A 141,768-nucleotide genomic window follows, 5' to 3' on the forward strand; every position below is an offset into this window, starting at 1 on the left:
TGCTGTCAATATGACAGGTGCAGAACGGGCGCGAAGATGCCCCCCGCCGCTGCTACCGGTCCCGTCCGGTCCGCACTCTGCAGCGACCTGCCCTGTGCCGGGGCGAGCCTCATCGGCACGCTCATTGGCCTGAGCCACGCGATCGGCTGGACGGTCGCAGGCCGTCCTCTGCTCCTGGGAGGAGGGAATTGTTGGACTGCAGCCGATTGTCCTCTATTCTGCAGGCTAGAGTTAACCCGCCTGGAGCCAATCGTCCTCTGTTTTACAAGCTAGAGTTAACCCGACTGGAGCCGATCGTTCTTGTTACGGGAGGTGAGAGTTTGCAAAAAACTCGGGTCATCCAAGTGTGAAGCTACTATCGGTTCCATCGTTTTTCGCTGCGTTGATCTGCGTCCTGCTCAAGCTGGCTTACCTGTCTCGTCTTCGTCGCTATTGGGATCAACTCAAATGTTGATTACCTCATTTTCTCTGTGAGTTGTTTCGGTGAGGGCGTGTAGCGACTCCTGTAACCTGTAACCAGCCCCGCCTCTCACACCTCGGGGTGTGGGTCGATGTCACTGAGCTGAGTCACCACTCTGCCGCCGCCGCCCCCGCCCTGCCGCCCCCGCCCCGCCACCGCCGCCGCCGCCGCCGCTGGCCGAGACGATAGCCTGCATCGCCGCCACCGCCGCCGCCGACCAGTCGCTGTCGCGCGCGCAAAAATCGAGCAGTGCCGCGCGCCGCACGGCGAAAAATTGCGCACGCGGTCGGACGGGGCGGGCTCACGGCAGTGTCGGCCGTCGGCATTGCGCCGGCACCGACGACGGTGGCGGCGTCGGCAACGACGCGTCGGTGTCGACGGCGGCGGCGGCGGTGGAGTCGGGCCCGGCAGCATGTGCACCTACGCGTACCCGTCTCAGCTGGAACTGGTCCAGAGCCCGTTCAGTGGCGCCTTCCCACAGGTCAGTGGGGTGAACTCAGGTCATTGGGGTGACCTTCGTCAGTAGGAGGACCCTGGGTCAGCTGGACCATATAAGGGCGGCGAGGTTTCTGCTGGACCATATCGGAGCCGGGAAAATGTGAAGGAGTTTTCGGTCTGAGTGAATTGAAGGGCAGAGGATGGTGTTCCTTAGAAAAAGCAGGATATAATATACTTAAAGCAAGTAGCTTTAATAGCTGATTAATAAGTATTACGACAAGCTGGCCAATAAAAGAAAATGGTAAATTGATATGAATTGATCACTAAATTCGTCGCTGTAGCTCACTATATCTTAATCACACAGTTCACGGTTCACAATCGGTCATCACCCTCCCCCAAACCACACCTATCACTCCTGCCAACACCTCCTTTTCCTCACTACTGCACTTGCTCCACTCTCCTCTACCAGCCGCAGACTTCTGCTGACCATTCACCACCACGGCTCTACCTCCCGTAGACCACGGCCCCAAGTACCGCCCCTTAGCCTCCCCACCTGCATCCCCCTCGCCCGGGGTGGTAGCTGCCCTCGGGCCCCAAGTGCCGCCCCTTGGCCTCCCCAACTGCAGCTATACCCTATCACCCGGGGCGGTAGCTGCCCGCGGGTCACATCCTGCACCGATCGTGGCAGATGGTGCTCAGAGAGACTGCAACTGCAGCCGCGGGGCCGGCCCCTCCCTCCTTGCTGCTTCCCTGTCGGTCCGACCTGCTCGGAAGGTTTCAGTGTAGCGTGGAGTCTGAGTGAGACTGAGTGGTGTGTGTGTGTTGCTGGCTATCGCAGGCAGCGGATTCAGGGGTTGGTGGTTGAAGGTTTGCATCAGTATTTATGGAGGCTGTTAGAAGGTTTGTAGAGTGCTAGCAAGACGTGCATGTTTGGCTCGGTGGTTTGATCGATGATTGTTCATGTCCAGAAACAGTCTAGCTTCGTCACTTCCGCCTTCATTTTATTTCAATTATTTCGTGGTCATGTCCATGTTCAGATCTGATGATATTGCAAATGTCGTCATGTTGCTTCTCCTCTATTGTGGTTCAAACAAGCCGCCTTTATGTAGCTTGACGGCCTATAGCTTAGAGATGGTCAGTATAACGCTAGGTCAATCTCTGGTGATGAACTAACCGATGAAGAGAAGCAGGTCCAAAGGCAAAGCGGTGCTGATTCGCCGCTATTGCCGGTTCCCTTTTCGGGTGATTGACCTCTGAACCAGCAGCTGCTGATCCTCGAAATCCACCCCACGGGGAGCGGGAGGGGTGGCTCAGGAGGGCAGGAGAGGGGAAGGGGTGTCGCGCCCAGCTGGGAGTGGAGTGGAGTTCAAGGGAGCAGAGTCAGTGGTGACGGATAGACCGAGAGCGGTGGCCGAGACGTGGTGATGGTAGTGATCAGTGGCGACGAAGACACTGAATGGTGGTTGTCGCTTGTGACGGTTTCAGTATTTGACAGATGAAAGCAGACATTTGCGGATAGTTAGTGACGGTTGCAAGAAATAGGTAACGAACATTAGCGGTTATTCGGTAGATTTGTCCACCTCAGTGCTGGGCCCTGTGTCAGACAGCTATGTGACATGTCTGTAGCTGTGTGACAATCTTGGCACACTTTGCATTATATTGGCGGACAGACATCGCCACCACCTCTCCAAACCGTGCCCGATAGTGCAGCAAGAAGTTGGTCCGTGTTTATTTAGAGGTCGGTATGACAGATTATGATAGTCGAGAAGTGCTAGTTCAGAACCGTAAGAAAACATTCATTGATGGGCAGCGTTTGCACACCCTTTGCTATCAAGCTGTTATGTGGTGCTGCGATAGCTATGAACTGAATGATTATCCCACTCACTTGTGATGAATGAACTGATGTTGGTGATCAAATGAGGTGAGGCTCATCACATGGAGCGAGACTCATTAATTGCCAGCATTCAAATGTAAATATTTACAGAAAGTTGACGCCCAGTCCAGTGATGCTATACTACTCGTAAGCGCCTTTTAAGGCGTGAGCCTATGTTCAAACACGCTTCCATGGCGAGTCAAATACGTATCTAGCCAAAATAGAAGCAGTGCTTTCGCTGCTTATATACAAAGTCGGCGCAAATACAATATATTGCATATTTTAGTCGTCTGCAACAGCCAGTATTGTCGGTACTGTATTCATTGCATTGCCTGTTTGTCTGGATACCGAAAAAGTCAGCTTTTCTGGGACTTGTTTCGAGGAGGCCGGACAATTCATAAGTCGATGAGGCATCACCGGTATACCGACTTAAATAGATGCACAACGTGGTAAAAGCACCAACCATTACATCATAGGTATAATCCGAGCGAAAGCAGCCGCTCAACAAAAATAACAGTTTTTACAGGAATCTTCAGATATCACAGACAATTTTCAATTTTTTATGCGATGTGCATATTATCAATGCACAAAGCAGTTTGGACTTTCAAAACAGATTAACCGAAGTTATTTCAAAATTGTCATAGTTCAAACGTCAATTACTGTTTATGTCCATCATCATTAATCCTGCTAGCGATTATTTTCGAAACATCGTTCTGTTGAGTGTTGCAGGTGCTTTTTTCGATTTTACCAATCCAACTTCAACTGCCCACAAACCACATAATCTGTCCCATCTCCCTATTTCTGTCCGCGGACCGTCTGTCTCCACTGCACGAGAGCTCTTCCCAGGCCCGCGCTCCTCTCATTTGTATGCCAGGCTGGCCGCGCACCAGATTTTTCGCCGCACTTCTGCATAATGCGACTTCTGCTCAATTGAGTCAGCCACTCGAGCCCCGAATGGGACACGGATCTACGCCAGCGGCTAACACCAGCATTTGTCCCGCGGACAGAGCGACTTTTTGGGCGCTACAACGACTTGTACTCGTAGATGGTGGATTTCTTTCGGAGCGTGATTTTACAGTTTCCATGGGTGGAGAACCTGCCCCGGCCACCCCGGCCGTGGCCGGGGTAACTTTCAGCCGACCCCGGCGCGGCCGGGGTAACTTTTTCCACTTTTGTAAATCCTAAATGCTGTCTCCATACGAAAAAAAAACTGCCATCTATAAAAGCGTCTCTCATTATTCTTATCTACCTTGAAAAGTTCTTGAAAATTAACTTTATTTTCATTTTGGAGCTTCTATGTTTTTAAGTCGCGCGGAGCCCGACATGTTTCATCAAACAGAAGTTAATCATATTTAAGGGCCGTTATCGTAAGATGGCACTGTAATAACATCACAAGACAGGACGAGGGTAATATCAGTGAGATAGAAGGACGAGCTGCTGGGGCTCAAGGCTCCCCCAACTTAACCCGCGCCAGGGTGGTGGCCTTATCGTAACACGTTGAGTCGAGAGGTGGGCTTTTCACGCTCCTTCTAACTCGGCTACTGGGCTACGAGGCGAGAAGCGGAACGACGTTTAAAAGAGCGACAAACGTGATCAGAGAAATCTGGTCATGTTTTAGGCAAGCTCAATAATAAAATCACCATAAATCATTTAAAGCCAAATTTCTCTGATTTTAGCGTTCTCCGACAACTTTTCTCACAGTTCATGAACATAGCGGAGCTTAAACACTGCAAACAAAACATCCGATTACTCGTTTAAGGCTCGGTCGCGAATAATATATCAGGTGCGAGCTCAAGTCAAAACGGTCAAATTTGACATTTTGTTTTGTGTGGGAAGGTTGCAACTTCCACGGAATAAGCTTTGCAAAGGGCATGATGGCATTTTTGGCACGATCATCCAGCAAAGTTGACCTGATGACCTGACCTAGCACTAGGTGACATGCGTCCGAAATTTTAAGGCGTGTTGCAAAATTGTTGTTACAATTACGAAATCTTCCGCACCTGCGTGCAGCAGTTTTCCCTAAAAACGTACAAACGGCAGACATCCATTATTCCATGCCACAGAATAGGGGTTTGTTGATAACCGTTGACAAATATTTGAGCATCATCGTCTTTCTGACTTTCGGTCGCCGGCCGGGGTAACTTTTTCAAACATTCTCCACCCGTGACAGTTTCAACAGTTTGCAATCGGTAATGTACTGAAATGGGGATTGCCGAAGTTGTTTCAAGTGGTCCGTATTGCTATTTGGTTCATGGACGGTGATTTGTGTTTCAGACGGGTAGAAAAGGGAAATGAAAAGAGGTATATAAACAGAATATGACATGAATGTTATTTGTATGCTTTAACGGAAATCAGTGGCGAGTCGAGAGTCTTGCGCTTTCTTATTTTTAGGCATTACAATGTTGAATTAAAACACCTGTTGGCTAGTACAGCAATATTGAAGTGCATATGTTCATCTCTTCATGATGAAATCGATTAACCCTATTAGTGGCAGGCTCCTGGCTACCCCATATTAGTGGCAGGGGGGGCTGTTTACGACCCCCCCTTGATATCTCGAGATCTAACCGGCCGATTTTCAAAATTCAAACGGCATTCGATTTGGCTCAACGAGATCTACATTTCTAAAAAAATAAAATCAAAAAATGTCAATAGGGGGGTAGAGGGGGGTAAAAACGGGCAAATTGCAGATACATTTTAGACTGTTTATCACGGCCAGGTTTCTGAACCAATCTTAACGCAACTTTTGCCGATCGATAGAGGATGAACCAGGAATTCACATGGATCCTAAAAATATGCATTTTCAAAAATAATAGGCGGATACAGATCATTGAGATTGGGGGTACACAAAAAGTATAGTAAATAAGGTTTTTGTTGGTACTGTTTCTAAAAAGGGTGGCAATGGTCTTGTTATGTTACAATTTTCTTATGAGAGAACGACTAAAATTGTATTGGTCATGCATAGGCGGTGTCAGGGCACCTATGTTGGGAGGTAAAAAATAACCCCCCTTTTTGGACGCCTGGATCCGCCTATTATAGCAAAAACGTGTCAAAAGAGGATGCACAATAACTTTGTATATGTTATCATATGATACCTTTCATTCACTGTTCGTAAAACTGGTGCAGCATCGTGATCTTCACCCAAATGACTCGCTTCACGAATAGGACCCCCAATTCCCAGTGCTCTGGAGCCGCCCCTGGTAAAGTTATGAACTTGAAATTTTCAGGGAATGTGCCCAATTTAGTTTTAGGAAAAGTCAGAAAATTTCAGCATCGTAGTTTCAGCGGTTTCGGAGATATTCCCGAAAAACCTGAGGGGTGGATAAAAATAACCCCCCCTGCCACTAATAGGGTTAATGCAAGCACTGTTCAAGCGATGTTATATTTCTCTTCTTGCCCTTTCTATAATCGCCATCAGCATTATAAAGGTCTCACTCAAGCCAGCAACCTGGGCCAACAGTCAGTTACCCGTACCCGGTGGTCTTATTCTGTGCTGTCTCGTCCGTCCCATCACATCTATCTAGGATCCCGTCCTGTGACCTGAAACGGCCAGATGTCCAACTGATCAGCTCAGGACGGACGGTCAGCCGTCATCCACAACAAATAGCCCACCCACAAATATGCACCATCCTACCGACTAATCTGACGATAATGCTCTGCCAGCAGACGTCAAAATGCATATGATCTTCTCCACGAGTTCATGAATGCTGCTAACCGGATGGGCGAATGAACGTCTAGAGGCTAGACGCGTGATCTCCGCGTGATCAACAAATGTATTCAATTCGTTTTGGGGCAGAGCGATTTGTAAGAGCGCTGCAAGCATTGCTATGGCAGGGATAAATCCAGGCATTGATTGATAGATATTCAAACTGCGTTGACCTGAACGGCATAAAATGGATGAGTTGATGATACATACACAGAAATATTGAGCGATGTCAAGTTCAATATACTCGTAAATAGTTCAATTAGCTTCAAAGTTCTGCTTCACTTAGTAAAATATCTTTAGTTTAAGTATTTTCGTGATAAATAAGCAAGGTATCCGTCGCACAACGCCATAATAAGTAAAGGCATCAAGAATAAGTTTGTTTTTATACGACGTTTATTGGTTAACTAACAAACATCGGCAGTTTTATTACACCACACAAGCATCTTTACGCAAAACAGGATAATGTAACAGCATAACAGATGTTCAAATACCTAACTGATATGTTTCCATGCAAAGCAAGTGTATCCATACGCGAATGAGTGTTGTGTCGCACTGGTAATTGCGGTACACATCCAGAGCACCGTTCGTTTACGTCAACCAGTGTAAATTTAGCGACATTTTGAGCTATAATTGACGGCGGCGGCGCCATTTTCGCAATCTGTCAGTTGTGCGCCGGGGACCGCGGGGGCCGGCGGGGGAGTGTTGTGGCTGTAGTGCGCAGAGTGGGTTTGCCCATTCTTGTGCGATCAGTGAGATAAAACAGTGCTGTGGTGTTTATCTAGTTCGATAATAAGCTGAGTAATGAGGAACTAAGTGAATAATAAGTGAAATACTGCATTGTGGTCATCGTCCGATAACTGCAATCAAGACCGAGTCTGAAATCTGAAGCGGAGCGACATTGGAGGAGCTGCTGGAAATTATCCAGCTTTGTCGGAGTGCTAAGGTGGGCTTAAGGTGGGCTTGTAATTTTTCAACTGAGCTGCTGTCGTGTTATGAAAATAATGGATGCACTTTCATGCTTTCTAGGGTTAATTAGGTATAGGTATGCTAATATTCTGCCAGATAGGCAACAGAGAGCCGATGGCTAATTAAATGAACGACAATTTTGGCACAGTGAAGTAGTGCGTACAGATGATATATTTTTATTTATTAATTAATTACGGGCAGTTGACGGGAGACGGGCGGTGGCTGCGATCTGTAGCGGCGCCCATGCGTTGTGAAATATCAGCTTATATACATGATAAGGTATATACGTTAATCTAACTTTTATTTCCGTCAGATGTGATGTCGATTCTTAACAATAAACGACAAACAAACAAACGTGTTTGCAGCATGGGGTAGGCATTGAGCATCACAATTTTATTGCATTTAGCTAGGTTCTCGGCTGGCGACAACGTCCCGCCGCGTGTCGCTTGCGTTACAAATTTTGCGGGCCCAACATTAGCTTTACCAGAAAAAATCGTTATAATAACCGTCATATTTGTGTAAATTTACCGTCATGAATTTGTGTACGATTACCACGCGAGTGTTCCTTTTGGTACTTTTTACCAAAAACACATATTTGTGCGTAAATGTAACGCGAGATCCGCGGTAAAGTTACACTGAAAGCAGTTCTCCTACACAATAGTGAAGCACTCCGAAGCTAGCAAAACACACATATAAGTGTTCTTTTACCCAGAAAACAGAGTAATTTTACACCAAAAAAATGTTCCTTTTGGTACTTTCAATTACACCGTTTTTCCGCTCAATATTTCTGTGTGTGTATGCATTGATCATGGAGATGGTGGATATACAGTGTATTTGTCGGATATTATCAGAAAGATACAAATGAGAGTCTTGCAAAGCTGGTGGCTTTGCAAATGTCCAGTGTAGGGCCATGTAAATGACTTCGGTAGTGAAGGGGTTTATCCCTTCGCGTTCCAAATCTAGCTTGTACGCTATCCAGCAATCTAAAATCTCCGGTTAGAGAAAAGGGCGTTGGGGACGTTTCGGCAGCCAGTGTGTTATCGCCGTGTCGCTGACGGGCGCTGCGCCCCGCTCCGTCCCGCGACGGTCCGCCGCCGCCGCGCCGGCCACCCGCACGCTACCCTCGCGGCCGCCGCCGCCGTCCGGTACTGGCCGCCGCCGCAGGGGGCGTGTCATCGGCCCAAGCCCCGCCCCCCGGCGTCACCGCCCCCGCGCGGCTGGCGCAGCTGGCGGCACCCCCGCACCGGTACTGATGCGCTAATCGGGCAGGGGCGCTGGTGCTGGACCCATTAGGACGGGCGCCGCGACTGACCGCCCCTGCCGCCGCCGCCGCCGCCGCCGCCGCTCGTCCCCATCACTGGAGGGGTGGGGGTGGGGGCGGCTGCAGGGGTGCGATACTGTACCGTCGGACATAAGCCGCTTGCTGCGCACAACGCAAGTCAACGAACCGTTAACCTGCTCAAAACGGAGGTGGTTTTTGGAGCAGCCTAGCCGGGCGCGGCGCCTCCCTGGCCCGGGGCCCGGACAGGAAGTGTTATGGAAATGGATTGGTCGTCGTAGACTTGTTGTACAGGCCATGACTCACGATAACCCAGATATAATCAGCATTTACGACTTGTGCCGAGGATGTGACTAGGAGTTAGATTAAAATATTATTCAGGGATGGGAATAGCTGATGTGATTATCCGCATCTATTATCTGTAATGTCACAGTGGTTAGGCCTATAAAGGAATCACAACAAATCCAGGAGGCTCTGCGCGTCATAGTTAGCATAGCTGGCAAACGAATGTTAAAATATCAAACCACCCAAGGTGGATTCTCTTCTGCAGACGTGTTCGATGAAAGATATTATCAAAGATCAAGTTCGTGACCATGTTGTAGAAACAACATTTGAAGTTGTGACCGGACGCCACGATTAGTCCCGATAGGGGCGATTGACGAACAAAGAAACTTCCTTATTAGTAGCAACGTAGGCATATTCCCTCATTATAACATATTTTTGGCGTTCAGTTTCATCTGGTCATTCGTGCATCTCTCAGCATTCGATGTTTGAATGTACATATATGAATATTACCGATGTGTATTAACCCGTCAGCTATACATAGGTATAACACTATATGAAACCACACTGACCAAACATGGCCTCCACACTAATTCCACCTCACTCCTCGCTCGGTGGACATAGAGTCCACCAGTGTGGACGGGTGGACCCTGCACCCCACAGTAGCGACAACAGCAGCATGACTCGCCCGTGCAGGGCCGACCCACCAGCTCCATCGCCGCTGATTTACACACAAACTAGGCACATCGGAGCGGCCAGTGCCGTTTTTACGACGGCCCAAACCGCTGGTTACGGCCACATTGGCCCAGCCGACCGTCACGAGCCTGTCGGCCGACCTTCCGCCGAAAGGCGCCACCGTTTCGGCGAACCTGCCTGATTATCGAGTGACGATGGTAGCGCGCATCGCACCCGGCGCCTCCATTGTGGCGAGCTCGGATTTTTGTCGTTTTTTGTTTGTGTACGATCGATTTTCATGGGAGCGGCTGGCTGGCGGGTAGCGTTGTTGGGCATCTTGCGAGCTGTGCGCAGCATTCGTCAAAGAATAGCGTGCAAAATAATGTTGATGCTAGCACATCTCTGAAACATTTATTGATTGCTTGCTAGGAGAAAATAGAGCTATGAGAGCAATGATCAAATGAACTTCAATCAGACGTTCAAAGAGGCTATCTTTCATTGAAGCTATCTAACTCGCCATGCCCCAACGACCCTGATATTTCTTTTGAAGGCGCTGTTCATTGGCAGTTGAGTTTTTATCACTCATCAAACTTTACTACCATCTAACGTATACCAATTTGCGGACAATTGTCTGGACAATAACAGAAAACGAGCCTGGGTCCAATAGGCAGGTGGCTCACGCCCCGCTCCTGAAGGCGCACAGCTCATACAAATGCATCTGTTCTGGGTATGCCTTCATGATAAGGTCATGCACTTCACTAGATGGGACAGAACATTATACACGGTATAGAATTGGCTGCGTCCGGTCCTAAAGCGAGTCAGATCATTATATGTAGGTTATAATCCTGCTAATGTGTGCGTGCACCGAAAAACGGAAACAAGACTAAACGTTCGTGGTAATGCATTTATGTCAGCCATTTCTGCACTCACTTGAGGGATTGGCCTGTGTTTTTAATTGTAAAATGGCGATTATCGGCAACCGTAGAACGCCTAAAGAAAAGAAAAGAAAAGAAACGTAATGTTATCAAAAGAAGTAATGCACTAAAAGTGTCGTCTTCTATGGCTTAACCCTATTAGTGGCAGGGGGGTTGTTTTCATCCCCCCTCAGGTTTTTCGGGAATATCTCCGAAACCGCTGAAGCTACGATGCTGAAATTTTCTGACTTTTCCTAAAACTAAATTGGGCACATTCCCTGAAAATTTCAAGTTCATAACTTTACCAGGGGCGGCTCCAGAGCACTGGGAATTGGGGGGTCCTATTCGTGAAGCGAGTCATTTGGGCGAAGATCACGATGCTGATGTATTATAACTGTATGCACCAGTTTTACGAACAGTGAATGAAAGGTATCATGTGATAACATATACAAAGTTATTGTGCATCCTCTTTTGACACGTTTTTGCTATAATAGGCGGATCCAGGCGTCCAAAAAGGGGGGTTATGTTTTACCTCCCAACATAGGTGCCCTGACACCGCCTATGCATGACCAATACAATTGTAGTCGTTCTCTCATAAGAAAATTGTAAGATAACAACGATTACCACCCTTTTTAGAAACACTACCAACAAAAATCTTATTTACTATACTTTTTGTGTACCCCCAATCTCAATGATCTGTATCCGCCTATGATTTTTGAAAATGCATATTTTTAGGATCCATGTGAATTCCTGGTTCATTCTCTATCGATCGGCAAAAGTTGCGTTAAGATTGGTTCAGAAACCTGGCCGTGATAAACAGTCTAAAATGTATCTGCAATTTGCCCGTTTTTACCCCCACCCTCTACCCCCCTATTGACATTTTTTCAATTTTTATTTTTTAGAAATGTAGATCACGTTGAGCGAAATCGAATGCCGTTTGAATTTTGAAAATCGGCCCGTTAGATCTCGAGATATCAAGGAGGGGTCGTAAACAGCCCCCCCCCCCCTGCCACTAATAGGGGTAGCTAGGAGCCTGCCACTAATAGGGTTAATGCTGAGAATCACAACCAATTGGCATTTACAAAAATATATATGCATATACGTTAGCAGCTCAATGAAAACGAAAAGAATCGGGTGGAACGCATTGAAAAGTTTGCAAAAAACAGTTATGACTAACTGTGCAAGACCAAATTATTTATATTATTATTAGTTATTTATTACACTATGACCAAATGCTAAAGGTGGCATATGCGTTAGAAAGCTATCTTTGAGCTGAACTAATGGCAGACGCAATGACGGGGCACGTCACACTGTCCCCTGTTCCCACGCCCTCCTCCCCCACCCTCCCCCACCCTCCCGACCCTCCCCATCCGCGGGCGTCTCCCGGCGGCGGCGTGGCCCGGCGCGGCGGCGACATCTGCGACGCGGCAGCGGCCGTCGGCGGCAGAAGTTGTTTGCATAAATGAGTCGGTCGTTGCGCGGCTGTCAGTTATCATACATATGCATGGCGGCTCCATGGAGCCCTGGCCCGCCACCGGCACCAGTATGCAAATCACTCCTCGGCTCCGCTGCGGCGCTTTGCACGTTTGCGGCAATTACGGCGAGGAAGGGCGCCACGTATGCCGCCGGCAGTGCACGCCGGAAGCAGCCGGTGTCGCCGACCGTGGGGGGGGGACGGGGGCATGGATGGTCCCCGTGGGTTTGCATGTCAAATGACAGTGGATCGGCGGATCCTCGGGGTCACCCAAAGTCAGCATCAACCGGCCACCCACGATGAAAGGTAGCCGTCATCCCCGGACCCCGAATGCACTTATGCGGCAAGCTCTTTGGCCCTTCGGTACTCATCCAGGCGTTTTTCATTCCTTCGTTTTCTACTCAGTTGCGTTTCTGTAACATATTTTTCCTTCTCCTCCATCCCTTCACCCCATCCCATCGCCCCTATGCAATATGCGTTCCCCGCAATCTCCTTGTCCTTAGAACATCCTCCCTCTCATCCCATCTCCCCACCCATCTTCCTTGGCCTACCATCCCAGCAACATCATCCACCTCCCAATGCACGGATACTGCACTAACCTCATCCTCCCCTTCTCTCAGCCCTGCAATATCAATAGTTCCACTGATGCCATCTGACGTGCTACCCTGTCCAGCGGCAGCCGCCAGCTATTAGGGGCGCGCCGTGCACTGTGGCGCCCTCCTGGACCGTTGCACGCGCCGCGTACCGCCAATTAAATCGGCAGTCGGTAGCTGCAGCGGTGACGGAGCGAGCGACATCGATGACGGGTGATGACGGGTGATGACGACGGGTGATGACATGTGGTGACGGGTGGTGACGAGCAGTGGAGGCCTCCGGGGGATGGGGAGCGGTTGGATGAAATGGGGAGGGAGAGGGGCAGCGTAAGCTGATCCCATGCGGATTAAAACCAGTGTATGTATAAACATAGGTATATAGAGACTCAAATGTTTCGAGAGCCAAACAATATGGTGCACAATGAATCAAAATGTCAAAAAGTCGTGGAAATAAACTTAATACCTACCTATTCAAAATGACGAAAGTCGGGTTGGACGGTGCAATTAACGTTAATTAATTGTTCCTTTTTATGGAGTCCACGCGGTTTGACGCCACGCAGACTTGATCATATAACCTTGTCCACGAAAGTTGTACGATATGTTGCACTCATTATTATGTCCCGTTATTTGCCAACACATTTGGAATATATTTGCTACTCTCAGACCATGACCTAAGTCTCTTACGAGACCACCACCAGACCACTACGCCCGTCAAACCGTTATTGCGACCGCAAACCGCATAACGCCACGCAATGAAGGCTATGGCGACCATGTCACGTGACTTGCATGACGCACTGTGAACAGACGTTGCATAATTGGTTTGCTGTATGTTGATAACCTTACGCAAAAAAATGAGCATAGTAGATAACACATTGTGAAAAATATCGTATTTGTGATGAAGATGAATATTTGTGATTTGTGAAGAATATCGTACCTACTAATGATGTTCAATGTCGAGTAAGTTTTACGTCAGGCACGAAAAATGGTATCATAAAAGCGATCAAGAAATTTCCGTAATTCTGGTTCGCCCTGCAAAAATTGGCATATAGGTATATTCTGCAGACATCGTACAAAAGACCGAAATCGGGAATCGGCAAAGCGGCCGCCTCGCTGGCTGCGCCGTCCCGTCGTCGTCGTTGCCGACGCTCGGTCGCCTATCGCAGGGCACCACTCCGCCGTCGGCAGGCGCTGCATCCGACTAACCGGCGTCATTTCTCAAAAGTCTATCGCCCTCATTTCCATTTTAGGGCCCGCCGAGAGTGGATCGCAGATAATCGCGCATAATGAGTGCCTTTTTCGCCGTGCCATCTCGCGAATGTGATCCTATTTTCGGCGAAATGTCAGCGCGCTGCCAGAAGTGCGCTATAAACCGCAGATATGCGCTTCTTCATTGGACTTCAGATCGAAACTTTGTCCGGCCACTTGGCAGTTGGATTAAGAGGGTTTCAAAATGAAGCCAAGCCTGATGAGTTTTGGGACGAGGACGGTCTTTTCTCTCGGCTCGCGGCTTATCGGACCACATGACACTCCGTCCAGGAAAAGCGATGGCTCGGCAGTTTTCGGGTGTTACTCGGGCGACAGAATAACACTGACGACTCAGAGCCAATGGAAATGTGCTTTGAAAGCTGTAGGAGCGCTGAAGGTCGTGGAAGCAAATCTGCATACCTAGCACATAAATGCTTGTCCAGATCCAAGGGAAATGTGTTCTAAAAAGGTAGGAACGCTGAAGGTTATTTAACTGGATTTTATCATATATCTAATTATCTAGTTCTCTTGAATATAGCACGTATTGGTCGTCATGCTGAACCACGCTGAACACATCCAACGCACTACCTTGGCATATACACATCCTCAGCATACCTCACTGGCACCGCAATAGAAAAAGACATCATGGGAGATAAAAGAAAATATATTGAAAGCCAATTTCCGATAATAAATCATTTCGAATGCCTTTATCAGATGTGCGATTAAATCCCACCGGCTTATGCCCCAAAAATCGTCACTACGACTTACTAGTTATTACTGCTCACACCAAACACAATGCAAAACACAGCCGAAAGTCTTGGAATCAAGTGACAACACTCTTGCTATAAGCCTCCACGGCATCAGCCTGACGATTATGACAGAGCTGGCAGAAAGGGAATGTTCTGCGCTGCCGGAAAAAAAAATCGGTGGGAAAACTTTGCCCGTGGTCTGTGCACTGTGATTGGTTGATAAGACCGGGCTGCACAGCTGCCGCTGCGGCCAACTGGTGGCGTCCGCGCCGCCACCGCCGCCACCGCGCCGCCACCGCCGCCACCGCGCCGACAGCGCCGCGCCGGAGATAAGTGCAGTTTTTAAAATGCCTGGCTGCCTGTGCAGATTAGTGCTGGTAATGAGGATATAATGGTCGACGAATTGTGACCAGGTGCTGACCGCCGGAGACATTGACATTGGACGGTTTCTCTTTCGCGCCCAGTCTGTCGTGATCTGGTCACAATGAGAGGCGGGAAGGGTGGCAAACATTTCTAATAAGAATGTGTTTTGGAGCTACTGCTATTGTAGTATTTAAGATTGCCGGCTCCTTGGGACAATATCACCGTTATGAGCTTGGAAGTATGCAGGTCAAATTTTTCATGCTGCAATATAATCAAACATTCATACGCCTCATGCATACCGACGTTCATGAAATGCGCTCGTTTTGTGCAACACTCAAATGCCTTGTTTTTTGCAGTTCCGTTTTATTGGATTATATGTCCTGTGTACTCGTATATGCAGCCGACGAGAGCAGCCACTCTCTATTACACACGGGAAGAATCAGAGCGCAGGCAGCAGTCGGCGACTCTGCTCTGTTGCTGAGCGATGGTGCCACGCCTTTGTGAGGTATTCTCTGCGAACATTGCTCTTTCTCCATCTTTATCTCCTCGAGATCCTCTGCGAAATAGCAATTCGCCTCCAAAACGTCCTCTTGGTGATTGCCTCATCTTATAAAAGACGACTCCAGCCCACCCCATTAGGTAAAAGACTCCCTTGTCAAAAGTTCACATTAAAGAAAGCGCTCCCAAGGCGTCAGTTAATTTCGCTGAAGAGTTTCGACTTTATGGACCATTTGGCGAGACGATTCGCTTTGTTTTCGTCGTCCGGGTCATCTCTGTCGACGCGGCTGCCTAACGAAGCCGCGCACGTGCAGTCACATAGAAGAACGGCCGGAGCGTTTTTTTTTTTCGCTCTAGGAACGGCGGCCGACTGCATATGCAGGGACGCGGCGACCGTAAAGCGCAGCCTGTCCTCGCCGCCCGTCGGACCGCCCCAGGCCATTCGTCGACGTCGACGACCCAGCGCCGCCATCGACGGGGCGGAAGAAGTTATAAAAGTGCCATTAAACCCGAGCGAGCCCCGCCGGCGCGCCGTTGGCGGCTCGGAAAAATGCGTAATGGGATGGATATGCAAAGTTGATCAAGAAAAACGGCTTTGCAGCCGGGCCCAATGAGCTGGGCTGATGACACGACGCTGGGAGCTCGCCCGAGAACCGCGGGAGGCGCTGAATTAGAATGGAAAACGGGAGGGGCAGCCCAAAAGTGGTCTTTGTTGCTTACCTCACTGGAGGCCGCAGGCTGTGGTGGATGCAGTGGATGCTATGGAAAGAGCTAAGAAATATAGGAAGATAGCTGTACAAGGATCAGGACGAAGTCTACAACGCTTGAGACTTGTATCATACCTATTCGTTCGGCGTGGCTTAGTCTGAGTATAAGCAGAACTGGTTCGTATTTTTGTTTATCGTATTTTTGTTTTTGTATTTTTGTTTTAAAGAGTGATTTTGAACTAATTGCAACAAAGTTTGGTTGATAGTGGTAAACCAACTCGCTCGATTACTTCATTCATTTACGCAATCAGTGCCAAACTTACACCTATATCTGTCCGCTTCTGATTTGCCCGCATCATGACCAACCATAAGCGGCTGCCTCCTGACTCCGACTCGGCCCAGCCGCGTCTGATGACTCTCGCCTTCGCCGGGCGTCTGCCAGGCCGGCGAACGGCAGCTGACGCCACCGCCAGCCCCCCGCGCCTGTCCCGCCGGCACCATTATCCCCGTCCCCCGCCTCACAACCGACGTCATTTTTACCGTCGTGCGACTCCCCTTTCAGTCAGATTTTTACCACTTTTTCCCGCCCGCTTTTTCTTCTCCCCTCCCCTTGGCTGCGCCGAGCGAGGCCTATAGCCAATCAGAGAGCGGGGATTTTTCCGACGGTGGATATTGATGAGAGGGGCCGGGCCGGGCGGCGGCGGCGGCGGCGCCGCGCCCCTCCACCGACCGGCCGCGCCGCCGCCGTCGTCGAAAAACAGACGGCGCATTTTTCGTGTCTCGGTGTGGTCGAGTGGGCTGGAGAGGCGCCGCGGGCAGCCGAGCGACCGACCGACCGACGGCGGGCACCGGAAGTCTGAGGTACGGTCACACGGGCGCTCCCAGGAGGTCACGTGACCCCCGGGCGGCTCGGCGGGGGTGGGGTGGGGCGGGGAGGGGGGTTGGACACGCCAATCATTCGTGGGGACTGGCGCGAGGTTTGATGAGTGGGAATTTGATGACGCTGATCGGATTGACTTCTGTGGCGTCATCTGCTGCTCGGCCTGTCCCAGCGAACGGCATCGTGGCCAGATCAGCGTGATGTGACCGTGCTGAGGTCACGACTTGTCGGATATTCATGATTCAGCGACAGTTAGCAAAGCAGTTACAACCCGAGAAATGCAGCTGGAAGAAGGTAGATGGTGCATGCTGGTAGCATTGCTTACCCCGGGTGTCTGCCCATTGCTATACTGGCTGGCAATTCAAGTCACGCATAATACCTCTGTTCATTTCGTTAAATTCAAATATCTTTCTCATCTAATTTGTAACCAAGTCGAATAAATTAACAAAGGAATTAAGCAATCAAATACAATTGAAATACAATTGAATGCAATATTGTATTTGTATATTGTATACAAATCAAATGCAATTGTAATTGAAAATGGAAAAACTGCTCAGGAGGAATACAAAGTAAATGTGACTATGCCATGTGATCCAATTGAATCACCTCAGCCAAGTAGACCACATGTCGCCTTCATGTCGATATTGCTAATTAAGATAGCATTAATACCAAAAACATTTTGCGACGATAACAAGATTATGCAACTGCTGTTGCATGCTCACATTGGAGCCTGAAAATAAAAGTGTGCTAGAAATGTATGTAGCTTCGTAGATTATCAATCTTTTCTCAAATAAGAATGTTCGAAACAGTACCTGTTTTGCGCTGATATCTTTTTTACGCAAATTTGATTTTTTAGCGAGTAAATTATACGTGGTACAATGTTGCCTGTGCATTATCAGGAAGCGCCCGAAATCTTGTGGAAATGTGGTCACGTTTCGACATTGACGGAAGTCACATGCTAATACACGCTAATTTCACGAAGACGTCCTCAGGTGTGCTCATTTGTCACGCCAATCTTATCTGCACGCTAGTTCCGTGATGATATCTAGTCTGTCAAAAACCCACGCTGCGACTTCATCTGAATCAGATTTGGAGCATGGTGCATCACTTGATACGCTTCCATCAAATGGCATTCCTTGTCAAACATTTGTCAGCCGACAAATATTATAACTGATCGCCCACCCAGTTTGACCTTGACCTCAGAGAGGTCATCGAACCATTGTGGTGCTTGTGCGACAAACGCAGTGCCCGCACATCATGTATCTAATCAAAAATCGCCACATTTGTTTGATTCATGTGCTATTCCGGGGGTCACTTCGCTATGTATTCATCGTTGCATTATACACACAGGACTGATAATACGGTCTGTCAGTCTGCATGTCCCAATGTAATTCGTAGTTTTCGTTTACTTGTTCAATGCAGGCCATTTTTGCACCGTTATTACTGGCGGTAATGGGACGGGCTACTAGACAAACTTGTTCAGTCATTCAGCTGAAATTGCTTTGCATATGTGTACTTATATGTTCAGTAAGCACAATATAATGCACAATAAATAAAACTAACCGTATGACTGCAAGATGTGCACCAGTGTGGTCTAAAAACTAAGCTGCTCTCCAAACACAATAAACATTACAAAAGATAAGTAGGTACTAGGTGCTTACAATTAGCAAAGCTAATAGGTACGGCTATTGGCTACAGTGTTAGCGCCATACAGAAACAATTACGAAGGACTTTGCGATCATTAGCTTTATCGTGCAGCACTGCACACAATCGCATTTTCAATACCATAAGTAAAAGATAATTAAGCAACGGTCTGACCGCATCTTACAAGCGATTTTATCCTTCGCCCTGGTGGGGGGGGGCCATTTTGGCCCCCCCCCTGTGGTTTTTCAGCGATAACTCAGAAACCACTTGAGTTAGCGCCCTGAAACTTTGTATAGCTGTTTATTCAACATTTTTACATCATGTCCTTTTTTGGGGGGTTCGGGTCAGGTCAGGTCAGGTCACAAGGTCACCAAAACTGACACCACCTCTAAAAAAGTTCAAAGCTCTCTCAAAGGCACAGCTTTTATCCGATCGATGTAAAATTTACAGTACTTGAAGATGTCACCCAGCTCTACAAAATGGCTATCTCGGATTTTTTATAAATGTGACCTAAGGTCAGGTCAGGTCATCGCTGCTCCCCATTATAAGTCAATGGGAGAATCGAAAAGTAGTTGTTTTTCAGCTAAATCGGGCGTGATTGTTCCTATATTTCGTTATTGAAGTGTCTTGGGTCAGCAAATCACAGCCCATGTGAAACCATTTGCTTGTGACCTCGCTGAGGTCACGCTAGGTCATCTCCCTGGTCACCAGAGGTCACCAGCGGTTTTTCTGCACTTATTTGTTATTGAATAGAGATAGAGACTCCGTTCGACGTTTATCGTGTTTGTCTCGTCAATGCGGATCGAATGATATGCAGCATGACCTATTTCGGTAAGGTCATGACCTTGACCTGAGGTCAAATTTTCAAAATGACCTTTCGAGGTCAAACTATATATCATTCGACGCGTCTCGACGAGCCAAGCACGATGGTGCATGAATCGTTTCTCTATTTTCTCGTGAATGCATGCTATAGTTAAAAACATTTTCAACGAAATTTGCCAAGTTGACCTTGCATGACCTCTGTAGGCCAAACCGTTGAGCTGAGGTCAAATCTGACGAACCTTGGCGAAAGAGCTTGAAAAGAGCTATCGATTGCTTTTTTCCGCGGCTCTCTAGCTCTTCTAGTTTCCGAGCTACAGCGGAATATGTCCGGCAACACCGAAAACACTGAAATTTGACCTATGATGACCTCTAGCGACCTCAATATTGACCTTAGCGAAAAAATGACCGAAATACTTTCGAACGTACTTGTTATGGGCTTTCGTTTGCTTTTTTCCGCGTCTTCCTAGCCCTCTTCGTTTTCGAGTTAGACGGGGGGGGGTCATTTTGGCCCCCCCCCACCAGGGCGAAGGTGGCTCAGACCCACACCAGGGCGCGGGTTATTGAAGCGAAATAATGCAAAATATTTCTTTAAAAAATTGCCCTAAGCGCTTCTATCGCGATCAAAGCATCATTCTAAAATTCGACATTCCTCTGAAATAAGATACCTGCTTGTGTTAAAAACGAAACATTTCCAAGGTGTTTATAAGTATTTTCGTGAAAAACGTCTGTTTACAATTCCAAGAACCAATAATTTGCGGAATTTGCGATTTCGCTCATCATCTAAGCAGCACAGTGAACCGTTCTACATATTTCAACCACGTGGAGCGTTCTTTAAAAGTGAAAGTTCCTTCGGTGTGTGAAACCCGATCACATCACATCCTTCGCGACATCCGCCGACCGGCAACCTCACACAAATCCTGCAAGGTCGTCCTCAGAGTCGAGCTGTCGGGTGCACACCTCTGCCGGCCCATGGTAAATGACACTTTTTGCCATTGCTTTTTGCTGTCGCGCTCACCGGACGCCAAAACAAAGCGTTCCTCGGCGGCGGGCGCGCGGGAGAGGGCGCCCCTCAAAGACGACCCCACCGGTCAGACGTGGTGCGGCGGCGCCGAGAAAAAAACACAGCCGATTTGCATTCAGTGAATAATTTGCATACGGTGAATAGTGCGCGAGTCCAATGTGACGCTAGCGGCCAAGGCTAGTCGAGGCGGCGGGGACATCAGCTGGAAAGCGGCGGAGAAGGGCGGCGAGGTGACATCCCGCACTGGTCGCAGAGCGCCACTCTCGCCGACAGCGCGCCGCGGCTGTCGACAGTCTCTGAGCGCACCGAAAACTGCTCTGAAAATAGTTTTTGCTTAATAAGTGGGCAAAAGCTGACAGATAAGTCACCATGCTTAGATAATTATTGTCATCCGATTTACGGTCAAGCAATCACTGGGCATTCGATAAAAGAAGCAGTGACCTAGAGTGGCTTATTTCCGTCCCGTGATCCAAAGACCCGGTGGAGAGTGGCGTGAGTGTTTGACTGAAACAAGGACAGTTTGAACGCTCTGAAGAACCGAGGTGTGGATACAAAAACAGTGTCATGGTTGTGCCGAGTGTTCAAAGCTCTGGTATCCGGGGCAGAGATCCTGAGTCTCAGGCGGTCTCCGGAAGTCTACAAGGGTCACAAGCGATCACCGAAGGTGTAAGTACATACCTGACCTGCGGTCAGTCCGAATTTGAATACTCGTCCTATGGGCTCGTCTATCAAGTGTTTTCATATTGCAAAAAGAAAAGGTATGATTCCTAGTTTTTTATACAGCTGTGGTCATTAAGCACACCTAATCGAAACTAGCATTTTAGGACGAATCATTTTTCCCGAAACATGGTTGCATTTTATTTCGTTTACTTATTTAAAATCCGAACTCCGTTCAGCAGCACTCCACTTATTTCTTCTCACCAGCTCAGTAAAATCTCGGACTAAATGCAACTGGTGGGCAGGCTCGGCTAGAGCTGAGAACGGAGGCGGGGACGGAAGGGATTGCGCTGTTCAAGACACATGACATCGTTATGGGCATTGGCCAAGGGAGGCGCTTATTTACAGCTTGAGTGCCACGTGCACTTAAGCACCTCTGCTAGACGACGAGGGGCGCAGCGCCTTTTATTTGTGTTTCATTTAGAAATATGGGAAGTTTAATCGTTATCAGACGTCATATTTCACCGTTGAACTTTTCTGGACGAGCATTGGGCTTATATACGGTGCAAGGCCCATTTTAAAGACAGTTTGCTTGTTCAATTTAAATGTAAGGAAGAGATGATTGAAAGACGGTAAGCATTGGAGCATCATAAGGAACATCGCTACCGCACGCGATAAAAACAGACTAACTTAAGATATGCGCGCCGCAATGGCGATGCATGCACTACTATTTTAGCCATAATACCAGCATTGCTGCATAAGCCAGAAAACGTTTCAGTTATACCGGGTGGCCCAGAAAAAAACGTTCCCAACTTTAAATCAATATTTCTCAGAAAGTGATAAAGATACAACATTGAAACTTCGAATAGTTAATACGGCACACATTTTCAGTAAATGGTGTGATTTTCATGGTGTTCGGTAAATAATTTTTTAAACGGTTCGTGTTTCAAGCATGCCATGTAAAAAATACTTTTTTGCTCCGATGTTTACTAAAAAATGTGAGTGAACGGGTCACTTTCATGAGTTTCACCCCGTGGCACCGCGGCCTAGAGCCATGACTTCTACTGGCAGCTAGTCTCATTGATGGTTCGGGTCTCAGGATGACACATTCCCTCAGGCAACCACGATGGATCTGTGCCAGCGGCATCGGAAGAAGTTTCCAGTTTTCTAACCATCTTGTGGCTCAAATGCTTTCCTGGCTGACATTCATGGGAAAAGGTAGCTTTTCAACCAGTTTTTTTTTTGTCATCTGCTGGCAATGTTGTTTTTTCATAAGCTGTTCTGTGGTTTTCTGGCACAGGAACAAGTCTGCTTTAGTTTGTTTTCCTTATCCGGTCGATTTACTGTTTGATCTACTGAAAGGAGGGTAATCAGCAGTACCTAATCCATGCACCGTGCCACTCCTGCTCGAAACATGATTTGGTGTTGAAACGAATGACATCCATGAGCACCATTTTGGCTCAGTATTTGAATATTTGGCTCATAAGTGAGACAAAAATATTTAAAATAAGAACATACGTGTTGGTTTCATTCACGTGCTCTATTTTTTTTTTTATAACATGGGACGTCTAACCCAATCATCACTATTGTTTGACATCGGCAAAAAAAGCAAAAACGTCTTGCTTAATTCAACTCAAGATTGCCAGCTTGAAAATGATGGTATAGTGTTATAATTTGGCATACCAATGCGCAAAGAAATGACGCAAACGTGATGAAAATGTTGGCTCGTTATTTGTACTCGTATTTGATATATCGGCCTCCAAAGTTCGGAACGTTTTTTCTGGGCCACCCGGTATGTGCACTGTACGCAAATAATCAATTGCACAGCTTGATTCAGCCTGACTTCTTCTAAATCTATATGCTCAAATCTACCTATACATTTTAAGTTATATTTTTATGTTGTTTACTTGTTTCGCAACTGCTTTTTCATGTAACAGGCAAAACATTATCATTTTCGCCGAACATTCAAAGCTTGCACAAACTATTGTTTCTTTCCAACCATAGACACCAAACTTTGTGTGTTTTGTGCCTTTTCGTTACCACAATGTATCGCGCCATTGTCACAAGGCTCGCCATTTTCACCAATACTCATTGCTTTCATATGGTTACACTACATAAGATGCCGTCGGAATATACCTGTTTTTTTTTTGTTATAGGCACAAGTGGCTGAGCCGTACAATGACAATGGCAAACCTGGATAATGAAACTGGCTCATCCGACCATGACCGGTAGTCCCAATAGAGTACCTTTAAATATGAAAGAAAAAGAAATCAGTGCTGTCTTCGCCTGACTATGCAAGTATTCGATTTTTTATTATAGATTTAGTTCATTTCGATAGACAATCGTTATTAGAACAAGCAGAGTCCACAACTTATGTAACATTATTTTGTGTGTAAAAGTTATTTATCGTATTGTTTCTCACGAGTGCACAAAATGAACCGCTAGTTGTGGACAGCTCGGCATTTTTATGAGTACAAAAGCAGCAAGGATACCATCACGGGCAGCACGACACGTCAATCATACACTGGTGCATCGTGATTGTATATACATTTGCTAATGAGCATACAAACAAAAATAAAAACGGAGATTGATGCCGCACGAGATTTTAAGCATAGTGTTTATAATTATACTGAACATGCAAAATAACTATGAGATAGGTTGTTTACCTAGTGCTGTTTCATCGACAGAAAGATAAATTGAAATGACCCCGTTCGCCAATTTGAAAAGCAAATCCTAGTCACACTACTGAAAGACCATGTTAATCATATGATGCTCAACACTTAAATCAAATGCTTATGTGAGCTTCTAAACTGACTAGTTGGAAAGAAGGTGATCGGGATAAATTCAAAGCGAGTTATATAAATTTTTATTGAGGCAAGTGGGCAGTTATACTAATTTGTTTCAAGTGTTGTTTAAATATTTCAAGGCAACCATAAACATTTTCCCGAGTGGCTCGCTAGGCTTTTGATAACTTAGCAACTATCTTGGCTGGACCACATTTATTTTCTCGGTACCGTTATGCCGCGTGACAGAGTCCAATTTGCTGGCCTGCACCTCTGCTGCTGACGTCCATCATGACGGGCGCTCTTCACAGCGGCCGCGTCACGTCAATTCGGCCAACAATTACCGTTCAATTACGCACGCGTTTGCCATAGTCCGGCGCGGGGCCGATGGATGGACCACTCGCGCTTTGGACGGCAGCCGACAGCGCTAGCTAACCGATAGTTCCGGCTGGGCTCAACAGATGGCGGTGGCGCTGCGTCGGGCACACAACCCGTCCGGTCGGTCGGTCGGTCGGTTCTGACGAGTCGGTGTCACCGCCGCGCTGTTCCCACGGTCCTTGTGACGCCAGTCGGGCCCGGACTGATGCGCCGAACCTGAGGAATATGACATCACCTGTCCTGCTAATCAAAGGTGACCGCTACTTGCAGACAGATACGGCAGACAGGCAGACAGACAGCCGGCAGATAGGTATGGACTTTTCGGGTTTTGTAAAGCGTTTTTACTTTAATCCACTGTTTTCAATAGTCGGTAGTTTATAAGAGAACGTCTTAGATTTAGCAGAATGCATCAAAAACATACACTAAAAATGTTCGCAGAGAATGGTTTTATTATTGCAGCCAACTGCAAGCCAAAAACTTGATTGGAATTTCGATTTTTGCGTTTTTTAGTGCGAAAAATTTCAATGAAAATTCAAGAAAAGTTCAGCGCTACGCTTGGTACTGAAACCATACTTAACCCCTCGCAATTTCCGACGACTAGCCTTATCGTCAGGACTCAGGAAGGAGCAGTGAAGTCAATGATCGTTCATTGGTGACTATTTCTATGGCTTGCTGAATCTGCCTAAAACCCAAACCTTTCGTAGTCGCCCACTCGGAGCATTGTGACGCCTCGGCACAAGTCCGCTGCCGCACGATAACACAAGGACAGAGACGGTACAGGACGTCACGTAAGGACGACCGGGGTCGAATCGAGACCGCTAAAGGAAAAATGTCCCCACCCAGTGTTCTGCCGAGCACTGCGCGTAGGTCTCCGGGACACCTTCCCTGCAACACGGTAACACCTGTGCAGTGTGCAGCTAAACGGACATGTTATTGTCACTTTACAGTGCACGCGATATCGCAAAAAAAGAACTAACAAAGTCGTGAAAATGAGCTTAAGTGGTAGCGAAGCTGATTAACACATTTTCAGATTGCTATCAATTGCGCGCATGACTTGGTCACTGCCGCTAAACGTTTCCTTATTTTCGGCTATCGTTTATTCCCAGTCGATTTCTTTGAAACGTATAACTGGCTACATTTAGTATCGAATAACGCTCGCAGCCAACAGGCATTGATCTGATAGTGGTCGGTCATTTGGCATGTCGCGGTCTCGAAACCGTTTTATTCCGTGCACCCGGGCCGAATTTTCTTCCTGAAAGCTGTAGGGAAACTCGATAAGGTTATTTTTCCGATGTCTGTGCGCCGCATAGATCTGTGAAGATCTTATCGGACGACACAGGGTTCCATCATTAATCACACACCTATTCGCGTGTTTTTCGCTGTCAGCGCCGCCCGGGTCCTTCCTGTTCGTACTGTTGCGTGAAGGATGTTCCCGGTCGAACAGGCCGCCAGCCCGGTCATGTTCAGGACGAGGAATCGGTCAGGGTCACCGCCACGCGTCTATGACGAATTTGGCAGCGCGTTGACCCGGTAAAGTCAAAGGTGTTAGCGCACCCTGTCCGCAAACGTCCGCCTTTGACCATCACTTTGCGTCACTGACAACGCGCTCCGTTTTAGCGACATAGCCTGTATCATTCGTATCTATGTGCTTCAAGTGTGAACTCAAGTGTCAAAGCACTCCATTAGATCAATATGATTTTATTCTTTCTTTGCATAACGTTTTGAATATTGTAATTGTAACGTTAACTCATTGGCAGACAATTGTTTCCTTTCAGTGACAATCTCTTGTCTTGAATGTCAGGACAACATACAAGATAAATAAATTTAGCCTGTTCTTTTAGAGGTTTCCTTCCTATATGAAACTGTTGTCATGTTTGGTGGCTGTCCTCTTGGACGTTTAGGCCGCTGTGTTGCCTGGTGGCTGTCTTCTTTGGTAGTGGCGGTCGCTGTCCTGTTCGGGGCCGCTGTCCCGTCTGGCCGCTGCCCTCTCGCAGGTGCCACTGGCGCGCCGGACCAAATTCCTGCGTGGCAGTCTCGTCCCATCACAGGCCTGACTAATGCAATAAAATTACCGGCGGTAATTACGGTATCCCTTTCTCATCATTTCCATACGGGCGACGGACGCCACTAGCAGCGAACCGGTCCGTCCTGAGAACGGCGCACCACTTCTGCCGCAGTATGCAAATGCGACGCGGCGGCATGAGACAAAAACGCGAGATAGATGGTCGGATTAAACAATCCAGATCTGCATAGAAGTCGCGCTGATTGCTGCGGCCGCTCTAGACCGAGCCGGCGCTCCCGGGCCAAGACAATGCGCGCGCCGGCGCCCCTGAAAAGTTCCCCTAATCACAACGTGATCCTATCTAAAGGAATCCGGGGGTCGGGCCGGCCTGGCGCGGGAGCGCTCCCGGGCGGCACAGACGCCAGGTGAGGCGGTGATTTTTATGCTTTGCGAGTTTTTGTCTTGTTTTTTAGCGCGTCGTCTCTGCTGGCGCGGCGCGCGCGCGTCACAGCCAGCGGTTAAAGCGTCGCATCGCGCGGCGATTTGAAAGCGCGCCTGTCAACCGTGCTGAGCGTTACAACCAAGGCCTCTGACCCGGGCCAGCCTTGACCGAGTGAATAAAACGGCGGCGCCGATTGTGGCGCCCATGACGCCACTGATTGTCGAGGATGATTGTCATCGCGCCGCTTCTGGAGGATAACGGCTTCTAGCTTATTCATCATCGATCCTTATCACGAGGAAAGTGGCACAGAAGTAGATATCGGTTTCCCGGATTTTGCTCCATGAATTATATCACATCAGTGGTTTATATCGGTGACGAGAGACGCTCCTTGGCGTCATCGGAAGAGTCGCCGCCGCTAAATTGTTACCGGGTGTGATCGTTCTCCATCGGTCACGGCCAGGAAAACGCCGCCAATCGAGGCGGACACTTGCTCTAACAAATGTGCCCGAGGCTCTTAGCTGGTGGACGAGCGCAAAGTTAGCTCGTGTCAACTTCATCAGCGCATTTCAGTGCTGATTTATGACCGGTAGTTCTGGGGTTGTTGCGGACAAGACCACTTAGAGCGGAGTTTGGTCACTTAGTGCCGAAAAATGCGCCGTTTTAAGAGTTATGAAAACTGACTCTAAAAGCTGACATCCGCCTCGTCGGCTGGCCGGCAGCCATCAATCACAATAAGCGACCATCACTGACTGGCGTGACACACTATCGTGAATCACGAAACGGAGACAGGCCCCAATCACACATTGTTTTGCGTGTCCAAGTTTTGTTGCTACATGGCTATCGGTGGGAGTTTTTCAGGAGTAATGCGCTTCATTAGGTGCTCGTTGACTGATCGAAGGGGTGACGGGAGGAGGGACGTGTGTGGGTCGTCACAGGCCCTCTCCCTTGGATTCCGCATGGTAACGTCCACGTCACATTAGCTGCGTGTGCTATATTTGAATTTGTTTTAGGCCAGCTGCTCTGTTGGGCTGAAGAGGCATCATTATTGTTTATCTTACAGCTAGAAAAACGCAACTACAAATACATATATTTATCGTTTGGGATTAGCGGAGAGGTATGCCATGGGTGTTGAAAGTTGTACGTTAGAACAAATAATAAATTTCGAACGCAAAACTGTCAACTGCCTCTGCTGTGGAGTTACAAGTCATAAGTGAGGGTCGAACTGAGAAAAAAAAAACGAACTATAGTGAAACATAAAATATTATGACCGCCATGCTAGGACAAGCATATCCGTGGATAGACCCACTGATATTATTGAAACGGTAAAAAAAAAAACACACATACATTTCGAATGAGACGTTCACCAGCATGACGCCAACCTCTGGCGATCGCGCGTCGAGCATGATCTCCTGCATGTCGATGTTTCCCTTCCACCTTCTTCTGTATTCCATCTCGTCTCTGGTGACTTCGGTAAGGAAATCAGTGACCTCGGTGACCTCGATAAACTCAGTGACGAGTTTGTCGACCTCGGTGACCTCGGTGACGAGTGCGGTGACCTCGGTGACCTCGGCGACGGGGGCGGTGACGGCGGCAGCAGGCGGCACGCCCTGACCGTCTCTGTGCCTCAGGGCGTTGTCCCGGGCACACCCGACGGCTCGCCAGGCCGGGCGATGTCACCACGCCAGCGGATGACGCCTCCCCTGCACCGGATGACGTCTCCGTACCAGCGGATGACGCCTCCGTACCAGCGGATGACGCCTCCGTATCACCGGATGACGCCGCCCCGTCATCAAGAGACTCCGCCGCCACCCGGTGAGGGTGCGTTCGGGTCATCCCTGGACCGTCCTCCTAACGACCCCAACGAGACGAAGGTCGAGCAGGACGAGATAGATCGCCAGCGAAGGGCCGATACCTACGAGCAGCACGGCGAGTCCGTCTCTGAGAGCCACCCAGAGACACTTCAGGACAGAATCAAGACCAACGACGAAAGCAACGAATCCGCAGAGGACAGAAACGGGTCGGCGGAGGACAGAAACGAATCCACAGAGGAGCGCGGAGACGCGTCTGAGGAGCGCAGCGATGCAGCGGAGGAACACCATCGGTTGTCGCTGCCGATGGGTGCGATGGCGCCGATGGCTCCCACCGGATACCCGCTGGCGATGGAGTTCTGGCAGTCGCACCAACTGGCCGCGTCCAGACTGGCCGAACGACTGCTGTGCGGAGTTCAGGTACAGGAGGGGAGGGGATGGGGTGGGTCTGTAGTCTGGCATACGGCGGGACTGGGGTGTGACGTAAGGATTGAGGTTGGAGGATGTAATAGTCTAAGTACCTATATGACGGGGATCAATGCATGCTTGCTCTATTTTGGTTGTGTCGTTAATGCAGACTGATGACACGTTGTGTGCAGTGATAACTGCTAGATTTACTGATTAGCGTCACCTTTTTAGGAAACATTAGTCAGACATGATAAATAGCCTTTGGACATCGATACCAGTAATGAGCAGCATGATACATCTGGAAGTGAACTACTTTGTTGTAATAAGGCAATCTCCGCGGAAAATAAGGCGACTTTTCCGTGGAGCACATTACCACATACTCTTATCAATCTTCCTCATCTCTCGATACCGCAACGTGACCAGCATTCTCAGCGTTCGGGAACAACTTAAAGCGGTGAAATAGTTGCCTGATCGTTAGTAGTACATAAGGTGATCTTTTTTCTGAAAACCTCATGACGCTGGCATTATCTCCTGTACGTATTCCTGATAAGTTTCTCGGAATTCGGTATTGGTTACAGCACGACCACTGAGTGTGGAAAAGGATGTCATCCGATCACTTCCTAGAAGCGGTCCACACTGCTGCATAAAAATCGTGATTGATAGATCGTTCGGTGTGAAATGCTTTGCTGAAAAGTTAGAAACAAAGGTAAAACGCACGAATTTGAAGTGTAAACATGATGTCATAGGAACTCTATTTTAATGATTTCATGATGTAATTGTTTCCTCAATGATAAGGAGGAAAAAAATCGAGCCATCGCTCATGCACTTGCAGTGCATGTATCGTCTTTAGGACAATCAGTCATGCAATCAACCCACGGCAAACTAGCATAATTATAATCTTGAGCTCTTCGTCATTTTTAGCGTCATTTTTTCCGAGATCTGTCCATTCTGTGACAGCTAGCACTTTCCCACGCTCTGATTCGTCGCCATTTTTCCTGGTCCGCATACGGTTTCCTCCTAACTGTCATTTTCCGTCGCGCGAGCACGTTCCATGACCGCGTACTATGCCGTTCGCGGCTCTGACTTTCCTGCTATTGCCCCGATTTGCCTCGTGCGGCTCGGCCACATAGCTGTCAATTGAGTCATTTGGTGAGGTGTCCTGTAATTGGGGCTCCTCGGGGCGGTAGTGGGGCGTCTTCCTCTTCAAATCCCTTCGTGGTTTCACATCTCAACCATAGAGCAGGAGCCTCTCTAGCCATCCATCTCCCTCTCTTCCATTCTCACTCCGTGAATCGTCAGTGCGCACGTCACCGCCGGTCGCCCGTTCCCGACCAAGCTCTGGTCTCTCGGCGGCCGGTCTCTCGGTCCCTGCAGTCGACCAGTGCCGTGCGCGCCTTACCCGTGCACCTGGAGCTCTACAGCAGGTGTCATTTGGTGTCGGCGTGATGGTCGGATAGGCACGTTGGCACGCCGGGTATCACCCCTCACCATCACTGGCTGCCCGAGCAGCCCGTGTGGCCTCAGAGCTCGTCCTGTGGCGCCGGGCCACTGACGCCTTTTTCTAAGTTCAACTGTGGATAAATTCACCTAGATACATTGTGACCACTATTAGGTTTGTCAGGAAAATGTGTAAAGTAGGAGCTACACAATGTATATTGCACTTGTTCCTGTTATGACTTATGGAATGGCCAGTATTGAATTATTCATAGTACGGTGTGCTGCAGTGAACCTTTGCCTGTTTTTTGGTTATTTATTGCCACCCTTCCTGACAGGTGACGTAGTATTTTTGTCTAGATTATTATGCCGATACGCATTGTAATAAACAGGATATTATTAGAAGGATGAATAACCTGTTGCTCATTTCTATCAGAAATAGAAAAAATAAACCATTGGTTTATTTTTTCTATTTCTGATAGAAATGAGCAACAGGTTATTCATCCTTCTAATAATCTTATTAACAATGCTCAGCTCAACGTTCAAATACCTAAACAGGATATCGTGTAACTGTGGTGTTAGAAAAGTAAAGCACATGTAAAACATGGTGCAACATTGCGATTCATGATAAGACGAGAAAGAAACCACACAACCACGGATCGGCTACATCGGCTTTGATGCGGGTTGTCGTATCAACACTTTTTGGTACAATTATCGCTCTTCCTTACTTTGATTGATATAAATAGAACAGAATAATGATGTTTTCCCACATAAACATCTGATTTAACACCATTAGGTTATCTGCACAATCTTGTATTTACAGAACATTATGAATAGGTGCTTGTCTAGTGCAGCGACATTTGCATGTTTTTTTTTACGAATGTTTCAATCTGAACTGTCGGATAGTTGGCGTGTGTGTGCGTGTAGGGTTCATGAATCGTGGAAGCCCAGCTATTCCAAATATTCAGATGCTAGCAGCGCCCCTTACTGATGCCCGTATATTACCCCACCTTAGTGGATTCGCCCCATGCAGCCCGTTTGACATTACCTCCGGTCATACTAGCGTCCCTTAGCCTGACGAGTCGCGCCCTTACCCACTATCTCAGCCCATTTACCGTGACCTCTTTGGACGCTCCCTCACATCACACCCTCACTGACCCTACCATCAGGATACGGAGTCGGCTGGCGACGCCGCCACCTCGTCCCAGAGCCAGCCGGTCACCAGTCTGGCAAACAACTTTTGGTACTCCAGCCAGCTGGCCACGGCGACGATGACCGAAAAACTCATGAATAACCTACAGGTAATGCCGCCGAATGCCGGCGAGCTTGGGGAATGGTCGTCTTTTGTTGCAGCTTCTTTTGTCGTGCTTTTGTTTTTTGTTACGTCTGGATGGAGCGCAACAAAACTACAAGAATCGCCGTCCAGCTTTACGTTTTTCGTTTTTATTGCATTTCAAGCGCGCATTTGAGTTTTGGGTTGAGTTCGTTTTGCTTCCGGTTTGCATGTTCGTTTTTGTTCACCTTCCATCGAAGGTTGTCGTGTGTCCACTCTTTCTTTTCGGGCTGTCCAGAGGTATTTGCTATTTACATGTAGTTCGGCACATTTTGCTTTATTTTTTTGTTCATCGCCTGGTTTGAAGCTCACTGAGGACGACTTATGAATGTCTTCCTGGATGAAATAATAGTTTTGTTCACACCTAAGTAAATTTGAGTAATTCTGCACGGTTTTCCAAATATGCATTTGCATGGGCCAGATATCAAAACAAGTTCCAAATAAGCGACTGCAATCCATAACATTGACTATTTTGATAAGTCGTGCGTGAAAATATCGTCTTTTTCCGTGTAACCGAAATCACATTTCCCTGTGGTGCACGATTCCAACAACTCATTGTTTTCGCCAAATGAGTCACCGTTCAGACAAGTGCAGTTGGCCTGCAGAAGTCGATATCCGTATAACGACTGAACATCCTCAATGCTGAGCTCCGGGGCTATTGTTAGACCCTGGGAAAGCAGGACCCATTCGTCCATCCGGCCCTCCGGGATTTTTTTTTTTCTTTCAGCGATAGGCATTTGGTGAAGTTTCCACGTCCGTCAAAATGAAGAAAGCTGAAGTGACGTTTGGGAAAATGGTCGCACGCATGCACGATGTGTAGAGAATGACTGATGTTTTCTCAAATTAGTCTGAGCTTTATCTCAATGTTCACTTAATTGCAGACATCGAATCGCATTCTGGACTAATCACATTTGCTTTTATCGGCCCTTTGCTTTTACTGTAAGGTTCAATAATCAATATATCGTGTTCACCCACATTGTCAGTATCGCTGTCTTTCCCACGGTAGTTAGATGGTGACGAGGAAAAGGAGCCGTTTTATGTACACCATGATTTATTGTTTGAAATCACAATCCAATAATTTCTTCAAACTCAACGTAACGAGACTTTCCATATTTTTTCGTCTTTGCCGCGTCCTGTTCAAGAAGACTATGGCCAAATGAGCGGGTAGCTGGTGTCATATCCAGCGTCACATCAAAGTCGGGGCCCTTACCGGCCCTCCATCGGTCGGCTGTGACTCGATTGTCAATGCCGGCACCGGGTCATGAACCGGACCTTTCCCCGACGAGCCCTGGGAACATTCTAACACAGGCCACACGGCCGAATCGGGCACGAATTTGGCACGCTCAGTGGAAGGGGGAGGGGGAGGGGGAGGCAAGCGATGTCATGTGCATTTCAGTTGTAACCCCGAACCGTGCTGAGGAAAGTACAAAACAAAGAATGTCAAAACGATAACCTTTGACGTCTTGTAATGCGTCAACACTTATTCATATTAAAATGAATAGATCCTGTTTTCGTATAAGCAATTCTTGGTATAAGAAAACCGTCACAATTAGGCAAATCCTCCTTGATTAGATTAGACCGTTATCAGCATTACATTTCACTTCGACTAGGATAAAAGTCTAATTTCCCTCAACATCATTATACATTGCTTGTTTTGCCTTTTACCATAACGAAAGCAAAGCAACCGGACAAATTGACATTGGCCAGCTAAAATATTATACAATAAGTAAACTTTATGAGTAATTAAAATATTATCTGCAGTTTTTGTCGACACCATCTCAATAGCAACATAAGAAACCCATTGAAATGACCCATTTTATTGTTTGACGAGAAGAAGTCTGAAATTTAATGCACTGTCTAATCATCATTGCATGGTAGTGCCGGTTCATTACCGTTTTCTCGAGGATAAGCACTTGATCATAAATGTAGTTCAAAAGCAATGCTAATATTCAACTGCTTTGTTGTATCAATCCATCAATCCATCTGTCCGTCTGTCCGTCTGTCCGTCTGTCCGTCTGTCCGTCTGTCCGTCTGTCCGTCTGTCCGTCTGTCCGTCTGTCCGTCTGTCCGTCTGTTCGTCTGTCCGTCTGCCCGTCTGCCCGTCTGTCCGTCTGTCCGTCTGTCCGTCTGTCCGTCTGTCCGTCCGTCCGTCCTTCCATTCATCTGAGACCTAGATATCAGAAGCAGCCCTCTACCCCACACCCGCCTAGACTCATCTCTGTTCTGTCCATTGTAACTGCGGGGCAGACCGGCGCACGCTCGCAGGCACCAATTAAAGACGGCCCGTGCCGGTGGTGGCCGATTGTGTCTGGCCACTGGCACGCAGCGGCCCGGAGCGATCCGTAACACCCCTCCCCTCCCCGTGATTGGAGGGGGGGGAGAAAGGTACGGCTCGTGCCGGGATGCGTGCGCACCAGAGTCACGGGAGGTGCAGTAGTAGCTGCAGTGGCAGGGACGAGCGCGCGACGATGGTTACTGGGCGAAAAATAAGAACGAGTAGCGAATGAGAAAATGGCTGTCATTTTTAGCGATCAAATTATTGGAAAAGGCGCGAAGTAGATTGATGAACTTTGTAGGTTTTGGATGCAGGGACGTTATAACCTGAACTGCTTGCATGTTCTCAAATGGTCCGATCAGTTTGACTGTCAAATACTAGCCTTTCTTTCTGTCACGTAACCACACATGTTGCGTTCGTAACAAAAGCTAATGCCGCCGATGAAGAGTTAACATCCAGTGGCAAAGTGATGGTTATGACAGAGACATTTTTCAGACGATTAGCCATCAGCCTTGAAAATGAGCAAATTAATGGTCTCTGTCACATCGAGCCTTGTAAACGGTTCTGGTTTTGTGCTGGCTGGGCGTACCGCCGACCGATAAGAAATGAGTGATTGAGTCAGTATCGAATAGTTAATGAAGAATTGCTCAAGCTTCCCCGCAACGCCTGTAATTGCGCTGGCAAATGCGCTCTGTCTGCCACATTTTGCTGGAGTTCATTACATGGCTCATAAAGTTAAACGACATTTGTAGCAATTTGAAGTTCACGTCCGAAAAACTAAGAAAATATTTACCAAAGCTGCTTTGTTGTGCAGCATTGTATGCACAAAAATGAGGAAAAACACAAATAAATTAATTGCAGAGTTGTAACAACACATTAGCCAGTTCCACAGGCTATCTGTGCACATCAGATGTAAATCCTGGTAAATGAGTGGCTGGCCACCGGCTGTGAGTTTATTCACCAGATGCCATGCAGCAAAAAGCCGGTAGAACTCGTAAAGCTTCCTTGATGTGACCAAATCGTTAGAAGATGGCGGATTTCAGTTTCCACAATCCACAATCCACACCGACAGATTCCATTCGATCAGAAATAACTGCTGCAGGGATGGGCCGCCGCTACCTGTCGCGGTGGGGGTGGTGGGCCGCCTCGGGGCACCTGTCTCCCCCCCCCTCCCCCTCCCCTCGAGAGGTCACTGTTTATGTGAGTGACACCAAGATCAAAGGCGCTCAGCGCCCGGGCAGCTCGTCTGTTTGTTCGGGGAGCGGTCCGGAATCCGTCATAGCGGCCCGCCGACAATGGATCATCTGGCTGGCTCATGGTTTTGTGGAATTAGGAGTGGTAGATGTGCGCTCAATCATCACCAGCATGCTGACAGATTTTCACTATTTGTAACTTTCGCAGAAGTCACCAATAATTACGGAAGAAATTGCTAGAAATTACATGGGATATTTATTGAAGTTGTCAATTTCAAATTTACAAAGTGTCAATTTGTACGGTGGCTACTAGGAATTTTGGAAAAATAGGATCCAGCGTTACCGCACATTCTTCGTCATGGGCGCCATCACCTTCACCGTTCACCAATACTCGGAATCGGTACAGTACGGCTGAAGCGCTTGCAAGCTGCTTAAGTTCGCCGACACATTTCCAGCATCCCTTGAGACATCTGACCACCTCTACACCGATCACATCGCCCTTTTTGCGCAGTAGAGCGCAGCTTCCAACGGGGGCAGGCCGCGGGAAAAATGTGACAACAAATCACATCTGGACACCGACTCGGCAGCACCGTACCGGTTCTCTGCAGAGAAGTGACCACTCTCTGCAGCCGCGCAAGATAACTAATTGGGAGGGGGCGTTTTTAGCTGGCTCTATCTGTGCACCGCTCGTCTGGCTGAGTGGATGGGTGAGTTCGGTGAGTCGCTTCACCAGGTGTACGGTGACCGTGAGGACCGTTCACCGGGTCGAGAGGAGAGATTGTGGTTTCCCTCGGGGCAATACGAGGAATAGCGATGCTTCCGGCGGGGGCCTGTGGAAGGGGGGTGAGGGAGGCTAGGCTACGCTAGTTCTGTGCACACTCAGTTCGTAGACACTAGCCTCGCGCACAATGAACGCCATGGAATATCTCATAACTTTTCGGGCAGGAAGATACAGAATGCAGCTGTTTAGCCATTCAGAGTTCCATCAAACTTATCTGGAGACGATCTCTGCGAGGAGGCCCGATTTCCCACCAGCCTCTCAGCTCATTTATCATCACCGATTCTACTTTTTCGTTCGTCTTCCGTAGATTACCGTGCATTCTGATTCTCTGGACGACTGGTATTGTTTTCTTCTCTTTATTTGCCTCCTTCCGGAATTTTATCGGTGGTGCGCCATGCCCTTTCTCGTTCTTATGCATTCATATAGCACCACATCTTTCACCATTTTATTTTCCATTGAGTGCCTGCACTTCGTGTCCCCTGGGTCCTTGTCTCCTTCCCCACCTGCCCCTGTCTCCCTGTCTCACCGTCTCACTATCTCCCTGTCTCACCGTCTCCCTGTCTCCCTGTCTCCCTGTCTCACCGTCTCCTTGTCTCCCTGTCTCCCTGTCTCCCTGTCTCCCTGTCTCACCGCCTCCCTGTCTCCCTGTCTCACCGCCTCCCTGTCTCCCTGTCTCCCTGTCTCCCTGTCTCACCGTCTCCCTGTCTCCCTGTCTCACCGACTCCCTGTCTCACCGTCTCCCTGTCTCCCTGTCTCACCGTCTCCCTGTCTCCCTGTCTCCGTGTCTCCACGTCTCACCGCCCCCTGTCTCCCTATCTCCCTGTCTCCCTGTCTCCCTGTCTCCCTGTCTCCGCGTCTCCGCGTCTCCGCGTCTCCTACCGGTCCGACTCGGTCGGGGGAACGTCCGTCTGTCAACTGGTCAGGCCGGCAGTCGGCCGGTGCACAGTTGTCAACGGTGCACCGCTGTGCACGACCGCACTCGGGCCGGACTGCGGCCGGTTAATTGCACAGTGTCCCACGGTGGTCGGTCAGGTGCCCTCTGATCTGAGTCGGTGGCTCTGACTTATTTGATCCGATTCGTTATGATCCAACCTAGTCCCCTCTGATCACAGTGAGACCGATCTCTGATTAGACCTACCTTCGTTGATCTAACCCATCCCTCTAGCGCGCCCTTTCTAGCTTTTGACCCGCTAACCGGTCTGAACGAACCCTTTTCTATTTTGCCCTCTCACCTGTGATCTAATCTACGTCCTTATCTGACCGGCCCCCCTTCTGCTCAGACCGGCCCCCTGATCTGACATGTCCCAGGTTCCTTCATGTGACCAGCTCCGTCATACTCTGACCCGCGCCTTTGATCTGAACTGACCCGCTCCCTCCTATAAGTCTTCTAAAGAATATAACTATCCCATAAATCCATTTAGACTTTTTTCCGTCTCTAATTCAAAGACCGATATAAGCGAAGCACACCAGAAGTGCTTCTTCCGAACGAGGACAACAAAGTGGTTGCGTAATAGTTCACTATTGTTGCATACAATTTAAATTTAATTCTTAATTGGATGACTATTTCAGGATTTCCTCGTTTCATCATGCTTCGCAGTTTTTTTTTCTACATGAATGCTAACAATCAGGTTACCTGACACTCAGGTCAACATCGTGCAATTCACAATTTCACAAAGCCTCAATTTCTTAGCATTTCATAACTAGTTTGAACTTTACCATGTTGCGCTTTGGTTCGTTCCAGAATGCGCTCAACTGCAACATTCCATCATCATTTCTTCATTTCTGCTGCAGCATGCTTCTCCTCCGCCCCTCTCTGTTCATCGGTTTATGTGTTGCTCGATTCCTCAGTTCCTAAGCATCGGTGCTCCCCAGGTCCCTTACTCACCTCTGTTTCCAAGTTTCTCTGTTGCTCCTACTCTATCCCATCAATTTTTTTTCTCTCTCTCTATCTCTATCTTTCTCTCTCTTTCTCTCTCTCTCTCTCTCTCTCTCTCTCTCTCTCTCTCTCTCTCTCTCTCTCTCTCTCTCTCTCTCTCTCTCTCTCTCTCTCTCTCTCTCTCTCTCTCTCTCTCTCTCTCTCTCTCTCCCCCCCTCTCTCTCTCTCTCTCTCTCTCTCTCTCTCTCTCTCTCTCTCTCTCTCTCTCTCTCTCTCTCCCCCTCTCTCTCTCTCTCTCTCTCTCTCTCTCTCTCTCTCTCTCTCTCTCTCTCTCTCTCTCTCTCTCTCTCTCTCTCTCTCTCTCTCTCTCTCTCTCTCTCTCTCTCTCGAGCAGCGTCACAGCTGCTTCAGATACCCAGAAACACAGCACACGGGTGTAATAATGACATGGCCAGCTGGAAATTCCGCTGGAAGACATCGCACCACATCGTCCCAGGATCTTCTTCCTCGTTGTTAATCTCGGGCGTCTCTTAACCCGCGCCGTGCTGGGGGGGGGGCGTTTTTACGCCCCCCCCTCAGGTTTTTCGCGAATATCTCAAAAACGGCGGCGCGCAGCGCCGCCGTTTTTGGTACACGTGTTCCTACATCATTTCCGCACATGTTGTGAAAATTTCAGACCTAGGCCGTTCAAGGTCAGGTCACCAGGTCACGTCAAGTGACCTTACCTCAGAAAAAGTTCAAAGGCTCGCTATAGCTACACCGACTGAACGATCACTTTGAAACTTTCAGCGATTGATATGAGTAACAGTATGTATAAAATGTATATCTCGGATTTTTGATATCTGTGACCTAAGGTCAGGTCAATTTTGCGACCTCTCCATTATAAGTCAATGGGAGAAAATTGAAATGCGCCTCTTTTGGACGAATATCGTTCAAAACGCTCTCAAACATCGGTTCATAGGTAAACATGACACACTGAATAGGAAAAATGCACCTGTGACCCCTCTGTGTGCCCCTGAGGTCATCTCAGGTCATGAACGGTCGCCAGCAGTTTTTTGGCTATAACTTTTGATAGAGACGTGCTAGAGCGGTGAAAACACGTCAGATGTGTTCAGCTCGACGATACGGATCGACTGATATGCAACATGACCCTTTTCGGTCAGGTCATGACCTTGACCTGAGGTCAAATTTTCAAAATGACCTTTCAAGGTCAACACATAGTTCATTCGACGCGTCTCGACGAGAGGAACACGATGCTGGCAAAAGTAATGTCATGGCGCTTATGAGTCAAAAGTTATTGACGAAAAAACGTTTTTCGTAAAAACGGCTATTTTTGGAGTTTTTGCCCTCTGGAGGCTAAACCGTTGACCTGAGGTCAAATCTGAGAACATTACTCAGAAAGGTCTGTAAAAGGGCTATCGAATGCGCTTTTCCGCGGCGCTGTAGCTCTATCGGTTCCCGAGATAGCCGTTGGCAGTTTCCAAATTGTTGAAATAGTCAACATTTTACCTTTGGTGACCTCTGGTGACCTGACCTTTGACCTGACCCAAAAAATGACCGAAGTGTTTTCGTCCTTATTTTTGACGCTCTTTCGATTGCCGCTTACCGCGTGTCGCTACGTGGCCCAGGAGCCGAGTTAGACGGGGGGGGCGTGAAAACGCCCCCCCCCCCCCCCAGCACTCGGCGGAAAGTTCAGGCCACCAGCACGGCGCGGGTTAATCTTGGACATGATTTCAACACGTTTGAGATTAAAATAGCGTGACCTTTATATCTTCATGATATCGTTGGCGTGTTATGCTATGAAGCTCCCCCAAATGACGGGAATCCTAAATGATCGGGCCGTATTATTTATTTTTGATGCCAAACAACCTTGACAAATGCTGTAAAACATACCAATTAATGTGAGAGGCTCAAAATTGTTTATAGACAAATGAAATTCGATCCCGAAGATACAAACCTGCCAAAACCATCTTCATAAAAAGAAGTAAGCAAGGTGTTTATAAATAAACGCAATGCCAAACCAAAATTCAGGGAAAGTTTGCAATGCTCTTCAAAACAACACCTAAGCTTATCTAGGAAAAAATGGAATGAAACGTAGTTGATTATGTATTCCCGCGCCCCGTAGGGGGGCCGAAACGGCCCCCCCTGTCCATTTCCCTCGATATCTCCTAAACAGCTGGAGATATCGCCACCAAACTTTCAGGACCCCTCCGCGCATCAATTTTACACATTGTAACCAAAAATTTTTTCCAGAGACTATGATAAGTTGGCCACAAATGACGTCAGAATGACGTCATGTTCGGCCATTTTCGACCGAAAAAAGACCTTCGCGAGAAGAGCTGTCAGACCTACAGCTTCGAAGATACAGAAAAATGATCGACACATAAAAGGTGTAGTATTGACAGGGCTATAAAACTGCTATATCAGATTTTTGACATTTTTGAGTTTTGACCCAAAAAAAAATCAAAAATGCAATTTTTGGGATATATTAGCCAAAAAATCCAAAAAGTTTTTTTGAGTTTTGAAAAAACCGGAATATATGTGATAGAACCTACCGTCTTCTATATACATACCAAATTTCAGATCGATATCTCGTTTTTTGGCCAAGTTATAGCGTAAACACTGTGCAAAAATGATGACGTCAAATTTTCAAACTCAATTTTTGGCAATTCTAGACAACGTAGAGCAAAACAAAGACCACCATTGGACTCCCCGTGACGAGTTGCATCAAATGGATACCCATTTTATGCAAAAATATCACCTTTGAAATTTGACCTAATTTGACCTGACCTTGACCTGACCTTGACCAAAATGTGACCTAAGCTGGCTCCAAAGGCTGTCTGACCCACATAATCGCATTTGTCATGTAAAATGGACCATAAAACATGTATCACACGACACTTTCATATTGTGACCCCCGGTGACCTGACCTCGCTGTGACCTGACCTGATATCAGTGACCTCAGATAGCAAAGTATATGTTTTACGAACAATGTACCATCGATGGTTTTCAATAACTTCCCAATTTACTCGATTTCACAACACATTTCTTGAAATGCCTGTGAACGGTGAAAATCTGACATTTGACCTGACCTGTGACGTCATCGGTTTGACCTAGGTCAATGAAATTTGGTCACAAGGTAGTTCCCTGGTGGAGCTATCGATCACCGTTTGAATTTTGAAAATCGGCCGGTAAACTTCCGAGATCTTAGGGGGGGGGGCCGAAACGCCCCCCCCCCCCCCCTTCCCCCCCCCTACGGGTGGTAGGGTCCGCCGGTAGCCCTACGGGGCGCGGGTTTTTAAGTGCAGAAAAACTGCGATCCAAACCAATCCCTCCTTTAGATTTGAAATTAAGACCCATGAAAAAAATGGCTGCTGAATTAGGAGCCTTGTCTACGTTTCGCGAACGTAATTGCAATGCTTGGCACCAGCAGGTGTCAGCCAGGTGTACCTACCAGTGAACAACCTGACGACTATCAGCTTCCTCATGATAGGAAGCGATGGAAGAAAGGTACTCGTAGTCTCGTAGTAGCCGCCAGACACCTAGATAGTTTACCGCAACGTAGACACTGCGTTGTTTCGTTATCCGCGTGCAATTGAATGGTCTTTTTCTGTTGGATTTTTCAGTGGAAATAATGTGCTCTTTAACTTGTGTTCAATGCTTTGAGATTGCATTTTTCATTGAGAAATGTATCTGGAATGGACTTAAGATAATTTGGTTCCGAGCAATCTTTTCTTCGTGCAGCGGCGTGAAAAGTTGCACTTAATTTCCCTTTTTCCGGTCGAAAAAAAAATATCGTAAGAAGTACAAATATAGCAGCCAGGAACAACACCAACACAAAATGTCGCACATTGGCGAATTTAACCCGCGCCCCACTGGGGTCTGTGTATAACACGCCCTACGGGGGGGGGGGGGCTATTCATAGCCCCCCTCCTAACTCCGAAACTACTGGGCCGATCGTCAAAATTCAAACGGCGTCTGATAGCCCCGGAAAAACTGTCGAACGAAACCTAATTTCATTGACCTCGAGGTCACCGATGACGTCACAGGGCAGGTCAAAGTAAAAATTATTAGCACTTTGGCTTGTTCACAGTTTGGGCTCTGGCCGCCGTCTTACAAGTCAGATCAGGCTCATTTTTGGTTTCCACACTCGTGAACAGATGCTCTAGATACCTTGAGGGTACCAAACTTGTACTTTGATTTTCAGGTCAGGGTCAGGTCATCACAGGTCACGAAAATATTATATCATGCGTCGGTCACGTGACACATGTTTTATGGTCCATTTAGGCCATAGATTTCGAATTTGATGTCGTCTGTGTCATTCGAGGTCATTTTGAGTCGAAATTAGCTTAGGTCAGGTCACTTTCAGGTCAAAAAAGGTCAAATTTTGAAGTTGAAATTTTTCAACAAAAAAAGTGTCTATTGGATGCAGTTTGAGCTCAGGAACACGATGGTGCCATTTATATTGGTGTACGATGCCAAATACGTACTGAAAAATTGATTTGAAAAATTAATAATTGTGAATTTTTTGCAATAATGCGTATAACTTGGCCATTTTTGAAGATATTTAGCTAAAACTTGCTAGAGTTAGTCATAATCATGCGTTCTGTCATATATATTCCGGTTTTTTCGAAAAGTCAAAAACTTTTTGAAACAAATATAAAAATATAAATTTTGAATATTATTATATAAAATTTTCGAAATTTTCAAAATTTTGAAAATCCGAGATAGCAGTTTGATAGCGCGGTCAATTCTGAGTCCTTTCATGCAAAGAAATTGGATCTAGTTAAAAAACTGAGCTCTTGGGAGCGATTGCCGTGGTTCAATGTTTTGCGTCGAAATCGGACGAACATGACGTCACTCTGACGTCATTTCCGGCTGACCTATGGTAGCTACGAAGTTCAAATTTTGACACAAGGTGTCAAATTGATGCAGCCGAAGGTACTGAAAGTTTGGCGTCGATTCGTCAAGCGGTTTGGAAGTTATTGCAGAAAAACGGGAGGGGGGGCTATAAATAGCCCCCCCCCCCCAGTGGGGCGCGGGTTAAGGCCGATGGATATCACAGCAAGTTTCCAGATCTGTGAGCTGGCCTGTCACCCATCTCCAACATCCTTGGTGAGCTGGTACGATACCGTTCAGGAATGTCTGCCGACCGGACCCGCTGGTTCCCGATCAACCCCTCTCCCTAATGTTCAATCACGCTCTTGTTGAGACTAAATCTCTCCGCACGACCCATCCTATCGCTGGTGTTTCTCACCAATTTGTTCTCACGGTTCCCCGCGTAATGCTGCTGATGTCATGCTTTTTTACATTTCTGCTGAACACGGTTTATGGGCTTGATGAATACCATATGTCGGTTTGCATAATTTTTATTCATGAATACATTTGACTGCGGGTGCAGATAGCCGCCATTGTCCCGCACGACGGATGCAAACGTACAAAGAAACCTTTTAATGATAAGAAAATGAGCGACATTACCGCAAGCGTAATATGAAGAAACTGCATTCTACTGTACATACTAGAGAATCTTGCGACACAAATGTGTATGTGAGATCTGCCATTACGTAGACCGAGAAACACTTCTCTTTTGCGAACCAAAAGTATAAAACACACAGCACGGAAGTCCTAATCACATCACTCTTTGCTCGTGGATATCTCACGTTTCGCACCAAATTTCGCGTCCACTACATTAGCATGCATCGGTGGCGACACGCGCCGCGGCTGCGCGTGCAAAAAGTCCAAAATTTGGCGCGTCGGCGCTCGTGACGCGCGCGGCCGATAAAAAGCGCGCCTGATTACAGACTACACCTCGCCGGTCGGCAGCCGACGCCGGACAGCGTGCGCCGACAGAAAAACCGATCGGAAACAATCGGCCGAGTGTGCGCGAGACGGCCGGCCTCTGCCGACGGGGCGGAGTCTGAGTCGCCGACGAAAAACACCGCCGTAGGGCAGACGCCGCCAGCGGCGCGACGGGGTGCCGCGGACCGATCGGAGACGGTGGCAGGTGGCCGAGGGCGCGGCCCGTGACACGGCAGACCTGCAGGGTCACGGTCAGGGGAGTCAGGGCAGCAGACAACAGGAGTAAGCTGGCTGATGTGCTGGAGCACTTGATGTGTCAGTGTTAGAGTGTGACGCTTTTTCATTTGATAGCGGAAACGCGGCGAAGTGTACGAAGGTGAATTGCTAAGTCGGAGGAGCAAGAAACCAGGCTGAAGCATTGGTAAAGGCGAGGGATCCTGCTGAAGAATTGGCCGGCAATCAAAAGTCGCAGGAAAAAACATCGAGAGGACAACCCGCAGAAGAATCGAAAGTCCTAACCCGCTGGAAATTTAGCTAAGAGGCGCATCGAAACTGTTTCATAACACATCATCACTGCAGGGGACCATTCACAACTCATCAAGGCCATCGAAGTTGCCCTGTCATCATCTAGAGCATTTTGCATCGCCAGCTTCCCACCAGCCCTCAAGCCGGGCGGGCGCCTGCGACAGCGGCGCGGGTGGAGCCCCACGTCCATCCGTCCGTCCGTCCGTCCGTCCGCTGGCGGCCGGAGCCCGGCGGGGGGCGCTGGTGACCGGCGGCGCTGCGGCCGTCTTCCAGCCCTGATTTGCACCGATTTCTCGGCGATAGCCGATTAACTCCGCCTTTGCGGTGGCGCTGGGCGGCGCGTCGGCCGTCGGCAGCGCGGCTCCTCCATGGTGCCCGGTCCGGCGGGCGGCCAGGTCCACCGGTGAGCCGGCCAGAACCCGCCCCCGAGGCGGCGCCGCGCCGCGCCACTGCCGACCGTCTCAGTTGACCAGAGCGGTGACCACGCGACTCGCGCGCGCCGCGGCGGTGAGCGATACAGGGGGCGGGCTGAGGAGGAGCACGCCGAACGGAGGAGCATTGGCGGTGCCCAGTGCCGGAAGGAGGACACGGTTTTGGACGACAACTCAGGACGGTGTCGAGGACAAGACACGACGGGGTTGTACGAGCACGTGCAGTGGAGCCCGGGACATCAGTGCCGGTGGTCTGAAGTGGACTGGACCGCGACTGACTGCGAGTGACACTAGTGACTCGTTTATGGACTCCGGAGAGACCAGCAGACTGTGAACGTGCCGGCGCTGACGCTGCTGAGCACCGCGCCGAGATAGTGTCCCCGCTGGCCCCCTCGACCAGGACCGTGGAGTCGCCGGCGGCGGGCCCGGCCGCCGAGCCCGACCACCCGGTCTCCAGTGGGACCGCGTTGACCTGCGGGGACCTGAGGTCAACTCCGTCGGGCGCGGCGATGTCGGCCGCCCTCACGTCATCCCCGGTGACGCCACACCCGAGTATGAGCATGTACCCGGTGCAGGAGTTTGCCGCTCCGCCCAACATGGAGATGTCGCAGTACCAGTACTTCCCGTACCGGCCGCGACCTGAACAGCAGGTACGTGGTACATCGGGTACAGCGGGTACAGCGGGTCACAGGAACGCCGTGTACACCCTGTTGGATCTCCTGCTACCCACGAGGGCCCCGTGATATGCGCCACAGGTTCACCAGAACACTTAGCGTGGATGCCGGGCACATGTGTTGCGGGTTCCCTATGATAGATCCAAAGGGCTCTAGCGATCTCAGGCTTCTGCATTACAAACTACGGTTTTCCCCTGGTATGCATATGATAGATTTTCTTAGGCCGGTTCCTTTTAGACATGTTGCGGGTTCCCCGAGTTTTGGATTTTGAAGATTCTCCTACAGTGACCCGGCAAAGTATGCATCAAAGGTGCGCTCATAAATGCATTTTCATAGGACTGTGCCCTAGACACATGGAAGCTCCGCCACATACACTGTTTATATTGAAAAAATCGCACACATAAACATTTTATAAAGCTCTTTATTTTATGTAGACATAAGGCAGCCATCAAACTAAAAGCGCGCCACTCGCCCCAAAGATCATGGGTGCGATGTATCGATGAGCCAAGCATCTTCAATGCACGGGAGCAGGCAAACTCCGTTCAATATCATCATTACCATGCATAGCTGCAAGCCATAGACACCTATCCCGTGCTAATGCCCCTCAGACCGGCAATCGGTCACACAATGGGGATGATGTTCTATCCACGTGTGTGTAATTGCTGACGATGACGACAGCAACTTCTTAGACAAGTGGGCGTGGCTCTGGTGATACCATCAGAACGCGATCCATTCATGCGGCACGCTATCAGTTAACCGCCATGAGCCACAAATATCGCAGTGGCGACTCAAGAAATAGCTACAGTGGCTGTTCTAAAAGTAAGGGTACAATAAGGTAAACCGGAGGTCCCGGGTGACCCGCTTGCATTGGGAAGTGGTGGTGGCTGCACACAATGCTTCTGTCATTGTGGTGTCCGGCTGGTGCCGCGATCGCCGCCAGACGCGACAGGTGTCCTATCGCGCATACACTGGTCAGCGTGGCACCTGTGTTTCCGAGGACCTCTCAGTGACATACTGACACCCTCGGGACATCAGGAGACACCTGGCAGCTCTTGGTGATCCTTGGCTACCCAGATGGCAATGAAGGACACCAACTGACCCTTGGCGACATATCGCTACCCTTTGCGGAAGCTATGAAATGACTCCTACAATGTTCAGAGGTCCCTTGGGATGTTCCGGCAGACCTGACGTAAGGAATCCAGAAACCCCTGGCGACCCTTAGCAACCCAAGGAGACACCGACCGATACACCATCGGCACACCGACTGGCCACTATTACCTTTCCCGGCCGGCCGCCAACACGGGTTGAACCCGGTATCACATGGCACACCGGTACGCCTCACCGACAGGTGTTGTATACTCGCCGTGTATTGTGGTGTATCTCCTGCGCCGCGGGCTGCCGGGCCTCGCCGCATGTCTACCACCAGCTGCATGATGTCGGCTGGAGGCAGCCCTCATCAGCCCCGCCGGAGGGCAGCCGCGAACTGATGAATCATCCACACCGTGCCGTCCGACCCAGGTGTGGACTCCGGGTCAGGAAATGATAGCTCGAGGCGCCTCGTGCCGCCGGAATTACCGACAATCTGCCGCCTCGTCGAGATCACCACCACGACGGACCCAATGTCGGCAGCGGCCGGCGCAATTAAGCACGAAATCTGGGACCTCTCAAGTCATTTTCCTGGGAAGATCTTTACATCGCATTAGAGCCGAGGATGGACCGTCCGTAACTGGACTGCGATCTGCCGGACTGGCGATAAGCGCCCGCCTAAGTCCGTAGCAGGTTTGCTCGGAGCGCGTTATCGTCTGGCAAATCTGTGGGAAGAAAGACGAGTTTTCATACCGAGGCATCGGCGCGCATCCTGATCCAGGAAACGGTCGCCATCTCTCGCGGCGTGGCAGAGTCAGAGTTATTTCCGCGACTAGAGTTATTCAGACCTTTCACGATGACTGTGGTTTCCTAATGGGCTTTATGACACGAACGACCTGCCTGAGGCTGAGATCAGTCTCAGCATCACTGAAACATGCCGTGAGTCTGAATCTGATAGGAGAATGATCCTCTCTGGCAGGACAAAGAAATTAGCTTCTTTCATTTCGTGCCCCGTCGTGCACGGGTAACAAGTGCAGCTTCTGACTGCGACTACCCCTCCTCCCCCGTGCTCATCTTCTCACTCAAAAACAGGTTCGGTTGCGATCGACAGCCGACGCCTCGTCGCCTCGACACCCCCCTTTATCATCTCTGGTCAGTGTGCACGCCGTTCTGTGATTAGCACGCACGACCGGCGACTTAGCCACCCCAAATCACACGGACACGTTACGCAAGTGCGCCGGGCGCGTCTCTCGGCGTGCGTCACTGCTCGTCTCCGGCGGATGATGAACGCTCGTCCCCGGTCGGCGACACGCGGTACCGCCCTGTTTATCGATCTGGTCCGCTCCGGCGCCGATTTCTACCCGTCCCGAGAGCGTGCCCCTCGGCGGTCGCGTCAATTATCAACCGGTTCACCCTGCACAGAGCCATTCGTACCGAGCCGAACATGTGCGCCCATTCGGCATTTGGCGACTGCCGATTGGACATTCGAATCAGCTTATCAGTTTCAATGTATGTTACAGCCGAAACAACGAGCGAACCGGCCGGCCCGGCTTAATTAAACAGGGCCCGGCTCGGTATAGAGCCCATCTCATTAGAAAAGTCGGCCCAAATGGGACGGGTGTGACGCGTGTTGTGTGCCGGCCGCGGAGCGGGGTGGGTCGCACAGGGGAGGATGCTGGTTCCTGATTGATTGCAGAGAGCTAACATCAATCAAACACCGACCGCGGAGGCCTCAGGTCGGCTCGGTGTGCCGGGCGGAGGCCCGCCGATCAAATGACCGATATTTATTTGCGTCTGTGCGATTAATGTGGACGGCTAAATACCGGTAGCGAGCGCTGCGGGCACGCTGTCGGCGGGCTTACTTAGCGATCGATTTATGACAGCTCTTGAGGCCAAGTATGACCATTTTACGAAGCGTTCTAGACTGGATCTGGGCCTCCTAAATCAATAAGTGCCCGAGTTTCCTTGACTGCCGCGGGTTAGCACTCCCCGTTCATTTGTCTGATTCTATCGGTTGTTTGCTGCCGTAGAGGCGGTGGCCGCCCTAAAAACCCGCTCCCCGGCCGTGGAATATGAAAGAGTCGGACTGCCCGCCTGCCGCCCCGACGGTCCACAGCTCCTCGCCAGCTCCCACCGGGCTTAGCCTGTTTTCCTTTTACTCCTTTTTCTCCCGCGCCTCATTTAATCTCGGCGAACTTTTGAGACAGCGCCGACGCGCAGAAATGCAATAAATCAGGCGTCCAATTATAAACACATTCCGCGGCACGCTTACGGGAGTGTGCGGAGGTGAGCGGAGGCGCAGTACACCGGTGTATGTACTGCAGGGTACTTGCACTGATGCATCTCATCGAATGGGTTAGCGGTGATGCTCTAGCATCTCGGAGGAGCCCATGTGCGCTGCATCGGTTGAAACGGTGAGGGCGTAGACCAGCGCCGGCTGGACGCCGGGAGACACAGTTTCGAAAGGTAGCGATAATGCCGAATAAGCTTATGAACAAGAATCACATATGAGGATTAAGAAGATTTGTTGAAATTAATAAAGCCAAAAGAAGTTGATTAACCAGTGAAAGCGAGTCCTTTTGCTCATGGGAGGCACAAAGGCCCAGACCAGACCAAAACAGAGTCATGGAGCGTCATTGCCGTGCCAGCGAGCACAGTGACAAATCCCCACCCCCGCCGAGACCACCGCGGCCGGGTCGGTGTCGGGTTTCTCTGGGTGGAACCACCCACGTGCAACCCGCCTCCTCTCGGCACCTCTGGCCCGACCACCGGCGGCTTCAAAGGGCTCCGCCGCCGCCACCGCCGCACCAGATTCAGCCAATCATCGCCAGGCCATTTTTAACCAGAGCGGCGCGTTTGAGACGATAAACGGCGGCCAAAGCGGCGCTAACACCGCGTCGCGCTTCAAGGCGCCGCGACGTAAACGCGGCGCGCCGCGCCACTTCCGCCGCCGAGAGGCGCTCGTGGCGCACCGTAGACAAGATGCTGATCAGAAGTGGTGATTTGTTATGGTTAGGTGGCGGGTGGGAAATGATCAGGTTTCGGATCTAATCATACCATTTAGTTTATCGACTGATGCTTCTTGGTATAGGTATCTGAGGTGCAGTCCGAGGCACCATGAAAACCGATACATCATGATGTTGTATGTTTGGTGTGACGTCTTCCTCGCAAACATAACGACCATATACGGTTACGATTTCCAACCGTGTCCCGTTTAGTGCCTCAGACTCTCCCATCCCACATGGTGCCAATTTCATAAAAAAAAAACTTCCAGAGTTCAGACACATGCGCCGAATGCTATCAACAAAGCCAGAGCAAGCCAGTTTTATATCCTCCACCAACTTGGAATACCTCAGTGGCCAGGCTTTTTTATCGCATATCACTTTACATATTTGTCACTGCGTTATCTTCGAACTGCATGGACCAGGTCACCAGGGCCCCTCTTTCGCCAAATCTCGCCAGAGATGGGTCCACCTGTTGTCCAGCCTCAATCTATGGACCATTTCTGGCCAAAGATGACCACCTGTTGTCACCAGGAACGGCCATTGCCGGCCCCACCCGGTCCGCCTGTGCCGCCACCACCATTTTTGCGTGTGAAACTTGTCAAAAATCAAAACCGTTAAAGGCGAAGCCAGGTGTCCGGTTATAAAATGCCTTGTAATGACGCCGAACACAAACTATCGTGCCCGAAAGTCTGGTCAAAACAGCGCACTTTTCACATATCTGGGCCCTTGTCGCCCAAATCTGGCTGCTTATCAGCGCCCACAGTTGTCGCTGTTCTTGCACGCCGTGCATTTTCTGTGTCACCGCCGGCTTAGACTTGTGCGCAGACTATTGTGGACCAGATGGTGAGTGAGTTAGCTCCCCTACGTCCAATGAAGGCCGCGAGTCTGCACGGGCCTTCAAACTGATGTTTTCCCAGTTTACGCACACTGCACTGGTGATCTTTTAGATTGGCTCCCATGGATGACACCGGCATTCCTCGGCGAGGGGGAGGGCACGTGCCAGGCCCGGATGACGTCACACAATTGTGACCTCACTTATATGAGGTCAGGTATATTTTATGCGGCAATATGTCTGGTCTGAATTAGGTGTCAAATGCATCCTTTTTATGCTTTGTTTTGCTATTATTGTAGCCAGATGTAACTGGGTTATATCGCTGTCCCCTGAACTCACTGGCAGAATCAGTTCAGTTCAGGCCTGTCTGTCCGCTGTCCAATACAGATGCAGCGCACCAGCCCGAGTGCAGCCACAGATCACGTCCCGTCGCCCACGTGCCACGGGCTCGGTCACGTGGCACGCGTTCCAGCTCCTCCTGCCGTAGGTGGTCATTGTGGGGCGCCTGCTCGCACCACGGGTAGCTAGCCCCTCTCCTTCCCTCCCCCTCCCCCGCCCGGGGTATGCGTGACTAAAGCTATTGACCACCACAGATGCCAACCAAGCACAAGCGTCTCTTTATTGTTGGTTCCCCCAGAATGAGATGCAGTTCAGATCAGTTGATACTAAGCTCTCCGGAAACTCAGCTTGCTTTCAATAGAAAAACACAATTCTTACTATTTTAACTATTTAACTGTGTCGTTAACTATTGAATACAAACTTAGTTACATCATCGAACCGGCTTATTTCTATAAGGTAAGGAATGCGTGTAAATCAGCTGATCAATAAATCGCCTTGGGTTGGTTTCGCAGTTTTGTTAGTTGTAAATCCATACTACCGTTATTTGAAACATATATGTTATTGACATCCTCAAAACCAATCATCGGATATGCGCGACAAATCGAGCATTAGCAAGCCTGGACAATAATATGCGACAGTGCAGCCCGGAAGCATGAGGGATGCAGGAATGTTCGTGCAGAAATTGAGTCAGGCCATGGTTGTCGCCCAATCGACTGCCTTTTGAAAGAGCGGTACACGCCAGTCATTAACATGTACTTCTTGATTGAAACATGCTCAAAATGAGTCTAGCGCCGAAGTGCCAATCAAATGAGATTGACATTAGAAAATAAAAAGGAAATGCCACGCTATTGTTGATTTAAATGAGAAATAGATGACCACAACTGTAACGCCATATTCATCACAACACCATTGCCAATATCTCTTTTTATCGCTTTTTACAGCTTCGATTTAGGTCATCTCATCATTCCCATATTCCTTCCAGTCATCTCATAACGTGTCCCACCTCTGGCTCCCGGACTCTCCCGACTCTGCCCTTCCTCCCAGCGCGGCGCGTCCATCTTGCCGGCCGGTCGTCGACACCGACGTACTCTCCGTCGGTCCCGACGGGCCGCGTCGGCGCCGGCGCGGCGATCGGCCGACATTTTTCCCCGATCGGAGCCGACATCGATCCGACGACTGACGGTCACGTGGTCTGCGCCGTCCGGCCGACACGTAGTCACGTGATCGGACGTCGCCGCCGGCTGACAGGTGATTGGAGGAGAGCTGACGCCGTAAAAATCAGCATGGCCGGCCGCGTCGGAAACGACTATCCGGAGTTCGTCGGTACCGTCAGCGCGGAGATAGCGGGAATGGGACGCAGGGGGCAGCGATTGTTGGCTCGAACCTCAGACTCAGGCAGCTTACATACTCTGTTTATTTATTTGGGTTTTTGAAATGAAGAGGTTTTCGTATTCCGAACCACGTTTGATATTTCCTTTACGAGCCATTCATTAACTAACTCAACATGTATGCCCAAAAACATAGGAAGGCACGGTACACGTTCCATACTCTAAGGAGTGACTACCTTATTTTTTCATCAGGTAATTCAGTCGGGTTTATATGTAATTAAAGGGACTATCCCACCTTTAACATGGGGTTTGAGTTGAGATAGCCAAGTTTGCGGCGAGGTTCAGAAACCACTATCTATCTAGGTTGCAACACCCGCGGCCTCTTGGTGTTGAAGAAATTCGTTCCCTTCATTTGAAAATGGGCCTTGTACAAGGCCCTATCTTCAACATGGAGCGACCGTTAGTGTGACGTCACCTCGTTTAGTTATTCTGGTTTAAATGGCTTTGTTCGTTGAAAAATCGCTTAAAACTTGGTCTGAACTTTGTTGTGGTGCCTACAGAGTAAAAAGAATCAGCTTTATGACAGTAATGTGGCCTGGGGAAGGAGGTAATTTTGGGCTGTGACGTCACATATTTGAAAGTTTGTGTTTGGAATATGGGAAGCCTAAGATGTTTAATGAAAAATAAATACCAGAACCGTGTTCCTGGTCATCCAGTCTATAAAGTCGGGCACAATTTAACTGGTTTTAACAACATTTTAGAAGGTGGGATAGTCCCTTTAAGTGCAATAATGTGATATTTTTCAGCGAGAGTGTAGCTGCTGCATCATCCAGGCTGATAATGCGATGTCATATGCCGTACATTGGCCCAAAATATGTCAACATGGCGGTAATGTCGTGCCATTTCGCTACTGCAACATATCCAGGGGCGAGGAGAAACAAAGCCAGGGGACGTTGCAAAACCCTGAATTGCACCACAAGGGAAAGCATACTTATAAAGTGAAAAATATCATGACAAGAATAATTAAATGTGGTCATGAATTCGTGATATGGCAAGGATAGAAGGACAAGTGGCGATGCTGTTCAATGTTCACTTCGAGGCGGAAGTTTCTGCGAAACGAGGAGCGTATCCACTGCAAAATCGTTCCGTGTTTGTTACCACACCTTTCCCTTCAACGTGTCAAGGCCTGGTGTTCGAATTTAGGCTGCATTTCCTTGTTCCCACCAACGATGCGCTAAACGAGGTATGCAAAGCGCTAAGGCCGAAACCAAGTAGCTCGTGTTATCACCGACTCATTGTATCGCTTTTACCGCTTGCACCGAACCCGACCGCAGAATTGGAAGGGCTCTCGCTTGGGTGACACCGGTCATGCACACAACACCAAACATCGACGAACAGTGTAACATGCCGACACGAACCGACTTTGTGGCAACACGCCGCGGCGTCCCTCGGTCCTTTGGTCCGTCGGCGGCGGCGCGTCAGCTGTGCCCCTCGTCAGCCAAATTTCACGGCACAGTGGCAGCCTGGGACATGGCACTCCAACCCCGGCCTGGGCCGCATCCCACCCCAGCGTCGCTTTTTAAACATATGGAAATGGGTCCGTGCATGCATGCACTTTGCCATATATGCTAATGAGTAACGGCAGGGCAGACGGTGCCGGGTCTACTTCGTTAGCCTGATACCTCATCAGAGCCTCGCGCTGCCCCCGAGGGTTCTCCCATAGACACTCTACCCGTCACAAAGAACTTCCGAGTCTCTCAGAGCTCTCACCTTCCTCCACGACGTTTCTTTTGGCACCACAAACTCTTCATTCATGCACGCTCAAATTGGTATGCCTATGCCGTACTAACCTAGGTTTCATTCTTTTTATGGTTTGTTTCGGTCATTCATTCGTTGGCAAGGTCTCATCTTCCGATAAGAAGTTCTATGATCCTGAGCCATAAACAAATGGTAGGTTGTCCCGTTCCTCTTCCTCACGCCCTTCCTCATCGCACTCCCTCTTCCATCAAGCCCTTTCCCTCCTATCGCGCCTCTCCCCTCCTATTTTGCCCTCCCCTCCCCTTCCTCCCCCTCCGCTCGGACTAGGCCAGCGCAGCTCGACTACCGACACAGGAGTCGCATTCAGCCATCGTAAACCGCCACCGGATGTACCTCCGATCGTAAAGATGTAATCGTAATGACACACATTTGCATATCACTCGTTACTTGCCGTGGGCTGCAGAGTGCGCGGCCCCATTTGAATTTGTAGCGAGTAAGTCCAGTGGGCAGTTAGTTGTCTGCGTTTGTAAAGTGGACACGTTAGGGTGGGGTAAAATGGCCATCACGACGGCGAGAGCCCACGAGTTCGCTGAGCACCTGCTTCTGATGGGTTAAGGCTGAGAATGGATCGTACTAAAAGCACGGGATGACAATTGCCGTCATCGACAAGTGCAAATGAAAAATATTTTCAATTCTGACACATTTTTGCAGATAGTTGATCACATTTCTTTCTCAGGTTCATAGAAAATTGCCTGCGTTCAATAAATTTTTATCTGATTTGCTGGCTCAAATGCAACCAAGCAGCACAGCCCAGACAGTTTTCCTGAATTGACAAGGTAGTTGACTCTTTTCATAAATGTGCTTTAGAGCTTATTCTGCCAGCCTGCGATTAAGTGGGCTCGAGTCTCTTGAGGCTAGCCTACCACAGCTTGTCCGTTAAAGTTTTACTAAACTTTTGGTGTGTTGAAAGTTCAGGACTCTTGGAAAATCTTTATGGCCTCCGCTGTTTGGAAATTTCCTCCCTTAAATCCAGCAAACACGACCAAAAGGTTGTCTGAAGGCTCGTTAATTCTTGAAAGTCATTTATAATCCGTCCATTTAATAAATTTCCGTAGTTTTGCATCCGGTGAGCCTGGAGACAAAAGAACCCAGGTCATTATTCACATAACTCATGCATAGTGTCTGATAATACGCTTTTTAGCTGCAAGCTAAATTGAAGCCGAGAGAAACGCGCGATCAGCCGCGTTATAAATGGACCCAGAGGGAAAAATTGATGATAAATTCAGCGGGCTGCTATAGCTTTAGCGCAGCCAGCTCCGAGCTTTTGGTAAAAAGACCGCCCAGGCCGAAATGCTTCAGTGAAACTTCAAAGGGATGCCGCGCCGGGCGGGCACACGCGGAAAGGAACGTCGAGGCGTCAAATTAACGACGAAACGGAGACGGCGGCGGCGGCGGCAGCGACGCACGACAGACGTACAGTTTAGTGGGTGCAGAGGTCCGTCTGTGCTGTTTGTCGTTGAAGATGCTCCAACTGCATAGAAACATGCATCGGCCGCATCCAAAGAGGACCGTTGGGCCTCATTTTGAATATTGCACCCGTAACATGAACGCGTGGAAAGAAACAAAGAATGCATCTTATCTTTAACCCACAAAAGTTGCGCCCACCTTTAAACCGTACCGGATAGATGTTGAGCCGCTCATATAATCATATGTCATATGCGATGCAATGGCATCTCTGTTGCACGGCTGTAGAATGGCACGCTGGACTTTTGCCCCTGCATGTCGCCTAATGAGATTTGTATGCAAAACATGCAGAGACTCACGTGCGGCAGAAAATAAATATGATGATGAGAAAGCAGGTGGGCGCAGCCCACTCTGTGAAAACCATCATTATGGCCCGCTTCCGCGTGTTAAACGGGCTGTTTCTGCCGAATCAATTAATTCAATAATGACACGTTGAAGTGCCAAGGAATGATGCATTGCGCCTTCTCTCGAGTCTTGGCGGGGGCAGACGTCGACATCTCTGTCCAATTTAGCCGAGCGGGTGGTCAGAACAAACAGACAGTGGGCGCAGCAGTGACTGAGAGGACACCTCGCGATCAATCAGCCGCCAGTTTTGAGTTTCTAGGGGGACAATATATACATTGCCAATTGCAAGCATTCCAATGTTTCAACTGAAATGACCAGATCGACTTTCGAACTGCTGCACCAATCCTCTTGGACGTTTTTACGCTTCCTATTGATCCATCAGGGCGATTGAAACTATACACAAGATAATTCCCCTTAGCCGATCGATTCTCCACAGACCACAGTCCATATCTCTCTCAATCTCTGGGAGTATCCGGCGTCCTTCTCAGCTTCCTCTGCTCCCCATCTGTGATCTCCGCCGCTGCCCAGCCCTCCGGCAGTCGGCAGCAGCCGTCCCGCTCCCACTCCCAGCCCTCCGGGGATCCTATCCCTGTAATGCCACCGCTGCATGAACACCAACGGATCATGCACGAGCGTCCAGAGGCGTCTGCACGCGCGCCCTGTGCTTACCTACTGCTCGGAGGTGAGCCGGTGGATGGAATGGATGACCATCAGCACGTGTGGGCCATGTCTTCTGTGGCGTAACGCTATTAGTGGTACGTTTTTAATGCATGGTAAAAACAGAGAAGATTGATGGAGTGCATGTAATCAAACATTTAGAAATAGACACGAGACGGTATGAGTGATCTAGAAACTCATTTTCTTGTCTCGTTTATGGCAAATTAAAATTAATTTAAGCAAATAAACATGAGGTTTTACTATAAAAGTCCAAACTACCATGCAAGTGAATTTATCCTCGTAAGCAACCATTTTAAGCATTTTTTAATGCAACTTTTTTTATAAAGTAACGGTATGATCCAAGCTTTTATGAACGTGAAACAAGACATTTTATCTCCGAAATCACCTGACAGGATGCCTAGTATAATAGTTAATGGACATCATAATGGATTTAATGAACTTGTTCCCGGTAAGGCAAGCCAAATAGTGGAAGTTCCCATCGTGGTTCACCATATGACAGACGATAAAGATGTTGTCGTTTTGGCCGCAGTGGCCACCTGTCATGAAACTACCGTTAAAAAATAGGCGCAACGGTCATAAAACTGCTAAAACTACTTAACACATTCCTAAGCCGACATCAGGGCTGAGCAAAATGTCTGCTCAGAGCGCTAATCCGGCAAGTTGGGTAGCGGGAAGGATTTTGTCTGCAGAGCGATTCCGGAGTCTTATGCCAACTTCCCCGCTCCCAGTCTCTTCATTTGCTTACATTTTCGTTTTTATCATTGAACTAGTTCAATCAGGTATCATCGTGCTTACCAAAACTGCATAACTTTGTGTAAAATATTACCTAGCTAGACGATGACAAAATGGTCACACATGTACATATGCTCGCCTATTTATAAAGACGAAGCTTCCTCCATCACCCCCGCGTTTTAGTCAGGTTCCCACCTTCCATCGTATCTATAGTTCTTCCTGACCACATGATCTCATTGGAATCTGACACACCACATCACGGCAATGGTTTCCTTATGACCATGCCTTTACCAGCCCATGAACCACCTCTGCCCATCTAACACGCCATGGCGAGTGGCGCGCGAGCAAATCCGAGCGGCCGTGCCGCGAGCGGTGACGCACTTCCCGGGGCAGTCAGCGGTCAGCGCGAGCGTGCTGAAATGCCGGGAACATGCCGTCAGCGCCACTAATCAGCTCAGCGTGCCAGGTGGGCAGCTTGGTGGCGCATCAGCGCATCAGCGCGAGCAGGCTGAGACCGGCGCGAGGCGTCACTTCCCCCTCTGCTAATCTCACTGGATGGCAAGATTGCAGAGAACAAGAAGCGCTGGTTTGTTAGATAGATAGACATAAACTTGTCATGTTTTCGTTGTCAGTGTTGGCATTTTCCCTTAGTGTGGAATGGTTTTTCACGTTCATCAGGCAGTTGGCATACTCAACATCAAACCGATTTTAAATCCGACCAAGGTCGCATCCATCACAAACAGGCTGGGGAATTTGCCTTCCGGTACCAGTTCTGGCAACCGCAAGTACCTGGGAGATGTGCCGGTTTGCTTAGCTCAGCCGCGAGCACCGCTCACTAGCTAAGAGTGCGATTCCGTGTTCAGATCCAGCCGCAGTATCCTACATTCGAGAGTCAGTCATTATCATCGTCGCTTAGCTAAGAGCACCACCCCATTTGTATCAAAGAGCACCACGCTTCAGCCAAAGGCATCTGCTCTCTGGCTGAGAGCCACTTCTAATGCCCCAGGTTCTCTCCTTTATATTACCGTTATGTCGGCATCCTCTTCTTCAACATTGGCGTCCTAGCGCTTCCTCCACTTTAGGTATATGCCAGTGCTTCGTTACTCATAACTACCTTCACGTTTCAGATCTTCATGCACAAGTCTGCGATGCAGCTGCACGCTCGGGAGATGCACCGCAGCGAGGTGAAGCCGCACCAGTGCCAGCAGTGTCTCAAGTCGTTCTCCTCCAACCACCAGCTGGTGCAGCACATCCGCGTCCACACCGGAGAGAAGCCCTACAAGTGCTCCTACTGCGACCGGCGCTTCAAGCAGCTCAGCCACGTGCAGCAGCACACCCGGCTGCACACAGGTCAGTCTCGGCAACTCCAAGAGCGACCCTGGGCACACCCTGCGAAAACGCGTCAGTTTGTGTGTATCCCTTGCACTTTTGCTTGTTTGACTAGCACTTTCTGCGGAACAGGCCTAACAATTCGTCAACGGTTCTGCTTGAGGACGCAAAGACATGTGGCGTTTCCTTCCAATGCGGGTAATAAATGCAGGAGACTCTTCGACCCGCGCACCGTCCTTTCTTCAGATGATGAAGCATGCAAAAGTTACCAGCCGATGCGCTCATGTTATTTGTGACGCATGTTAACAGCATAATTCCGCTTCAGGCTCTTTCCCTATTGTTACTCATCAGTATCGATCGTGCTTAATTTCCTTAGAGATGGTGTCATGATCGTTGTTGGCAATAATCTACTAGACCAACAGCGGTTTCGATGGCTTTGCCCCTCAAAACATCCTGTCGGCTTCCGTTGTAATTTGGATGATATCCAACACTGCACGCTTATTTTTTCACCGTTTTATAGGAGTTCTTTGATCATCCCGTTGCCGCCGAAGAATGCCATATTTTCTGCTGCTCAAATGTAGTGTTCATTTTCCCACTTCTTTTTCCACTCTTTGGAGCGCGATTTCGTGTCGCGTTCTGTGAATCGCACCTGCCGCGCCACCTGACATCACCGCCGAGTCGTTAGCGGCCGTGTCAACTGATGAGTAGGAAACGTTCAGCCGGTCCCCGTCACTGGCACGGACGGCCAGGCGCCGCGGGTAGGAAGTGTCGACACTGGTATCCTTGTTCTAGTTGGGCAGCTTTCCTGGAGCCCGTTAATAGGCACCACAGATGGAATGCTACATATTTGGAGTGGAGAATGGGCATGAAAAGCCTGCCAACCGGCCTGCGATTTCCTTTGGAGTCGAGTGCGGCAGCGGTCGTCGAAAAATGTCGCTGCCCGATTGGACAATGGCGTCGCTCTATCTTTGCCACAGTTAAGTCGCACACACCCAAATGAATCAAGCCTCTGATCTGGCGACATTTTTCCCGAACAGCCAATAATGGAGACTGCACCATGGTGCACTGCGGAAAAAAATCCACCGCGACCGAGATGACGCGATTGTGTCCGGCTTTTGGTGGGCTCGGGGCATGCCACACCATGGATTAGTTTGCAAGGGCTCAGGCCTGACCGACCACCGATTGTATCTGCGCGGTCCCACGTTTTTCCAGCAACAGGAAAATTGTCCTCCGGTCCTTTTCGGTGGCCGCTGGTCATTTTTCCTGCTTATTGTTTGGCGGCCATCAAAGTGAGTCGCTGCACCGCGGCAAAGATTCCGTTTTGGACATGTGAGGTGACGCGAAACGGTCAGTCGCGCGCGGACCCGCTCCTCAGGTGAAAGTGATGCGCCACCCAACCGGGCCTGTAGTGCTGGCGTAAATCGACCAGCGCCACGGCCAGCGAAATTCAGCGTGGATCACACTAAATGGATTGTCATGATCGATCATTTGGTTATTTTTAAGAAAAACTTATATGTAATATAAGTTTTTGCTGTATATGCGGCTGCTTTTGATGTAAATAACTTGTTTGTCCTTCTTAGAGTATCAGGGAGTAAACAGCGATACACATCGAACTGGAATGCATAAATCTCCCGTAATACATAGGATTAAAATGGCCAGTCGAGTTTTAAGTAGGTTTACCTTGTTTCTATATGTTCGAATAAAAAGAACTGGTTACTAATTCCACGATCCACGTTTGACTGAATCCACTTGAAAGGAAATCATGTTAAGCATAGAGTGAAACAAGAAAAGAATCGAAAGTAATCGTAAACGCCCGTAACAGAGCGCTCAACATTTATCACGTTATCTTAGCTGAACGTGTCACCCTTTTCATGAGAAAGCGACGAAGAAAACAAAATGTTAACTGCACCCGAGAACGGTTATACAACCTAGCTCATCCTCCTTCCCTGAATGGACGTCGTTGCATGTGGTTTGAGCCACCCGAGATACGCTATAATTCATGGGTATTGGATATGCATGACCTGAAACGATTTTTCGCTCTACATTTCAGTTGAGATTTCGCGCGCCTCACCAAATCTAGGCTACTATTCCATGTTAGTGACAGTTGTTGGTGATTAGACACTGGTGTGAGATATTTTGTTTGTCACGATATTCGATAATAATATGCGACGTGACGCATAGACAAAAAGGCATGATAAATTGAGCAGTGGTATATGAACACCTTCATCACATTTTTAGCCGTTCAAGTTGTATAATCATGCTTCAGAAGACTATGTAGGACCTATCGTAGCCAAGGTACTCTATTTTGAATATATCCGTAGTCCGATCACCACTGATATTTGTGACCGATCTCGAAATGAAGACGCTTTGGTAGAAATAGTTCGGCAATAATATCTTCTTGATGACCCTCCAGAGTCGATATTGCTAGCGGGACCTGAAGTTTTGTTCCTCAGTATTCGACTCAGCCTTTCATGCATTTTTAATAAGTCCCCTCTCGCTTGGTTCTCTCATCATTCGACTTCCAAGCCCGCCGTCTTCATCAAAGATTCCTAATCTTATGAAAAGTTTCATCTTTTGCAGACAGTCGAGGCAAGCGTTTAATTCCACATCTTTCGTCTCTTTATAAACCGGGAATTTTCAACTAACCCCGTCGTTTTTCCGAAAATAAAACCTTCAGACGTTTTAATATTCGCCTAGGGACTCTCGAGAGCAGGTCGTTTCGCAAAGACGTCGTCCGGAATTTATTTGTGGATAAGTTTCACATCCCGCGCCTGCGGATGACAATGAGGCCTGCATCGCGCATCTGAAAAGAAACACCTCCCCATTGATGCCAACTTTTACGGCCGCCCCCCCCCCCCCCCCGCGGAGGAGCCCGTTGTTTGCATCGCGTCATATTCTCCCGCTGTGATTCCTGCTTCTGAACACGGGTAATAGGTAATAACCGTTCGGTAACTGCTCGCGTACGGTGGCTAATTTTCGTCCATAATTATCTTCTCGGTTCAAGATAATTACTAGCTAACTTCGGTTCGATCGGCATTTGAAATTGTCGCTGCAAAAAAAGTAAATTACAACTCTCGCATACGCTGCCACCGACAAGTGATGTGCGTAACTACTGCAATCGTTGTCCATAGTGCGTTATTACAGACTCTCGCAAGTCCTCTAGTGTCTACACCGATGTGAAAGCTAGGCCAGCGATGGCTATTTTGCTCCGTACTTATTCCACTTTCTGCATAGCGAGCATACTGTTGAGGGTACCTTTCATTCATACCAATTTTCCATCATTCGGTTAACATTATATGAGGATGAGTGAAGTGTAACGACACAGGGGCATTTCATAATGATCCAGTAATTAATACTGAAGCCTGCCAGTGCCAGTTTCAAAAGAAGTCGCGTGTTTGACCAGTATTTCCAACCCATAAAATGCTCGCATCGGTTCGTTCTAGCACGCCATCATTGAATAACCCTCTCCTTTTTAGCACACGACTCAGTAGCCACGTCATTAGCAAAGCAGGCTGAGACACAGTGGGGTAGCCGGGGCATGACACCAGTGTCACACGCGGCATGGAACAGTGGCCTGTTCTCTCATCAGAGCGGCGTCCCCGTCCTCGACCCCGATCATCGGTTCGGACGCACTCCCTTATCCTGTTGATAGCGAGTGACATGCCGTGCTGCCATAATTGCGCCGACATCGCGGTCCCAATTATAATCAACTCTACTAGCCGGTCTGGCATCGGACAACAGGAACGACAGACTCATGACGCCATGGAAGTTCCGATGCTGCTTCCGCCGCTGCTAGAGCCTCCTGTGCTACCAAACATTGGGACAGAGGTAAATTCGACGCGGAGGGTGTTGGTTGGACTGCCGCGCTGGGCCAGTGGCCGCAGTAAATACACATAGCCAGTGACCGCGGCTTGCGTGCCGTGCACGGCGGATTTTTGGCCGGCCCTCAGATCATATGGCTGTCGATATACGTGACGCCGGCTCACCGTCACCTGCAGACTTTATATTCGCCGATGATTTACTGTGGTCAAAGTCAGCGTTGTCACGAATTTATATCTGACAGCTACGGTCATAAAACGGCCGACGAGCGCAGCCGCCCGCCTCGGAATCCCGCCTCAACTGCGTGGGAAATTGGCGGAATGCTCGGGCCACACCACCGATCCGTGAGTGGCAGACGCGCGCGGAGGTAAGTCCGGGGCCCGACCACACCACCTCGGTCTGATGGATTTTTCATTCGTCGTAATGACATCATCAGGGCCAGCCCAGCTGAGATTCCTCCGCTGTGGTCGCATTCAAACTCGGCCTATCTGCACAGCAGGCAATGCAGTGTATCATTAACATTAGCATAATTCACCCAGTCGTTTGGAGATATTTGTACGGGAGCACCTGATCCCATTATGCCAACCGGCTCTCAATTCATTGGGCATTAATTTGCGTTGCTTGGCATCCATTTGCATGCGACAGTCGTTTTGTGGCCGACTCAGAGTTCGCAAAGAGCTATGCTATTTGGCTTTATTCAGCAGCCAGCTCGCTGTGTGGCGCCGCCCGGAAAAGATAGAGAAGATTAATCGTTATTTGTTCGCAGCGCCGCGACCGGGCACCTACCCCGTTTCTCCCATAGATTTTACCATTCCCACGACGGCGGCGCCGGGAGGCCGGCTGGCGATAAGGTCGCAACTCCCACCTTTCAGGCCGTATTGTGAGCCTTCCGGCAGCGGCTATTGATTCTGTGGCGATGGGGTAGAAGAACGGGTTACTTGTTTGAAGTTTCTTAATTGTTGCATCTTTTCAGCGGGCGGCCGAGTCACTTGTATGATCCTTTGATCGTTCATATGCAGATGATATTCATGCCACCTGACGCGGAGGTTTTTTTGTGCGCGCCACAGACGGGCTGAATGCGATGTCTGTTGTCGGGCTGTTCACGGAGGGATCAGTGACGCCGCTGCCGACAGTAGGTAGTGCCGACAGTAGCCCCGACAGTGCCGACAGTGCCGACAGTGGCGGCAGACAGGCCCAGTGGCCGCCGCGGGAGGAGGGTAGGGCCGCTCGGCCGGGCGGCGGGCACGCATGGTATCGGTCGGGTGGTGGGATTTAGAACGGTCACCGATCAGCGGGGAGAAGTAGACTCTAGTATTTCATATCAACTGGTATTGACATATCAACCAGCATATGACCGTTCCAATGATAAGTGGGACTAAACAAACCAAGCAAAATTGAAGAAAAAATCAGAAAAAAACTGTCGCTTATTAGTCAAATATCGGACAATTACACTGCCACCTCTTTTCACACCATTCTTGCCTGCGGATATCCAGCATAAGCCCTTGCCATCTACCCAATGAGCTACCGAACAGTTCCCGCTGGGATCAAAGTGCCGCGGTTTCTACCTCCCCTCCGTCCGGAGGGTCAGCTCGCGTGTCGGGGAGGCGGGAGGACGGCCCGGCGGCTCGCCCTTCTGATCTTGGATCTGATTGCCGTCGCGTGTGCCTCCTCTCGCTAAAAGGGGGACGGTCCTCTCCTCATCTCTTCACTGGAGAAGTGGACTACCGTTCGCCACAAGACTTTTTACCCTAAAACACATGAGAAATTCAAAGCTCTCGCCGCGAGGGAACTCTCGCCTTTAGGCGCGAGTGAGGATGCAATAACCAAAAGGCGGAACCACATCCTTGAGGTAAAGGAGCCAAATCGTGGTAGATCCCGGTCGGTATGTGACACTTACCATTCCCATAAAATTTTGCATTTCTCGATCTCACCTTGGCATAAATTCAACACCGATTCCGGCACGGCTTTTTATGTGCATGTATGCATATTACATCAAATGCCGCATTGTTCCGTATCCGATTCATAGATACCGATTTGAATTATAACAATGTGACTTCCCCGAGTATCTCGGTCGGTATCTGTCGTGTTTCACTCCCTCCCCGGGTGTCAGTGGCGTGCCGTTCTATTTTTGGCTGGAAGTGGATACCTCGCGGCTTCCTTATCACACGGTTTGAAGCACCTTCCTTGTCTTTCATGTTCCACTTCACTGATAGTGAACTGATGGAAAGGGAAGGGAGTGGGAACACCACTGCACGTGGTAGCCATATATGTAAACACACAAGGAACTATTCCAGATTTAATGAGCCTCACATTCATGACACGAGTCCAATGTATTCACAGAACGACTGATAATCGCGCAGATGCGCTGGTACGTAATGACCACTAAAGACGGAAAAACGCCGCTATTTATACACGATGAACATCCATGCACAACTACCTGTGATCTGTAATCTCGCATGGAAATACAATAAGCACGCTCGGTAGGCTACATACTTGATAGCGTGATACGGAGGCGAGGCTACAGTTGTGTGGTTTGGCTACCGAGAACTCACGTTAGCGCGGTTATGGCTGTCCTTACATATTTTTCTTCTTTATCCACCTGTCTGGTCAAAGTAAAAGTAATTGTGGTCATCATGGCAGCTGAAAAAATATATCCGGTATACCCATATGTAGTTAGATGTGTGCCAGAAAATCGAACGGCCACGCTTTTCTATAATTCCCACTTATTACCCTCAAGACCCCGACCGCCACGATCAAGAGCTCCATCTCTCGTGGGTCAAATAGCCGGTGGGGTGGCACTTCTCTGCCGCCGGGTACCGTCGCGTGCCGCTCGAGCTACCATCCGGCCCTGAGGGATACTTTTCAGAAAAGATACCTCACGAGACATGCTCCTCTCGCCAGTGGTGTAGTCACGGGAGACTCCCGTTTCTCGAGTCAGTTCCAGCCTGGGTAGGAAGGGATCTGTTCGGGTAAAGAGCAGTCGGCTCAGACAGCTCCCCTCCCCTGATCCTCGCTCGTATGTAGAGCAGTGGAGCGTGCGGTTGGCGCGCCGTGCCAGCGACCGGTTTGAGGCGTTCGTGAGGGCGCCGGTTGCCCCTGTCAGACTGAGCCCTCACGAACGGGTACATCAGCGGTAGGTAGCACGCCGTGGCGCCCAGACGCGCGGAACAATTGGACTAGCCCCTATCGGCCGGCCTCTGATGGGTAGATTGCTGGGAACGTGGAAGAAAGTAAACCCGAGAATTTCATGAGTCAGGGCTTATCGAATACCGGGACCTCAATAAACGCTATGCTTATTAGTCAGACATGAAACGGCGATGCCATATTGTCGTCGTGAGTGTCAGCAAAAGGATTTCTTTCCCGCTGACCTGCATTAATTGCGCACCAAGCATCACGCGAGCAAGCCGGTGGGATCATCTGTATCCTGTTTTTCCACGCACTAGCCTGATCATTTTTGGTGGATGAAATGTCCCTTCCCATTCGCACACTGTGTCGTGTGGTTGATACAATATAAATCCTGACTGCAAATTTGCAGAAGACTGCTACGCGCATGTGTCAATTTTATGCATCCCATGTCAACATCTTGGCCTGTAACCACTCAGCGCTCACTTTTACCTGCATACTGACCACTGATGATGCCTTTACGCGGAAACTGCGGATCCTGCGGTCAGTGCGGGTTTGTAGCTCGCTGCGAGCGGGGTCCGAGCGTCCGTCGATCCGTCTGTCGGTGCATGTCGGCAGACCGCGGTGACAGGCCTCGGCGGCCAGACGGTCGCTCAGGCACCGTGGGAACCCCGCCTAACGAGCTGCAGAGGGCCCGGAGTGGTCGCTTAGTCATGACGCCACGTCAGATCGGCGGCGCAGACATCAGATCGGCAGCACGGACATCAGCTGACGTTTGGGAGGCTCGATCACATCAGGTAGTGATGACTGCGATGAAGAGGTTATCGATAAACGTCTTCGGGCTTTGTCTGGAAATGTAATTTTAATCAAAGCAGGCAGATTCGATGATTGTGATGCCTACTGTGTAGTGGAAATGATAATCGATCGCTGGATACCGTTTCCTTTCCCAAGCACATCCTGCACATCTTCCAAAATTTTATAAGAAACAGAAAACGTAGTTTTTCATTTGTTTGATAATTCCAAGCTCACTCAATAAGCTTTAAAACATCCAAATTGCTTTCAATTCATCACCATCGCCATTCATTCGTTGTTTCGCGATAAACCAAAAAAGAAACGATTTGGTTAGTTGGACATCATTAAGTACAGCCTGCGCACCTTTATCTAATTAATATGGCCGGTCAACGTCCGGCCGCTTTGGCCTGTACAGCAGCGGCGACTCATCTCTGACAGTCCCATTGAACCCCACCGGACCCCGCCGAATCCCGTCAGAGCCCACCAGAGCCCACCAGCCGACCTGTCCCGGTGCTTCCCGGTGCCCAGCTGGTGCCCCGCACAAGACTATGCAAATCCCCACTAGATAAATGGCCCTACCATGCAAACGAGCTCCTCCTTTTCCCATAGGCGCGCCAAAAACAAAAGATACTATTTCGTATAATTTATTGCCGCTTGCATTCAGAGCCGTGCGGATTTTTTCGTCTGCGCCACGGCGATAAAAAGATTAATAGAAACAAAAAGAAGGATAAAAAATTAATGGAAGTGGAACGGACGGATCAGTTGATTTAATAATACTGGGTTGGGACGCCGCAGCCGACCTAACTGCCCGACCCGTCCTAAAATTAGGGCGCAGAGCGGTTGGCACCTTCTCCGAAAGAATTCGATTAGCCAATTATTGACAAGTGACGCGGCATGCGGCATTCATTGCGCGGCGCCCGCGGTGGCCTTGCTGTTTTTGTCGTCGGTAAGAGGCCTCAACCGTCTACTACTGAATACTGGGCAAGAAAAACGGCTCACATGATCTTATCGTGAGGATAGTGTTTCGCGCTGGAACGCTCCGACACAGGTGCCGCGTGGTGAGCGGAAATTTTTCCTCAAACGTTTAAATAGTTTAACCGTTTCTTTATGAAACGTAAGCTGCTCACAGTTCCGCATTTCGAAGGTGAATCCTCAGGGAAGGTGGTAAGAGGTTTGTACACTTGCGTTGGAACAACACCAATGCCGGCAGATCCCGGGATCCCCACCTGGTGCGCATTGTAGTCTCTCGCGAGCGATTGGTCCCACGAGAGTGTCACGGGGCGGTTTCTTTCCCTGGAATGTCCCTCTGTCGGCCGTGCCCCGTTATAAGAGCAGCGGAGCCGCGTCGGCCGGCCGGCCGGGTGTCCGATAAACGCGTCACTTCTCGTCATTGTGCGCCTGTTTACCTGGACGGTCCCATTACGGGCGGGGATTGGCGACGCTCGCACCAAAATGCCGCCGTGCGGGGATTGATGGCCTGCCATTGGTCGAGGGACGAGGACACTGTCTGGGGTAGGAGCGGACCAAGAGAAAGACAAGCTGGTAGGACGGGCCAGCAGGGCGGTCAGTTGGGCATAGGCCGCCCGGTCCTCCTGCGATGAAGGGTCAACTGTTCTTTTGTTGAAGAGTGTGAAATGTATCACTAACTTCAAAAGGCAGAGCGGCCAAAGCGCTAGCAAAACTAGAACAATTCCGCAGATTGGCCTGGGCAGTCGGCAAAAAAGCTAATCTGCTGATGGGAAAATGTTCCGTTTCTACCACTGATGAGAGATGGGTGGTAGTTGCGGTTTGTTCCACAGCAGTTTGGTGTCGGCACGGCGGCCTCTCCTTGTTCCGTGCAGCGTGAAAGCTGCGTTTAAATTATCTTCAGTTACTTGAGAAAGCTGTCGGATAATTAAGCAGCTTCTTTGAAAATCTCGACCTGGAGACTTGGGAAAAGTTCGGAAGTAATCATCGAGGGAATAGATCGGGCCCTTTGATCATGATCAGACACCGATGCACTATCACCGGGCGGCGAGGGTTCCATCTTTACCCCGATATTAGTTCAAGAACTGACTCAAAGTTCTCGTCACAGCGGCCGGCATCTTCAAACCGGAGAGCACTTCCACAGACCCCCAGTCGATAAGCTGTTCCCGACACGGTGTCGTCCACGACCGGACTGCTGTCGCCGTACGGGACGGATTACGGACCGTTTTTGAGCTGCCGTGGCCTCGTTCGGGCGTCAAACACGGCTCGCGGTAACTGCTGCCCACCTGAGTACACTGGAAAACCCAGAAGACAACACTGCGGCGTAATCACCCAAGGCGCGTGTATCCAGTAAACGCCTCCTCGGCGAGCGAGATGATGCCCAGTGACGCTGGTTCAGGAGCGAACTACCGAAAAGCCTAAATGGAATTTGCGTGTCTGTTGGACGATTTTTCCATGTATGACTGAGATCGCCGGCTAATTTGGCGAGATGTTCGTGATGGCTGTGCAACTGGCGGTGGCACGAACGGCTTCCAGCGCCGCGATCACGCCTGTTGAGGAACGTGAGATGTGATGTACGGGCGCCACTGGTTGGTGGTCAGATAGACGAGGGACGCCTATGCGCGGGGCAGGACTTGATCTAACGCGCCTTATTATCCTTATAGTTGAGGTAGATAATGAAAAGTTCACGTTGCTTTTGAATACCGAGATATATGAAGGTAAGCATCACTTTACACTCCTCGTTATTCTTTTCCTCCGTTTCATCTTGAGGAAGAGCAATTGACCCGTGCACTGAACTCATTCTGAGTGACGTTCGGGACTGCCTCGGACCGCGCTGTACCGGGGGTCTGATCGTTCCCACATCGTTGCCCGTTCCGTGAGCGATGATCCTGCCGATTGACTTTACTATCTGTCATTACCCGGTTACCTGTCTTACATCGCATGGCTCATGTGGATTATGTGGGGTTCGTGGAATTGAGGAAGTCAGGCAGAACTAAATGACAGCATGAGGTCCGCACCTTCGGGAGCATTTCCACACGCGAGCCTAACAGCAACGAAATGAGCAAAAAGGCTCTTAGCAGGACCCTACAGCTCCTAAAAAGACAGTTTCGTTGGCTGGGCCTCTTCTGAAGCTAATTCAATAACGCCCACACTTCTTTCTCCCGATGTAATTGAGCAGTTTGCAAGCTAATCCATCATCTATTACTGGTTAAACCCTCGATCACGTCACAACAATCTTGACCAGTAATCTGCCTTGTTTTCGCACACCATCTTCGCCTAACGACCCGGACAGCCGTTGTAGCGCGTCCTCCACCCATGCTGGCCCTGTAACCGTTGTCACCCAGCTCCCCTAACGCACGATCGGGCTGTAGCTCTGCGCGCGACCGGCCTGCGCGTCTGCTGTACCTCCGTGTCATCTCTGTCATCGACGTTCATCGCGGCGTCACGCGGTTGTCCTGTCTGTCAACACTGGAGACTAGAGGAGCAGCACACCACCCAATCTACACAATCGCGTGTAATTCCCGACCAGGAGTGGCCGCCGACAGCGTCCTCCGACTCTGCCCGCCGACCGCAGCCCTGCTCCTGGGGAGGGCAGAGTACGGCGGTGGTGACATGTCGAGATGGACATGTCACCAAGCCACAGTATCGGCTTCAGACCGACAGAACTGAGCCGACAGAGCTGGCGGCAGAACCGCTGATAAAGCCACCGGTGGCGGCTCATGGCACTCCGCTCTGACGGTGATTTTTCGAATCAGTGGCTCGTTGTTGGATTAGCTGAACCCCGCTGGCGATACCCCAGCGCGGTGCTTGGCCGGGGCTGCGTGACAACCAGAGGAAGGTGCCCGTCTGTCTAGCGGATCTGTCCCCTCCAGTCGGTCGTCGCTGAGCGATTCAGTCGTGTCGAACACGGGGATAATCCGGGAGTTTCCAATTCTCGCCGGAGTTGAGCTGCGACCTGTCTGGGAGAGGCGGTCTCCGCTGGCCTTGGATCAGCGCCACCACTGTCGCCGCTACCGAGCTCTTTGTTTTATGATCTGGCCATAAAAAGAATTGATCACGTTTGTGGTAAATATCCCAGAGCCTCCCGAAACTAGAAACAAAAATAGAACCTAAAAACAAAGCAATAAAAAGCAATAAATGCATAGTTTTGAATTCAAATCATCAGCCATATTCCTATTTAATCCCGATAGGCCATTCACCAAACGCTACTGCTTTCAAACGACCCATTCGGGACATATCTAACGTAAGCAAGGGCGTTTCTCCAAGTCTTGCTGACTGATGCTGGCTTTCCGGTTCCATGGTACAAGGCAAGCGTCAATCAGCAGAGTGCAATAAAACATGTTCTATTCGACGTGACCCTACTCAATCGGAATTCTGACGTTATTCAACTTTTGCCCCGCAGGTGAGCGACCGTACAAGTGCCACTACGCCGAGTGCGGTCGGGCCTTCATCCAGCTGTCGAACCTGCAACAGCACCTGCGGAACCACGACTCGCAGATCGAGCGCATGAAGAACCGGCCGTTCCACTGCCAGATCTGCGGCAAAGGCTTCGCCACCGAGAGCAGCCTGCGCACGCACACCACAAAGGTCAGTCAAAGGTCACAACACCACACCACGAAGGTCAGTCAAAGGTCACAGAACCACACCGCAAAGGTCAGTAACAGGTCACATGGACATTGGACAACGTATCTGTATCACAAAGAACGTGTACGATGATCGATATTCCAACGATATTCAGGTAATCTGAGCATAAAAAAGAAACAAGCGCTTGCTTAACAATCAGCATTTAATCTGTCTTCTTTTCAGCCGAGTAAGAAAAAAGTGAAGCCGAATCGGAATTGCTTGACCAAAATTGAACAACATTAACTCGCACATCTGACCTTGCTGGATTACAAAGCTTCAATTCAAGGTCACTACCAATGGGACACAATGTAGAGCACCAATCCCTGAGAACGACCCTGCAATTAAAAGCTCCTTCCCACCAGAGCCTTGATCAACTCCGCGAAACAATGAGTGGAATGCGCGCGCGCAAATTCCATCAGCGTTTTGTGTTCGTTTTGCGCTCGGATCCGGCCCATCCTTTGGCATTGGTGGGCCCGGAGACACGTGTATAACCGAGCTGAGCAGAGAAGAACATTGTGCAGAATCCCACGCAACTACTCTTTGTTTTCCTAATTGGACCGGGAGTCAGTGTCGAATTTCGTAAGGCAGTGTCGTAAGAGCATGCATTGATTGAGAGAATGCGAGGGAACTCTGTTCGCTGAATTCCTAGGGACGATTATGTAATGCTCAACATGATGCTTTTATTTCTAATTAATTCACTAGATAGGGCTTTTAGTAACCTCGTAACATAGAGCAAGGAGACAAACGAGTGATTAGGGTCCTTTGTTATATTCGCGTGTATTCAATGCATTGCAGTAATGGTCATGCATGCAGTGTCATTTCCAAACCATGATGTCCAGCGAGCACAATGTTCTAGTACTAGTAAATTAAAAAGTAAATAATACTAGTAAATTAAAAACACGTTGAAGCAGCATAGGTACGCTGCTTCTGGTATCCATTGTTTAAAGCCTACGAATGGATCATGGACAAAGAAACTAAAGAAAGCATTGTCGCTCCAACTCTCCTTTTTTGTTTGAATTTTCACTTATGTTGCAATAATAGCGCGATCAGAAAAATAAACACGTAAATTGTTCAGCATGTAGATACAAACGTAACTTGTGTACGACATATAGTACGTGCGTACCATATAGCCTCATGCGAACGAAAAATGTTACCTCTCATTTATAGGCACCATTGCGGAAGGCCGCCATTGATCACTCGTAGAAGGGCTGTGTACTGTTTTACCAGCTTCCATAGAATCAATACGAGGGTCTGGTTTATCTATTGAGTTGAAAATACCACAAAGCACATATATAATCGAAATATTTTGCGACTTCTTCAACCGCAATTTAGGTATCCAGACGTTGTATTCAATACTCTCTTCTCGAAAGAGCGGAAAACAACGATCATGTCCACCTATCGGTGTATTTCATCGACAAAGAACTACAACAGCTAAATGGTAATAAAATGTTGCAATTGCATTCCCAGCTGTTCGATTCATGGGAAAGACTCGCACTAAGGGCTTGAAGCCGGTCATTTGACGCGCTCTGGCGCAGGGAAGACAGCTGTGGCGCGGGAGATACGATCGCGCAATATGAATGAAGACGGCATGCGCAGCCGAGAAGGGTTGACCAATGCTCGCTAAATGCACGAGTTGCGGCGATATAAACACAGAGGAGAGTCCGCCAATATCCGAGCGGGTAACACTGCAGCCACTTCCCTAATTGGTCTCTGGAAACGGAGGCTGGTAATCATTAGTTGACGATAACCATACTTCAGTGTCCCACCATTCGAACCTGGCCGCTTGAACCTCTTAATGATTGTTGTAAATCAACTGTTCCATTTACTTCTCCACCAATTATAAGTTGAGTGAAATTGGCATCTGAATGATGCGGGACCGCTGGTCGGATGGTGCTCGGGTGAGTGTGTCGCTAAGCGGGAGTCGGGTTTTCTCACGGCTCCATTTTGCGGCGACTTCTGTCGAGTAGTTGGGATTGATGACGACCAAGACGATCACATTGTCTGAAGGTGCGCCCTAGCTGTAATTGGTACTGACCCATTATTGAATCCTTCTCTGTGATTTCTGTTCGCATTCTCGGTCGTTTATTCATTCGGCATTCTTTTCATTATTCGTGCATATTGTTCTTTTGTTATAGAATGGTCAATGTTCACCGACGATGATAAATTGAGGAGACATTTTTCGGTGTTTTCTCAAGTGGCTTTTGGGCTACTCTACTGCTGGGATTTAAGAAAGAAATAATACCTATTGTCGACCTCATACCGTATGATTTTTCCAGTGATTCACTCGGTCTTTTGTTCATTGGCTGTAAGAGAAGACATCAGATAGTTATGGCGACGTTTGAAAATGACAACTTTATAACAATTCATTGTGTGATGACATGCTATTCAAAGTGTTGCTCACATATAGCCTGCGTCATTCGATACAAAATAATATTTTCAGTATAGCAAGCAATGCATGCATACATATTTTACATACATGAATGTAAACGGACAATTCCACATTTAATTCCCACGAAAAGGAAGCAGTAGTTTCATGTTATATTCCTATACTCGGCAATGGAATTCATCAGATTTGGTCAACTCGTCTTGTCCGTTCGAGCAGTAAGCGTGACGTCAAACCCTCGGCGATGCTTGAACAGCTTTTACACGGTGTGAGGCTGGTTTTTATTTCACTTTTACCGCCTCATAGCTGTAAGTTAATGGTGCATCAATATCGGCAGATAGCAGCTGTGCAGCCGAGTGGACGAACCGCCCCGGCGACGACAAAAAACACGCACCATTTTCCAGGGTCGCATGCAAAAAGGCGAGCGCTTTTGAACATAGTCATCGGCGGCAACCTTTCCCAGACCACTAGTGAACTTTTTGCACATTGGTATTGGTTATTTTGCCGTTTTTATTCAGAAATCGGTTAGCTCTTCGTCACATCCTTGGTAATAGGAGATTGATCTCCAACCTGCACTCTGTTCATTAGACTGCGCGCTGCACACGGCGTGAACGAATTCTAATGGGACTCGTCTGCGCGAGAATACTGCACTCGAGATGAACTATTAATTTATGCGAACTATAAAAACTGCCTTTGGAGCGGAAAATTACAAAAGCTTGCGCGGCGCCGTGTGGCGATGGGGCCGCCGTGTCCGGATGAAATACGAGGTGCTCTGGAGGTGCGCGCGCTCGGCGGCTATTGTGATCAGACGCACTTGTCCGCGCGGAACCGGATCCTCACCCCATCCTGTGAGAGGCGGTCTAATGGATAAAGATGGTTCAGTTTTATCCATTGACACAGGGACATATGTTATTGAAACTGCTAGTCGGTTGTTCCTGGTGCGATCTAGTACTTAAAAATGTAAAACTAGGTAGGTAGGTGCTTAGCAGTTTAATTGACCGCTGATTTATTGGGTACGGATCGTAACGCGCTTCTGCTCACACGCAGATGAGATCATTGAAAGCTTTTACCCGTCGATTGACCACTATTGTTATCTGAAGATTCACATCAGCTTTCATTCTGGCCAATCCAACACATAATGACCTCATCAGCTCTCAGTGACTCCCAAGTCCCAATGACCTCTGGTGAGCCCCCGTTGACCTCTGGCCGACCCGTAATGACCTCTACCGTCGCTCTGTTGCAGCATGCTGCGCTGATCGGTGGACCGAACGCCGTCAACTGCCCTCTCTGCCATAAGATGTATCTGGGCGGTGCGGCGCTGATGGAGCACATGAAGCACGTGCACAAGGACCCCAACGCCTCGGGCGTGGCAGGTGAGCTAGCTGACGATGACTAGCCGTCAAGAAAACATGTTTGTTGCTCGCTCTATTGGTGTTTGGTGACTTGTGTTGCCACTTATTTCGTTTGTCCTGTCCTGCTTTATGTGTAAAACTCGAACCCTCTTAGCAGTGGACGCAGTCGCAGGAATCGGGTAGATCAGAACCTCAAAGCGATGATGTTTATTGATATAAATTCAAAAGAGGCTGCCCTCATCTTAGTCCCTTGAAAGCGATGCACCTTAGCACCTTGATCGTACCACCCCCTCATCATTCGAACTACCGCTGACCCGTGTCAGCATCATGCGCCGCCTGTCAGTAGCGGAAACAGGGCCACTAAATTAGCTACCGGCACGGGCAATCAGTCGATCATTACTAGTCACTCAGTTGGTTTATCGTCCGACGAGCTGTGCAATTTTAGCGGCCGGTTTATGATTGACGGGGTCTGTGGTGAGGCAGGATGCACCGGACGGTCCTAGGGGGCTAGGGGGTGGTAGCTTTCCGAGAAGGACACAGGGCGCTCCGATCGGGTGTCAGTTATTGCTCGCAGTTATAAGGCGACTTTTCTGACTATAAATCTGAACGGCTGGGACGGAGGTTATTGGTCTGTGCGGTAGTCTGATGGTCTGAGGGCCTGTCGCCGTGTTTCTGTCTTTTCGTCCCTTTGTAGTTTGTATCACCGTCCTTTTATCCCTTTGTTTTTCCTTCCCTACATCTTCCAGTCTCTCCTAGCTCCGTCTCTCCGTCTCATCTCACCCGTCCCTCCGTCTCGCTATCTCCCCCCCCCCCCTACAGTGACCAGCCGCGGGTGTCGTCGAGTGTCGCCATTTTCTATCCCCGCCACCGCCGAACTCAGTGATCTGCGACGGATTAGCGGCATTAGTGTCCACCGGCGACACAGTAGACACCGACACCCAGCCGCCGATCTGTCCTATAGAGCCTGTCGGCCGCGGGAGGGCTCAGGCAGATGGTCAGAATTCTTAGAGTTGGTGCTAAACGAGGTGCCGACAGGGCGATGGAGATGATGGTTAGGAATCTGGTAGCTGAGAGGGGAGGGTAATCTAGCGCGCTGGTAGCGGTGACAGATGTGATAGCTGTGACAGGTGACAGGTGTGACAGGTGACAGGTGACAGGCATGACGTGCGAGACGCAATAACGGCACGATCGAAATCAGGTCGAGGTGATCGTAACGAAGCAGCGCTACCGCAGATTTGCGCTAGATTTCTGAGAGGGTCCCCCCGCGGTTTGCACAAGGGAACGGACATATCATTTAATCGCCGCGGCTCAAATATCGTTGCCAGTGTTTAGGGTACAACTCGACATGAGTTACCACATTTCCGTGTCTGATTGTCAGCATCTGATAGTGATGGAACAAATTTTAATACAAGAATAATGGTTTTAATGTCAGCATGGCGTGCCTGGCCAGTAACGGTGAATGACGTGAATGCCACTTGTGTCCGTGTGTGACATGTGAAACTGTCGTTAAAATGTCTTCAGAAATACGGCTCTTCAGCGTTTCGTGCGAATATTCTCGTGTGCTGAAAGCATGTTGCTCGGTGCACTGAAATGCACGTCGCGTCTCTTTGATGCCATGAATTTACCGGTTAGCTTTACCAGGAAGACCGGCATGGGTCGTGGAAACAATGGGCTCGCTATTTATTCCACGAAACTGACCGAAAAAGGGGACCAAAGTAAGCTTGTTGTGACCAAGGGAGGACCAGACAGGATACGTGTCCCCTGGTCATTGTCGCTTTCAATTACCATAAGAAACTTATTAGCACTTATCGGTATCTAGCACATCCTTCTCTTATCTTCTTTCCTTTCTCTGATCTAGTGTCGTCGGTTATCTAACTGATCCTTTTCTCTCATTGCAGCTAAGCGGCGGACTCCGAACCATCCCTGTCCGATCTGCGGCAAGCAGTACGTCAACGAGGGCTCCTTGAGGAAGCACATGGCCACCCACCCGGAGGCTGCCGGGCTGGCCTCTCCGCTGAGGATGTGGCCCTGCTCCGTTTGCCAGGCCGTCTTCACGCACGAGTCCGGTGAGTGAGATTATGGGGACTGGGGACAGCTACAAGGGGCTGATCAGTGGTCACTAAAAACCAAGGCCTTCCTTACTCCGCAAATTACATTCAATGATTGAAATGATAATGCCATTATTTTTGGAAGCATTAAAGATGCCACTTGTAAACAACTTATGTAAATTTAACTTTACAGAAAGGACACAACAATTACAATCACAACCCACCTTATTTTTCACATATCTGTTTTAGAAATTGGCACAACTGAGACCTCCTACAGATCTGTCTGTCCTGGCAGGCTCATGACGCACCCTCCCCGCTCATCCGGCAGCGTTCCTGACGCACATGGACCACATGAGGATGGACCCGAAGCACCAGTTCGCCGCCCAGTACGTCCTCTCCCGAGCTGCCGCCGAGCGACGAGAGCGTGAAACTCTGCTGGCCGCCGCCGCCGCCGCAGCTTCCTCTTCCATGTCAATGGGTATGAACGGCCACATGTTCCCCAACATGGGCATGACGGGCATGTCCAGCTGGGCTCCGACTCCGACCCCGAGCTCCGGCGCCGGGCTGGTGGGTGTGCCGGGCACCACACCGGGTACGCCGGTCACGCCGGGGGCTAACAGCGGGCCCGGACCGCTGGGCGGAGCCCCCGGAATGCCTGCCGGTACTGGCACGCCCCTGACGACGGCCGCGTCGGCCACGTCGCCGTCGGCGCACTCTGATTCGTCGTCTCGCATCTCGACGCCGGCAGAGGCGAAGATGGAGCCGCGCGCCGGTGGCGCCACCTCGATGCTGCAGCACGCGTCGGTGCTGCCGCCTAACGGCGGACGGATGGAGATGGAGCGTGGAGGTGACCCGATGGCCGGTCACATGCCACCTCGTATGGAGCCTCCCGGTCATCAGCGGCTGGGTATGCTGAACCGTCTGGGCATGCAGTACCCGATGGCGTCTCACTGTCAGACGGGGATGTCAATGGCTCCGGCACGTCCCACCGACAGCATGAGGGCCATGATTCAGCAGACTCAGGCCGAGCTGGTCAAGTCTACTCTGACCTCCCAGGCGGAGAGCGCCCGCTCGCTGGACGTCCTCCGCTCTCTCACCACCCAGGCTGAGACCATGGTGGTGCAGCCCGACTTCCGGTTCCTTCAGGCCGACCTGGCGATCCGCTCGAGTCACGACGGCGGCGCTGTGCGGCCCGAGTCGGCGGGCGGCGGTCTGCAGGGCGGAGATCAGCTCGGGGAGTCTCTCCGACTCCAGGACAGTCTGAGGCTGCACCACGACCCACGAGGAGCGCTTGGCTTCCTGCAGACCTCGCAGGGTGGAAACTGAGCTCCCTGGCCGGCATCGAACGCCGTTAGCACACTGGACAGCGCCGGATGTTCTGGGCTTGACGGGCGCCGCGCTGTAGTAGTTTCAAGTTACGAGAATAGCCCTGCTAGGTACACGCTCTAGGACGCAGACAGAGTGAAGCAGGCTTGGCCGAATTCGCGGCGCAGGAGCAGCTACGGTGTCACTACTTTGACGGGCCGTGGTGGGGTTGTGTTGACGTCAACGACAGCGTCTACAGACGGCGCCCGCCCCGCTCCCTGCCTGTCGCAGCTCTCTCCTGCTTTCTCTCACGTCTTCAGCTACATTTCTACACGGTTCTGTGTCCATGTTCGTAATGTTGTCTCCAGCGAGCGGCGTGTTCATTGTCGGCTTGATTCGCTTGCGTTGGCGCCGGCCAACCAATGACAGCGCGCCGTCACACGTGATGAAAACCAAAGCAGCGTGCTGTCTCTCAAACGGTGTACAATTTGATCTCGAGGCGAGCCGCTGGCGGGCCGGCCAAATGCGCTCTGATGTTCGTCATTCGGCCGGCCGTATCGAAGCGGAGTGTTCGCTGTAAATAGCCCACAGTTGTCGCTACCGTTGCCCAATGCTGGAGCCGTAAGATTGATGTCCTAGCGAGGCATTAAGCGCGTGAATGATACATCATCGTACTTTTGTCATTTTTGTGTGGGTGTTGGTGAGGACCGAGGAAAAGCGACAGGGATAGAGGGATTTAGGCAGCTACAGGGAGGGAGGGAGCGCGCAGGAATGTGCAGAGGGATGTGAGAAGTGTCGATATCGTGGTCGCCATCGGGTGCAATACAGCTCCGTGTTATGTGTAGAGGCGGTCCGTTCCGCCGCCCCTTGTGATGTCGAGCGGCATGTGGCGTCACAGTGTGACCTGTGACCTGTGACCTGCCGCTCTGTGACCCGTGACCGGTCCCCGGTCCGACCTGCCGCTCGCTGTGTGACCGAGGTCATAGGTCGCGAGATGACGGTTCCCGCCGAGCAGTAGTTCCAATTTGAACAGAGCGCGTGTGCTGTCGTCTTTCCCCGTCCGCTTCCCAACAGTGCAGCTGTAGCAGCCTGTCCCAGCATTTGTCAACATGTTATGTACTATGCTTGGTTACGTTTTCTATCATCTTTCCTTACCATCACAAAAAATCGGACCTCAATTCCTAGCGATCTATTCACAAATTATTCGACATTCTTTCACAAAGCTTGCACATAACTACAGAAAGTCTGTAGCCGAAATTATTCATCCGTCACTTCCCTCCACAACTACCGAATTATCTTAGTCTATAGATCACTTCCCATTTCAAACTAAAACATCAGGCGGCGACCAGAGTTTGGCCTCTAGGTCAAGCGTCTGGTAGCACACATCGGTTTCGACTCGTCCCTTCGCCGCCACATCCCCCTCTTTAGCAGCGCTACGGTTCGCAGAGTGTAGAGTAGCCCCGCCCGCCGCTCTGAGTTGTTGTGACGAGGGCCCCCGGGGGCCCCAATGTGGGCCTCAGGGCCCTTTGCGTGGCTCCCGGGGCCCTCGACCTCGCTCTCATCCGCCGTCGCCGTCGCCGGTGCGTCCCGCTGTGTTTCCATTATTGTTGGTGATTTGTAATGCTGCATTACCTGGCAGTGCTGGATGTACGAGTATGTGTTGGTGTTTGACAATGTCGTGTAGCCGTCTGGTGAAAATACATGGTTCAGTGCAACGTTTGGTGTGAAGTTGCGAGTTGCGATGGCAATAGGTAGGGCTCGACGTATCAACTAGGAATGGGAAACTATCAGAGATAACTCCTGTTTTGACATTCAGACCCATTTGATTCAAGTGGCACAGCAACACAAAATGTTGTTAGCTGTAAGCTGAATATAAAAAACATGGATGGGTGGCTATCGGATGATGGCTCATATGACCTGATAGGTCAGCATATAGCGCGGTCAACTGAATGCATGAGTGCACTGACTCGCTTATCCAGATGAGGTCACGTCTGACCCTCTGCTGACCACAGACCCCGGCATTTCATCACGCGGGTCATCTGACGACATACCACGTGACAATGTGGCACGTGTTTCCTGTGTCAACAAACACGAGTCTGCGCCTCTCGGGTTTCAGTTATCATTTCATTCGCCCCTCCCCTGGTCCAGGTCCGGTCCGTCTGTCCGTCTGCGTCTGTCCGTCTGTCTGTCTGTCTGTCTGTCTTTCTGTCCGTCTGTCTGTCTGTCTGTCTATCTGTCTGTCTGTCTGTCTGTCTGTCTGTCTGTCTGTCTGTCTGTCTGTCCGTCTGCTGGACGGTCCAGTATCGTGTGTCGACGACCCCCCGCCCCCTCCGTCCCCATCCCCGGAATGGAGCCATGTTATCAAAAACTCTCCCGAGTCGGTAGAGTTCAGCTGAGCCGACTGCCAGTGTTGCTGACCGTATTATGTCTGTGACTTGTCTCTTCTATAAACATAAATGCTGGTTAGGTACTATGTAGGTATTTATAGTAATAAAAAAGAAATGGTCTGCGTTGTGGGCATAGTCAGACAGATAAGTAGAGATTTGAAATTGAAGGCATATCTTACTGTTTCAAATAATTGTAACCATAATGCGGTTGTTTAGTAGCAAATACGTAAGCTGAGCTAATGATTTAATTGCCACGCTCATATATTTTCACTCAGCGCTATAGATTGCTTCAAACATTTTGGTTTTAAGGAGAGAATGTGCTAAGTAATTACTCTTTATTAGTTACTTACTCCCATATAACGTCTATTAGTGTTGTGTTTAAAAAAGAAAAGAAAACGCTTTAGAGCGACTTCCTCCCCGTCTTCGCGGCAATAAAAAAAAAATATGGAAGGCCGTTTGAATTAAATTACAAACTTAACAACAATCGCATGCATTAAACCAACAAATGCTAACCTGCTCTATTCATCACCCCTCCGTCATGCACAGCAGCTCGATGTGAGCACCTGTCCTCGTAAGTTACATTTCACCATCATCTCTCCACCTGGGGAGCTCCATTTCTGGCTAGCTAGCTGAGCTACAGGTGCAGTATTCTTTGTTCCTCGCTACTCCGAGTCTCTACACACCTGCAACGGTTGCACTCGCAGGCACCCCTCCCCTCACACACACATACACGCGCACTTGTCGACAGGATGTGAGTGACGGGTGCTGCTGTGCGCCTTCAAACCGTCACAGGGGCGGCATAAAAAGGCCCGTCGTAGGTGTACCAGGTAGTTTTTCTGATAGTTTTGTATTTCATCAGCAATGCCACATAGGTAGGCGCTTGTGAGAAAGTAAAGGAATGGCACTGAAGTGTCGTGCCATGAAATATATTCGATTTGACGCTATAAATCCGCTTATTCCTTGCCTTTCTTCACTTAACTTCACTTAGAACTAATCTCATCGTCTATCACCACTTTTATCTATTCTTGTCACCCTCTAGAATAAATTTATCTTTTATTCATAATTATTACATCCCATTTTATATATGGCCGTTCCACTTGGGCTGGGTTTGACACCAACACTGCTGATCATATTTCCACCGATAAACCTATACTCCAGATATTCACCGGCGCCGCACCACCAGACCCGTGCTCTGAGCACGCCTCTGTCAAAACATAGAGAGACTGACAGGGTCGCGGTATCGCGAGGCGCGCTCGAGCACCGAGCAAGTGTGCGAGGGTCGATCGGGCCGTCAAATGCCACTCGTGAGCCGGCCGGCCGCGGTCGGAGCGAACTGGGCTGTCACGGATAGCAGTGAGAAGGGCAGAGGTATAGTGAGGAGGTGAGAGGCGCAGTGAGAACGTGAGAGACGCAGCGAGGCAGAAACGCAGTGAGACAGTGAGCAGAGGTGCGAATAGAAGGCGTGTCCGTGTGTGACTGATAAGGTCCGACTGCAGTTTGTCGCAGTGATTTGTGGGCTCCGGTGACGGATTCATTTCGTGCGTATTGTGAAAGGGCAGCTCTTCTTTGTGATGCCAATGTGACACAGCAATATAGAGGTGCAGCTCATCGCCGTTACAACTTGTAACGAGCTCGACGTCCCGGACCGAATCTCATAAGAACAAAAAAGCCTTTGAAGTGAGACACTATAACTACACCAACCAGCGTAATCCGTCTTTTCTCCGAAAGTCATAATTGTTTTGATGCGTTTCTAAATTTTACAACAGAAACGGTGATAAGGACGCAATAAGTCTCACACCAAGGCGAAAAGACCTGTGCGGCGCGCGTCATCTCCAACTGAGTAGAGAAGTGAGAAGTAGAGAAGTGACTCTTCTTCGAACTCCATTTCATCCCAGCAGCGCTCATCATCTCACCATCCCAGCACGATGAGTCTGCTGGGCAGCAAGCTGGCGGCCGCGGCAGTGCTGCTGGTATCAGCACTGCTGCTGGGCCTTCTGCCTTTCCTGCTCCTCGGGTGGCTGCGGGGCGACTCGGGCGGCCGGCCACGTCTTCAGCTAGCTCTCTCCTGTGTCCAGTGTTTCGGTGGTGGGGTGCTGCTGGCCACAGTCTTCGCACATATGCTACCCGAACTGCACGAGGCGCTCGATCTGCCCGACTCAGACTTCCCTCTAGCCGAGGTGCTCGTCTGCGCCGGCATGTTCTGCATCTACGCCGTGGAGGAGCTGGTCGAAGTCGGTATGAACGCCGGCAGCGGAGGATGGTCGGCCAGTCTGGGGCTGCGTGACAAACCCACATACGGAGCCCTGGAGCAGCTGCCTAGGGTCGAGGGATGGCATGACGGACACTCACACAGCCTGCCACAAGACGGCCTTAGCGGATTTCGGGCGGTCGTCATGGCCGTGGCTCTATCGGCGCACTCGGTATTTGAGGGTATGGCCATCGGTCTAGAGGACCACACGGAGAGCGTTTGGTTGTTAGCCGCCGCCATCACCGCCCACAAGGGCATCATCGCCTTCTGCTTGGGCGAGCAGCTGGCGGCCTGTGCGTATGGCACGCGGCGCTCGCTGGTGTTGCTGTTGGTGTTCGTAGCGGCCGCGCCACTGGGTGTGTTATTGGCAGCGCTAATACCAACCCCGGACGGTGGCGACTCCATCCTGCCACAAGTCCTACAAGCTCTAGCCTCTGGATCGATCCTCTATGTTGTAGTGTTTGAGATCATCCAGGGAGAACGGGCTAAGCAGGGCGGTGGGCTGCTAAAACTACTGGCCGTGGTAGCTGGGTTTGCGTTCATGGTGGGGATGTCACAACTGCTGGTAGAAGATGAGAAACGGGCGGTGACGCAGATGATCCTGGAGGAGTCAAAGGCTCCCGTCACCACACCTGCCATGGTGGAATGACAATAAAATTAGACAATAGACATGCGCAAGACTTTTGTCAAAGACGACCGTTGTATCTTTCCTTCATCTTTTCTTCATTTTTGCTGAACTGACATCTGCCGCAATATTTTCGCCATTCAGTTTGTTGAGGAAGTGTGATGTTTTGTGTACTATTGTGTATGCCTATGGAAGCCGTTGACGAAACGTATTCATTTATGTACCTATTGGCAAAATGCATCTATAGTCCAACGTTACTTTGCAGTGTTACCCATTGAACAGGCCAATATAATGTGTTTTGAGTTGCCAATTGTCCTATCTGTATAGAACAGAGAAATATATGCAGTCAATGAATCTTTAGCGGCACATTTTCTAAGCCTTTTCAGGACGCTCGAAAAACCAAAAGCACGGCTTCCATTGGTCACCCTGGGGCTTATCCTGTCAAAGAAGTGCACTGCGGCACAGCATAGCTGCAGGCGTTTGACTACTGCCATCTAGCGGCGAAATATGAAAACAGTGGTCATTGCGGCACAGCATAGCTGCAGGCGTTTTACTACTGCCGTCTAGCGGCGAGAGATGAAAACAATGGTCTTTGCGGCACAGCATCACAGCAGGTGTTGAGGGCAGGTAAAACCACACGGCGATGGCAATGCATAGATTTTAGTTGTTTGAAAGCATTACCTGCGTTACGTTGTTGATAGGAAGAAGAATTCGGCTAAACTGAGCCGCCTTTTCAGCACTGCGATCTAACTATAATTTTCCCGGTCACCAAACCGGACTACTCGAAGTCCCATAAGGCAAGGTTCCAGTAGCGGCGGAACACCCTCAAAGGGGGGGGGGGGGAGGCACTGCCGACTTTTAGTCTCAATGAATATTTCTCCTGCATCTTGCTTCGACCACACCTTATCTAAATTTCAATAGACTCCTTAAATTATGTCAAGCTTTAACGGGAGCATACCCTTTGACTTACATCTGTCGACGTGAGCAAGACACAGCCACAGGCGATCATAGCATCCGGCGCAGCCGCTGACGTCTCTCATCACCCGACACAACACCTGACTCTGAGGCTAGCTGTGATATCAGTGCTGCCTGTGATATCAATGCCAGCTGTGATACCATCTGCCGGACATTAGAACAGCACCGGCAGCCGGAACGGGTCAGCGCGATCCCTGTCACTGCTCCGGCGGGGTCACCGCCACAGGGCAGGGCGGGGCGGTCCGTCTCCCCAGGTCACCGGGCGCGTACCCAACGGCTGTGTCAGCGGCTCAGTGGGTCAGAGTCCCCCCCCCCCCTCCGAACACGGGAGGACAGGTCACAGCTCGGAGCGCTACTGGTCCAGTCAGACACCGCTGCCGTCCGCCGAACCATCATGTCCCGCACGGGGACACCAGCGGCTGTTCTAGCTACTCTCCTAGCAGTCATTCTGGTGGATTTGGCCCTTCTGCCGCCTTCAGCTGCTGGAGAGAGCCCAGCACTGACGCCTTGCTCGGTGATCCTTCCCCGACATTGCACGCCAGCCAACTGCGCTCTCCCAGTGGTAACTGAATCCTGCTGCCGCTGTCACAATCTATGTTGTGGCTCGAGTGATAACCGACAGAAGTCTGACGATATCGAGCGCGGGGATCTGGATTCCACCGGTTCTGAGAGCTCCGAAGCAGAGGAGCAGCCGGCAGAGTCTGGGTCATCTGGAGCCCAAACGACTGAAGACAATAATGCAGCCGTGAAGCTTCCGCAGCCGTTGGTTCTCGCTCCAAAATGTGAGTACTGGCCCCGGTAATACGGCACGATTAGAATTCATACCAAACAAAGGAAACAATAGCTTGATTAGCGGTCAAGCTTTATTAGACTAGGTTTGTGTGATGCAGTTTTTTGTAATAGCTACTTCACTCTTGTATGGTGTGAAAGAAATAGAGAGCAATTAGTAAAAAGAATCTTGTGAGGAATAGAGACGTTACTATTTCAGCTTGCTTTGCTAGCCCTCATTTTCTCTAGCGAAAATGATATATAAACTTATTATGGACTGAAAGAACAGTCAATTAAAAAAAAAGTTATTCAATAGGTGCTGAGCTCATTACTTACTAAGTTCTCATTCCTGTGTTTGAACAATTATCATGTTACAACCTATACAAAAGACCATATTCCGGATAAAAAAGTTCGATGCAATCAACTGTTTCGTTTTCGAACATAGTCATGCCTCAGAAGTGAATAGACCTTCAATCAGCGTTTTCTTTTCGTCTTCTCCTCAGCCCTCGGCTTTCTGCCACCGGGGTACCAGCCGATTTCTGACCAGGATGGCACGACCTCGGCGCCAGCCACCTGCGTGGAACCGGGCTTCCCCGCAGCCGTGCGGCAGCACGAAGACATCTGGCCAAGCCTGGTGAATCGGTGTCTGTATCTCAAGTGTCTGTCAGGTACCGTGCACGTAATCCTCAACAAATGCGGCGACTCCTCGACCACTTCGCCACCAACGACGCCTGCAACAGCGGCGACCCCGACGACGACTTCGGCAGTGTCGGTAGCTCGCTGGGCCAGTCACTACTATCCGTGCGTCGATCCGAACACTGGAGATGTGTACCAGCACGGAGAGACGCGACAGGACACCGAGCTGAGCTGTGGCTTCTTCCTCTGCTCAAATGGCTCCTGGGTGTTCGGGGGTTTCCACTGTCCCACCCCTGGCATCGACCCGGACCTCCCCGGTCCGGACTTACCAGACCCAGGGGCCCCAGTTCCGGATCCTCTCGACCCACCGGTCGTGATTTTCCCCTTGCCGACATCATCTGCCCCTCCTGGTGCCACAACCCTGTCCCCGAACCTGCCGACTGTAGTGCCCAGACCCTCTCCGGAAGACGGTCCCTGGGAACCAGACAGCTCATGCGTGGACGACTTTGGGCAAACACAGGCGAGCGGCAACACGTGGCTGGCTCCTGGCCAGCTGTGTGTATACTACCGCTGCCAGAGCGGCATCATCAGCTCCTTCACCAAGTCGTGCTCACCGCCACCTCCCGGCTGCGTTACCGGGCCGGTCCTCCCGGGCAAGTGCTGTCCGTCGGTCTCCTGTCCTCAAAGCCCGCGCGACTGCACCTTCGATGACAGGACGTACAGGAGCGGTGAGGTGTTCGCGGACAATCCCCTGCACCCGTGCCAGCAGCTGAGATGTGACGATGGTCTGGTGGTCAGCATGGGGCCGCCGACATTCTGTTTGGCTGTGTACTGCTCGCAGCCCGAGTGGCCCGAGGGCGCCTGCTGCAAGACGTGTCCCGGTGAGTGATCCACAAGCTAGTAGGTATCTCAAAATTTGTCTTGTTTCCTGTCTTAGCTGTCGTTTGATCGTCGTTGATCGTCGTTGATCGTCAATTGATCGTTGAATAGGCATAACAGTACGTTTTACTTGCTTTTAACGGGGTCTTTCCCGTTTATCCGCATTGACCTTTCTCCATGTGTCACCGACTTCAGGCGGGGAGCTGCCGAAGGAGCTCGAGGAGCTGAAGCAGCTAGTGCTGAGGCTGGGCCGGAGGCTGAACCTGCCGGCCGAGCTGATGTCGAGGCTGGAGGAGAGCGTCAACAGGCTGGTGGCCCAGCTGGCCGCCCTGCTGCACGACTCTGACGACTCGGTGACACTCGACACGTTGCTCAACAACCTTATAGAGATGACGGACATCCTCAACTCACTGGCGACCGGTGTTGGTGAGTAGCTCTGGACGGCATGCTGATGGATGAGGCCTTAGGGCTCCGATAAATGCGCTTCGCGTTTTACGAGTAAGATATCATAACATGGAGAAATATATGTTAGCCAGTCTACAGAAAAACATCGCAGCCACCACTTATGTATTTATGAGTGCGTATAAATCAATCATTATAAGACCGAAGATGGCTACTGCATGTGATGGCTACCGCCCCTGCACCCTGACGTTTCAGCGGATCAGTCCATCACCTTACTGGAGGTGCTCCTCGGTCAGCTGCGTGTCCGTCTGCTGGCCATTGTGGATCAGCTGAGACCGAGCATCACCGACGAACAGATCTCCAACGCCCGTATCGACATCGACGAGTTCGTCGCCTGGCTGCGAGCGTTCCCGTCGGCGGACCGGACGAGCGCGGCAGGCATCCTCATCAACGACCTCACCCGGCTCTTCTCCGGCCTGCTCATGGAGCCAGGTGAGAGTGATAGGTTCAGCTGCCGAGCAGCTCACAGCATCGGGCGATTATTACCGTCGTGAATCGCTTATTGTTGGATATACGGAGCAGTTCATACGCGGAACAGTGGATCGTACATGGATCTTTGAAATTGTTTAATTAAGAATATAATCTAAATCCAAAGCCTACCGAAGCATGATATTTCGAGTCATTTTTCCATCAAGTCTACTGCAAGATAAAACAATCCAGCCGCCCACCTTATGCAATGTGTCGGTCCACCCGCTTGGCCTCCCGTAAACTGACTCCGCCCTGCTCCCTTTCCAGGCTGTACGGACGCGGTGGGCACCGTCCACCCGGTGGACACTCTGTACGTGGACAATCCAGAAGCACCAAACACCTGTTTCGTGTGCGCCAATCTGAGCTCTGGAGTCTCGCCGCTGGCAGTGATGAATATCAGCGAGTGTGGAGGCCCTCCACCGGCCGGCTGCACGGCCAGGCTGGAGCCCAACAGCTGCTGTCCGCGTGTCAGCTGCTCCCCAGGAGGTCAGTGGATGGGGTGGGAGGTCAAGGAGAAAGGAAGGCCAAGAAGGAAGGGAGGGAGGTCATTGAGGAGAAGGAAGTAACAGGGGTAAGATGTAAACGGGATCAGTGAATCGGGAGGGAATAACTGTGATAATGAAAACTTTTTGTTTCAGTAAGAGATCATTGTGCTGTTTACCGCATTGGACAGACCCCTATAAAATAAGGATTTATGAGCACGAAGTGGCTCATATTCGCGCGGAGCCATCATCCTCCCTCACTCCCCTGACCATTGACCTTTCTGCCATCAGCGGCTGCGTGTCGGGACGACCGCGGTGAGCTGCACCCGCACGGCTCCACCTTCTTCGACGACCCGAAGTACCCGTGCATCACGTTCAACTGCACTGACGGCGTAGCGGCTGTGGTCGACAAAGTGTCGTGCATGGCGCTGCCCGACGGCTGTTCCCCGTGGAAGATGAAGGGATTCTGCTGTCCTAAATCAGACTGTCCAGCCGGTGAGAGTCTGGGTCTTTTGTCCATGGAGTGATCCGTATAGACATTTGTCGCGCAGTCAGCAATCGCGGCTGGAACAGCGGCTGACTGGGACTTAACGGGCACCACCACGGGACAGGGTAAACCTGCCACCCTGTACGCACCGTTTATCGGATTCATTCATCGTTCTTACCCTTATGGCATCAGTTGTGTTTTGACGTAAATAGTTAATTCCCAATCCTATACCTACGTAGCCGTTGCTGATTTACCCTCCTTCCTCTTCCCGTTTTCTCTCGTTTCAGTCGAGTGCGTGCACGAGGGCCGTCGCCGTGACGACGGCACCACATGGCCGGCGGACCCGCTGCGTCCCTGTGTGGTGCACACCTGTCTGGGAGGTCAGGTAACCTCAGAGGACCGCAGTGACCAGTGTCTGCCACCACCGGCCAGCCACTGCGTGCCGCGACTGGTCGACTACCGCTGCTGTCCACAGTACGACTGTGTCAGAGGTAATTCGGGGAACGAGATGCTGGTAACGGGGAAAGGGAACAAGTAAACGGGGCACTGGTAACGGGTAACGTTTGCGTAATAAGTTACGCTTGGTGACGTTGCATCAATCATTACGTTAAGAGGCCTAGCAGTGTTCTGGGCCCTGTTATCTATTTTTTATGTGTTATCAGATTATGGAATCGAGTAGGTATATAAAAAAATGATTTTCATATTCGTGACTTTTCCGCTGCTTATGACGAGTATACCGTATCCCCGTCTGGTGTCTCCCCATCTTCCCTAGTAAACTCTATATAACGAATGATATCTGACTCCCCCAGTGAACTGCACGTACCGCGGCCGGATGTACCGCGAGGGTGAGACGTGGTCGGACGACCCGCAGTACCCGTGCCGGCGGTACCGCTGTACCCGCCGCGGTACGGAGCGCATACAGGACCAGACAGTGCTGTGCAAGGGTCGCCCCCATGCCGGCTGTACCGGTCACAGAGACATCGGACAGTGCTGCAAACAGTGGATCTGCCCGCGTAAGGACGTGTGAGGGGATGGAAGCTGCAATTCTGCGCACAGAAAACTATCTAAGTCTGCCTTTTTTGCAGTGTTTGATTAAATTCGTCTAAATTCAGATGATCATAAAACTAAATCTTACCAAGGATGATAGCATACATGAATATATTATAAACAGTAGTGAAAAAAATAATGTTTTTATCGTTTTCAAGCTATCCCTGACATAAGCCCGCGCAATGACGCCGTATTTGATCGTTCAGTAACCTCTGTGCTCCTGTGTTCCAGAATGCGAGCACGGAAACCGTACCTACTCTGAGGGGGACGTGTTCTGGGCGGACCCTGATCGCCGCTGTGTCCAGATGGCCTGTCGAGAGGGGGTCACGGTACAGCTCACCCCTCAGACAACCTGTCCTCCCGTGCCGGCCGGCTGTACCCCAGTGTACTCCGGTACCACCTGCTGTCACGTCAAGTACACCTGTCCCTTCTGCATGTTCGACCCGCAGGGGAACTTCATTCAGATGGTGCTGGAAGGCCGCGGGGACTCCGGAGCCTAGCGATGGGTGTGCGGTAGATGTAGTTTTATTTAGGGCTGTTTAGTGATAGCATTTGAGGACCTCGTGGCTTTGGAGTTTGGCTGTGTTTCTGTGGTAGACGCAACTGTAGAGGTGTGTGGTGAAAATACTGTGCTAGTGTGCACAAATAGACTAGCAACGGTACAAGTATGCAATATGAACGCTTGTGCTACCTGGCGGAGCTGGGCTGGTGCAAGAAAGATGTATGGATACTTGAATAACCAAGTAACTACATCGATGAACAGATGTTCCGATTCGCAAATGTTACCTAAATATCAATGTGATATAGAGGCATGTCGAAATCGTATAGAGACTTCAAATGATGAATGTCACTTATGTAATTTAGTAAGCGTGAATGCCATGAACTCTCAATGTGAATTTGGTTTGAATAAACTGGTGTAACGCTAAAGTTGTACTTTGCTGTAAGCTTCATTACACATGCGTATATAGGGATATTGCTGCGCTATATTCTTAAGAAAATCGTACCATTTTTGGAATATTGAAATTAATGTCCAAAGGCGACGGATGTTGCGGAAACGGGCTTGTCGAATTCTATAGAGTAATGTTTTTACAATACAGTGATATTATTCCACGAGCTTGAGGCGATTTGTCAAAACATGAATGAATCAGGAACATTCGGCCTTCAATGACGTGATCAGGGCTGAGGGCAGGGCCTCAGTAGCGGCGGAACACCTTCAATTAAGGGGGGGGGGGGGCACTTCCGAATTTTGGTCCCATTCTTTCCATGCAACACCCATAGGGCTAATGTTAAAATGACAAAATCAAGGGGGCACGGTGCCCTGGTGTCCTCCCCGTTCCGCCGCCTATGCAGGGCCTCATATAAGCCGATCCGTTTTCTGCACACTGCACTAGCCCCCTTCGCCATACCTACTAGAACTTCGTGGGGAATAAGGTGAACAGCCAAGTCAGGCCAGAAACCTAAAAGGGAGCGTCTGGTTGAGGTAAATAACTTCACCAAGACCGGAGCAGATTAGCCACTTTAGCATCATCGCGTTTTTCAGCTCCAGATGAGCACGAAATTATCAACCTTTTGTCTGAGAAAGGTCATGCTTGGTGCTGACCTCAGGTCAGGGTCAGGTCAAGTTCGGCTATGCCAGGATTTAAGAGGCTGGCTGAGGGAAGTCATGCTGCATGTCATTTGATAGAGTGACTCAATCTGAGCTCATTGGTGCGAAAAAGTCTCACCAACTAACCGAGACTAGTTTCCCGATGGCCTAGGGTGACCCTACTAGCCCGCGCACCGACGGGGGTCTGCGCCAACTTAGAACCGACCTAGTGTAATGTATTGGATCGTGCAAGATCTGAAATAAGCAATCATCGATCTATTGGACGCTTTAAGATTCGTTCATCCGAGCCATCATATAATTTGTGAGATCTCTTCTTGCCAGACAACCCGCAGAAACTTCCTCTGATCACACAATCTTTTGTATTGTTTGACGTTATCACTAAAATATTACATATCACAGAAAACACGATTTTCTTTTGCTATTTCAGGCCTAGCGCAATGTTCCACCCGCAACATGACAATTGATAGAATCAAGAAAAGAATGGGTATCAGATTCAGTAAAATAAAATCAAATATATCAAAGAGTCTCACACCAGCTCAGCGACTTGTTTGCTTGTTTCTTTGCTTTGTTGGGCCCAGTTCATGTAAGCCGTTTTCACGATGGGCTATCCGGCGAGTGCACCTTATTTGACCAAATCTGCACCTAATCGCTTTTACAGCAAATATCTTTATTTTATGAATTTATTTCAGTGTTTTAATCGATGATTCTCTCTGATAATATGACATAGCAGGGATATAAGCAATTAGTGCAGCCCTAGCTGATAGCTACTAAGAGACACACTGGACCTAATTTGACCAAATATGCACCTAATCTGCACCAAATGTGCATCAAATGTGTACCAGATGGCCGTCGTGAAAACAGCTATAGAGCCCCTTTGCTGCTAAGTGATACTTATTGGAAAGGGCGACCCTACAGATGGGTTCATATAGCCGCCCTTACACACCTGCACCAATCCCAAAAGTGTCCCTTTGATAAGTGGCACTTTGGCAAAGTGACACTACACTTGCGGATTAGCTTTTCATATATGAACTGGACCCTGCTCCTGGGGTGGAGCTACCCGCAAGGGGTTTAGATGACCGTCCAGCCCGGAGGAGGGATTCGAGGTGTGACGGAGAAGGATTTGAGTATCCTGGAGCTCAGCCGTATCCAACATTCCGAGTCGGCGGATGTTGTATCGACAGGAGTGGTCCGTTTTGCTGACCTCGTTTCCTGTCAGACAGCTCGCTCTGACCGGAAGGTGTCACATACCGGGCTGACTGGACGGTCAGAAGGGGAGAGGGGCTGGATCCGGCGACCCTGCGGACTCTACCAGACGGTACCTAAACCCCCTCCCCCTTCCCCCCTCCCCCCGGATGGTTCGGGAGCTGCCCGGCGGGTTACTCAGTCGGGTGCCGGTGCCGGCAGTGAGGACCGGCCCTCTGTGCAGTGACCTCGCCGACCTGCAAGACCGCACTTGGCCTCATTTTCGCTTATTTTCTGTCTTATTCAGCATGGTTCGTTGAGAATTGACGATTTTTTTTGCTTAAATTATTTAAAAAAATCAAAACTTTTGTGCAACATCGCGGCTTTTATTCGTCGGCTGCCCTTTTTTCCGAAAAGCCTCAGCGTAGCCGGGCCACACCAGCTGCTCCTGCGATGAAGTCGGCGTGGCAGCGGTTCTGTGCGGCGCTGTTCCTGACGGCTCTAGCGTCTGCCGAGCCCTGTCTGGACGGTCTGGGACGCCTTCATCCGGAGGGTGACATGTTCTACAACTTTCCCGATACCATACGGCCGTGCCGCGTCTACAAATGCTCAGCGGGACAGAAGGAGGTTATACGAGACACCTGTGGGGAGAAAGGTGAGGAAAACGCCGACGGAGAACCAAAAATGAATTATCCTGTTACATTAGGGGAAGTTGGGGCAATGCCGGAGTTGGGGCAAAGCCGAAATTCGAGATATTTCGAAAACTGTAAGACATGGATGCCACCTGTCAGTGATGCTCTGAAGCTTAAGTGACTACAATTATCGCATGTTTGTTACGAGTCGTCATTCGGAATACTTCGGCTGTGAGGGCGCCAAGAGCGTTTTCAAGGTACGCGTTCCTTGTACTACATGCGCCTTTGAAGCTGCATTTCTTACTCATTATGCTACCGTTTGTCTGGCCAATTCGGTCAAGTAATCTTCAGCATGTCTTTGCATAAGTGTGCTGCCTATTTGAAATTTATACGGCACGTTGAAAAGTTATGGGCCTGCAAATGAAAGTATGGCTGGCTGGGGTAATGCCGAAAACGTGGCAATTACGCACGTTAAAGCACGCTACGTGGACTTTACTGCTGTAGAATAGCAACGCGAATTTTAGTCACACAAATTACACTTTCAACCGACACAACGGCCTGTTACCTATAAGGAATTATTTACCTGGCATTTTCTTACTATATCACACAATTATAACTTTCAGTGTGCACCAAGCGTCCTCAAGCTCTTAAAACGCGTGTCAGCTTTGATAAATTATGGATAAAGTTTGAGATAAAGTGGCAAAACATCAATGTCGGCATTCCCCGTAGATCATTTCTCCCATTTTCGGCTTTCCCCGCAGTCCGGGGCAACGCCGAAAAAAATCACTTCTTTGATATTTTTAGTTTGTGCGCTTAACGGTATGCGAATTCATCAAATGCGCCTGGTATGTTTGAAAGGCAAAAGACTGGCCTCTCGAATGACGCCAACAAGAATAGCTTATGTTGTCTACCTTGCGTGCTACGGGCGTCAGAAAAAAAGTATTCGGCGTTCCCCCAACTTCCCCTACCTATGCCTAACCATGCAATGTGTGTATTTTATGGCTTTGATATAATATTCCGAATTTCCCTCGTAGGTAATTGCTGATTTATCCGACCTTCTGTCGTCAGAATATCATCCATCTGGCCTGTTCTCGCCTTCGAGTCTGAGGCCGGGTTTTGGACGTTTTCTCCACTCCAAGTCCAGCCTTCACTCTGAAGAAGCTGCTTCGCTGAAGCCGGCTGCTCCGATCGTATATCCGAACACATCACCAGTCCCCCGCCCTTTCCCTGTTCCCTCCAAATCCGACACGATCTCAGAGTCAAGTCCGCGATCTTCTTTCCAGTCCGGTCTCGAGACAAGCTCATCTTCCACTGCATCAGAGTCCGATTCTGATGATGTCTCATATGATTCTTCAGCTAGTCCCTCGACACCCCCTCCCTCTCCTGTGAGCGTCGTAAGCCGCCGTCACACAAATCTCCGGGGCCAACTTCAAGTCTCCTCCTGCACGGCTCAGAACGGACGTCGCTATTATGAAAGTCAGAGATGGTGGGAAACTACCGACCGACCGTGCCTCCACTATGTGTGCCGCTCCAGCCAGAAACTCCTGCTGGAGAATGTCACGTGTCCAGCCATTCCGGACGGCTGCTCCGCCAAGACGGTCTTCGGAAGATGCTGTCCAGAACCGACCAATTGCGGTAAGCTGGATCAAAGCTGGATCCACTGGATCTTACTGATTGGAATATTTGGGGAATGGTTCGAAGAGCTTTAGGTTGGTGCCTACTGCAATGCGACCTGAGTCCATACTCGAAAAAAAATATTTAAAGAGTTAAGTCGAAACATTTTCCGTTGCATTTCAAAAGCAATTATAGTCTATAAGCCATAACGTGTCGCAAAAAAATCGTATAATTTTTATATCCATCGTTTTGATTGTAGTTCAGAAACAATGGAGTGGCAATCGATGGAGGATGTTTCCACTGGCCCCACCACCCGGTAGTGATCTCTCAGTCTCAGATGTCCCTTCTCCGTCCCCAGTGTCCACCACACCACCTCCAGTGGTGCCTCAGACCTGCACCAGCACCAGCGGTCAGATCTATCTCTCCGGTCAGAGTTGGAGCGAGACAGACGAAAGACCGTGCCTCCGGTACACCTGTGTGGCCGGCGAGAGCCGGCTGGTGCAGAATATCACCTGCGACCCGCTGAGCCCGCTCTGTCTCGGCCGGATCCCGCTGTTCGGACGCTGCTGCGACAAACCGACCCGCTGCGGTGAGCGGGGATCCCGCTGATCAGTAGCCGATGTGTGTGGTTAGGTGGCTTTGTCTTAGCTGCCGAAACAAAATCGATTTCATTCATTTCATTCATTTCATTCATTTCATTCATTTCATTCATTTCATTCATTTCATTCATTTCATTCATTTCATTCATTTCATTTATTTCATTCATTTCATTCATTTCATTCATTTCATTCACTCGCGGCTGGTTAGCAGCTATTTCAGTTTATCCTGACGTGTGTGATGTTGGGACAAAAATGTACCTATCGATAAACGTGTCACGATAAGGATGAACGCAACAAACGGTGTTGGGATAAGCCGGAAAAAAAAACGGTTATGCATGCGCCCGTTTTCCGCAGGCTGTGTGGAGCGGACTGCAGACGGCACCGCCCAGGTTCGACAGCACGACGAGGTGTGGACCTCTGACGCTGATCCGTGTGTGACAAAGCGCTGTGACGAGGGACGTGTCACGGAACAGCGCCGCTCACCGCAGCCCCAGCCGTGCCCGGCGGCTCCGGCCGCCGGCTGCGAGCAGATTCCGCCACCGCCAGGGGTCTGCGCCTGTCCCACCTACCAGTGTGGTGAGTGGGCTTCGGACAGGGCAAGGTGGCGATCGCTTACCTCTTCGGGGTGATTATGTGAGTTATGTGTGCCTCTTCGACACATATCACTTGGCGTTTTGTTTCTTTGTTTTGTAAGGTTAGGCTCTTTTTGTCTAGCGACACCTTTACAGAGCCATAATAGACGGATTTGGTGCACAATCGCCGTTCGAAAGTTTGTTGTCAACCGGCCATTTGTCTGAGTTTTGCGGTGGCCCATGTCTTTGCTGCCCCATGTGTGCTTTTCCGCCAGTGTCCACAACTGAAGCTACCACAGAACCTCCAACAGCGGCTCCCAGTGTCCGACCGACCCCGGAACCCTCCACCGAGCCGGTCACCGTGACCAACGAGCCGCCAACTGCAACTACAAAGCGCCCAGGTGAGACGGTCTCTTTTGGTGTGACACTTGCTGCCCGCAGGGCTGGAGTGCCACCGACCGCAAGAGGTGCAGGCCGCGACCGCCGACGAACGAATATGCCTCGAAAGAATTGCTTTTAGAGTGAGATTCTCTTCACATATGTACATAATCGTCGTGAAACGTCTCATATAGGATTATTGAAACTGAATAAAGACTGATAAAGACATGGCGAACGTTTTCATGGCGAAACATTGGGCACCTACCCAATGTATTTGATCAGTTTGATCAATTTGGTATGCACCTGAAAAAAATGATAATGATGTCATTCACCTGTCGAACGAAATGTCCAATGTCCATTGCTTTGCTTCTCTGTTGTTAAATTCAATCAAATGGGTGTCCAAAAATCCGTCTTAAATAGGAGTAATGCACATCTCGTGCCCGCTAAACAAAGCGCTACATGCGTCAGCTGCACTTTCAGGTCATTAATGAAAGAAACTGCGTCGTTTCATGCCTTTGGTCGTTTCAGATGGCTCGTGCGAGTTTGAGGGCACGATCTACAAGAACCAAAGTAACTGGCAGGACGAATGTGCGAGCCATGTGTGCCTCGACGGCAAGGTGGTATCAGGGTTCGTCCAATGCCCAGGACCCATAGGCGTAAGTAGTGACTCTCAGAAGGCCGATAGTGTAGCGCAATGGCATCGGGTTTCATATATTTCCATTTCAGAAGCAAGGCATAGAAAGATAGAGTAAGATACAGGAATACAGTCTACATATTCCTTAAATGAACACGGTTGTTACGTAGCGTGGTGCTTATAACGCATTGCTTTGTGAGCTGTGATCTAGCCGGTGACCAGCCTATTACCTGACCCGTGACCTGACCTGTAATTTGACCTGTGACCTGACCGCTGACCTGCCCGATGACCTGAACTCTGAACTGACCTGTAACCTGACATGTGACCTGCTCTTTGACCTGTGACCGGTGACCTGTGACTTCTGAACTGCCCTGTAACTTCTAATCTGACCTGTGACCTGATCTGTGACCTGACCTGATTTGTGGTTTGTTCTCCGCGGCGCGCAGCCCAGTTGCGCACCGATCTACCAGCCCGGGAGCTGCTGTGTTCGCTGGTCCTGCCAGGGTATATACATCGACCACTGTACCGCTAAGTCATCGTATTCGTTCGTCTCTGAGCAACACTTGTGCTACCGTCCCGGCCTGCACGAGGGTCTCTGCTCCGCCACACGACCACCGGTACCCGGCCACTGCTGTCCCGTCTACGAGTGCTTGAAAAGTACGTCTGCCGGGGCTGGTCATGGCTGAGAAAAGTGGCGAGACTTGACCGCTTTTTTATCATATTCATGGTAACATGTTGAGGAAGGACTGACAATTTTTTTACGAAGAAGTATTTTTTAACCCTCGCCCGCACATGCCATTTTCCCATCCTAGAACGCACATGGGGGGGGGGGTGGTTGCCACCCCCCCCCCCGCGCCATTTCGTTCCTGTTGGAGATAGAGCTTAGCAGTAAAGACCAAAAAGATTCTTTGGGAAGAGACGAATCCAATGATACCCAGTTTTACCTTCTCAGGTCAGTCATTGACCTTCCAGGTCAGGTCAAACTAAAAAAATGTTGCTGTTTTGGGTCACCGTTGGATATCAAGTGCGCTGCCTATCAAATACCGATGACGATGCTGTTTTCTGGTGCCAAGCCAGCTAGAACCTCTTTGTCACACTATCCGACCAGAATTTTGCTGCTGAGGTCATTTCAGGTCAAGTTAGGTCAAGGTCAATTATATGTGTTTGTATGTCTGTGTGTGTCTGTGTGTATACTGATGTGTGCACCGATTGTTTTTGGGTCCATATCACATGAAATCATGATCTGAGAAGCTTTTACCAAAAATGCAGTCAAAAAACTTCACAAAAAGTAAATTCCGCTTGCCTAAAACGCAATTATCTTAGATGACCTAGGTTGACCTTGACCCTGACCTTGACCCCTGTACATCGTCGAACAACATGTTCCATGATAGGTGGGAGGTAAGACTGGCAAAAAAGGCCGAAATCAGGGTGTCAAAAGCTCACAAGGCCCATGGCAAACGCAAGATGTTGAGAATTGGCCATTTGGGTCATGACATGACCTGAAAAACAAGGTCATATCTCCGAAACCAAAAATCACAGAAACTTGAAATTTTCAGTGGACATCAAGAAAGGATAGACGAGCAGCTATACGAAAAATCAGCCTTCTAGCTCTAAAAATGTTGAGTGCAGAGCAGAAAGACTGCCTGGGGGGGGGGTGGCAACCACCCCCCCCCCCCCCATGTGCGGGCGAGGGTTAATGTTCGCTTCGCTACTTATCATGGCATGGTGATGGCTAACAGCTTATGATTAAGTATAGAATTGACATTCAATGGAAGTCAGTGCGTCAGTTCTGGAACATGTATCAAACGCTTCCTTTGGTTCTCTTATAAGGCATTCGTCAATCAGCAAGAAGAATAGAATTACTGGGCCTCTAACTGCCGAGACTACCGATTATTATATTAGCACCAAATATCACAAATACCGCCCGCAATGTTATAAACAGCGACGTGATTTTGCTGCCGCAGACTGTGCGGACCAGAGCGGCCAGCCCCACCAGCACGGTACCTCCTGGGAGGAGAACTGCTCCATCTACAGCTGTGACAACGGCACCGCCACTAGCTCTCCCAAGGAGTGTCCACCACCGGGAGACAGTCAGTGCCGACGGACCAACCCCGGCGAGTGCTGTCCGATCTACGACTGCGGTGAGCAGTGGGAATGGCCAACAACACCTCACAGCAGGAAAAATAGTGTAGCTAATGAGGGGTGTCGATGCAGGAAGATGTTTCCGAATTCGTTTACACCATGATCCTATCGACTAAAGCATATCCTATTCAAACTTAGGTATCTGAAACTGACGGTATGCCTACTCGATTTTTATATATTGTCTGGACTAGGTAAACACTTACCTGTAACTTATGTGCGATCCGTGATCGTTGAGATCCGTGACCTCATTTTGATCACATCTCATGGCACATCCAAACACAACATAACATATATGTTAAGCACAACCACCGCACCAAGGCTGCGCAGTGCGCACTCCCCAATCCGCCCATGATGACGACACTGCATCCCCACCCCGCGGCAGGCTGCATCGATGATGACGGTACACGTCACGAACACGGCTCGCACTGGACTTCCAACTGTCAGGAGCTTGACTGTAAGCACGGCATCGCAAACAGTCGGCCGGTAACCTGTCCGGACGCTCCGCGACCTGACTGTACTCCGCTACCAATCACGGTCGGCCGCTGTTGCCCCGAGTTCAACTGTAGCTGCGATGCGGTTACGTGCCCGTCGTATCCGACGGCGTCTGGTTGTCAGCAGAGCGGTACCAGTGCAGACGGATGCTGCACGCTCTACACCTGCGAGGGAGGTTAGTGGAGGGCTGTTACTCGTGAGAGGGAGGTTAGTGGAGGGCTGTTACTCGTGAGAGGGAGGTTAGTGGAGGGCTGTTACTCGTGAGAGGGAGGTTAGTGGAGGGCTGGCCTGTTACTCGTGAGAGGGAGGTTAGTGGAGGGCTGTTACTCGTGAGAGGGAAGTCAGTGGAGAATCGTCAGTAGAAAATTGTTTTCCGTGAGACGGAGGTCAGTGGAGAGTTGTTTCTCGCGAGAGGAGGTCAGTGGAGAGCTGTATGTATTCGTGGGAGAGAGGTCAGTGCTATCAATGCCCAGCCGATTTAAATACCAATCACCCAAATCAGTCTTCCGCCCGGTAGCCGCGTCGTCTGATCGACTATGACCTGCAGCATGTTGACCCCGCTGACCCGTCTGCAGACTGCAGGGACGACCTGAACAGGGTGCACACCGATGGCTCGAGCTGGTTCGTCGGCTGTGCCCAGTACCGGTGTTCCGCCGGCAACATTGAGCCTGTGACAGAACCATGCCCTCCGGCGCCCCACGAGAACTGTACAGCCATCTATCTAAAAGGAGACAGCGACGCAGACGGTGATGTACCACAGCCCGTTACAGCCCGCGATGCTTATTGAACTTGGGACTCATTGAAAGGGATGGAAATAGGTATACTTTGTCTGATAAAACGCATATGCAAGGCGTAGTTTTTTAACAGCAACCAATGTTATAAATAGGTGAATATATCTTTAAGCCAATTCATGCAGGTGGCATATAGTGCAAACGATGCGCGCAGGTTATTTGTGCATTTTTCTCTCTTTGTAGCTGAGCGATTCTCCTCTTTGCCCTAATATGCAAAACTTTCATCCAGCTTTTGCTCGACGATATATGTATTGATTATGTATGTAGGTATGTAGAACAGTAACTAGATACATCAAACTATCACTTCCTCGTCATAACTCTCTCTCGTTTCGTTCAGGTAACGTCTGCTGCCCGATCTATGACTGTGCCATCCCGGAATGTGTACTCGGAGAGCGCTCCTTTGATGGGTGCAACCACTGCCAGTGTCTCCACCCCGGCAAACTGATCTGCACCGAAAATATCTGCACAGAGAAGGGTGAGGTGACTTCGATTCAGCCAATCGTTATAGAAGCTTGACAACTCTTTTGCATATGATACTGCAGGATGATGCATAATTTATCATTTTGTCGTTGTATACGTATGTTTTGCCAATTTAGAGCGTTGCCTTTACGGTAATGTGTTTTTTTTTTTACGTTGCATTTATAAGTTGTTGCCTTTTTTGCTTTAGTATCACTGGAGCATCCCTTTAACTATATTGCTTGCTTGCCTATATGTCATAAATTCTTTCGTCCTAAGTTTCTCCCTCGGGTTTTCTTAAATCATAACTATGTCACAGAAATGCTTTACATCGCTTCAATGTTTCCGCTCCTCAGGGTGTTCCATCGATACTCTAACGAACGGCGTGGAGACAAAGGAACACGGGGCTACGTGGAGTTCTAAGGAAAACCCGTGTTATGAATACACGTGTCAGTACGGAGTCATACGCAACAAGTGAGAAAATTTGATCGATGATGATAGGACTTTAGCCATTCATGATCTAGACTTATGTCATGATGATTCGCTGTGAATTTCCAGGAATGACTAAAGCATGCTAGCACGGTCCATACCTATGTCCGTTTTAACCCTCGCCGGCCGAGGGGGGGCGGGTGCCGCCCCCCCCCCATAGGGTTTTTTCGCGATAGCTCCGAACACGCTGGCGATAGAGTGCTGAAACTTGGCATACCTGACCTTTGATCCAAGCCGCATCTTTTGACACCAACCGTATTTTTGGGTCAGGTCAGGTCACTGACCTATGACGTCATAAGTGAACCTCTGCACGGTCTTCAGATGTCGCAACTTCGCAACGCCCTCACTGCCAGAGGAGATGTCACAGGGAAATGAAACTTGCAGGATCTAGTATCCATTATGAGTCTCATAACTTGTATATCTCGGATTTTTCCTAAAGGTCATATGAGGTCAGGTCATTTTCGTGACCTCACCATTATAAGTCAATGGGGAAAAATGAAAACTGCTATTCTGGCGCCGGGAACGATCTCCAACTATCTCAAGCACACAGAATCGTGATTTGATGCACTCCTTGCAAGGTTAGATGCGTCACTTTTGCAATGTTGACCTTCCGTGACGTCATTTATGACGTCATCAACGTCATATTAGTTTTTCGTCAATAACTCCCGATAAAATTGAGCTAGCGAGTCGAAAAAGCCACCAATGGACTCAGGAAGACCTGCCGAATCGAATGATATGCGACATGACCTCTTTCGACCAACTTCGTGACCTGGGGGTGCTGACCTGACCTTGACCTGAGGTCAACACCCCAAGTTGACCTGACCCAAACAAAAAGTATATCATTCGACGCGCCTGAGTGAGGCGAACACGATGCTGCCAAAATCACGGCTCTGCGGCCGTTTTTTTGCGAAGTTATTCACCACAAACTGAACCGTACCCTGGGGCACTTGACCTGACCTCAGAGGTCACCGGTTTACCTAGGACCTTAAAATCGGGTACCGGTCTCTGCGTCTCGTAACGGCGCACACGCTCGTTTTTTCCGCGACGCTCTAGCTCCACCAGGGGCGAAACGGCGAGGGGGGTCGTACCCGCCCCCCCCCCCCCTCGGCCGGCGCGTATGTAGAAAACCAATAGGTCCGGCGAGGGTTAATCACCGTCTGTATTTTCCCCGATGCTTGGACCCTCACCATTATTCCCCGGTCGGCAGAGTGAAGCAGTGCCCACCGAAGCCAGGTGCCCACTGCACTGAGAAGCCCATCACCGGCATATGCTGCCCAGACTGGGAGTGTCCCAACAGTGCGTGCCCGGAGGGTGAGCTCACTTCACCACGCTCCTGGCAAGACGACTGCAACATTTGCACGTGCACTGATTCGGGTGTGCTGTGCACAGACTTTGACTGTCACAAAAGTAAGTGGTGTGCATTACCTACACTCGCACTCCTACCTACTTGAAAAATGAATAGGGCATCGTTGCGGCTCATTTTCAGTAGAATTCCCTGCAGTTTTTATTTTCTCTGCTATTCCAACCGATATTAGTTGAGACTAGAGAAATTTCCTCGTGTCATAATGGCATTATTTTTCCCCGGTCTAATAGCTGTGCTAACCTGAATTGAAAACATTTTTGAAAAAAATGTAACTTTTAATGCCTATTACCTATAAACTTTCCATTGTTTATCTAATGCCTCAAGTCTCAACATTAAAACAAACAATATGTAAACATTTATACGTACCTCAGCATTACGATAGGCGTTATCACAAGTGTATTCGCGGCCATTGGGGCGACGTAAGAAAAGAAGAAACCAACTGGCCCCAAGAACTTTAACTTATCAGTTAGCATGCACCTTTTCCTTGATGTGTAGAGAATTTACCATTATTTGTTACAGAAAATTGCATTTAAAATCTTCCATTTATGCTTTTTTCATCGTTTGCACGATCTGTTCTTTTACTAAGCTAGAAACACTAATTAGAAATAGTTCCCGCATCATCAAGAACAATAGGGAAGGCTTGAAGTGAATAAAATAATTTAAACGGTTTTGTACTCTATGTGAAGGCACTTCTAAAATTACCTGTAGAAATATTGAAGGCAAAAGTTCAACCTTTTCACAAGACGGATGTCTATAAACATATTTAACCCTCGCACGACCAGGCCATGGATGATATAACACTGGATTGGTGTCTCGTGGAAATTAACCCGCGCCCTGCTGGGGGGGGGTGTTTGAACACCCCCCCTTGTGGTTTTTCGCGAATATCTCAAAAACGGCGGCGCGGAGCGCCGCCGTTTTTGGTACACCTTATCATACATCAATTCTACACATGTTGTGAAATTTTCAGACCAAGGTCATTCAAGGTCAGGTCACCAGGTCACTTGAAGTGACCTCAACTCATAAAAACTTTCAATGTCTGTCATAGCTACACCGAGTGACCGATGGCTTTGAAACTTTCAGCGATTGCTAAGAGCAATAGCACGTACAAAATGTATATCTCAGAATTTTGATATCGATGACCTAAGGTCAGGTCAATTTTGCGACCTCCCCATTATAAGTCAATGGGAGAAAATTGAAATGCGCCTCTTTTGGATGAAAGACATTATAAACACTCCCAAACACCGAATTACAAGTGGTTTAGACGCACTGAACTTGAAAATGGTGTCCGTGACCCTTGTTTATGCCCTGAGGTCATCTTAGGTCACGAATGGTATCTAACAGTTTTTCGCAAATAACTTTTGATAGAGGCATGCTAGAGCGATGAAAACGCCTTAGATGTGTTCAGCTCGACGATACGGATCGACTGATATGCAACATGACCCTTTCCGGTCAGGTCATGACCTTGACCTGAGGTCAAATTTTCAAGTTGACCTTTCAAGGTCAAGTTATAGTTCATTCGATGCGTCTTGACGAGGGGAACACGATGCCGGTAACAGTAAGCTCGTACAAGGCTTGGGTCAAAAGTTATTGCAGAAAAACTGTTTTCGAAAAAATCGGCTATTTTTGCAGTTTTTGCCCCCTGCAGGCAAAACCGTTGACGTTAGGTCAAATCTGAGAGGATTATTCAGAAAGGGCGTTAATAGGGCTATCGAATGCGCTTTTCCGCGGCGCTGTAGCTCTATTAGTTCCCGAGTTATGCGTGGGCTTCTTGGAAATTTTCGACATTCGACCTGGAAATCGGCGAAATTTTGCCTTCAATGACCTCTGGTGACCTGACCTTTGACCTGACCAAAAAATTGACCGAAGTGATTTCGTCATTATTTTTGACGCTCTTTCGAACGCCGCCTTCCGCGTATCGCTACGTGGCCCAGGAGCCGAGTTACAAGGGGGGGTGTTCAAACACCCCCCCCCCCCCAGCAGGGCGTGGAAATCCAGGACCCCCAGCCGGGCGCGGGTTAACCCGCGCGGGGCTGGGGTCTCCAGCCGAACGCGCGGGGCTGGGGGGGGGGGGTAAATTTTACCCCCCCCTGTTATCTCCCGAACTAATGGTCCGATTTGGAAAATTCAAACGCCAATCGAAAGCTCTCATCACGAACCACTAAAAACATGTACTAAATTTAAAGTTTGAGGTCAAGGTCAAGGTCAGGTCAAGGGTACAAATTGCAAGTTTCTACAGTATCGGCCTTGCACCGTAGTTGCCGAAGAATGGAGTCATGGACTGAGACTGATCGCCCAAAACGTGTTCTTAGGCTACCAAGACAATATTCGTTGCATACAATATCATTCAGAGGTCAAGGTCAAGGTCAGGTCAGGTCAGGTCAGGTCACCAAAAAACAAAATATAGAAAAGGGCATGTGCGACACATGTTTTATGGGTCATTTTACTCATAGAATTCAATAGGCACACTCAATAAGTGATATGGACCACCTCTGGATGAATTTCAGGTCGAGGTCAGGTCAAGGTCAGGTCAAGTGAGGTCAAATTTTGAAGTTGGTTGTTAAGGCCTAAAAAGGTGTCTAACTGATGCAGTTTTTCACGGCGAATCGAATGGTGCTATTTTTGTTTCCGTACGAGGTCTAGAACTTCCAAAAAAGTCATTTTTCAAAAAAATTGTGTGTCGTGACGTCATAAAATTTTGAATAACTCCCACATTTTTTAACCGATTTTTCTAAAATTTGGTATGTAGGTGCACATAGACCACTTCTCTGACATATATTCCGGTTTTTTCGATATACTCAAAATTTTGGATTTTATAATGATTTTCCCAAAAAAGTCAGTTTTTTGAAAAAATTTAGGCCAAAATCCAAAATTTTCAAAAAACCGAGATAGCCATTTGATAGACAGAGTAAAATTACGTATAACCTTTTTTGTTACGTCTTGATTCCTTTAAAAATAAAGATGTTAGCGGCGTTTGAACTTTTGCCGTTTTTGATGCGAAAATGGGGAACATGACGTCACTAAAACGTCAATTTCTCAAAAAATTTCCGACGGATTTTGCTCAAATTTTCAGGGAACGTGTCAAATTGATGTAAGAAAAGGTACTGAAAGTTTGGCGGCGCTGCGCGCCGCCGTTTTCGAGATATCGCAAAAATTCGCGAGGGGGGGTAAAATTTACCCCCCCCAGCCCCGCGCGGGTTAACATTGGGATCCGCGACATTGGGATCAGGCCTGCCATCTAGCGAGAGAATTATCGTAAGTTAGGAGCAAGCCGAGTGAACGCCATCTCTCAGCATTATGACACACGTGGGTGTGGTGTGTTAGTTGGCTTGAATTGCATATTCCCACGAGTTGGGGGTAATCTTACTGGATCTGAGACGACAAAAAACGTCTTAACCCGGCGGCCGCTGGGCCTCCGCGCCACCCGCCGGCCGCTGGGGGGGGGGGGGGCATAAAGTTGCCCCCCCTTTACTTCTGCGACGATATCGTCGCAACGCGAAGAGATAGAGAAGCGAAACTTTGCACACATCTTCCTGAATACCTAGCCGAGGTTGTGTCCAAATTTGGTGTCGATCCCATTTGAAATGACGTCACAGTGACGTCATAAGTGAAATTATAGATTTGCGACTCTCATATTCCTCACGATACATCACATATATGGGACCGAATATAAAGGGCCGATTATTGGTCAGAAACTAGATGGAAGTGTAGTAAGATGTTTTAGGATGACAGCAGGTGCTGTCTAGTTCATTTACAGTCGAGTTTCATGCTCAGCGTCATCAGAAACGGTCCATATCGGAAAACGACAAAACTTTATGACGTCACTGTGACGTCATCTTAGGTGCTACAACCACCAAACTTTCCTCAAACATTGCCTAGGTATTCATTTGAAGCTATGCCAAGTTTCACGTTCGTAGCTCATCAGGTTTCGGAGATATTTCACAAAACGTAAAGGGGGGGCAACTTTATGCCCCCCCCCCCCCCCAGCGGCTCGTGGGTTAAATGCTTGAAAGCCAAAAACGTCAAGCAGCCTTTAGGTAATAACGAAAATAAAATGCGCAAGACGGTGTGTATTGAAACGCCCAGTCCCATCGGCTTGTACGACCTTTTATATAGTCATTTACTCACAATGGTACAGCAGTTTGACAATATGTCACTTACATATTTGGTAGGCTTATTCCTTCTTCTCCGAATTTTTTCGCCCGATTTTCTTCATCGTAGTTAATGTTACGGCATGTGTCACGTGCCAACTTAGGGGTGTCGAAATTGTTCCACATAAAGTAACTCCGCAATGGCTGGGCCAATTACAGTAAAACTTCGTCAATAGTTAGGGGCACCCAGTGGCCAATGCATTTCCATGTGTCACTATGGGGGTGCTACTGCACGTGCGCACGTGCGGGGTGCCGCTTCATCTCAAGACCGGCTGGGCGGATAACACTCAAGCTTGGTACACAAATGTCACATCGATACTCGCACTGCATTGATCAGTGCTTACATTGGTGCAGAGCTGTTAGGAAAACGATGAAATGAGATGCGTGGTGTTTACATATGCCTTTCTTTTCCAGCAGCTGATTGATTCGCAACAGGAGATCCTTGTTTGCGAAGGCTTCGTCTCCTTTTTCCACCCCTTGTTTAAAATAACATTAACAATGTACGAAGAAGATCACACATAAAGGTTGTTTTAGGCGGCTATCTTGGGCCAGGGCTGCGAAGTTGTAGTCAGAGCCAGCGGTTCTGTTCCGACTTGGAGTCGGTTGATTTTTAAAAGCTGTAGTCGGCATGGGTGGAGAATGTTTGAAAAAGTTACCCCGGCCGGTGGCCGGTAGTCGGAAAGACGATATGCTCACGTTGTTGTCAATGGTCACCAAAAACAAACCCCTATTCTGAGATATATGATTTCAAGCTTTTACGACTAGACATCTTAATTCAAGGTAGGTACGTTTTTCGGCTACTAGTCGTTTATTGTTTTCGTTTCGAATTTTCGACCTTCGCATCGAGGTCGTTGTCAAGAAACCTGCCCTATTCTGAGCCTGGGAAATGGAATAATGGATGATGTGTTTGTTCAAGGATGAGCGTTGTATCCGACATCGTATCATTCATAACATCTTTTGGCATGATTGAAAAAGCGATTTTCTTTTTGAAGTGTTTTTTTACTTAAACGTATTCGGTTTCATCCATACCCAAACCATATCATATGCCATTATAAGTAAATGTTACGGTTTCAGCTTTTTATTGTGTCTCAAAATACCTATTTACAAAACACGACAGCCCACCTCGTAGGTTTACAGAGAAAACTGAACGTTCGAACCAAAACATAAAAATGGGTCACTATGTACTCACTGACATCCAGGAACACAGCCTTTTCCAATGTTGGACGGTTCAACCTCTTATAAGACAAACAGGGAGTCGATCCAGGGATATCGACCGGTCTTGGTCTCGTAGCTTAGTCGATAGAGCGTTGTACATACACTTGTACTCCGCGTGGCGAGAGCATGCGTCCCGGTTACAACGGTCCCGGTCCCGTCCCCTAAACAGGTATGGTTGCGGTAGGTGGCAGGCCAGTCGAAGGCAGTGGCCGGTGAGGTCAGCAGTGGTTCTGAAAAAGTGAGCCTAAGGTGCGCCAAATTTTAGAAACTGAACACGATTTGAGAGCAATCTTGACATTGGCGACCACAAATGGTTCCTACTTCCTAGGGTTGGATATTATGGTAAGCGAATACCTACCTGATTTGCAATATTACGTCCATGGCAGTCAACATCCAAAGAACGATAGTTGTTTTCGTATGGAGACAGCTTTTAGGATCTACAAGTGTGGAAAAGCTACCCCGGCCGCGCCGGGGTAGGCTGAAAGTTACCCCGGCCACGGCCGGGGTGGCCGGGGCAGGTTCTCCACCCATGGTAGTCGGAGTATGAGTCGAGAACGTCACCGAAAAGTCATCGACTCCACAGACTTACCAGGGCTGCAGAGTCGGAATCAGAGTCGGAGTCTGTGTGAATTGGCAGTTCTGCCCGGAGGAGTCGGAGTCGATATTTGGATACCGGAATCGGAGTTGGAGCCAAAGTCACTGAAATTTCATCGACTACGCACCACCGGTTGGGTCCTTTTCATAGAGCGTCTTGAATGACATATTGAGCGGCAATGACGTTAGCAATTCCGTTTAAGTTTTTCATTAGACTTATAGATAGTACTTACGTTCGTTTTGTTCTTTGATCGGACAATTTGTTTGATTTAGGCCAAGTAAAGACTCATGTGAAAAATAGCGAAAACAACACGTGCTGGCGAAGTCTCCAATAACTCCCTGTTTCACGATTTAATGAGGAAATAACATGGAACTGCTTATCTTATTACTGACCCTGCACATAAATCTATTAATTTTTTCGCTTTTACTGACATATAAAGACATAAACTTTTGAAAAATTGCACAACAAGCCTGCAACTACACCACACTCCCGTGTGTCACAATGCTAATCAGCGGCGTTCACTCGGCTTGCTCCTAACTTACGACAATTCTCCCGCTAGATGGCAGGCCTGAGCTCAATGTCGCCAAAAACTGCAAAGACACCAATCCATTATTATCTCATCCATGACCAGGCCATTTCTCATAACACGAACAACCAGGGGGGGGGTTGTTACGACCCCCCCCCTGGCGTTTCGAAACGGAAGGTCGTAGAGCTTAGCGGAAAAAACCAACGGATTGCTCTCAACGAGATCTCGCGATTGGTGGTATATTTTTTGGTCCTAGGTCAACATTTGACCTACTTTGGACCGGTCAAAGGTCAAATTTTCGGAAAAAATAGACTTTTTTCAACTTTCGGCGGCGATTGCGGCAAAACGGTGGGAGATATCGACTTGAAACCTTCACTATCGTGTTCCTTGATCAATTCTCTATCGTTTGGTATGTATTTCGTTTCCCTAGCTCTAAAAATGGCGCGTTGGGAGCGCCGGAAGTCGGCAAGGTCACAGTCGGCGGCAGAAATTCGAAAAATCAAAATTTAAATTTTTGAAATCTGATTGTATTTTTGGATTTGTGAGGTCCATTTGCTCCCTATAGAAGCTAATATTGCTGCATATTCCCATTGAGGTGACAAGAATTAGCAAAATAGTGGTTCGGGCGCTTTTCAAAAATAGTACCGGACGCTGTTCCTCTTGTGACGTCATAGCTCCGTGACCTGACCTGACCCGGTCAAATTTCTTATACCATATGATAGCCAATACTTGCCCCAACATGCATGGGAAGTTTCATCACGATCCATCAACCGATGTCCGTACCACCGGCAGGAAACCTCGGGCGTTGGCACTCAGTTTGTGAAAATCCGGCCGGAGGCTGTACCTCTTATGACGTCATAACTCCGTGACCTGACATGACCCGATCAATTTTTTTTCGGCAAAAGATGCGCAAAGGTTGCCCCAGAGGGTATTGAAAATTTCAGCCCGCTACGACAAGCCGTTTAGCGTGCACTTCGAAAAAACCTCAGGGGGGGTTGATACAACCCCCCCCCCCCCTAGGCGTTCTAGGGTTAACTTGTGACAACTCAGCCGGTATTTCGTCGCCTACAGCCCAGCTTTCCCTAGTGACCGATAGAGGCGCTGGTATCAATGTCCGCCCGTGCCGCCTAACGATCTTATTATTTGCCCGACAGAATGTGAGAAGGACGGTGATCTGTACCCCACCCAAGAGGAGATCCCGGCGACCAACCAGTGTGAGGAAAGAATCTGCATTGATGGGGTGGCCGTATCCGTATACGAGTCCTGCAACCTGCCCCCGGCGAACGCCACCTGCAGGTGAGGGAACTCAATGGCGTGTGGGAGCTCAATGTGTTTTCGTCATCACATCGGTCTATGCAAGCACACTCAATAGAAGCAGAATGCAGGGATGCTATTATTCCATCGCTGTTGTGTGGAATCAAGGGCTAAATTAACTATAGGTGTGTAAGGTGTTGATCACGAGTCACGACAGACTGAAGAATTCTGGGAGCTCATATGGACGAGTAAAAAGGTGGTCGAGCATCTAACGTTGCATGTGCTGTATATTTTGTATAAACACTAATCAAGGCTCGGATGATCCTTAAAATTGGCCAATGTCTAAACTAGCAATAAGCACTCGTAAGCCCTCCGCAACTAGTTAACATAATGCGGAGATTCACCTTGCGAGATCTCACAGTGCAGTCATTATAACAATCATCTATTTTACAAAACTCCCACCGTCCACAGTACCCCGTACCTCCCGTGTACCTGTTACATGTACTTACCTTCTGCAGCGCGGCAGAGGCATTCAGCGGCGACTGCTGCCCCTCCTGGTTTTGCACCGGTCTGGAGGGCATACCGTCTCCCTGCCAGCCAGGCCAACTGTACCAGGGTGACCAGGAGTGCATGTTCTGCGAGTGCGTCGACGCCCAGGGGGCTGAACCGGCGCAGATGGTTTGCTCCAAACGGGACTGCGTGCGTGCCGGTGAGTTTGGCTTATCCTGGCGTTAATCTTGGCTAATTGTTAATATTGGCTGACCTCTAACCACTAACTTCTGGCCACTGGCCCTTGGCGTCTGTCCCATGGCCCCTGACTACTGACAGCTGACCTGTCTCCTTAACCCTGACCTCTGACCTCTGACCCTTGTCCCCTGTCCGATGATCACTGAACCCTGTCTCCTGACCACTGCTCCTGACCTCTGTCCTCCTATCTGACCTCTATCCTTGACCTCTATCCTTGACGTCTATCGTTGATCACTAACTCCTGACCTCATAGCCTCTGCCCCTTTCCTCTGACTTATGCCCCTTACCCCACCACGTCTCCAGGCTGTGACGACGATGGCACGTACCACGAGCACGGAAGCGTGTGGATCTCGGCAGACCCGTGCAAGCAGTACGCCTGTGTCAGCGGCAGAACCATTACGATGGAGGTGAAGTGTCCATCGACACCACCGGGCTGTATGCCAGTGCCTAACACCGGAAGGTGAGGTTAACGGCCGGCTGATGACGCTGAACGCTTATAGGTCAACAGGGTAAGACTGGTGAGCGTTCGGAGCTGTCAGTCTCATCATCTTCTAGCTGGAATTTCTTTAAAAAAAAATACATGGTAATAACCAAAGTGAACTTGTCATATTGATATGTCCGACGCTGCACATGAGATCGCTCGACTTATTCATAGACCACTCAGTCGCTTGGTTCACCAGCAGTAGATATGCGGTGTCAGTATACCCGTTGCAGGTCGTTAACCGCACGGTTGACCTGTTAAAGGTGAGTTCAGGTGACGCAGCTGGACGAGTCCACCTGCAGGTGCATGAGGTCAAAAGGTCAGATGCTGATAGGTCGATTGAGCTCCGCTATTTCTCGGTCTCAACTATAGTTGGCTGAGGGTAGGAAAGGAACCATTGTGTCTCGGTTTACTGATTCGCTGGAGCACAGACACATAGTCAGCAGAAATGATATATGATTTTATGACCCCTGGTTGTGGCACCATGCTTCTGCAGGTGTTGTCCCCTGCTGTACTGCGGAGAGCCATGTGATTACGGACCGGAGCCGCGAGCCCACGGGTGCAACTCGTGCGTATGCCGCGACGGAATCGAGTACTGCACCACCGACCAGTGTGATGACTGATGGTACCAGCGTCGGGGGCATTGGTGGTAACGGTACGCAGTGGATCGGTGTGAGAAAAATAAACTTATGAAACTGAATGAATGAAATAAATCGTGTGGTAGACGAATAGAGGTAGATTAAAAAGTGTATTTTTGCAATAAGTTTCCACATGTCAATTTCATTATATTATTTCCGGAACAAAATCAGAAAAGATATGTAAAAGTCAAATTGACCTTATATTTTCATATCCCTTAAAGTATTCCGACATAATGGTTTTAAAATAATGCAACTTCGCAGGTTTTGCCTTATTTATAACAGTTTTTCTCTCCTGTTTCATGATATCTTGACACAGACGAGTCTGGAATCGCAGCATAGAAGGTTGTCCTCTAGAACGATGAATGGTAGCTCTGACCTTAGGTAGCTTTCGCTAAGCGTCAGTCAGCGTCATATACTTTTAAATGGTGATAATGTATCAACTATCATGCTCGCGAATATGTGGTGACGTATGGGTCGTCACAATCAACCTAAGAGCTGTTGCGGATTTTCGCGATGCTGGTAATGGATGATGTGAAAAGTAGCCAGCTTCTTGTGTTGTGCTCCTGGCTGCAGGCTCATTCCAATCGTCATCAGACTTATTTGTAAATATTGTGCGCCTGCCTTGTTTGAAGAAAAACGCAGTGGGAGCTTGACAAGTGTTCAGTTTAGAGTTCTGGGAGCGAGATAATTATTTGACGTCTCCGAACTTAAAGCTGCCTACATTAGCGATATTCGACATGTTGTGTGGCATGTGCATGGTGTAGTGTGTAGCCAAGCTACTATTTTAGACGCTATTTCGGTCCTAATGAGACAGTTATGGGAGATGTTGTATTGTGACCGTGGCACCTATCTGTTATGTTCAGCTTAAACGTATAATACAATGAAGTTGTTGTAAGGATTGTATGTCTGTGGATTATTCTGACACAGAGCTGCACTAGGATATAATTGTAAACGAGTTTTAAATGGTTCTCCTGTGTATATAAGGTTAGCCCTCGCCCCGTTGGGGGGGCCATTTTGGCCCCCCCTGTGGTTTTTCCTGAATAGCAAGAAAACGGCGGCGCGCAGCGCCGCCAAATTTTCAGTACCTTCCCGGGCATCAATTTGACACCTTCACACCAAATTTCAAGTCTTAGGTCACCTTAGGTCAGGAGTTATTGAGGTCAAACTGAGGTCATGTTCGAGCAAAAATGAGCAAAAAACATGCAATCTTGAAACGCTCACCAAATCTACAGTTATCAAGCAATTTCAAAGTTCTTTATATGGTCTAGTAGACAAAAAGCGGCGCTACAAAACTGTTATCTCGGATTTTCAAAATTTTTGGTTTTTGACCAAAAAAAATTCAAAAAATTGATTTTTTTAGAAAAACTTTGAAAAAATCCAAAAAAATTCCGAATTTCGAAAACACCGGAATATATGTGATAGTCCCAGCGCTCTTCTATATACATACCAAATTTCAGATCGATATCTCGTTTTTTGGCCAAGTTATAGCGAAAAAACTGTTCAAAAATGATGACGTCAAATTTTTGAACTCAATTTTTAGCAATTCTAGACCACGTACGGCAAAACAAAGACCACCATTGAACTCCCCGTGACGAGCTGCACCGATTAGATACCCATTTTATGCAAAATATCAACTTTGAAATTTGACCTTTTTTGACCTGACCTTGACCTGACCTCCACCAGAAAGTGACCTAAACCGTACCTGATGGTCTTATAACCAACACCATTGAGTTGGAAATGAAAAACTGGCCATAAAACATGCATCGCACTTGCAGCTGCAGCTGTTGTGTGAGCTGTTAGCTTATTTATATACTTACACTGTATTAATATATTGAATTGCTGTAACTTAACCCGCGCACCGACGGGGGTCTGCGCCAACTTCGCACCGACGGGGGGGGCGGATGACCACCCCCCCCCCTGAGATCTCGAGAACGAAGCAAGATAGCGACAAGCGGTAAACGGCATCGGATACGCACGGACAAGGTCTACAATTTTTACAAGGTTATTTTCAGGTCAGGTCAAAGATGACGTCACAGGGGTCGAAAAAGTCAAAATGGCGGCGCTAGATATGGACAGAGTTTTTCTCGACTAACTTTCGAATTAGTCAAGATAGGAACAAACTAAGGGCATCATCGTGATCCTCTCGTCAATCCGCATCGAATGATATATATGTTGACCTCGAAAGGTCAAGGTCAAAGGTTGACCTCAGGTCACGTGACCTCGAGGTCATCATGTATATCATTCGATGCGTCTTGACGAGCTGAACACAATGAAACCATCCGCGCAGCTGTATCTTGTTCCTGTACGGAGTTATTGGCAAAAAACCGCTGGTGACCTTTGATGACGTCACATGACCTTACAGCTGCCCAACAGCAAAACAGACCTCAAGGTAGTGAAGGTTGATCGTATATGAAGTCATGTGTGGTATATGGGGCCATTCCGACCCGTTTCAGTAGTAAAAACAGGGAGTTGATTTTTCCCCATTGACTTATAATGGGGAGGTCGCGAAATTGACCTGACCTTAGGTCACCGACATCAAAACTCCGAGATATACAAATTGTAGCTACTAATGACCTAATATCATCCTGCGACTTTCAAAGGCCTCCGACATCTACTGTAGCTCTGGCACGGTGACAAAGTTGCAAAAAAGTGACTTGAGGTTGGGTCATCCAAAGTGACCTGGTGACCTGACCTTGAAAGTTAGGAGGTTCAAACTTGCACACCATGTGCAAAATTGATGAGAGAATAGTCGTACCAAATTTCGCGGCGCTACGCGCCGCGGTTTTCCCGCTATCCGCAAAAAACCTCAGGGGGGGGGCGGAAATCCGCCCCCCCGTCGGTGCGCGTGTTAACCCGCGCCCCACTGGGGTCTGCGTATAACACGCCCTACTGGGGGGGGGGGCTATTCATAGCCCCCCCCCCTCCCTCCTAACTCCGAAACTACTGGGCCGATCGTCAAAATTCAAACGGCGTCTGATAGCCCCGGAAAAACTGTCGAGCAAAACCTAATTTCATTGACCTCGAGGTCACCAATGACGTCACAGGTCAGGTCAAAGTAAAAATTATTAGCATTTTGGCTTGTTCACGTTTTGGGCTCTGGCCGCCGTCTTACATGTCAGATCAGGCTCATTTTTGGATCACACACTCGGGAACAGATGCTCTAGTTACCCTGAGGGTACCAAACTTGTACTTTGATTTTCAGGTCAAGGTCAGGTCATCACAGGTCACGAAAATATAATATCATGCGTCGGTCACGTGACACATGTTTTCTGGTCCATTTAGGTCAGAGATTTCGAATTTGATGTCGTCTGTGTCATTCGAGGTCATTTTGAGTCGAATTTAGCTTAGGTCAGGTCACTTTCAGGTCAAAAAAGGTCAAATTTTGAAGCTAAAATTTTTCAACAAAAAATGTGTCTATTGGATGCAGTTTGAGCTCAGGAGCACGATGGTGCTATTTATATTGGCGTACGATGTCAAATACGTGCTGAAAAATTGATTTGAAAAATTAATAATTGTGAATTTTTCGCAATAATGCGTAAAACTTGGCCATTTTGAAGATATTTAGCTAAAACTTGCTAGAGTTATTCATAATAATGCGTTCTATCACATACATTCCGGTTTTTTCGAAAAGTCAAAAACTTTTTTAAAAAATATAAAAATAAAAATTTTGGATTTTATGATATCAAATTTTTGAAATTTTCAAAGTTTTGAAAATCCGAGATAGCAGTTTGATAGCGCAATCTATTCTGAGTCCTCTCATGCAAAGAAATTGGATCTAGCTTAAAAACTGAGCTCTTGGGAGCGATTGCCGTGGTTCAATGTTTTGCGTCGAAATCGGCCGAACATGACGTCACTCTTACGTCATTTCCGGCCGACCTATAGTAGTTACGAAGTTCAAATTTTGACACAAGGTGTCAAACTGATGTAGCCTAAGGTACTGAAAGTTTGGCGTCGATACGTCAAGCGGTTTGGAAGTTATTGCAGAAAAACGGGAGGGGGGCTATAAATAGCCCCCCCCCCCCCAGTGGAGCGCGGGTTAATTTGGAAAATATGCGTAGTTAAAAACTTTAAAATGTCATGAGCATACGAATTTACGAAACCAGAGCTATAAATACGCTGATACCGTCGGAAAATTCCGTACCTATTGTCAACATAATTTAGAAGCCTATAGGTATTGGGACTTATATGATTTCAAGCTTTTACGACTAGACATCTTAATTCAAGGTAGGTACGTATTTTCGGCTACTAGTCGTTTATCTATTGGGACTTAGCCAGACACGTCCGCTCCATTTGCTGACTTCAACTGGGCTGCCGTCGAGTCAGGAGTCTCAAATGTCGCGTGCCTCAGAGGATCCAAGGCGTCCGGTGCACTACACTCGATCTCGATCACTTCAACGGTCACCAGCAAGGATACATTTCAATATCTGAGACATGTGTCTAAATAAGACATCCGGTCACGGGACCGAATAAGCTCAAAGAGCGGGCTGCACTCGCAACAAACGTATGTAGACGCCTAGCGGGACGCAACGAGGCATGTTTTATATCACTGAATACAATATAATTGATTTGATACACCTTCTCTCTTTTCATAAACACTGTTTCTGGGTGTGACAAGCGTGACAATTATATCGATTCCGTCCGCCGTCGGTCTTCTCTATAGAGAAGACTGACTATAGACGGTCGGCAGCCCACACCAGACAAAAAAAGTTCCATCCAGCGACAAATCGTTTTATCCGCCGACAAATCGTTATGTCCACCGACGATTCGTTATATCCGCCGACGAATCGTTATATCCGCCGACAAATCGTTATATCCGCCCACAGTTATGTCCGCCGATAATGACCTCTGTTCACTGTCGGTCTAGTCGGCCGGCCGGCGGCGGAACACTGTGGCCGCCACCAGCACGGCCAGGTTGAGCAGCAGGCTGCCGGTGAAGCTGATCAGCAGCAGCCGGTCGCCGGTGCGCAGCAGGGTGGTCAGCAGCCGTGTGACACAGGTGAGCGCCGCCAGCAGCCAGGTGAGCCTGCTGACGGCGCGGCCGCTGCGCGCGCGCACCACGGCCCCCAGCTGAGACACCTTGCCGCTCCAGGCGATCGGTAGGTCCAGCTGCAGTAGGAAGGTCAGCAGGCCGAGCGGGAGAGGCCCGGCGGCCAGCGCCAGCGCCGTCAGCGCAGCGCTGGCCAGCACCAGCAGCTGCGGCGCGCCCAGCAGCCCGCGGCGAGCCAGCAGGAGGAGGAGGATGGCCAGCAGCTGCGGCGCCAGCAGCAGGTGCTCCAGATAGCTGGTGAGGATGTAGCCGTGCCGCAGGTGATAGCAGAGCTGGATGGAGCAGCTGGCCAGCTCCAGCACGGCGGAGCTGACGCTCAGACCGGCCGTGGAGCCGTCTCGGAGGAGGGATACCAGCTGAGGCAGCTTCAGGGCCACCGACGGACCGATGGTAAGCCAGTCGCAGAGCAGGGCGAGACGCACCGCCCAGAGAGACATCTGATCACGGAAAGACGGTCACATAATATGCCGGCTTTTACCACAGATAGACGGTCACACAATGCAGGAACAGATGGTCACAAAATATACAAGAACAGACGATCACACAATATACAAGCAACTGACCGGGGATAGACGGTCACACAATGTGCCGACATCAGAACATCATGGTCGCACAATATTACCGACAACTTGCCAGGGACAGACGGTCGCACAACCTCCCGGTATTACCTAGTTATAAAAAAGGAATGACCTAAATTATCAATTTGTATGTTTGTATAAACAATACTTACGTCCGGCACTGTTTGTAAACAATCGGTTCAGCTGCACGGTCTATCTCATTCAGCACTGCTTAGCGCCAGCACCAGCAGCAGCACCAGTCACGGAGCTGCCCACTGCCCAGCACCAGTCATGGGAGCTGCGGGCTCGTCTGCGGCCGTTCCGCCGATGCAGCTGTGCCGGGAAGCGTGCACCCTCGCACAGCCGTCTCGCGACGGTTCCATCGCATCGCGACACGTCTTCTTATCTCGGACAGAGCACAGGAACTGAACCAACTGATAGTGCCTGCCCGCTGCAGTTAGCAGTTAGCACGCGCCCGTCGCGCTGCCTCGGCTAGTGACGGCTGATAGCAGGCATGGTGAGAACCACAGGACGGGCGGTCCCGTTGCGGTCCCGTAGGCACGAGAAGAAAAAAAGGTAAATATGTGCCAGTGCACCCTCAAAAATGAAGATTTTGATAATGCAAAAGCTCACCCGATAGAGGTTGGTTCATATGCATCATCTAAATTCTAAAATCTAAATTGGAATTCATCGGCATGGCATAACTGACGGCGGGAGTTACATAAAGGAACGATGACACGAGACCTCGGACTAGAAAGGAAAACTTTATTTGGAAGCATCTGCTAGCCGAAATGAGGAATCCAACTCTTAGACAAAAACAAGGCACCTGACACATTTACAACGCAGCCGATTTTTTGCGATTTGATATATTGTAATGGGCGGTATGAGGAATTTGAGAGGCAAAATGCGTTTTTATTAGTAGTGTTTCGCTTAAAAGAGTGAGTTTAGAGTCTTATCTTAGGGTACGTCCGCTGCCGCTATATTCATACAACCGGGCCTGATTCCCTTACCTTACCTTACCTTACTTTGATCAGAATTTTGAAAGGCTCTTTGGCCTGTGGGGTACCGTTCTCATCGAGCTCGAGGCAACTTGAATGTCAAAACTCAGTCAGGCACTGAGTACCTGATGTTTGCCCAGTGGGCGTCCAGCCTGGATTTGAAGAGGTCTACAGAGGCAGCGCTCACGACTGAGAGGGGGAGACTATTCCAGTCGTTCACTACCCGCGCACCGAACGCTTGTCTTCTCGGTCTTGATTCGGCCCTCGGCTTCAGGAGTTTCCACGGGTGACCGCGGGTGCGCTGGACTGCTGCAAGAGTGAAGAAGTCCTCTGGAAGCAGGTCCATTCCGCCGTGGAGAACCTGGTACACTTGGATCATATCCCCGCGACGTCTTCGGTAGAATAGTGATGGAAGCTTCAGTGCCTCTAGTCGTTCCTCATATGGCAGGTGTCTGATAGAGCTGACTAAACGAGTGGCTCTCCGCTGAACACGTTCGATCAGGAGTTGGTCGGCTCGGTCAAAAGGACCCCAAGCAACATTACCATACTCTAAGTGGGGGCGAACAAGTGCTCTGTACAGCAGAGGGAGTGTAAAGTCGTCAATATGCTCGAACGATCGTCTGACAACCGCCAGCATCTGGTTCGCCTTTGCCGCCGCCGCCGCTGCTTGCTTTCTGAACTTGAGGTTAGGGTCCACGTGGATGCCCAGGTCGCGTACGGTTTCAGCCACTTGCAGGTTGACCCCTCGCATCGTGTACTGGAGTTGAGCGTTGTTGGTGCCTAGGTGAAGAACCTCGCATTTGTCCTGGTTGAAGGGAAGTTGCCATCTGTCAGACCAGGCCACCACAGCATCAATGTCGGCTTGCAGAGATGCCGCTTCCGAGGGTGCTGACACGCTGCGGTAGATTTTTGTGTCGTCCGCGAACATTTTCACCATGCAGTCGACGACAGCGGGCATATCGTTGATGAAAGCAAGGAACAGGAGCGGACCGAGGACCGAGCCTTGCGGCACTCCACTTGAGACGGCAGACCAGCCAGAGAGGTGACCGTTGACGGAGACTTGCTGCTTCCGATCGGAGAGAAAAGCATCGATCCATTGAAGAAGGTTGCCTGACACACCAAGACTACGAAGCTTCAATAGAAGGCGCTTGTGAGGGACCGCATCAAAGGCTTTACGAAAATCAAGGTAAACTGTATCAACTGGGCTCCCCTGCTCAATCATCTTACTCCAGTCGTCCAGTACCTCAATGAGTTGCGAGTTGCAGGACCTCCGTGGGCGGAACCCGTGCTGGTGCTTGGAGAGCTGGTCTGTTGAGCATAGGAAATCCATGAGTTCGTCCCGGATCAGTGATTCGAGGATTTTGCACGGGATCGACGTAAGACTGATGGGACGATAGTTACCAGGAGTTTGCTTGCTGCCTTTCTTGTGAATGGGAATGACCGTTGCCGCCTTCCAAGAGTCGGGAATAACGCCTTGATCGAGAGAGGCACGATAGATGGAGGCAAGTGGACCAGCTAGTGGCCGGGATGCGAGTTGCAAGAGCTTCGGGTGTAAGCCGTCAGGGCCCGGTGCACAAGTCGTCTTCAGGGTCTCGAGCTTCCTCCTCACAGCCTCGGACGTGATCTGGATCGTCTCCAACGGACGGCCAGCGTACTGTGAGGGTGGTTCGGGAATCTGTGAGACGTCTTCGGCTGTAAAAACACTGCTAAAGAAGGCATTCAAGAGGTGCGCTTTCCCGAGATCATCGCTTACCACCAGCCCGGAGTCATCTTTGAGGTTTTCGAGCCTGGCTTTTGTTCGGATCCTAGTGTTGGAGTAGCGCCAAAAGGCTTTCGGGCATTCTTTGACGTTTCTGGCTAGGCTGATCTCCAGGTCCCTCCTCAGATTTCTTGTCAACTTCCGTAACCGGTTTCTACACTGAGTGTACCTGGTGTAGTCAATGATATTCTTTGAACACACATATATTTTCCACAGCTCTTCTTTTCGTTTCTTCAGCCGTAGGGCCTGCCCATTTCCCAAGCTAGATAAGTCGTGTTGTAGGCATCCCTCGCTCGCTATCTCATCTGATTTGATGATTGATTGATGATGATGATATCTCATCATCATCAAAGTGATCTTTCACTTTGGCCGCTTGGAACAGCGACTTGTGTCTAATAATTTCTGTTGAAGTTGGTTATGAAGCTTCATGAGTTGAATCGGGTATTATTAATGAATTAATTCTGATAAAGGGTGGAATAAAATAATAAACAATTCAAATTGGGCTTTGATTCCTTTTCAATTTTTTTTTATCGCAGCCCTCTTCAAGTTCAAGTTTTAAGAATCAGAAGCCAAGCTGCTACGTGCCCTTACCCAAAACAACAACAAGAACCTGCTTCAGAGTTCTATAGCCTTGCCTGCTTCAAAGTCATACTTGGAATAGGCTAATTTAAGTACCTTCTGCATCCATTACACTTGAAAGTTGAAAAATTTGAGACCTGAGATTACTAAGAATGATTTAGGTACCTACTCAGTTTTCACAGTTTACTTATTTGTACAGTGTACAAAGTATCCATACTATGCTATGCAGTGATCAGTGATGTGCAAAATGGTAGGGTTTCAGGTGAAATCTGAAAACAGGGGGCCTGGGGTGATATGATCAAGGATTTTGAAATTTGTTTGATTTAGTCATGTGATAATTAACCTGTTAAAGGTACCAAAAGGGGGAGGATATCCAAATGATCATGTGACTAAAAATGCCCTCTGGCGCCGTTTTCAGATTCCACCGACTTTCATGGATGCCTAGTGCCTACTGCTGACTGCTGAGAGTGTGGGAGGACAAAAATATGCAAAGATGAAGAAATGATATGAACAAGGAAGTGTGCTTTACCAATAAATTTTTGTAGCAAGGAAGTAGGAACCATGGAATTTGTTTCAAAGCAAAGAATCTATTGCTTCAAAGAGTTCATTGTTTCAGTGCAAAGTTTCATGAGTGCAGTGTTTCAGTTTTGTTTGCCTATTTGGGTACATTACCTTGTCTTAAGACAATATTCAATTATGAATCAAATTAAAATGCCTTTATCTGTTACCTACACAAATATAATAACATTTATTAGATCAGGTGACAGGCTGGTCTTCGAAATATGAGCAACTCACCTGGTTTACCCACCTGGTTGGGTTCCCTGAACCCCAGTGCCATTAAAGGAAAAGAGGAAGGAAGTGAGTAGGTCAAGGAACAGGAACCCTTAATCCTAGATGCACCAGCCAAAGTTCTTGTCTGATGGAAATTATGAAGTAAGAAGGCTGAAGCTGAGCATCTTCCATGATGATACGCATGAAAACAGTACCTACAACTACCACTAAGGAAGTTAACACAAGAGTACAGCTGTACTAAGCTACTGCCTACTGGTAGATAGTTAGTACAACAAGATAGTGAAACTTTAACAATTTAACATGCTATGATAGATAACTTTGTGGGATACACCATTAGAATGTTGGTAGAAATAGACATGTCTGAAGCTATGTTTAAGATAGGATGTCTTCCACAGGCATCTCCAGCCACCTGCAGAAGTTCGCTCCTGCCGGGACCATGTCATGGCGCCTGCTGCTGCCGCTCGGGCTGGTCACCCACCTGGTGTTCCTGGCCTCCATATTCGACATCTACTTCACATCACCCATTGTGCACGGGATGGCGCCCCAGAAGCCGCTGCAGCCGCCGCCGGCCGCCCGACTCGTGCTGATCTCGGCTGACGGGCTGCGTGCCGACAAGTTCTACTCGCGAGGCGCCGACGGACGACCGCTGGCGCCATTCCTCTGGTGAGTGAGACGTATGGGTGTGGGTGTGGGTGAGAGTAAGTGTAACGCTGTGTAATGAACGAGATCGGAGTTTAATCATATCACATACAGAGTGCTGGATGTGGTAAGTCTCGGCTCATCAAGTGATGCTGGTAGTAAGAGGGCTGAGATGCTTATCTTGTCAGTTTTCACCTCATTTCATTATAATACTGATGTTCTTTCTGGCTATGTCCGAGTTCGCCCCTGTCCAGTGTCCGTACCCGTCTGGACATATCATTGGTCAGTGTGTCCCTTTCCCACTCCGCCCCCCTGAAGCCCGCTCAATGATGTGCACAAGGGAGTCCCGTGAGCACATCATTGTCCCGTGACACGGGACATCAGCTGACAGTTCCCCCCCCCCCCTCTCCAGCCGGATGGCTCGCACACGTGGCGTCTGGGGCGTGTCCCACACACGTGTACCCACCGAGTCCCGACCGGGACACGTGGCGCTCGTGGCCGGCGTGTACGAGGACCCCAGCGCCGTGACACGCGGCTGGCAAGAGAACCCCGTGCCGTTCGACACCGTCTTCAATCAGAGCTCGCATACCTGGGCGTGGGGCAGCCCGGACATTGTGCCCATGCTGGCCAAAGGTGAGAGCAGTCAGCGTGGGCAAGGTGCCGGACGCCGGTCCAGTGGCTAATTAAGTGCAGATCATTTAGCTATGAGTGAGTGGGTTAGTATGTGTGTCAAGTGACTCGAAATTACTGTTCGCTATTTCCTCATGTCAATTTAGGTACCTATTTAGGTTCGCAGTAATATTTCATCACGTGTTTTCTAAAACAATGTACTCAATACTTCTGTACCTACGTATTACGCATGAATGGGCAACAAAGCCACGAACTATCATTTGTTCCGATAACACCAGCGTCCTGTGTTGTGACTTGTGAGCGATGTCGCTGAATCCGCCCCGTCTCTTCCCTCTCCCCAGGCGCCACACCTGGACGGGTGGACACCTTCACATACGACGCGCACGAGCAGGACTTTGCGCGCGGCCTGGCCTCCGAGCTGGACGGATGGGTGTTTGATCGTGTCTCCGAGTTTCTGAGGACGGCCGCCGGCCACCCGGCCACGGACGCGCGTCTTCGTCAGCAGGGGACAGTGCTGTTTCTGCACCTACTGGGACTGGACACCACGGGGCATGGACATAAACCGCAGTCCAGGTGGGAAACGGGACTGGGAGACGTCTAGATGTCACCAAAAACTAGACACGTCTAGACACAAATAGCAGTTCAGGGGTGGGGCACGGAACTGGTGCAGCTGTAACTTTTTTCTCGATTTATTCATGTATTACAGGCTACAGCATGTGTCATCTCATCAAGTTTAGTTGATAAAAAGTAATTTCATTGATGTGAATCAGAGAGCTGACTTGCAACTTGCCATGTATTGCTATTGCATGCTCCCCGTCCTAGCGGCTGTAATTGATCGTTTGTGACCGGTTCCTTTCAGTCAGTACGCTGACAACATTCGCTTCGTGGATGCCGGACTAGAAAAGCTGATCGGTGAGATCGACAAATACTTCAACGACAGCCGAACGCTGTTCGTGTTCTCGTCAGACCACGGAATGACCGATTGGGGTGAGTGCCATCAAATCTCGTCTCTCAACTGCGCTAGAATATCCCCTCCTCTGTTTGGTGCATAATAAGTATAAGTTACATGCAATATGCGGAATCGGATATTCTATAGAATGTCTAAGCGTTCCGCAGGTCTGAGCGACCGGACTTTCTGTACTGTTTGCTGCATGTCGATACGAAGAAACATATCCCTGTATGATGATTCATGTATGACAGTGGTAATTCGTCCCTAGGTTCCCACGGCGCGGGCGACCCGTCAGAGACCCAGACCCCGCTGGTGGCCTGGGGGGCAGGTATCCGTGGACCGCTGCCGGCACCGGACGGCGACCCGCCCCCGGACGCCATCACCGCCGCCCTGTACGCGGGCCGCGCGGTCGATCAGGGGATGGCAGAGGAGGGAGAGAAGAGAGAGGAGGGGAGGGAGCTGCTGGAGCTCCGCAGGACTGACGTGGCTCAGGCGGACATAGCGCCGCTGGTGACGGCGCTGCTCGGTCTCAACCTGCCCGTCAACTCGGTGGTAAGTGAGAAACAACTTTTTGACTGCCGTTAGCTCTGTAGTTTGAGATGCAATCTTCAGTCAACTATGGCTATGTGATAATTAGAGCTATGGATAGTCGATACGGCCGTAACCTGATAATGCCTGATGTTGGTATAGCAGAAGGCGACGACGAATTACTGCATTCGCTACGCTGCAGCTGCTTTGGGTCGAGATCTAACTATACATATACGGCCCACGCACAACTTGTATAACCTGTTTATTGATAGCGACAATTATATTCGACTCCGGCCTGCTGTGTTGCTACTCCAGTTCGGCCAGTGACCTTTCTCTGACCTCCCATCTGTCATCATCTCCAGGGCCGTCTGCCTCCCGACATTCTGGGCGTACCACCCGACCAGCGGGCCGACCTTCTCTTCACCAACGCTCGCCAGCTGCTCTGTCAGTACGAGACACGCCGGCAGCAGCGGCGGGCCGCCACGGCCGCCGCGCTGTACTGGGAGCACGGCAGGCTGGCGCCGCACGCGCAGACGCAGATGGTGAACAAGGTGCTGGACTACATGCAGAAACGCGACTGGGATAACGCGGTGCGTATTTGTGTGTGTGCGAAAGAGAGAGCTGGCAATGTAATTTTTTGTGTTGCCGGCAGTCGCTGCCAACTTCTAGGTCATTTATATTTGACGTAAAAGAAACCATTTTAAACTAATGCGCATGCACTGTTCGAGAGAAGCATTCAGTTTCCTATCACTCTCAATTTCAGTTTTTTCCGTTACTCAACGACACTCTGCTCACTGTCTGGCCGACGCCCCGTTCAGTATCTGAGAGCCATTCTATCAGGCTGTCTTACCGTCCTCTTGCTGACCTGAATCTCCCTAATCTGCAGATGTTTCTGATTGGCGAGCTGATGGACCTGGCGCTGGCCGGAATGCACTACTACCACACGTACGACCGTCCGATGCTGCAGACCGCTGTCACACTCTGCTACCTGGGATGGATGCTGCTGCTCGCATCACATCTGGTCAAGGTGAAACGCAGGGGGCATCGGGGCCAGTCAGGGACCATCGGGTTACTCAGGGGCTCAGTCAGCAAGGTAACGGCCAGACCTTATTCTGACCCCCACCTGCGTACGCTTGACACTCAGTTCTATTTTGTATTAACCCGGCAGGCGGTGGGCCTCCCAGCCACCTTCCGCGCGGTGGGGGGGGGGGGGGGGGTTTGCCCCCCCCCCGTATCTCCGAAACTACTGGACGGATCCGGAAAATTCAAACGGTGTTCGATAGCCCTGTCAAATTTGTTGAGGGAAACCAAATTTCATTGACCTCGGGGTCACCGATGACGTCACAGGTCAGGTCAAAGATAAAATGTTTCACCGTTCACGGGGCTTCTAGGGAAAGCGAGTAACACCGAGTAATGAGGCTTGAAATGATCTCACGCATGTCAAAGTGTTTTTATTTTAGGCAAAATAAATATCTAAAACAGTAAAACAAGCTTTCGGCATTACGCCATCATCAAGTAATCATCATCACGCCATCATTACGCCATCATTACGCCATCATCATCAAACTTGATGATGGCGTAATGCCGAAAGCTTGTTTTACTGTTTTAGATATTTATTTTGCCTAAAATAAAAACACTTTGACATGCGTGAGATCATTTCAAGCCTCATTATATTAATAATAATCATGTCATCCATCCTCGCCCACATAAAAACACCGAGTAAAACGCATTTTGTCGAAAATCAGCGATAAGGCGTCAGTTGTCTAGTACATATGTTGCTATTAGAGGTCACTGGTCATACCAGGTCAGGTCACAGGTCAGGTCACCAAAGGTCACCAAGGGTCACCACATGAGCCCAACTTTACTAAGGTTATGCGATGCATGTTTTATGGCCAGTTTTTCATTTCCAACTCAATGGTGTTGGTTATAAGACCATCAGGTACGGTTTAGGTCACTTTCTGGTGGAGGTCAGGTCAAGGTCAGGTCAAAGAGGTCAAATTTCAAAGTTGATATTTTTGCATAAAATGGGTATCGATTCGATGCGGCTCGTCACGGGGAGTCTAATGGTGGTCTTCGTTTTGCGCTACGAGGTCTAGAATTGCTAAAAATTGAGTTTGAAAATTTGACGTCATCAATTTTGAACAGTTTTTTTCGCTATAACTTGGCCAAAAAAAAAAGAGGTATTAATCTCAAATTTGGTATGTAGATAGAAGGCGGCAGGGACTATCACATATATTCCGTTTTTTTGAATTTCAAAACACTTCCTGGATTTTTCGGCTATTATTTTCAAAAAATCTATTTTTTGATTTTTGGGGGTCAAAGTCTAAAAAATTCGAAAAACCGAAATAGCAGTTTTGTAGCCCTTTTGATTCCACACCTTTTATGTCTGAAACATTTTTCTGTATCTCTAAAGCTGTAGCCCTGACAGGTCTTCCCGCGAAACCTTTTTTTGGGTCGAAAATGGCAAAAATGACGTCACTCTGACGTCATTAGCGGCCAACATATCATAGCCTTTGGAAAAAATTTTGGTCACCATGTGCGCTAGCTGCTCCCGGGAGGGTACTGAAAGTTTGGTGACGATCGGCGCAGCGGTTCTCGAGATATATTGAAAAAACTAAAGGGGGGCAAAAAAATGCCCCCCCCCCCGCCTGGAAGGTTAAGAAGTTATTTGCATTACATCAGCACAGCAGATGGTTCACACGATAACACTATAAAAAGACCGTTCTATTTTTTTTTTTACAGCACAGTTACACCCGATATAATAGATGGCTGGCTAGAATTGTCCGAGAATGTAGAATTTTCCGAGTCTCATTTATCTTGTCTTTGTTTTAACTATGCATGCTCTATACTAGTGGTGTCAATTTCAGAAAAGGCATGTCCAATGTCCGTCCAATGTCCAATGCTTACGTCGATTGTCCGTCCAAAAATGTCCAAGCCAGCCATTTGTCCAAAGATGTCCGACGCCTACGCAGTAGTTTACACTCAACACTGCTATTTAATTTGCTTTTAATGTACCATTGCCAGCTGAAAAGTGTTAATCATATCGAAAACTGAGCTTTCTAATAGCCAATCAATGTTAAACACCATTACTTTATAAAAATGTTGATGTGTAGCAAGCGATGTCCAAAGTTGTCCAAAGCCTGCTGTCATTGTCCAACCGAATTCCGAATTGGACATTGGACAAAATCGGAACTCCGAAGATTCAAGTTCCGATTGACACCACTACTCTATACATGCTTTGTTCTACGTACATGCATCTATCATTGTGAGCACACCTTCCCCACTGTTACCTTCCACTGTCTCACGCTATCACACCCCTCCCCAGACGTCTGGCACCTCCGTGCCTGCCGAGGGCCCGTCGGCCGGCGGACCGGCCGCTCTGGCCGTTGGAGTGGTCGGTACCAGCGTGGCTGTCTTCCTTATCGTCGGTGAGTGTTAAAACCAGAACGGACTTTCACGGCGAGCCGATGGATCCGTCCAAACCTTCGTTATGCCTCAGACGTGACTTCTTAGTACTTATGTACAATACTTCATAATATTTTGGGATAGTTTTTTTTTTGACAGATGTAACTATATCATGTCGTTGATCAATGACTTCCCCCCCCCCTTCTTCCTCCGCCGTCAGCCAAGTCCCTGCCGGCCCACTACGCCGTCTACCTGCTGCTGCCGGTGCTACTGTGGTCGGTGCTCGCCTACGACGTTTCGGGGCTGTGGGCAGTGAGAGCCGCGGCTGGAGATAGGGGCACCGTGCTGAGGCATGGCGCGGTGCTGGTCGGCATCGAGCTGCTGGTGAGAGGGGGAATGACAAGGAATGAGAGATAGGGCAGGCGAAGAACTATCTTGCTGATATTTATCTTGTGGCTGCTGAATGAGAAGAGGGTTTTTTGATTGTTTGTACCATGACTTCTGAGCAAAATGGAAAGGCACATCTCGTCTCATTTATGCGAAGCCACCGAACAGGCTGAGATGGACGGAGCGTGTGAAGCGACGAAGCAGTCGCTTGACACCATCGTTGCCCGCCTGTTTCGCTAGCATTGTCCCGTCTTGAGTTCTCACCATCTCCTCCCGTCAAGCCGTGCATAATTTTCATCCCCTCCCGGCCAGCTGTCCAGATGTTGGTGTTTTTGAACCGTGTATAGCCCTCCTCCCGTTCATTTTCCAGGTGGTGTCGTTTTTCCAGCGCTGGGTGCTCTCTGTACTTCTCCTGGCCCTGGCGCCCTGGCCGCTGACCCTGCCAAAGTACAGGAAGCGGCTCACGGTGCTGTGGGTGGGATCGTCGGTACTTTTGGCGGGGTTCCCACTCAGTCCCGTCATCACCCATCAGGCTAACTATCTGCTCGTGTGAGTACTGGGTGGTAGGGTGAGCCAAGTATCTCTTGGTGTGTCGAGTACTGGGTGATAGGGGTGGACAAAACACCTGCTGGTGGGGTTGAAATAGATGGGCAAGTTATTTATAGGGGTGACTCAGTGAGTACTGGGGGGTGGGTGAGGGCGGGCTGTCCAAGTGATTACGGAGCGAGCGAAGCGAGCGTAGTCTTTCCTTAGATTAACGGAAATTTCTGAGTATGAGCGGCCGGCCGGCCGGCCGGCCGGCCGGCCGTGGTCACGCTTTTGCGAGGCTTATATCTCAGCAACCACTTGACCGATTTACACGCGGTAATTTTTGTAGGGTAGCTTCATTCCTTCTACCAAGTATTGGACTATTCCCGATGCATGTGGGTGACCCCTTATGCACGTGCCACGTGCAAAACGAAGAGGTGTCACTTTTGTAATTGTTGCAATATCTCGGTAACTACTTGGCCGATTGCGCTGAAAGTTGGCATGTAGGTAGGCACCCACTAGGCACTGCATATACATGTGCCAGAGTTGGGGTGCTGCTGCACGTGCGCACGTGCAGGGGTCGTTTCCAGATCTCGAGAACGGCTGGACCGATTGCGCTCAAATTTGGTACGCGGTTAGGGACCGGTTAGTAGGGTGCCTTGCACAAGTCAGTTGGGACCCATTTTGCACGTGCGCACGTGCAGGGTGCCGCTTCCAGATCTCGAGAACGGCTGGGCCGATTGTGCCCAAATTTGGCACATCGCTAGAGACCAGTTAGTAGGGTGCCGTGCACAACTCAGTTGGAGGTACCCCCTCGCAATTTCGCACGTGCAAGGCCCACCCTCTCGCTCGCTCCGTTAGTCGCCCCAAAAGGCGTTATACTGGTAATACGAGTTACGTAGGGAGTATATACGAGTTACGAGTTACGTAGGGATAATCATTATTTGGTATGAAGCTGGTTTGCCGCACATTAGGCTCTGAGTTTTCTGATTTTGGACCATCGTGATTACGGTACCGACTGTGACCGCGATATGCCTGACTGTTGCAGGAAGGCGGCAGCCATGTTCTCGGCCGGCGGAGTGGCGCTGGCCTCCCTGTCGTAAGTAACGCAGGGTAGTGGCGTGGGGTAGTCAGGGGTTAGGGCGGTCCCAGAGGGAACGAAACGGGACGGTGCGTTGCTGTTCCTAACTCTTTGTAGTGGGTCTCTCACTCTGCCTCCACGCACGAGTTGGTTGACTCAGCCACATTTTGACACGCATCACTCAGTAGATCCGTTTGAAGTATACTGGTACGATCATTTTTAATTGTCGCAAAGCTCTTTTTTAACCAACAAACTGCAAACCGTCAGCACGAACTCAATGGACAGTTTTGACGAATTTGCGCGTTTTACTTCTTTGCTCGTTTTATACCGGGCTGTCATGCACATCAGCTGATGGCATATCCCTCCCCTTCTCTCCCGTTCCCAGCGGTGAGCTGCGCCTGTTCCGACCGGTGGACCGCCTCCGTGAGCCGCGTCACTGTCGGCTGATCCTGCTGGCGCAGGTGGCGTTCCTAGCGGCCGCCGCCGGAGCTACTCACGCCGTCCAGTCGGCTGTCGGGAGCCGCACCGCCGTGCCGGGATTCGTACACGTGGCGTCCTGGGCCATGCTGGGTAGGTGACGGGAAGACTAGCATCTACTAGTTGGGCCATTTCATATGTGGGTAGGTGACGAGGGGCTGAAAGGCAGAGAACAGGCATCCTTCTTGTCTCCTGGCCGGCGATGCAGCTCGGTAGGTAATGGATGACATATTATGTACTATGTAGGCACCTTCTGTTTAATCACTTTTTGAACTTCGAGTGTAGCTGCATTGTTAACTGTTCGGTATACTTAGCGTAATGACTCCAGGGCCTCGTTTCATAAAGCGAGTCCGTAACTTACGGCGGTTTTTGGTCTTGTATTGCAAGCGCATGTGAAGCGATGGCGATAGTTTGAATCGTTGCATTTATTTATCTTGCAAGCAAGAACAGAATGGAGAAGGGGAAATAAATTTATCGCTTCACATGCGCTTGCAATACAAGCCCAAAAAACGGCGTAAGTTACGGACTCGCTTTATGAAACGAGGCCCAAGATGCAACCTTATCAGTTGCATAAGTAGTAACGCGTCTGCGGGTAGTCATCCCTGCCCCTCAGTAACCATGTCCCTGACCTCGCCCTTCCCCGCTCCCCCAGCTCTGTCGTGGCTGCTGCCGTGTCTCAGCTCGGCGTGGCTGCTGAACCGTCTGCTGCACGTCACGGCTGCCCTGCTGGTCCCCTTCCTGCTGCTCAGTCTCGGCCGAGAGGCGCTCTTCCTGCCGCTGCTGGCGCTGCACCTCTACTCGTGGACACGGCTCGAGCATACCGCCGAACAGAAACAGGTGCGAGAGATGAGACTATGGGGCGGGACGCGACGAAGAGAGGAAGGGTCGATGAAGATTAGAGCTGGATATGCCCCTTGCGAGATGGGCTGGTCAAAATATGTGGTCAGTATTTGGTTACGAGCTGCACCAAAATAGTTTTTGTGATTAATCGAGATGATTATCCAATTTTAATGCAGTCTTGCAAAGCAGTGTCTAATTTGGGCCTGGGTAACGATCAGTCAGTGATATAATTTTCCAGATCCCTCCCTGTCTTGTGTCCAAGTTTCTTCTCCTTCCAGCCTATGCGCTCTGATCTGGCCTACTTTTCCTCCCTCCCTGTTCCGTTTTCCGTTTTCGGACATCTAGTGCCTAATCCTCTCGCTATTTCTCCCCTCTCAGGCCTTAGGTTTATAACCGGACATGCCGTTAGGTACAGTCCACAGCAGAAGTAATGTGTGGTTTCAGCCATGGGTATGTTCTGCTTCTGAAGCCTAGGAACGATCAGCCAGACCGCAACGAGACTTAAAATGTAGCTTACATGTATCTTCACCCTTGCAGCTACAACTTTATCTATTGACGTCTTCTTTTCAATCAGTCCGTATTTAAAAATCGTCGGTCAAAGCCATCCGTTGAGATTGGTAAAACCACACATTACTTTAGCGGTGGGCTGTACTTCTCCGACCTCCTATTTCTGACTCCCGTCCTATTTGGACGTGTGTAACGCGTCTGACCATGTCTAACCGTGTCTAACCCCCGCCCCCTCCCTCAGCTGGCGGAGCTGTCGTTTGACGACCCTCTGAGGAAAAACGAGGCCCGCCGGCCGGCCCAGTTCGGCGACACACGCAGGGCCTTCTTCTACGTATCCTTGCTGATGTCTCAGAGTTGACAGGGGAGAGTCACGGGGGCGAGAGGGGAAGGGTCAAGTCCTCGCTGGTCTGCGCATTGTGTTGATTTAGGAATTTTTATGGGTTGATGTTTCTTGCCGAATGTTTTGACATGATCATTGTGTACGTCTGTCAATGTCATACGTCACATGATATGTCTGTTCCAAGGATCATCTTAAAGATGTGTTTTCTTCTAATTAGATTTTGTTAAATTCATTCAGTCTCAATCGATTCAAATTTAATCATTCTGGAGATTGATCAAATGTCACTATTGCCTTATGTTTAGCCCCTCGCTCCCTGCTGCTATCTACGTCGGTCTGCTTCCTTAACCACCCTGTCACGCAGTTGCTGTTCGTCATGTTCGCGTTCTTCGGTATCGGTAACATCGCCAGCGTCAACTCGTTCGACCCGACGTGCGTCTACGCGTTTGTGACCGTGTTCAGCCCGTGGGTGATGGGTGCGCTGCTGCTCACCAAAATACTGGTGCCGTTCCTGCTAGTCTGCTGCTACGGAAGAGCCGTGGCTACTGTGACCAGGGTGAGACGCCGGATAAGGAAAGGGATTTAGGGGAGGGATAAGACTAGGTTTGGTGAGATTGAGGGATGACTGTGATTGGTGGGGCCTTTTTTGTTGTTGTAACTACCGGTGCTGATGGCCAGCTACAGCTCAGAAACTAAAGACTCCGTATCATCGGTGCCATAATGATAACTGGTGTTTGGTCCCAGAGCTCTTTTGTCATCTCTCAACAGTCGCATTTAGATCTGAGTCGTAATAGCATGCCCTGGCCGTCCAGGGTTTCTTTCACCGAGCATTGCATCTCCTGCCGCATAAGACCAAACGTGCTTAGTGTTTTGATGCAGCTCCCTCGGCATCTCCTCCGCCGTGCTATGACTCGATTGTTTATTCTGATGTCTCCGACGTGTCCTCCCCCAGATGTCGACCCAGCGTCTGTTCCTGACGGTGCTACTGATGTCGGATGTCATGTCCGTCCACTTCTTCTTCCTCGTCACCGACGCTGGGTCGTGGCAGGACATCGGCTTCTCCATATCACACCACGTGATCGCCACAGGAACATCGTGTTTCCTTCTGATACTGCACGGCGCGGCGCGGGTGCTGACCAGTGCCACCTGGTGGTCGCCGGTGGAATCTGTACTTACAGAGCGGCGCCGCAGTCGCGTGGACCGGCTGGGCGGCGGGGAGATTGAAGTGTCTGTGGTGGGAGGGAGTGCCACGCAGGGGATTAAACTCGAGTGAGCACTGAGGAGGCTGTGAGGACACGTCGGGCGGCGTTGCTGGACAGGGGGACAGTGAGGGAGATTGAGGAAGTGTGCTAGGGTGTGAGCCGGGTGTGGGTGGCCGAGGATTGAACGGGAGTGAGTAAAGGTATGAGGTGTGTTGAGGATGAGGGTGTGTGAGGGGAGTCACGAGTGGGTATGATGAACGCGGTTCAGGCGGTAGTAGCATGGCCAGGTGTATGGGGATGAGTATTGAAGAATGGACGTAGCCTGGATGGAGTTTGCATGGTTTTTGTACCCTCTGCTGCTATCTTTCACCGAGTAGTGGGACATATTTTACTCGGGGTGAGATTAGGAACGTGGCTCAAGAAGTTACTGCTTTAAAGGCACCGGGCCAGAGGACCAAGACGTGCCCGGACAAAAGTGTTCAGTCTTGAGAAAGGAAATGTGGAAGTGGCCCACTCCTTGTGCCAGTCCCACCGCACCCATTTTACCTATTGCAATGCAACTAGGGTTGACCACAATTTTACGTGAATTCTGGTCACTGAGTTCGTCTCGACCGAGCTTGGTGTGCTATGTGATCGTCCATTGTTATGGCATTGCTTGCCATCTTAAGTGGCACGCATGTCTCCATGTGGTAGTGGCGACAGATCTCTGGTTTACTGTGTGCCCCCAGACTTGGTGCCATCACCGACGCATGAGATTCGATTTTGCTTGCCAATTACTCAGTGATTGCGATTTCCTTGCGTGTATCTTTTCCAATGCACCACAGCGTATCACTATCGATTTTCTTTGACGACAGCTTCTGCAGTATTTCCCATCCCCAGAAGCATATCGCTCGCCATTTTCTAAGTTGCCGCCAGGGTTACCATGGGACTTTACCTGATCGGGTGATTAGGAGCCAAGGTTGCAGTGAGGCAGCGCAACTTTGCCTATGTATGTAGTATGGGATATTCTCAACACCGCTACAGTCCGTGTCCTAGTCTGTGATTGGATGGTGGCCTTTGGTTGCCACCGGTTGTCATGGCAACTGTGGCAGCACGAGCTTTCTGTGATTGTTGACTTGTAGAGCATGTAAATCGCCATTAATGGCGTAAAACGGGAGAATTGTACACAAATTATTAATCCAAAGGGCATTATGTTCATGTTATGCGTTGAGTGGGCACTGTGAAATGATAGTCTCTCGTTAATACAGAGTTGTGAGCTTTGAGCTGCGGTGATGTGGATGTGTTTTTAGGACTTGAATCTAGTCTGTGTTGTACCCAGCGATGAGCGAATCATCTTCGATCGAGCTTCACGCAGTAACTCTACACATCCGCTGAGAATAAAGGGTTTTGTATTGCCATCACAACAATCTGAACAGATCTCCACGTCTGGGGAGACCACCAGCGCCTGTGCCAACCTTCCATTCGCAGCTCGAGTGGCAGATAAATGCATACAGATACGAACATTCCAGAACAATCAGTGGCTCACTCGAGAGGCCAGGAGCTGCTGTGCGAAATGGGGCGGGACGCTGCGGTTGAACGAAAACGCAGCATGAGCGGTCCACCCATCATAGATCAGGTTGAGGGATTAAGTTGGTCAGGTGAACAGTTATTTTGTTAGGATGACCGGATGACCCTACACGTATCACGAACCAATAGACAACACCATATTGTGCATGACAATAGATAGGTACGCGTGATGCATGAGACGAGCGAAAATCGCTGTGACAAGTACAGAAACGTTCTGAAAAAGAGCGCTGGATGGCATCCATTAGTGAAAAAATAACACCACATTGTTTATCTAATGATTGTATGAACTTTGCAGTATGAATAATCTCACATAGTCGCCCAAACTTATACCAGCACCTTAGCAAACAATTATCAAAATACAAAGACAAAGCAAAATGCCACGAGTTGCCTTTCAGCTCGTTCAAAACCTTATCATGTCGCAGTGCTTCAACGGACCCTAGCAAAGTCTAAGTGCGCTTAGCCAATCATGACAATATTAAACAACCGTGCAAGGAAAAAGAATCATGAGGAATATAACGGCAACTGCCAAATAAATATAGCAAAACAGTTGAAAAGACCGGCAGCAGCCGAGGCAGTTGTGCACCAACGGAAAGTTGTACACTTCCGTCCAACTTGTGGCTGGTGAACGAGCGAACATCCGCACAGCGAACAGCAAACAGAGCAAGTCGCACACTGAACAGCAAACATAGAGCCATCATCTCACCAACCAAACATCAAACACAGAGACAGCGAGCCGCGCACCAAACATCAAACAAAAGCCCTTCGTATCACCGACCGAAACGGTTGCGGCAAATAGCCCACAGGACGTAAACTGCAGCTGATAGGTACACCTTAGCTAGCTTGGCTCACAGGTACACCTTAGCTAACCGTTACACCACTGCTGAGTCGTCTCGACACCTCCAACAGTACGCCACAACTAACAGGTACGTTCACGACCAGCACTTGTATTGTCACCCGGCACTCTGAGCTGCCCTATTATCCCGTGGCACGTCAGTATAAGCGTTAAGTATAGCTGCCTCCGCGACCGCGCCTACCCAGCTAAGAATTCTCCACAGCCGCCCACCGACTAATAAGCCTTTGCCCCGACACCTGCGAACAAAACACCGCACCCACGGCGGTATAGGTAGTCGCCACGTCAAACAACAGCTCTGACGGGCTCTCCAACAACAAAACAACACAGAGAGAGACAGACCTGGTGGCCGTGAGTGTGCGGACCGCACATCCCGTAGCAAAGGTGGTCTATTTGTAGAGCACGTGACGCCTGACGACCCTCGTCGGCCGGTCGGAGCCGCCAACAACTCGTCAGAGCTCACAGCTCATGGAGCTCAAATCTCAGAGCTCACCGAGCTCCTCGTCGTCTGTCTCGCCGTCCACGAGGATCTTATCCTTGATGGACGGCATGGCGGAGGAGCCGGCACGAGCCCTGACGGTGGACAGAGCGGCCGTTAGACTGACAGTCACAGGTCAGTTCTCGGGATTCAGCTGGGTCTTAGGCCTCTGCGCGCGCTGCGATCGTGTCAAGCGTTGGGATTAAGACTGACAATCAAATCAGTTCCCAATATCCAATAAAATTCAGCCTAGTCCCGTCCAGCCTCCCAAGACTTCCCGCTTATCCCCCACTCCGATGTCATCCCCAGATCAACCTCCCGCTGCAGCCTTCTTCTCCTTGGAGCATCTTCATCCTCCCCAAGGACTGTTATCTATTCCTCCCACCATGATCGGCCCTTTCCCTTCCCCCACCCCCGTCTTACATCAAAGCCACCCCTCACCCTGCCCCAGGTCTCCTTGTCTCTCACCTGGCCTGGAGGTGCTGCAGCTGCACGGACAGGCTCTCCACCTGTTCCTGCAGCTCCTCATTGGTGCGCACCAGCCGCCGCTGGTTGGTCGTGCTGCTATCGACTTCATCCTCCACCGTGCCCAGCTCCCGCTTCAGTTCGTCCACGCGGCCCCGCAGTCGGCGCACCTCGGCCTCGAACTGTTCGGCGCGCCGCATGGCGTGGGAGAGCTCGGTGGTCTTCTCCTGTAGCACCTTCTTGAGCTTGCTGTGCGCGTGTTTTAGCTCGGAGAGCTCACGGCTCTTCTCGAATACCTGTCGACGTGAGGAGGGAGGGAAGAAAGTCAGGGAGAGTGAATGCAGGAGCATCGTCTTCATTTCAGAACGATTTGGAAATATGGTTAAGAGTGACGTAAAAAATCGTTATCGTTCTCTCCCGTCTCATTTCTCACAGCCCTTGCCCTTCTAAACAGCGACAACTCAGCCAGTGACCATTATACCAGTGACCATTTATCCACAACACAAAAGTGAAGGGCAGCATCCCATTCCCTTGGCCAAGCACACTCCTAGTGCATTCTTCATCCCCGACCCCTCTCCCCTAGTCTCACTCCGCCTCTCCCCCACCCATACCTCCGACTGGAGCTGTTTATTCTCCGTCTCGGCCGTCTGACTCAGCTGTCGACTCCTCTTCTCCAGTCGCTCCTCCAGATCGGCGATGTGCGCCCGCAGCTTCTTGTTGTCGCGCTCCACGGAGATTTTGTCCGTCTCCAGACGCTCGCGGCGCTCCCATTCGGCGGCGTTTTCGGCCTGTAGACGCTCAAGTTCGGAACGCAGCTCGGCCAGCTGTAGATCACGGACCTGGAGGGGGAGGGTCAGACTGGTCAGTGATCAGTAAAGACGCCAACAAAACAGCAAGGCTAGATATAACTAGCAGACAATGAATGAAAACAGAGGGTAATGAGCGTTGCTGATCTATGGACTTATCACGCGTGTCTCAGTGTGTAGCTTCCACCTAATCTTCCAGTTCCATTTGCGTACTCCCTTGAGTTTACAGGTTTCCTCTCCTTGCACCCACCTTCCCCTGTGATCGACTTTCCTCGCAATCACCTCCCCACTGACTCACCTCACGGCTAGACGTCTCGTCCCTCAGATCGAGCTGCATGCTGGTCAGCTGGTTCTCGTGCTGCGCGCGCAGCTCCATCAGCTGTTTGAGGGTCTCCTGGCGCGAGAGGCGCACGTCGTCCAGTCGCGAGCGAAGGTCTGATACGTCTTGACGCAGAGACTCGACGGTGCGCTGCAGGGCTGCTTTCTCGCTGAGGACATAGGGGCGGAGGGTTAATGCGAAAACATCTAACTACAAACCTACACAGGCAGAAAGCTGGGTGATGTGGAGATAACAGATGCGGTGGAACACGAAACATAGTACGATTTTAGCATTAGACAGTGGCGTCAGGGAGGAACGGAAATGAGAAATGTAAGAAATGTGCATTGCGTGTTAGTTATGGTAATTTTATCGCTATTTCCTCAAATATCTTCGCGACAAACAATATTTTGATAACTATATTCGCAAGCATGGGCATCATTTACCACAAATCAAGATAGCATCCTCCCTCGGACCTGGGTTTTAAGTGGGAAGTGTTACTCACTCCCGCTCGAGCTGCAGCGCCTTATCGGTCGCATCCCGCTGTCGGACGGACGCCGTCTCCACCGTGGCCACTGGAGACGTGGGCGAGGCGGGGGCGGCGGGCGACACTGCAGGAGAGACGGCAGGGACCGGGGTCTGTACTGCCACCGGGGTGGGTGTCAGCACCGGCGCGCCTACCACCATCCCGGGCGGAACCACCGCCGCTGCTGACACCGACTCCGGCTCCATCACCGGGCGCGGGCGCTGTTTGGGGATCGCTCCCCGCTCCGCCTCCGAGACTCGGAACTCGGGAAGGCCGAACGCGGCGGCGGCTCGCTCCGTGAGCGGGTCCGGCGGCGCGCCGACCGCCAGCGGACCGCCACACTCACAGCGCTGAGACAGCAGGCGTTTTAGCTGGCCCAGCTCGGCGGCTAGAGACTCGTTCTCAGCCTCGATCTCGTGTCGGTCCCGTTTGACGGCGGCCGTCTCCTTCAGAGCGGTCTCCAGCCGGAGCCGGACCGAGCGCAGCTCCTCGCGCGCCTTGTTCCGCTCAGCGCGAACCTGTCGTATAGTGTAGGCTGGTTAGCGAATATAAAAGTACTGCGTTCGTCATCGTGCACAAGAACCAGGAACGAATGCGCTTCAACTTTAAGTCGTTTTGGTTTGTATACAAAGCAGAAACATTCAGGTGAGAACAGACACAAAAGTTGCTACATTCATTGCAAGATCAGGCGATACCACTTCCCCATGAATTATGCCTCCCTGAATGCCCAGACGCAGTTGCAAGACACAAAAATTTGAGTTCACTGCAAGGTAAAGCAATACCACTTCCCCATGAATTCTACCTCCCTGAACGCCCAGACGTCTGAGGGTTTGTTGGTCTTTTCGCCCTCTCCCGCCACCGGACCCACCTTGCTCCACTTTTCGCGCCAGTTGGCGGTGCAGTCGGACCACCAGCGCATCGTCTTCTCCATCTGCGAGGCGCGCGCCTTGGCCTCCTCCAGCTCCTGGGTGCGCAGCTCCTGCGAGAACATCGGCGCGGTCAGCACTCCAACACAGGAGAGCCGGACAGTGCACTCATAGAAGGGGTGCTTTGTGGTTTTAGGGCGCCCGGGCTTCAGAGGTCATCGATGCCCCCGGGCAGCGCTCTAACACAGTTGTGGCAGGTCAGCACTGTAGCAATACCTAAGTACCTACACTGTAGGTCAGAGTACTCACAAGAGCCGGGAACCGCCGTCGTCGAAATGAGACAGTATATGAACGGGAAAGGTGCGACTACCACGTTAAATCTGCGATTGGCTAAACGAATAAGACCAAACATATTCGCATCCAACCGCTCACCATCACGAATTGTCTCAAGTATCGTACATATACTGTCCCTCCCCTCCCCTCCCCTTCCCTCCCCCCCCCCCCAGTCACCAAACATTCAGCCCGTCCGTCATCGGCCATGTACCCAGTGGCCAGCCTGTACATACCTCCTTGGCCTGCCATTCGTGGTGGCTGTGGCGGGGCGAACACTCGCTGAGGGCGCTCTGTCGCGCCGCGGCGAAATGGCCGTGACTGTGGCCGTGGCTGTGACCCGGGGAGCCGGTCGAGTGCGGCCGCGGGGCAGACGTGTGCGGCATGGCGGCGACCCCGGCCAACTGGCCACAGCTCTGTGGGTAGAAAAAATGTTTATAGGGCATAAGGCGTCCTGTGAAGGTAGGGTACTGTACACTGTACAGGCTACCTCCATGTTAGGTTATCTCACCATCATGATATTATCATGAAAGGAATGGTCCTGTCATTAGGCTGGAATAGGTTGGTAAGGTATCAGCTAGCCAGTGGTCACTGTTGAGATAAAAATTACATTTGGTGTCTATCTCAACTTGACAGGAAAAGGGATGAATTCTGGGAAAAAATAGAGAGGGCTCACAATAAGATGTGATGAACAATTGCTTTTTTGACTTTAAACAAGTGTGACTTCATTAATCATCTAATGTATTGCATCAGCCCATCCAAGCAATTGATAATCTGCCTTTGTTAAGTTGGAAAAATAAAGTTGCTCTAGAAAACTTTAAGTGAGAGCAGACAATAATTTTCATTTGGATGTTGTTCCCCACCCTTATCCACAAAATAGTCCATTTCAGCCTTGTGAAGGCCACAATAGCCCTGCATGATATAAGTCATATAAACTGCAAAGCACACTAGTCTGTGGGTACTCCCCAGGGCCCAGTCTTCAGTTATGGAAAGGTTCATAAGGCATTGCCAAGGCTGTGGCCAGCAGTAGGTAACTAGTATTGTCTAACAAATGGGATAAATGGGTTACCTAATACCTATCAGTACCCATTCAGCCCATACTCAACCTTTGCACCTACAATCATCAAATTGAAGTGACTGATTGCAGATTGGCCTGGGTATGTTACAGCCTGTGTTTTTGTAACAGGTCATACAGTGTGGCAGCTAATACCAGCCAGATTTTGCACATGAATGTACCTATATTATAATATTTGAGTTATCCTCCAAATGTGTGCCTGGGTGCCTCATTTCATTCTGATTTGGTGATTTTGTACAAGGTGTTAGACATGTTGGACTTGGTGATAACTGATAGGGAACATGGACGGAACTGTTCGGCAAGATTCTTCAAGAAGGAGTTGGGTAGCTTATAGGTAGGTCCCGACTGGAAAAAATGCACGCTTTCGTCGAGAACTCGAGCGTAGTTGGGCGTTTGCGCCGAAAATTTTCGGCGTACTTCGGCGTAAATCGACGGCTTGCGCCGAAATTTTCGGCGTACTTCGGCGTAAATCGCGAAAAAAACGTCCGGGGGGCAGGGTTGTGCTCGACTCAAAAAAATTTGCCGACTCGACTCATTGTAGTGACCGTAGCCTATGGGTACCGTCGTACTGAGTACCGAGTACTCGTTTCTCTATTGTGTCGTTTGCTGTCCGCCACTATCGAAATAAACAGTCTCCATCTTGGACAAATCGTGGCGTGTCGTGGCCCGGACCGTTCGACGGAATTACACACCCAGGACACTATATTGTGGCGACGAGTGGATATTTTTCGAACTTTTCACGTAATGTCGAGCGCGTGTGTTATATTTTCGTCAGTTTTCTTGCATTCGGCGACGCAATGAGCGCCTTCGACGGCGGAGTGCCACTCCCCGCGCCGTTCCTGCCGCACCCTGGTGCGCCGCAAACGCCGTGGGCGACGTGGGAGCGGCGGTTCGGGAACTACTTAATTGCTCGCAGTGGCGACACCCCTCTACCAGCGGCTCAGAGACGTGCACTGCTACTCTGTGCAATCGGAGATGAGGCATATCGCGTTTATGAAAACTTGCCGACGCTGGTGAAGGACGAGAACGAGGACGACTATGACGTCACCATTCGCCAACTACGCAACCACTACGAACCCAAGACCAACGTCATCGTAGAACGGTTCCAGTTTCGGCAGAGAGGCCAACAGTCACATGAGTCTATGGCAGACTACGCTGCAGTTCTGCATGGACTTGCCAAGAAGTGCAACTTCGGAGCGATGGAGGACGAGCTGATCAGGGACCAAATTGTGGAGAAGACCCCTCACAATGCTCTGCGTCAGCGCCTTCTGCAGGAGCATGACCTAACACTGCCGAAGCTGCTCGGCATGGCAGAGGCTCATGAGCAGGCTCTGCAGCAGGCCGCTACTATTCAGCATGGTGTCGTCGCCGCTCCACCTGTTCCCGCTGTCGCAAAGGTGGAGACACGTAAAGGGCATCAGCAACCTGCCCAGACCGTCAGCACCCCGTGCACCAACTGTGGACGTCACGATCACCC

At 49.6% G+C, this 141,768-nt stretch overlaps 8 protein-coding genes across 14 annotated transcripts in view; 6 read left to right on the plus strand and 2 right to left on the minus strand.

The window, feature by feature from the left end:
- The first annotated feature begins 685 nt into the window (after window positions 1–685).
- LOC122388001 (zinc finger protein 384-like) lies at window positions 686–79,472 on the plus strand. 3 transcript variants are annotated; one of them, XM_043378731.1, is made up of 7 exons: window positions 686–941; window positions 31,668–31,799; window positions 58,140–58,362; window positions 70,445–70,629; window positions 74,292–74,421; window positions 76,299–76,466; window positions 76,777–79,472. In XM_043378731.1, exons 1-7 carry the CDS (start codon window positions 873–875, stop codon window positions 77,772–77,774), a joined length of 1,905 nt encoding a protein of 634 aa, XP_043234666.1. In that variant the 5' UTR covers window positions 686–872; the 3' UTR covers window positions 77,775–79,472. The 3 variants fall into 3 exon arrangements, with proteins under 3 accessions (XP_043234666.1, XP_043234665.1, XP_043234667.1); XM_043378730.1 differs by lacking the exon at window positions 686–941 and adding an exon at window positions 28,486–29,076; XM_043378732.1 differs by lacking the exons at window positions 686–941; window positions 31,668–31,799 and adding an exon at window positions 43,947–45,361.
- A 1,928-nt stretch (window positions 79,473–81,400) lies between these two features.
- On the plus strand, window positions 81,401–83,057 carry LOC122387989 (zinc transporter ZIP3-like). The gene has a single exon (XM_043378715.1). The coding sequence runs from the start codon at window positions 82,066–82,068 to the stop codon at window positions 83,035–83,037; it is 972 nt and encodes a 323-aa protein (XP_043234650.1). The 5' UTR covers window positions 81,401–82,065; the 3' UTR covers window positions 83,038–83,057.
- A 1,140-nt stretch (window positions 83,058–84,197) lies between these two features.
- On the plus strand, window positions 84,198–90,144 carry LOC122387991 (kielin/chordin-like protein). The gene is made up of 9 exons (XM_043378716.1): window positions 84,198–84,770; window positions 85,260–86,273; window positions 86,467–86,697; window positions 86,929–87,165; window positions 87,469–87,687; window positions 87,975–88,178; window positions 88,458–88,661; window positions 88,980–89,183; window positions 89,449–90,144. Exons 1-9 carry the CDS (start codon window positions 84,383–84,385, stop codon window positions 89,715–89,717), a joined length of 2,970 nt encoding a protein of 989 aa, XP_043234651.1. The 5' UTR covers window positions 84,198–84,382; the 3' UTR covers window positions 89,718–90,144.
- A 1,949-nt stretch (window positions 90,145–92,093) lies between these two features.
- On the plus strand, window positions 92,094–112,666 carry LOC122388003 (kielin/chordin-like protein). Of its 2 annotated transcripts, XM_043378734.1 has the most exons (18): window positions 92,183–92,660; window positions 93,706–94,272; window positions 94,610–94,840; window positions 95,205–95,426; window positions 95,698–95,823; window positions 96,329–96,456; window positions 96,881–97,091; window positions 98,399–98,575; window positions 98,959–99,243; window positions 99,644–99,814; window positions 100,197–100,334; window positions 100,672–100,789; window positions 102,012–102,211; window positions 109,806–109,947; window positions 110,424–110,614; window positions 110,956–111,112; window positions 111,630–111,788; window positions 112,088–112,666. In XM_043378734.1, the coding sequence occupies exons 1-17, from the start codon at window positions 92,459–92,461 to the stop codon at window positions 111,754–111,756; spliced, it is 3,393 nt and encodes a 1,130-aa protein (XP_043234669.1). In that variant the 5' UTR covers window positions 92,183–92,458; the 3' UTR covers window positions 111,757–111,788; window positions 112,088–112,666. The 2 variants fall into 2 exon arrangements, with proteins under 2 accessions (XP_043234670.1, XP_043234669.1); XM_043378735.1 differs by having other exon boundaries at window positions 92,094–92,660; window positions 111,630–112,666.
- Window positions 112,667–116,169: 3,503 nt separating this feature from the next.
- Window positions 116,170–117,912, minus strand: LOC122388004 (solute carrier family 66 member 3-like). The gene is made up of 2 exons (XM_043378736.1): window positions 117,549–117,912; window positions 116,170–117,255 (listed from the first exon to the last, which is right to left on the minus strand). The coding sequence occupies exon 2, from the start codon at window positions 117,253–117,255 to the stop codon at window positions 116,632–116,634; it is 624 nt and encodes a 207-aa protein (XP_043234671.1). The 5' UTR covers window positions 117,549–117,912; the 3' UTR covers window positions 116,170–116,631.
- Window positions 117,913–118,194: 282 nt separating this feature from the next.
- On the plus strand, window positions 118,195–134,275 carry LOC122388005 (GPI ethanolamine phosphate transferase 1-like). Of its 3 annotated transcripts, none has more exons than XM_043378739.1 (17): window positions 118,195–118,337; window positions 121,899–122,166; window positions 122,555–122,775; window positions 123,114–123,345; window positions 123,632–123,759; window positions 123,990–124,273; window positions 124,612–124,839; window positions 125,136–125,276; window positions 127,575–127,677; window positions 127,875–128,038; window positions 128,412–128,590; window positions 129,618–129,668; window positions 130,036–130,220; window positions 130,780–130,964; window positions 131,716–131,805; window positions 132,176–132,367; window positions 132,764–134,275. In XM_043378739.1, exons 2-17 carry the CDS (start codon window positions 121,940–121,942, stop codon window positions 133,082–133,084), a joined length of 2,931 nt encoding a protein of 976 aa, XP_043234674.1. In that variant the 5' UTR covers window positions 118,195–118,337; window positions 121,899–121,939; the 3' UTR covers window positions 133,085–134,275. The 3 variants fall into 3 exon arrangements, with proteins under 3 accessions (XP_043234674.1, XP_043234673.1, XP_043234672.1); XM_043378738.1 differs by having other exon boundaries at window positions 118,195–118,313; XM_043378737.1 differs by having other exon boundaries at window positions 118,226–118,256.
- Window positions 134,276–134,384: 109 nt separating this feature from the next.
- Window positions 134,385–141,768, minus strand: part of LOC122388007 (coiled-coil domain-containing protein 102A-like) — a 14,694-nt gene continuing 7,310 nt past the window's right edge. For both annotated transcript variants that reach the window (XM_043378741.1, XM_043378740.1), the window contains exons 2-8: window positions 139,453–139,632; window positions 138,889–138,999; window positions 138,000–138,538; window positions 137,477–137,666; window positions 136,984–137,211; window positions 136,376–136,668; window positions 134,385–136,002 (exon numbers count right to left, since the gene is read on the minus strand). In XM_043378741.1, coding sequence (XP_043234676.1) covers window positions 135,912–136,002; window positions 136,376–136,668; window positions 136,984–137,211; window positions 137,477–137,666; window positions 138,000–138,538; window positions 138,889–138,999; window positions 139,453–139,602 — 1,602 coding nt within the window. In that variant the 5' untranslated portion in view covers window positions 139,603–139,632 and the 3' untranslated portion in view covers window positions 134,385–135,911. The remainder of the gene's footprint in view (window positions 136,003–136,375; window positions 136,669–136,983; window positions 137,212–137,476; window positions 137,667–137,999; window positions 138,539–138,888; window positions 139,000–139,452; window positions 139,633–141,768) is intronic.
- The window catches only part of LOC122387992 (uncharacterized protein K02A2.6-like), a 1,488-nt gene continuing 1,210 nt past the window's right edge, over window positions 141,491–141,768 (plus strand). The window contains exon 1 of the mRNA XM_043378717.1: window positions 141,491–141,768. This exon is cut by the window's right edge and continues 1,210 nt beyond it. Coding sequence (XP_043234652.1) covers window positions 141,491–141,768 — 278 coding nt within the window.

This window comes from Amphibalanus amphitrite, unplaced genomic scaffold (assembly GCF_019059575.1).
Source record: "Amphibalanus amphitrite isolate SeventyFive unplaced genomic scaffold, NRLGWU_Aamphi_draft 000305F_arrow, whole genome shotgun sequence".
In the NCBI taxonomy this organism is placed as follows: domain Eukaryota; kingdom Metazoa; phylum Arthropoda; class Thecostraca; order Balanomorpha; family Balanidae; genus Amphibalanus; species Amphibalanus amphitrite.

Excerpts from the sequence above, each read along its gene's own strand:
- LOC122388001 (XM_043378730.1), top strand. The coding sequence starts at position 28,519 with ATGTCACCACGCCAGCGGATGACGCCTCCCCTGCACCGGATGACGTCT. Across the intron at positions 29,077-31,667 it reads GACTGCTGTGCGGAGTTCAG|GATACGGAGTCGGCTGGCGA; the intron begins GTACAGGAGGGG and ends CCCTACCATCAG. Across the intron at positions 58,363-70,444 it reads GCACACCCGGCTGCACACAG|GTGAGCGACCGTACAAGTGC; the intron begins GTCAGTCTCGGC and ends TTTGCCCCGCAG.
- LOC122387989 (XM_043378715.1), top strand. The coding sequence starts at position 82,066 with ATGAGTCTGCTGGGCAGCAAGCTGGCGGCCGCGGCAGTGCTGCTGGTA.
- LOC122387991 (XM_043378716.1), top strand. The coding sequence starts at position 84,383 with ATGTCCCGCACGGGGACACCAGCGGCTGTTCTAGCTACTCTCCTAGCA. Across the intron at positions 84,771-85,259 it reads GTTGGTTCTCGCTCCAAAAT|CCCTCGGCTTTCTGCCACCG; the intron begins GTGAGTACTGGC and ends TCTTCTCCTCAG. Across the intron at positions 88,179-88,457 it reads TAAATCAGACTGTCCAGCCG|TCGAGTGCGTGCACGAGGGC; the intron begins GTGAGAGTCTGG and ends CTCTCGTTTCAG.
- LOC122388003 (XM_043378735.1), top strand. The coding sequence starts at position 92,459 with ATGAAGTCGGCGTGGCAGCGGTTCTGTGCGGCGCTGTTCCTGACGGCT. Across the intron at positions 94,273-94,609 it reads TCCAGAACCGACCAATTGCG|TGTCCACCACACCACCTCCA; the intron begins GTAAGCTGGATC and ends CTCCGTCCCCAG. Across the intron at positions 99,244-99,643 it reads GCTCTACACCTGCGAGGGAG|ACTGCAGGGACGACCTGAAC; the intron begins GTTAGTGGAGGG and ends ACCCGTCTGCAG.
- LOC122388004 (XM_043378736.1), bottom strand. The coding sequence starts at position 117,255 with ATGTCTCTCTGGGCGGTGCGTCTCGCCCTGCTCTGCGACTGGCTTACC.
- LOC122388005 (XM_043378737.1), top strand. Across the intron at positions 125,277-127,574 it reads TCGCATCACATCTGGTCAAG|ACGTCTGGCACCTCCGTGCC; the intron begins GTGAAACGCAGG and ends ACCCCTCCCCAG. Across the intron at positions 130,221-130,779 it reads GGCGTCCTGGGCCATGCTGG|CTCTGTCGTGGCTGCTGCCG; the intron begins GTAGGTGACGGG and ends CCGCTCCCCCAG.